The sequence below is a fragment of the Salmo salar genome, chromosome 11 (genome assembly GCF_965601325.2).
Source record: "Salmo salar chromosome 11, fSalSal1, whole genome shotgun sequence".
Classification (NCBI taxonomy): Eukaryota; Metazoa; Chordata; class Actinopteri; order Salmoniformes; family Salmonidae; genus Salmo; species Salmo salar.
In genome coordinates, this window is record NC_138301.1 from 19,935,185 (window position 1) to 20,055,450 (window position 120,266).

The window sequence follows — 120,266 nt, forward strand, 5'->3', positions numbered from 1 at the left end:
GACCTCAAACACTGCTACAAAAAAGCAAAGACCCCTGCTACACAGAATAAATGGTGGCAATGAATACATGGTGACAAGTGACAATCTGAAAAATGCACAGTCCAGATCTCTGAATCTCTATGTGATAGTGTATGGTAGGTATTCACTGATTTTAGAGTATGTGTTGTTACACGTGCTTTAGTTACAGATAATAGTAGGATGAGCATCACTTATGTTGAACCTGACATCAGAATGTCAAATTAGCCATTGTAAAGTGGGCCAATGAAGTCAAGTCAATCTGCCTACCTCTCGGGAACAACAGTTACAACTACATTGTCTATGGTGGTTACTCTAATAAATGGGGATAGAAAAACCAATGCCACAATCACCACTGAGGTTTGTCATCAAGTAAAAATCCTATCATTTACTTAATGATTTAATGCATGGAATCTGTCCTGCCTTTCTGCTCCATAGAGCTCACATTTATAATGTAGCATCTGGAGCTCTCATTTGATTGTTGTCCCCCAAGGTGTGGCCAGCCAGCTCCAGTTCCTCAGTGGAGAATCTGCAGTCTGTGGTTGAGAACACTGTCGCTCAGCTACAGCAGCAGGGGTTGCTCACTGGGGAGACCCTGGGACAGATGTTCAAGTCTGTGTCCGACATTCTGAATAAGGGCTCCAGTGAGGATCAGAAAGGTGCCAAGGAGGAGGTGAGAATGGGGTAATATGCTAAGGTCATAGGGAGCATGGGCTTTGATGCCAGGAATGTCTACACCAGGGATGGCAACTGGCGAACCGCTTTTGTAGTCCCTTGCTGCTGGTGTAATGCATTTAGTTAAGAGCCATAAGTAGTTTAACTGCAGAAATGGACTGAATGCAAAAATCAGTTGACTGCATGTGTGGCTATGGATGAGGGTACGCAGACCCGCGAGCCACTGCAGCTCCTAATGATGAGTTCACATTTTTTGTGTCCCCCACCCCGTCAAAGTTGCCCATCCCTGGTCTAGGGACTCTGTGTATTGGTGAAAATAAGACATTACACTAAACTAAAAGTTACAATAAATTAGTTTGAAGTTCAAGACAAAATGAAGTGTCTCTTTAGATGGATGTTTGTAAGGGATTCTGATTGATGTTCCAGCTGCGAGAACAGATGGTGTTTAGATGGATGTTTGTAAGGGATTCTGATTGATGTTCCAGCTGCGAGAACAGATGTTTCCTCAGGAAGCGCAAGTTACGGCCAGAGCAGTGGCAGGGATCACCAAGCGGGGGGAAGAGGTCAATTCCGCTGCTCAGGTACACTTGGATATGGGAGCAAGGAAACATAATCTTTCCCAAACATGTATTGCTGAAAGAAAGCGGAGATTTAGTTCACAATGTTGTGCTATGGATCTTTTCCAGCTAGAAGCTAGCTCCCTGATGGCAGACCTCCGCTCTTCCCTCCTCTATATGAATGTCAGTGAGCATGGTGGAGAAGAGATGGTGCAGGCAGCTACACCAATTGTTGAGGCAGCCAGCAATATCCTGGGAGTTTCTTCAAATGCAAGCACACAGGTGATATATATAGCTTCACCGAGTTCCCTGATGACAGTAATGAACTATGGTTACTTTTCAGGACTACTGCATTTTGTTTGTCTTTCACGGAGAAAGGTCTCAAAGATTCTCATTAACAGCATGGACAATATGCAGAGTGCACTGTTAAATGGCTAAAAGGTTGGTCAGGAGCCTGCCATTATCAAGAGCCCTGAGATCAGTGTGTATGCTAACAGGTAAGAGACAGAGCATTGGAGTGGAAACGTTACAATAAAAAATGCAAGGCCTGTCACATAAATGTAATTTGTATTTAAAATACAATATCTCAAAAACAAAACGCTCCTGTTAATGTCACGGCTGTCGAAAGGAGCGGACCAAAGTGCAGCGTGGTTGTAGTTCCACATTTGATTTAATTCGTGAAACTTTGCAATTCATAAATAACTGAATTTGACAAAACAACAAACTGTGACGCAGAGAGAAACAAACACTACTCAAAATATAATAACCCACAAAACCCAGAAAGAAAAACCCCTACTTAAATATGATCTCCAATTAGAGACAACGAGGGCCAGCTGCCTCCAATTGGAGATCACCCCCCCAAACAAAACATAGATATAGAAAACATAGAAAAAAAACACAAAACACCCCCTGTCACCCTAACCTACTCTACCATAGAAAAAAACATCTTACTATGGTCAGGAAGTGACAGTACCCCCCCCCCCCCCCAAAGGTGCAGACTCCGAATTCCCCTAAACACAAAACAAAAAAGGGAGGGTAGGGTGGGTAACTCCTATCTATGGCGGCTCTAGTGCAGTCCACATAACCTTATCCTCCAGCAGAGGAGGCGGCTCCGGTACGGGGCGTAACCCCTGCTCCACCCGCTGATCCCTCTGCTTTAGTACCACCGGACCGTGGATCGGAGGAGGAGGAACCGGACTGTAGATCATCGCTGGAGGTTCTGGGCTGCAGGCCGTCGCTGAAGACTCTGGGCTGCAGGCCGTCGCTGAAGACTCTGGGCTGCAGGCCGTCGCTGAAGACTCTGGGCTGCAGGCCGTCGCTGAAGACTCTGGGCTGCAGGCCGTCGCTGAAGACTCTGGGCTGCAGGCCGTCGCTGAAGACTCTGGGCTGCAGGCCGTCGCTGAAGACTCTGGGCTGCAGGCCGTCGCTGAAGACTCTGGGCTGCAGTTTTGAGAAGAACCCTTATACTTGGAGTGAGGGGGGTAACATCAGTGGTGCCATGGGGTCTGTGTCTCTCACCAGACAGGATGGATCAGCACACCCTGTGGAGAACCTGTCTGAGGAGATTGAGGTCAGAAAGCTGCAAATGTGTACCAATTTTAGTGGAGCTTTTCTCTTACGAGCCCTTGATGTCCAAGACTTACAGTATATCTTCTAAGATAATGTCCAAGACTTATACTTTAAAGACTATATGATCAAGTAGACAGAATTATGATTACAGTTGTATATATTACAAGATCTTCTATGATTCTCAGATCCTCTTGCCGAGACTTGAAGGCGGGCAGGTGAACAGCACAATCCTTGACCTGGGAAACTACGGCACACTGATGATTGACGTCCCTTCACATTTACATTACATTTACGTCATTTAGCAGACGCTCTTATCCAGAGCGACTTACAAATTGGTGCATTCACCTTATGATATCCAGTGGAACAACCACTTTACAATAGTACATCTATATCTTTTGGGGGGGGGGGTGGATGAACGCAGTGCCCTTCTTTGGGTGTAGGGACTGATCAGAGCCTGAAGGTACGGAGGTGCCGTTCCCCTCACAGCTCCTTAGGCAAGCACCATGGTCTTGTAGCAGATGCGAGCTTGAACTGGAAGCCAGTGGAGTGTGCGGAGGAGCGGGGTGACGTGCGAGAACTTTGGAAGGTTGAACACCAGACGGGCTGCGGCGTTCTGGATGAGTTGTAAGGGTTTAATGGCACAGCCAGCAGCGAGTTGCAGTAATCCAGACGGGAGATGACAAGTACCTGGATTAGGACCTGCGCCGCTTCCTGTGTAAGGCAGGGTCGTACTCTGCGAATGTTGTAGAGCATGAACCTACAGGATCGGGTCACCGCCTTGATGTTAGCTGAGAACGACAGGGTGTTGTCCAGGGTCACGCCAAGGATCTTAGCACTCTGGGAGGAGGACACAATGGAGTTGTCAACCGTGATGGCGAGATCATGGAATGGGCAGTCCTTCCCCAGGAGGAAGAGCAGCTCCGTCTTGCCGAGGTTCAGCTTGAGGTGGTGATCCGTCATCCACACTGATATGTCTGCCAGACATGCAGAGATGCGATTCGCCACCTGGTTATCAGAAGGGGGAAAGGAGAAGATTAATTGTGTGTCGTCTCTGTAGCAATGATAGGAGAGACCATGTGAGGATATGACAGAGCCAAGTGACTTGGTGTATAGCGAGAATAGGAGAGGGCCTAGAACTGAGCCCTGGGGGACACCAGTGGTGAGAGCACGTGGTGCGGAGACGGATTCTCGCCACGCCACCTGGTAGCAGCGACCTGTCAGGTAGGACGCAATCCAAGAGTGAGCCACGCCAGAGATGCCCAACTCGGAGAGGGTGGAGAGGAGGATCTGATGGTTCACAGTAACAAAGGCAGCAGATAGGTCTAGAAGGATGAGAGCAGAGGCGAGAGAGTTAGCTTTAGCAGTGCGGAGAGCCGCCGTGACACAGAGAAGAGCGGTCTCAGTTGAATGGCCAGTCTTGAAACCTGACTGATTTGGATCAAGAAGGTCATTCTGAGAGAGATGGCAAGAGAGCTGGCCAATGACCTCACGCTCAAGAGTTTTGGAGAGAAAAGAAAGAAGGGATACTGGTCTGTAGTTGTTGACATCGGAGGGATCAAGTGTAGGTTTTTTGAGAAGAGGTGCAACTCTCGCTCTCTTGAAGACGGAAGGGATGTAGCCAGCGGTCAAGGATGAGTTGATGAGCGAGGTGAGGTAGGGGAGAATGTCTCCAGAAATGGTCTGGAGAAGAGAGGAGGGGATAGGGTCAAGCGGGCAGGTTGTTGGGCGGCCGGCCGTCACAAGTCGCAAGATTTCATCTGGAGAGAGAGGGGAGAAAGAGGTCAAAGCATAGGGTAGGGCAACGTGAGCAGGACCAGCGGTGTCGTTTGACTTAACAAATGAGGATTGAATGTCATCAACCTTCTTTTCAAAATGGTTGACGAAGTCATCCGCAGAGAGGGAGGAGGGGGGGAGGGGGAGGAGGATTCAGGAGGGAGGAGAAGGTGGCAAAGAGCTTCCTAGGGTTAGAGGCAGATGCTTGGAATTTAGAGTGGTAGAGCCCGGAGCCCTGTTCTGTGAGCTCGCAATGAGTCGTCAAGCCACGGAGCAGGAGGGGAGGACCGAGCCGGCCGGGAGGATAGGGGACATAGAGAGTCAAAGGATGCAGAAAGGGAGGAGAGGAGGGTTGATGAAGCAGAATCAGGAGATTGGTTGGAGAAGGATTGAGCAGAGGGAAGAGATGATAGGATGGAAGAGGAGAGAGTAGCAGGAAAGAGAGAGCGAAGGTTGCGACGGCGCAATACCATCTGAGTAGGGGCAGAGTGAGTAGTGTTGGAGGAGAGCGAGAGGGAAAAGGATACAAGGTAGTGGTCGGAGACTTGGAGGGGAGTTGCAGTGAGATTAGTAGAAGAACAGCATCTAGTAAAGATGAGGTCAAGCGTATTGCCTGCCTTGTGAGTAGGGGGGGACGGTGAGAGGGTGAGGTCAAAAGAGGAGAGGAGTGGAAAGAAGGAGGCAGAGAGAAATGAGTCAAAGGTAGACGTAGGAAGGTTAAAGTCACCCAGAATTGTGAGGGGTGAACCATCCTCAGGAAAGGAACTTATCAAGGCGTCAAGCTCATTGATGAACTCTCCAAGGGAACCTGGAGGGCGATAAATGATAAGGATGTTAAGCTTGAATGGGCTAGTGACTCTGACAGCATGGAATTCAAAGGAGGAGATAGACAGTTGGGTCAGGGGAGAAAGAGAGAATGTCCACTTGGGAGAGATGAGGATTCCAGTGCCACCACCCCGCTGACCAGATGCTCTCGGGGTATGCGAGAACACGTGGTCAGACGAGGAGAGAGCAGTAGGAGTAGCAGTGTTTTCTGTGGTAATCCATGTTTCCATCAGCGCCAAGAAGTCGAGGGACTGGAGGGTAGCATAGGCTGAGATGAACTCTGCCTTGTTGGCCGCAGACCGGCAGTTCCAGAGGCTGCCGGAGACCTGGAACTCCACGTGGCTCGTGCGCGCTGGGACCACCACGTTAGAGTGGCAGCGGCCACGCGGTGTGAAGCGTTTGTGTGGCCTGTGCAGAGAGGAGAGAACAGGGATAGACAGACACATAGTTGACAGGCTACAGGAGAGGCTACGCTAATGCAAAGGAGATTGGAATGAAAATGAACTAAACAACTGGGGAAGCGAGAGAGCAGGGCCTCCCTCACTAACCATTCACTGAAACACTCAAATATAACTTCTCCAACTTCCACTTTAGAAATTATAATTGATGTAAACTACAGTGGTTCAATGTTTCCAGGAATAGGCTCAAACTTAGTTTATTCAGCTAGATAACTTGGTACAGTATTCTTCCGTGAAACCCACCCAGTGCACCGTATCCTATGACGCCGTAGCTAACTAGCATGCTAGCATCCAATAACACACAGTTAGCACCAGTACTTGGTTACAACAAACTACCAATGGATCATTCGTGTCCGTGTCTAGTTCCTTTCATAACGCAGAAGTAATTAAACGTTGGCTAGCTAACACAAAGTCAGTCCTGTTAGCTACACAAGTGGACTACACATCTCGAAAGTTCAGAAAGTTAAGCTTACGTTGCAAAAATCTTATTGACTAAAAATGATACAGTACTGCTAGCTGGTAGAGTTGGCTAGCTAGCAGTGGCTGCGTTTACCTTTATCTTTGATACAAAGACAACTATGTGCCAGCTCCACGCACAGTACCCCCCCCCCCCCCCCCCCCAAATGCCAAACGTCCTGCACGGTGTTGGGCTGTAAGCACAACCCCCACCTGTGGACGTCGGGCCCTCATACCACCTTCATGGAGTCTGTTTCTGACCGTTTGAGCAGACACATGCACATTTGTGGCCTGCTGGAGGTCATTTAGCAGGGCTCTGGCAGTGCTTCTCCTGCTCCTCCTTGCACAAAGGCGGAGGTAGCGGTCCTACTGCTGGGTTGTTGCCCTCCTACGGCCTCCTCCACGTCTCCGGATGTACTGGCCTGTCTCCTGGTAGCGCCTCCATGCTCTGGACACGCTGACAGGCACAGCAAACCTTCTTGCTACAGCTCGCATTGATGTGCCATCCTGGATGAGCTGCACTACCTGAGCCACTTGTGTGGGTTGTAGACTCCATCTCATGCTACCACTAGAGTGAAAGCACCGCCAGCATTCAAAAGTGACCAAAACATCAGCCAGGAAGCATAGGAACTGAGAAGTGGTCTGTGGTCCCCACCTGCAGAACCACTCCTTTATTGGGGGTGTCTTGCTAATTGCCTATATTTTCCACATGTTGTCTATTCCATTTGCACAACAGCATGTGAAATTTATTGGTAATCAGTGTTGCTTCCTAAGTGGACAGTTTGATTTCACAGAAGTGTGATTGACTTGGAGTTACATTGGGTTGTTTAAGTGTTCCCTTTATTTTTTTGAGCAGTGTATATATATCCCTGGACAAGTGTCCATCATGTAACTAAATCTTCTTACACTGTATATTCTGCAGTAATATGTTCTTCATGAGGACGGCAAAGGATTTCCGTGATGGCCACATCTGTTTTTCTGTGATTAGCCGGCCTCCAACGAGCACCTTCACGTGTCCAGCGAGTCTCCTGCTGTTTCTCTCTGTTGCTCTGCACCATGCTGACCAGCATCATGTTTTGGGGCATCCCTACCGACCCCTCTGAGCAGACCATGGTCCTGGGTATGGACGCCTGCACAGTAATGGGGGCATTTGGAAATGGTAGGTTTTCAGAACAATAACTCGTTCTTCTTTCTCTTTCTACTCCTGTAGGTCATATCGAGTTCACCTGGCAGCAGCTGATGATTGGAGTTCAGAGTTCAATCATAATGCTTCCAATTAATCTCCTCATTGTGAGTATCTTCAGAAACACCCGCCCCCGAGAGACGAAGCCTGGAAAGCCCAAGGCAGAGGTGTCCAAGCAGGGGAAGACTGGCAGAGGGTCTCGCTCACAGCCCCCCTCCCCACAAAGAGAGAGAGAACTCACGCCAGACACAGTCATCAAGGTAAAAGAAGTAAACAATTTTAACAGAATTCATAATCAAGAGTCAGCCTGTTTGCATCGCCACAGTAGCAAAGCTGTTAATACAGTGCATTCGGAAAGTATTCAGACCCTTTCCCTTTTTCCATATTTTGTTACGTTACAGCCTTATTCTAAAATGGATTAAATAAATACAAATCCTCATCAATCTACACACAATACCCCCCAATAACAAAGCAAAATCTATTTTTTTTTACTTTAGCAAATGTATTTAAAAAAAAAAAACAGATACCTTATTTACATAAGTATTCAGACCCTTTGCTATGAGACTCGAAATTGAGCTCAGGTGCATCCTGTTTCCATTGATCATCCTTAAGATGTTTCTACAACTTGGAGTCCACCTGTGGTAAATTCAATTGATTGGACATGCTTTGTAAAGGCACACGCCTGTCTATATAAGGTCCCACAGTTGACAGTGCATGTCAGAGCAAAAACCAAGCCATGAGGTCAAAGGAATTGTCTGTAGAGCTCTGAAGCAGGATTGTGTTGAGGCACAGATCTGGGGACGTGTACCAAAAATATTCTGCAGCACTGAAGGTCCCCAAGAACACAGTGCCCTTCATCATTCTTAAACGGAAGAAGTTTGGAACCACCAAGACTCTTCTTAGAGCTGTCCGCCCGGCCAAACTGCGCAATCGGGGGAGAAGGGCCTTGGTCAGGGAGGCCTGATGGTCACTCTGACAGAGTTCCTCTGTGGAGATGGGAGAATCTTCCAGAAGGACAACCATCTCTGTAGCACTCCACCAATCAGGCCTTTATGGTACAGTGGCCAGACGGAAGCCACTCCTCAGCAAAAAGCACATGACAGCCACTTTGGAGTTTGCCAAAAGGCACCTAAAGGACTCTGACTCTCAAACAAGATTCTGTGGTCTGATGAAACAAAGATAGAACTCTTTGGCCGAATGCCAAGCACCTGGCAACATCCCTACGGTGAAACATGGTGGTGGCAGCATCATGCTGTGGGGATGTTTTTCAGAGGCAGGGACTGGGAGACTAGTCAGGATTGAGGGAAAGATGAATGGAGCAAAGTACAGAGAGTGACGAAACCTGCTCCAGAGCGCACAGGACCTCAGACTGGGGTGAAGGTTCACCTTCCAACAGGACAATGACCCTAAGAACACAGCCAAGACAACACAGGAGTGGCTTTGGGACAAGTCTCGGTTTTTGCTTTGTCATTATGGGGTATTGTGTGTAGATTCATGAGGACAGAAAAAACGATTTAATACATTTTAGAATAAGGCTGTAACGTACCAAAATGTGGAAAAAGTCAAGGAGTCTTTCTGAATGCACTGTTATTCTCTCAGGACATAAAGAAGATTGCTCAGTCACTCTCCAAGGCTATGAAGAGCCCCATTCCACGCTTGGAGTTAAAGATGAAGCCTGGACAACAGACTGATATCAACACTCTGCTCTCCCTGGTGGAGGACATCATCCGGCAGCAGAACCGAGCCGGTGGGGAGTTCTACACTGATGCCTCCAAGAAAGAGGGATCTCTCATTCTCTCACTAGGGGTAACCAATCTGCAAGGGGGGGGGGGGGGGGGGGGGGGGTTGTCTGCATTGCACTGCTGGTTGATCTGATAACATGTTCTGGTAGCATGTCCAGAGATTAAATATTTACAGTATATAGTGGCTAAAGTTTAATCATTGTTGTCAGTCAGCCAAAGGATAATCATATGATATATGGCTTAAACCAAAACTCAGAATTTATAACCAGATTAAAAACAGCTAGAACCTTATAACACCTCACCTTACAAGAAACCAAAGACCCCTGTTTGCCACGTTGAGAACCGGGATACTGCCTCTGGCAATTAAGTTTAGTAGGTTAAATGCAATAATTGAAGAAGAGCAGCTAGGAGCGATTCAGGGGAGGTTGAGAATTAACTGTACTTTACATTTACATTTTACATGTACGTACATGATAATTTAAGAGTAACCTTGTTTGATAAAATGCAACAACTCAAACCAGAAATTAGAGATAAAGAAAAACTGGAATGCTTATTTAGAAAATAAGTGTTCCTGGTTACAAATGCTGTTTCCAAAGCATGGAAGATACATCAAGAAAAGCTACACTGAGTACACAAAACATTATGAACACCTGCTCTTTTCCTTACATAGACTGACCAGGTGAATCCAGGTGAAAGCTATGATCCCTTATTGATGTCACTTGTTAAATCCACTTCAATCAGTGTAGATGAAGGGGAGGAGACAGGTTAATTAAATAAGGATTTTAAAAGCCTTGAGACAATTGAGACATTGTGCCATTCAGAGGGTGAATGGGCAAGACAAAATATTGTATAACCTTTGAAGGGGGTATGGTAGAAGGTCCCAGGTGCACCGGATTGAGTGTGTCAAGAACTGCAATGCTGCTGGGTTTTTCATGCTAAACAGTTTTCCGTGTGTATCAAGAATAGTCCACCACCCAAAGAACATCCAGCCAACATGACACAGCTGCGGGAAGCATTGGAATCAACATTGACCAGCATCCCTGTGGAACGCTTATCAAACCTTGTACAGTCCATGCCCAGACGAATTCAGGCTGTTCTGTGGGAAAAAGGGAGTGCAACTCAATATTAGGAAGGTGTTCCTAATGTTTTATTCCTAATGTTTTGTACATGGTTTTGTCAAAATTGTTCAAGCTCAGTAAATTTATGGACAACAATATTCAAACCTTGTCCCTGATTTTCAAGCTAATTTAAGTCAGGACTTAGACTGGACCACTCAAGAACACTCAACGCCTATTGGAAAGCCATTCCGGTGTGTCTTTGGCAATACCCATAACGTGATCCTGCCACCACAATACTTGAAAATACAGAGGACCAACAACATTGCATTCACTCCCGATTACTGGCCTGTATGACAAAGTGAAAAAATCCACTCCAAATCATAAATTCAGTTTGCAACAAGGCTGTTAAGCAATACTGCAAGACAATACAGCAAAGAAATGTACCTTTAAAAATGACAGGTTTAGGTCAAATACAACACATATAATTGTCACCAGCAGGGACTGGGGAGTTTGTCGGGATCAAAATAAATATGAAAGGAGCAGTTTAAATGGGTTTGTATGCGTGCAAATATATCATTATTTTCTTTGCTACTGCAGATATAGTGCTCCTACAAGCCCATATGGGCTGGGCATTTTTAAATTGCAAGACACTTTAAGATGCAAGACACTTTCAGAGACCAACATGTGTGGGAGCCCTGAGAAGACTGGGGATGGGAGCCAGAAAAGGAGCACCAACAGCCAGTATCTGTACAGGCAGCTATGCCATGTCGAGGAGCTGAGCCTACTGGGACCTTCTCGCTTCCCCAACCCAGACAGCTACTGCCGGGCAGTGCAGCAGGTCCGGGGCATGAAGGGGCTGATAGAGTCCCACCTCTCTTCTTCCAGCCTGGGAGGGGACCAGATGGCTCGAAGCCAAAGCCCAGCAGAGAGCAGTGAGGTAGACACCAGCAGTAAGAAGCATGGCGGGCTGCCCTGGTGGTTTGTGTTTATCGGCTGGATACTGGTGGCAGCCACCAGCGGAGTATCTGGATACTTCACCATGATGTATAGGCTGACCTATGGGAAGGACTCCATGGTCGTATCTTTCTTTGAGAGCCTCTTTATCACTCAGCCACTGAATGTGAGACCTACAGTACAATACATACTATACAATGTAAGATGCCCTGCAGCATGTATCTGTAATCTGGGTATTACTTTGTGGATTTCCTAACACAGGTGCTAGGTTTTTCAGCCTTCTTTGCTCTCGTTCTGAAGAAAATCTGGAGGATTATGGGGATCCAAAGTTTGAGGGGGAGCGCTTTATATACAAGCCGATTTTCCATATCTCAGGCATAACAATATATCCTTTCTACTTTCCTTATTCATTGTTACAGATATTGTGTTTACTTGTATATGAGATAGCTAAGACTAGATACAGCTTGTTTTCAACTTTTACAACCATCTTGTCCACAGATGACCCGGAAGTAGTCTGGGCTGTCAGGAGGGATAGCACATGCAGCTTCTACCAGCCCCCTCCTCCCACAGACATCGAGAGGATGAGGAACAACATGATCAAGGAGCAGGTCTTCTCCCTCATCAAAGAGATTCTCAGTAAGAGGAACCGCTTTTTCGTTCACTGCACTGTCATTCACTGCACCTATTGGTTAACATACATGTTTAAGGCCTATGATTCTGTTGCTGCCTACATGGGGTTCATGTGGATGTTGCTCCTGGTGGCGTATGGTCAACGGGACCATAACGCTTACTTCCTGACTCAGCACATTCGGCAGAGCTTCAGCCAAGGGATCTCAGACAGCATGAGCTACGGAAATGTGTTCACCTGGGCAAATACCTCTCTCCTCAGCAACCTCTTTGGAGAGTACCCAGGTAGCATTCTCTAAAAAAATTATGTTTATTTCATAGAAAGAGAAATTGTATAGGTGAAAGCGTGCTAGCGTTTTATCTTTTGGTTATTTTTTGAATGCTGTGTTATAGGTTTCATCACAGATGGGAACTCCAAACTGGTTGGTAATGCCCGTCTTTGCCAGGTGAGGGTGCAGAAGACGGGCATTAGGAGCGTTGACCAGGTCTCTCTTGGAAAAGAGATGTTATCTCAATGAGAAATATCTGTATAAATAAAGGTAAAATAAAACTTTAAAAAATGTAATAAAAAAGAACTCCTGCCGCATCGCCCGCTCCATGCGCCAGGCTGTACCTGACTGCCATGCTCCATACTCATGGGAGGTGGAGGACACGGGCTCCTATGGGCCAGGCTGGAACCGCTCTGTGAGTGAAAACACCTCAAGGACCCTCCGCAGCCCCTGGCAGTACCAAACTCAGGCCTGACTCAGAGCCCAACCCATCTGGGGTAGTGTGGTTCTCTACAGGGGGGGGGTTGTGGTAGACCTGGGCCCTGACTCACAGAATGCTAGCAGGTAAATGAACATTTACAGTGCTTAATGTTTAAAAATGATCTGAATTATCAAACCATCTTTGTGGTAGAGAAAGATGTTATTTTATTCATCCATGTCTTCTGTCCCTGCAGTACCCTTCAATATCTGTTTGACAACACCTGGCTTGATTTGTTCACCCAAGCAGTCTTTGTCGAGTTCACAGTGTACAATGCCAATGTCAACCTCTTCTGCACTGTCACACTCATGCTGGAGACCACAACTGTAGGTGAGACAGTTGTTATATCTCTCTATGAATACAGCATAAAGTAAGTATTTAAAGGCATCCAAAACTCAGATTGTCAGCACCTGTCTTATTCTCTCAGGAGCGTTCCAGTTTCGCAGTGAGCTGCAGAGTGTCCGACTATACCAGTCCACCGGTGGACTCCACATCTTTGTCATGGCCTCTGAGGTCATCTATTTCCTCTTTATCTTCTACTACATGTATGTTCAGGTAAGCCTTAATTTAAATATCTTTCTTATGTGTAAAGCGTATAAAATCTGTGACACAATTGTCTAGTGCCATTGTTCTGGAATTCCTCCTGAGTCTAACTCTTCTCTTCTCCTCACAGGGAAAACTGATGAAGCAGCAAAAGTGGGCTTACTTCAAGACAAAGTGGAACCTGCTGGAGCTTGCCATCATCCTCCTGAGCTGGAGCGCACTGTCTGTCTTCATTAAGAGGACCCTGTTAGGGAACCGGGACATGGAGTACTACCACAACCATAAAGACCAGTGAGTTCACACTGGGTTGGGGTATCATGGGTTTCTGCTATTCTTTCGCTAGTCTGCTATCCCTATTGTTGGTCAGTTTCTCCTGTGCGATGTTCAACTTCTCCACTCTCTATCCAGGTTTGCCAGTTTCCATGAGACAGCCACAGCAGATGCAGTGCTGGGGTATCTGATCGCATTCCTGGTGCTACTGGCTACAGTCAAACTGTGGCATCTGCTGAGGTTCAACCCCAAACTAAACATGATCACAGCCACACTGCAACGGGCCTGGACTGACATATCAGGCTTCCTCGTGGTCATCACCATTATGTTCGTGGCCTATTCTATCGCTATAAAGGGTCTTTCTCAAACACCTAACCTAGAAGTTGTCCAACTTCATCCTCATTCTCTTCTTATGTGATGTTATGCTTGTGTATGATGGGTGTCCCCTCGACTTGCAGTGTGAATGTAAACTGTGATCATTCTCTGTCTGCAGTCTAATCTGATGTATGGCTGGAAGCTGTACTCATATAGGACTCTCCTGGATTCTGCTCTAACCATGGTCAGCTTGCAACTGGGCATCTTCAACTATGACGAGGTTAGTAAAGTAGTACAGCTCTACTAGACTCCTGATTACTGCTGTAGTCATGATGGTAGCTTTGTGATTAAATTCTGTAACATCTCCTTCCAATCCAGGTTCTTGATTATAACCCGGTGCTTGGTGCGTTCCTCATTGGCTCTTGCATTATATTCATGACCTTTGTGGGTCTGAACCTGTTCATCTCAGTCATCCTGGTGGCGTTCACTCAAGAGCAAATACACCACAAGGTACTGTGCATCAATCTTACACTATGTAAAATTAACTTCCCTCTCTATGTATTCACAGGGAGCTGTCATTTTCAGTTCTGTTGCTTCATAGGAGCAGTGATGCATTTTGTTGACTTGTTGCCTCTAGCTGTTTAGTTATCGAATATATCATGCATGAATGAGGCTATTTGTGCCGTTTTGTGATCTAATGCAAAGCTTTAAAAAGATGGAGGAAATAACAACTCCTTCTGTTACCTCACTTTTCTGTCATAAATACACATGTATGGTTATTATGGTAACATGTGAGGGGACAACAATGAGGAGATCAGGATACAAGATAATTCCAATGTTGTATTAGTAACATGTTTGTTGTGAAATTAATAAAAAATGTTTTGAACCATAGCAAACCAGTATTTTGTCAACATTAACCAAATGAGCTGCATAAGAATGAAAAATGATTAGACTTATGTGGAGTAGACAAACAAATGGCCAATTCCCTTCGCTCTTTTAATCCATTAAGAAAATGAGAGGGTCTTCTTAATAAAAAAAAGATAGTGTCTGACAGGTGGGAAGAACGAAAATAAAGTCAGTCTGTAGTCAGAAATGACCATTGCTTCCTCATTTCTTCTCCTTCTTATCTTTCTTAGTGTCTCCCTTCTCTTTTTCCTTGTCCTCTTTCTTCTCTTTCTTGCTGTCATCTTTTTCCTGGCCTTCCTTCTTCTCTGCATCTCGGTTGGCGACCTTGTTGTTGATGAGGTTGTGAAGAGCAACCACGGAGCGGATGAGTGAAGCCAGGTAAACCACCAGCATCTGGTCATTGGTCTTGAGGTAAAATGCCTTGATGAACTCTTGAAGGTTGACGTCAGGCAGCAGGTTGAAGACGTCCTGCAGCTGGTAGATGATCTGGTGGTTGATGGGCAGCTTACCTGTGGCAACTTTGTCCAAATACCCTTTGATATCCACTAACTTGCAGTTGAGGCCCTTTAGGCCATGCACCTGGTTGGTGATGCGTTGAGACAGGGTGCCAACTGTTGTGTCCTTGATGTCTCTGCATAGAGATACAAAATATTTCATTTTAGTGACTTGCATGTTTTAAGTCAACCTGTTTCCCTTTTTGGTGGAAAAACTGGCCTTACATTTTTATGTTAAGAATCAGACTTGGGATTCAAATACCAGTTTTTCAATTACTTTCATATACATTTAAAGTACAGTTCCAGTCAAAAGTTTGGACACACCTACTAATTCAAAGGGTTTTTCTTTATTTTTAATATTTTCTACATTGTAGAATAATAGTGAAGACATCAAAACTGTGAAATAACACATATGGAATCATGTAGTAGCCAAGAAAGTGTTAATCAAATCAAAATAGATTTTAGATTCTTCAAAGTAGCCACCCTTTGCCCTGATGACAACTTTGCACAGTCTTGGCATTCTCTCAACCAGCTTCACCTGGAATGCTTTTCCAACAGTCTTGAGGGAGTTCCCAAATATGCTGAGCACTTGTTGGCTGCTTTTCCTTCACTCTGCGGTCCAACTCATCCCAAACCATCTCAATTGGGTTGAGGTCTGGTGATTGTGGAGGCCAGATCATCTGATGCAGCACTCCATCACTCTTCTTGGTCAAATAGCCCTTACGCAGCCTGGAGGTTTGTTTTGGGTCATTGTCTTGTTGAAAAACAAATGATAGTCCCACTAAGCGCAAATCAGATGGGATGGCGTATCGTTGCAGAATGCTGTGGTAGCCATGCTGGTTAAGTGTGCCTTGAATTATAAATAAATCACAGACCATGTAACCAGCAAAGCACACCATTACACCTCCTCCTCCATACTTCACGGTGGGAACCACACATGCAGAGATCATCCGTTCACCTACTCTGCATCTCACAAAGACACGCCGGTTGGAACCAAAAATCGTACATTTGGACTCAGACTAAAGGACAGGATTCCACCGGTCTAATGTCCATTGCTTGTGTTTCTTGGCCCAAGCAAGTCTCTTCATCTTTTTGTTGTCCTTTAGTAGTGGTTCCTTTGCAGCAATTCAACCATGAAGGCCTGATTCATGCAGTCTCCTCTGAACAGTTGCTGTTGAGATGTCTGTTACTTGAACTCTGTGAAGCATTTATTTGGGCTGCAATCTGAGGTACAGTTAATTCTAATTAATTTATCCTCTGCAGCAGAGGTAACTCTGGGTCTTCCTTTCCTGTGGCGGTCCTCATGAGAGCCAGTTTCATCATAGCACTTGATGGTTTTTGCGACTGCACTTGAAGAAACTTTCAAAGTTCTTGAAATGTTCCACACTGACTGACCTTCATGTCTTAAAGTAACGGACTGTCATTTCTCTTTGCTTATTTGAGCTGTTTCTTGACATAATATGGACTTGGTCTTTTCCAAATAGGGCTCTTATGTATACCACCCCTACCTTGTCACAACACAACTGACTAGCTCAAACGCATTAAAGATAGAAATTCCACAAATGTACTTTTAACAAGGCACACCTGTTAATTGAAATGCATTCCAGGTGATTACCTCATGAAGCTGGTTTAGAGAATGCAAAGCTGTCATAAAGGCAAAGGGTAGCTACTTTGAAGAATCTCAAATTGAAAATATATTTTGATTTGATTAACACTTGCTTACTACATGATTCCATGTGTTATTTCATAGTTTTGATGTCTTCACTATTATTCTACAATGTAGAAAATAGTAAAAATAAAGAAAAACCCTTGAATGAGTAGGTGTGTCCAAACTTTTGACTGGTACTGTACGTATTCAGAAACATTTTATTTGAAAAGAAGTTGAATATTTTAGTGTACACTGAACAAAAATATAACCGCAACATGTAAAGTGTTACTCCCATATTTCATGAGCTGATGTCAATGTTGTGAACAGAGTGCCCTAGGGTGGTGGTGGGGTTGTGGTATGGACAGGCATAAGCTACGGACAACGAATACAATTGCATTTTATCGATGGCAATTTGAATGCAGAGATACCGTGTCGAGATCCTTAGGCCCATTGTCGTGCCATTCATCCATCACCTCATGTTTCAGCATGATAATGCACGGCCCCATGTCTCAAGGATCTGTACACAATTCCTGGAAGAGGAAAATGTCCCAGTTCTTCCATGGCCAGCATACTCACCAGACATGTCACCCATTGAGCAAGTTTGGGATGCTCTGGATCGACATGTACAACAACATGTTCCAGTTTCCGCCAATATCCAGAAACTTCGCTGGAGGAATGGGAAAACATTCTACAGGCCACAATCAACAGCCTGATAAACTCTATGCGAAGAAGATGTGTCGCGCTACATGAGGCAAATGGTGTTCACACCAGATAATGGTGTTCTGATCCATGCCCCTACTTTAAAGGTATATGTGACCAACAGATGCATATCTGTATTCCCAGTCATGTGAAATCCATAGATTAGGGCCTAATGAATTTATTTCAATTGACTGATTTATTTATATGAACTGTAACTCAGTAAAATCTTTGAAATTGTTGCATGTTGTGTTTATATTTTTGTTCGGTGTATATTTAGAAATACACTTGGAAAGCATTTGAAAATAGACTGACTCAAATACACACCCATGCACTTAACCCAGGTATTTAAAAATAGTATTTGAAATAAGTATTTGAAAATGGTTTCAAATACAATTCTTTTTTTACAAATAACCATTCAAATATACAAATGAAAGTACTTGTTTTGGGCTGTGTATTTGAAAATACTCACAGAAAAGTATTTTCAGTACCAGATACTCAAATATACATGTATTTGAACCCAGGTCTGGTCTGAAAAAATGATGAGCAATAACACAAGAACGACAGTCATTTACATATTGAACTTCAAGACAAATGACAAGTACAAACACATTGACCACATGCATGAGTCATGTCTTACCGGAGTAAATGCTCCACTCCCACTTCCTCTGCTTCTTCAGCACCAATCTCACTGGTGACATGTTCAAATGTCTTGGATGTTGGAGTGCCATCCTAAAAACAAAAGAAATGTTACAACCATTAGACCTTCTTCTCAAGTGAGTTTGTCAGTTTTCCTCAACATTAAAGCTCAAAAGGCATCCGTTTCTCCACAACATAACAAACTTTGATTTGTACAGTGACATTCTTTCTAATCCTACAATTTTTAGATTTCACTAAGTGGTAGATGTAAAACTGACATGCAGCATAAACCTTTGTTGCAGAGGTAAGAGTAGAGAATTGTTGTTCCACTTTTACATTAATTCAATAATTCCACTGATAAAAACATACATCATGCACTTCCTCCACAGATATGTAGGCCTCCGTTGGTAGACCCAGGTCTTTCGGTTTCACGTCAATGATGACCAAAACCTATAAACAACCAAAAAAATTGAATTAAAATCTTTATACCATAGTATGTTTACTCACATCAGTAGTAATATGTAATTGCTAAGTAAAAAATTACATCAACATTTTGTATTAAATTCAACTAAAATGTTATACTTATACTTACAGAATTGGTACAATATTGCTTCACGAGTTCATTGATGGCAATGTCATTCTTGTGTAGTTTGGGGCCCGTGTGATACCAACCAACTATTCTTTCTCTTGCTGAAACAATCGGAATACATGTTCGATCACTAAATCACATTGTAGAGTAAAATCTAGCGTTATTAAAATGCATACTAATTTACAAAGAACTCGAGACTTACCATTGACTTTCTTGAACATGTTGTACATGTTCTCCAAATAGTCATGGTCCAGGAACCACACAGAATCATCCTTGTCATCCTCGTCAAATGGCACTGGAAGAAGGGGGGCGGGGGGGGATCAGCCAGATCAACAAGAAACCAAAGTGTAATGAAATAATGGACTGTGGTTGTAGAAATAGGTCACGTTAGGAAACTCACCTGCAAAGCTGTTGGACACATCAAGAACCTTCTTATGCCATGAGCCGAGAAGTACACCCACAACCCTCTTCTGACTTCCAACTTTACCGATTCTGATCAAATACAGAACAAGAGTAGGCTGTTAGCTACAGAGTTTCTGAACTGTCTTTATTGCACACTTGTGACTGTGACATCCCTGACTAGAGAGCTAACGCGTTACAAGTTGGTTAACGTTAGCTAGCTACAATAGCTAGTACAGTGCATAAACGATGCACTAATCGTTGAGGAAACCTGCCATTTGTGTAATATGAGAACTTGTGTATCTAGCTAGCTACTAGCTATACTGGATAGCATTAGGTGAATCAGAGCCTTCCGAGGTGAATCAGCTAGTTAGCTACACAGTAGCTAGTTAGCTAACGTTAACTTGATTGCTCTAAGTTAATTTACTTTCACTAGCTAGTCGTTAAAGTTAGTTAGCTACTATAAACTAGCTAAACTGTAGTTATTTGGGAAACAACAGTGAGTCCACATTTTTGAACAATCATCAACTGTCTAGATCATTCGAATCCTTTACCTGTTAAAATGATCCACCACACTCAGGAGCACCAAGGGATGGACAATAACTTTCTCAACAGCCAACTCCGGCATGTTTATGTGTGAATTGAATTCAATAGAAAATATTTTCGCGACAGAGAACAACAACCACAACCACTGTCAGTGCGCCACAATCCCACAATCCTTCGCGTAGGGTCATGTGACCAAAGAGCCAAAGGTTATGGATTTGTCAAAACTGCGCAAAAAATGCTCCGTTTGGGTTCTAACGTGCATTTTGCATGGATTTGAATACCCTTTAAAAAAAATGTTAGGCGAAATATCTTAAATGAATTTGACAAGCTATTTTTTTAATCGAACGAGTCCAGAATATACTTTGTGTAGAATCATTGCGAAGTTGCAGTTCAAGCTTTTTAGTATGGATTCCTCCATGGGTTGGGCTGTCCCTGGTTTTAACACTAGAGGGCTGTAAACCCAGAAATAACTCTTACACACTGTCCCATCCTGTCACAGTTTGATTCTAGCATGAAAGTGCTTTTGAATTTAGACATTTGACCTATTTTCAATGTTGCTCGTGATGACCAGACAGACAGTGATCTTGGTGGACAAATCAATCAATAAATTGTATCCTAATTTATTTTCCATCGTTATAGCTGTAGCTCTTAGAGTTGGTGCTTCACTTTATAGTGAACTCTCTTCTCGCGTTTCTTCAGAGTTAATAATAATCCACCCTTGGTAACTTCATTACCCTCATGCTCATCCAAGGTTAGTAGTAGTTGCCACATGCTGTGTGCATAACGTGCCTCACACTGTGTGTGCTATCTAACTGCACATAATATTTAGGTATTTTGGTTGTATGGTGTTTTCTACAAAGATTGATGAGGCTTCTTGTGATGGAGGAGTTAGGGTAGTGCCTTTATAAAGCAATAATGAGCAGTATTTAGAAGGGTGAGAGAAGCCTGATTATCATCAAAATCATAGGGCCAATAAAAGCATTAAATCCCAAGGACACGGTCATAAACACTAAGGCCACAGGTCGTTTGAAGTTTGTTTTCTTTTTATAGAAAGAGTAATGAACTTGTGAATGTGAAACAACTGACGAAACATTTGCTGTTGATTAACTCAATGCACTGAGAAAGTAATGATCAGTCACAGATGTAGACCATGGCATGTGAATGGCTATTTTAGGATGCATGTGGTGAGTGCAGTGGTGAGATTAGGTCTATGATTAGGTCTCTGCATTGTTCGGAATGGGCTCGTAAGTAAGCATTTAACTGTAACCTGTTGTACTCTGCGCATGCGACCAATACAATTTGATTTGATGTCCAATGATGTTGGGATTTGTTCTGGCAGAAGTCAGAGTGTGCCATCCTCCAATCTTTACTTTCATATCTATCTTCAAACCTGCAAACTTTCTAAAGGGTACATATGACATGAATAACGAAAAAGTCTCACATAACTCACAAGATCTACAGTACAGTGCAGTACACCCATTGTTACAGTCATGCCCCAATCAACAAACAGGTTTCTGCAATTACCTTGCTGCTGTGTTAACTTTGCTCTTGGCCATTGTTAGGATTTATAAGCATATCATTATTCATTCCACTCAAGAAGCTCATTGTGTTTTATAAGTGCTTTTTTTAAAAGTCTGTATATCTATTTAAACTGGTAGTTATCATACTTCAACAGGTGGCATAAGTGAAAACATGTAACTGTCAAATCAATAGAAACCTTCAAACCTTTATCAAATAGTATCTCACACTGAATCAAAATCCTCTTATTTCTGCTGATAGTTTGGCTTTATGAGATGCATATCATAGAACCATGATCCTTTCATTATACTCTAATATCCAAGAAGGGGTTCTGTGGAAAAAGGTTGAGGACTTTGATGTGTGATAAACTAGCACAGGTGACAAGCTGCAAATCCTTTTGCAAGTATAATGCATACCTCAACGGCCAACAGCTGTGTTGTTACTTTTGAAAGTTGTTGGAGTTGCAGTGCCACAGTCTTTGTTTACTCATATAATATCACATATATGACATAACACGTCAGAAATGGCCAAAGTGATGAGTGGATGCACCTGCATGACTTATAGCCACTGTGCCAGAAAGAAAGAAAAGCTGTGACCAATCTCATCATGACCATTTGCTTGTGCATTATCATATAACTACACTGACATTAGGGGGAGATCACCAAATGCAAGAATGACAATTATCGATAGACTTTCCTTTATTATTTGAGTAGGCCTAGTGCTGTTACACTTTCAATTATGCAAATATAAGACTAGTTGTAGGCCTACAATCATGTGACAGATTATTGTCCAGTGGCGACTGTCTTATCTTAGCTGACGAGTTTGCGTCATGGGGGGGCGGGGCTGTACAGAAAATAGACGAACTGAACACATTTGACAAACACGAACGTAAAGGAGGCAGAAAGAAGCGTGTTACACAGGCTAATAACGACTGGTTTAAGATATACGTAGCCTATATGTCAAATAGCGTTTTGTTTGTTATCAGTATATTTATTTCCCATTAATTCAGTGTCAGAGAAATATTTATTTCTAGCTTGCTAGCTCAGCGACGTTCATATCTGAGGGCGTCCGATTTCCCCTCCTCTTCAGAGGCATTACGATGCCCTCTGATTTTATATCCCTACTCAGCGCGGATCTCGACCTGAATTCCCCCAAATCCCTATATTCCAAAGGTAATACATCTATTTTATGTTAAACTGAGACTCATTTTTTTCTTGTCTGTGTTGTTTTAGTTCTTTTCGTTGATATACGCTGTTGTTACTCTCGTACATGTGTGTTGTGAAAGCGCTGTCCTGGTTTATTTGGCCGCCCCCGGTCGGGGTGAACGCCAGCGTTCCGCATCCCTCTACGTCCCTTTAGCATTGCATCTAAACAGTAGATCTATAGCCGATGCCGCGTTCAGAATAACTAGGAAATCGGAAATCGCCGACTTCAGTGCATTCAAATCCACTGGGAACTCGGAAAAATTGGTTTGAATGGTCATCCATCCTGGAATTCCAAATAAGAAACTCAGGCATCTTCCGAGAGCGCCGTCTTTCCGACCTGAAGATCACTGACGTCATGATTTGACCTGTTTTTTTCCAAGTTCCCAGTTGTCTTGAAAGCATCATCAGTGCAACGTCACGCGTAAATCTGGTTTTATTTTCATTAGAGTATTTGCTTTAACACTAAAGCTAGTTTAATCCTGTTTGTTTCCTATATGTATTTTCGACGACTATGCAATATAAAAAAGGAAATACTTTGCCTAAAATCCTGTACATTTCATACACAATGCCACATGATACATTTACCCTTTTGACCCAGTTTATTATTTATCCTCCTTACAAAGGTGAGGACCTTTTTTGGCAGGCATAGCAGATCTAGCCTAATTTTTTTGTATTCCTACTGTCTAGAAAGTATTAGTAGGCATTGGCCAAGTGATCTGTTATGTATTAGACCCATGTGTAGATTATAAAAGAAAATAGAAAGTTTCCTCTTAATAATATGCTAGTCTTATGAATGTAAGAAAGTATTAGATTTGTATACCATTCAATGTAGCTTTATATGATACACATCTGATAATGGACCAAAAGCTGCTTACCTTGATGCAATGTCAACATGTTACTGTTGTTTGTCATAAGTCAACTAGGCTATTTGTTCAGCTGGTAAATGACTACACAAATGATTTAATATTGTTTATTTACATGTAATGATATTAAAGTAATTTGTGTTTATGGTCCCATACCCTACACATATTTGTAGTGCTATCATGAGTGTGAGAGGATAAAGGCTACCTCTTTGATATCACAACACAAAAAGGGTTGATACCCTATGTTGAAAGCCATTAATGCATTCTGTGGAAGTGTTTACCAACACTGTGCCAGCAGTAATTTCAATATTTAATATTTAAACAAACACAGTCATCACTCAGATGGTGACTTAAAAAAAGAGGCAGATACTAGAGTACAATATAGGCCTAGGCCCTATTTAATGCTGTAGTTTTGGGTCTAAATAGATTATATTCACCATGGCCTAGTCCCACTGAACAACAACCAAGGGGGAGTGCACTGGTTGGCTGAACAGTTAGGGGTGTCTCTGCAGCAGCATGTCAGTCCTCTTGACTGATGCAACAGCCGAGCTGAACTGGGGTTGCTTGAGATCTGCAGCAAAGAGTAGTCACTGAGAGGAGTGGGTCGCTGCACAGTCAAATGTGAAAGTGTAGAATTTGATATGTCTTTAAGTATCACAGATGTATCTCACACTGTAGTTGCTTAAAGGTCATGTGCTATTTGTGTGGCAAATTGACAACTGTTTCAGAGCAGCTTTTGTTTTTCCAAGGGTATGATGTTATGTTGGCAATACTCAGGGCCAGGTACACTGATTCATCCTCCAAATCTCTCTTCATATGGTTTCGCAATATGTCTCAATACAGCACTTCAACAACATATCTATAAGCCCTTTGACAAACAACGATATTAAACATGTCCAATTTCACAGTGAAAGTTCATCGTACATCTTAATACATCTCAAACAGCCAGTGGTCTTAGGCTAGCCTATGTCTCTTTTTTACTCCCTCAAATCCCCTACAAAGTAGAAAGTGTAGTCTTTATTAAAGTCAGAACTTTTTTGTAACCCATTCCTGAAAACATGTTTTTAATTTCCTGAGTGCTGCAGAGATATACAGTTGAAGTCGGAAGTTTACATATACCTTAGCCAAATACATTTCAACTCAGTTTTTCACAATTCCTGACATTTAATCCTAGTAAAAATTGCCTGCCTTAGGTCAGTTAGGATCACCACATTATTTTAAGAATGTGAAAAGTTAGAATAATAGTAGAGAGAATTATTTATTTAAGCTTTTATTTCTTTCATCACATTCCCAGCGGTTCAGAAGTGTACATACTCAATTAGTATTTGGTAGCATTGCCTTTAAATTGTTTAACTTGGGTCGAACATTTCGTGTAGCCTTCCATAAGCTTCCAACAATAAGTGGTTGAATTTTGGCCCATTCCTCCTGACAGAGCTGATGTAACTGAGTCAGGTTTGTAGGCCTCCTTGCTCGCACACGCTTTTTCAGTTGTGCCCACAAATTTTCTGTAGAATTGAGGTCAGGGCTTTGTGATGGCCACTCCAATACCTTGACTTTGTTGTCCTTTAGCCATTTTGCCACAACTTTGGAAGTATGCTTGGGGTCATTGTCCATTTGGATGACCCAGTTGTGACCAAGCTTTAACTTCCTGATTGATGTCTTCAGATGTTGCGTCAATATATCCACATAATTTTCCTCCCACATGATGCCATCTATTTTGTGAAGTGCACCAGTCCCTCCTGCAGCAAAGCACCCCCACAACGTGATGCTGCCACCCCGTGCTTCACGGTTGGGATGGTGTTCTTCGGCTTGCAGGCCTCCTCCTTTTTCCTCCAAACATAACGCTGGTCATTATGGCCAAACAGTTCTATTTTTGTTTCATCAGACCAGAGGACATTTCTCCAAAAAGCACAATCTTTGTCCCCATGTGCAGTTGCAAACCGTAGTCTGGCTTTTTTATGTCGGTTTTGGAGCAGTGGTTTCTTCCTTGCTGAGCGGCCTTTCAGGTTATGTCGATATGGGACTCGTTTTACTGTGGATAAAGATACTTTTGTACCTGTTTCCTCCAGCATCTTCACAAGGTCCTTTGCTGTTGTTCTGGGATTTGTATTGCACATTTCGCACCAAAGTACGTTCATCTCTAGGAGACAGAACGCGTCTCCTTCCTGAGTGGTATGACGGCTGCGTGGTCCCAATACTTGCGTACTATTGTTTCTACAGATGAATGTGGTACCTTCAGGCGTTTGGAAATTGCTCCCAAGGATGACCCAGACTTGTGGAGGTCTGCAATTTTGTTTCTGAGGTCTTGGCTGATTTATTTAGATTTTCCCATGATGTCAAGCAAAGAGGGACTGAGTTTGAAGGTAGGCCTTGAAATACATCCACAGGTACACCTCCAATTGACTCAAATGATGTCAATTAGCCTATCAGAAGCTTCTAAAGCTATGACATAATTTTCTGGAATTTTCCAAGCTGTTTAAAGGCACAGTCAACTTAGTGTATGTAAACTTCTGACCCAATGGAATTGTGATACAGTGAATTATAAGTGAAATAATCTGTCTGTAAACACTTGTTGGAAAAATGACTTGTGTCATGTACAAAGTAGATGTCCTAACCGACTTGCCAAAACTATAGTTTGTTAACAAGAAATTTGTGGAGTGGTTGAAAAACGAGTTTTAATGACTCCAACCAATGTGTATGTAAACTTCCGACTTCAACTGTATATTCTGTTTGTAAATATACATGCTTCTTTGGTTCCAAGTACAGGACCCCAGTAATCTCTGCAATTTAGTCTGAGAGAAATTCAACTTTTATCCTGCTATTTTCATCAAACCTGAAATTACCATACAGTTATCAGGAATTTTCATCCAGTCAGTCCCGAGGGTGCATGTGAGTGTTAAACTTCAGTCACAATGTTGGGCAAGTAGGGACTCTGCTTGTGTAGTGTTGCACCTGAATCCTGAGTTCCTTAGCATTTTAGAGGACTCTTCAGTCTTCATTGCCTACTTTCCAAGACAAATACTGTATAACTTAAACTGCATGTTCCTTCAACTGAAAAGGGAGAAAAACAGTGGGTATATTTTTCTGGTGTCTTTGGTATGTTTGTGGTTTGCGGAAGGTATCCATAAGACTTTGACTCTGTTTTTCAACTGAATTCACAATAATCTGGCTAACCTAAAGTATAAAGGGCTGTGTTGACTTTCTGTCTGACCGTGCTGTTAATCCTCTACCTGGCTGGCTGCTGGCAGTGACCACACAGAGGCTGCATGCCCAGAGTAATCTCTGCACAAACGATCAGATTGTTTCTGTGGCTCAAATTTGCTGAGGATAGCCTAAATGTCATAGTCCTAGCAGTGTTGAAGAGGTGGCAGAGTGAAGCCCAGAGGGTGTCAATGAGCCACCCTTAATTAGTGTGGCTTTAAAGCCAGCAGAGTGAAGAAATGACTCAATCATCCTCTTGACTGATGTCAGGAACTTGCTCATAAATGGGTTAACTTGAGTTGGCCTGACTTGCGGCTGTAATGGACTGCCCCATGTCAGAATATGAAAATGATTCGGCTAGGCCTAGTTTCTTCACTGAATGTCTGCTTCTTGAGGAGCTACAGATGGATATCTTTACAGTGGGCTCACAGGGCTATCTATTTTTCTGTGTCACTACTTTTAAGGGTGGAATGAGTGACCGGGCATGTATGATTCTCTAGACTGGCAGGCTCCTTACATCATCATAATCCGAAAGATTTTGTGTGGGCTTAGAGGACGTTTATCCACTTCTGTAATAAGAAGGGAAAGTAGAGAATTTGAGGGACAGAGAGCTTCCTCAATTGCTGCCCTGTAAACATTTTGAGAGGTTGAAAACGCTCAAATTTAAATCAGACACTGGGTTTCCAGTGTCTGTTTTTACTCATCGTTTACTAAGTTTTACAAGCATTGACATAACATAATGTCATGTGTCATTTTGATGGACTAGAACAGGTATTCCCAAATTGGGACACGTTCAATGTCGTCGGGGGTACGCCAAATGAAAATGTGAATCGCATTTAAAATATATTTATAAAAAATGTTTTTTATTTTTACATGTTTTTTTTCTTCACATTTTCAAACAGTCCATTTATATTTTCCAACGGGGCTATACATTTGGGTGAGGTTCTTTTCTCGTCTGAGTAGCCTCATTTCACTGCCAAAAATAAAATGAAACCATCTAGTGTTCAGCGAAATAACAACACAATGTCAAATGCAGGTAGCCTAGTCAAATAATTAACATCCAATCACATTAACCGTTAATCTCTCGCGGGAATTCCACTAACGGTCCGTATGTAGCCAAAAGTAGCTGCTGCTCATGTTGGTATCAGTACTGATGGCGCAAAAGCCTTGACAGGGAGACATAGTGGAGTGGTAACAGTTGCTCCCGACGCCACTTGGGTACACTACAGCATCCACCAAGAGGCTCTTGCTGCCAAGGGAATGCCTGACAGCTTGAATGACATTTTGGACACTACAGTGAAAATGGTTAACTTTGTTAAAGCAAGGCCCCTGAAATCTCATCCATTTTCTGTGCTTAGCAATGATATGGGCAGAGACCATGTAACGCTTTTACAACATACAGAAGTGTGCTGGTTATCAAGGGGCAAGGTATTGACATGTTTTTTTTTAATTGAGAGACGAGCTTAAAGTTTTCTTTACTGACCATAATTTTCACATGTCTGACCGCTTGCATGATGACGAGTTTCTCACACGACTGGCCTATCTGGGTGATGTTTTTTCTCACCTGAATGATCTGAATCTAAGATTACAGGGACTCTCTGCAACTATATTCAATGTGCGGGACAAAATTGAGGCTATGATGAAGAAGTTGGAGCTCTTCTCTGTCTGCATTAACAAGGACAAAACACAGGTCGTTCCATCATTGTATGATTTTTTTTTTGTTGTGCAAATGAACTATAGCTTACAGACAATGTCAAATGTGATATAGCTGAGCACCTGAGTGAGTTGGGTGCACAATTATGCAGGTACTTTCCCTAAACGGATGACACAAAAAAGTGGATTCGTTGTCACTTTCATGCCCTGCCTCCAGTCCACTTACAGATATCTGAACAAGAGAGCCTCATCGAAATTGCAACAAGCGGTTCTGTGAAACTTTTATTTAATCAGAAGCCACTGCCAGATTTCTGGTTTTGCAAATTGCACTGTTAAGACACTGATGCCCTTTGCAACCACGTACCTATGTGAGAGTGGATTCTCGGCCCTCCCTAGCCTGAAAACTAAATCGAGGCACAGACTGTGTGTGGAAAAGGATTTAAGACTGAGACTCTCTCCAATACAACCCAACATTGCAGAGTTATGTGCATCCTTTCAATCACACCCTTCTCATTAACCTGTTGTGAGTTATTCACAATTTTCGATTAACAAATAAGGTTTTATATGTAAGATGATTAAATAAAGAGCAAAATTATTGATGATTATTATTTGTGCACTGGTCCTAGAAGAGCTCTTTGTCACTTCCCACGAGTCGGGTTGTGACAAAACTCACACTCATTCTTATGTTTAATAAATTTATTGTATAGTTTGTGTGTGGCAGGCTTACAATGGTGGCAAAAAACAACATTTGAGTGCGCTGACCCTGGTGCTAGAGGGGGTACGCAGCTGGAGGTTGAATGTTTGAAGGGGTACGGGACTATAAAAAGTTTGGGAACCACTGGACTAGAACATGATATGTCCCCATTGACACTGAAACCACTTGTATGACTAATCTCAGCATCTCCAATCCTCAACTATGATTTCTGAACCATCCATCAAGATAAGAGGCAGAGGATGATCATTGTTTTCCCTAGGATTGTTTTCAGCAGTGGTGGCATGGGTGTGTGTGTGTGTTTGTGTGGGGGGGGGGGTACATTGCTACTATTAGCGCAATGACATGCTACCTGTTCCCATAGTCGTTGGCTCAATGACTGAAAGTCTATCTTTTTTAAAGCACGTCTTGACAGAAATATATATATATATATATATATATATATATACATATACACAGGAAGAAAAGAAAAAATTGCAGCTAAATTAATATAGGGGAAACACTGGGATGATAAAGAAGATGATGATAAGATTTACATAGGCAGGACAGAGTACAATGACCGTCAAACGTTCTGTTGACTCTCTTAACCTAATTTTTAGGCTATAAGTGGTCATTTATTACATCAATTGTCAAACACCTACATCCTTGTAGGTAGGTAACATCTATTACAATGTTATGTGACTGGTATAAAACTATGGAACGCCGTTTGGGTCTTTGCGTGTCAAAAAAGATACATGTCAAATAAGCTTGTTGATCAATCAGGACCTGAATATGACTGCACGTCACATAATAATTTAACGCGTTCATACATTTTTCTACGTAGTTATTACACATTGATTACACTATCACTCGTATTTCATGTCACAATGATTCATCGATACGCATGTTCTGATGCTGGTGAAGTTGTCTCGCGCACCTATAGTGCTGGTCATACAAAAAGCTAGCTAGCTGATGGATGCAAACAATGTTCTTCCCCCAAAACATAGCAAAATGACATCTGTTTCAGTATCTATGGTTAGCTAGCTAACTATATAGTTAAGTGTCATCATCTAAAATAACCCTAATTTATAAAACAGTTCTTATTTGATTAATGGTGGTCGACCCATCTATGTGAAGCTAGCCACAATAAGGATTAACCACACTAGTGGACTTTGTGGTTAGCCTTTAAATTAAAAGTATGTCATTGACAGTGATGCATATGAATACAAATAGTGTAATTATGCCATAATTGTATAGATCATAATAAACGAGGTTGGAATGTTATATAAAATTAACAAAAGACAATTTGTTAATCTGTTGAAATCACACTGGATGTATTAGCCTTTAGAATCGCATTGGGGGCATTCTTATTTCACTGTACAGCCTTACCCCCATGTCATTGATCCACAATCCATAGGTATCAGTCTACTCAGTGACACCCAGAGAACATTAGCGTTGTAGCTCTTATTGTGGGACTCTGAAAAAACTGAATTGAGCCACATTTCTTGTCAACCTACTATGTGCATTAAACATTATTCCTGAGGAAAAACAATACTGTGTTGATGTTTTGGAGTCAGATAACTCTGAGGAGGGTGTTGAGTATATTATTGAGTAGACTGATACCTCATTTCATTGATCCCAATCCTTAGGTAAAACTGTACAGTGCAATATGAATGTCAATACACACAATAGGCTGACTGGGGAGGTGATATCACACAGTCACAGTCCTGTGGTAAGAGCTACAACACTAATATTTGCGTAAACACTTAACAGTTATTTTCTGTGGGTGACACCGAGTAGACTGATACCCCGTTTCATCGCTTCACATTCCAACCTTGTTTATCATTATCTAGTTTAAATCTGGCATGATTCCAACAATTGTAACCTTCTGCTTCACTTTGAAAGAGGTACTTTTATTTTGAAGGCAAACTGATATTCCACTATTGTGCCTAATCCTTACTGTGGCTAGCTTCACAACACAGCCCGTTCAGGTCAAGCCTCACTGGCCAGATGAAACTAGCTGGCTGCTTATAACATTAGCTTTGGGCAACAGGGTTAAGTAGTTGGCTAGCTATTTATTTTCATGAACTGAAGTTAAATTTAAATAGGCGAACAACAAGTGGCTACCTAGCTAATACTTACAAGGATTCCTAAAACATTGCTAGGAATAATGAAAATAACTGCAGTTTCTACTGGTCATTGTTTTCAGGCTGGTTGTATTGGTGCTAGCTAGGTACCAAGCTAAAGCTAGCTAGCTACCCCAGAAGTAGCGGTCGAGCAAATAATGCCTTATTACTAAAGCGGTATTGTAAACACATCGTTTGTGGCCGGTGTGCTTGTTTGCATACTTTTTTTGTACAGCTTTGACAGTGCTACTTATAGTCATGGTGGCGCCTGGCTTGCACGTGCAAATTCAGCACTCACAACATTCTATAATAGAATTGTGTTATTTGACGTGTCAAATTAAAAGCTTATTTAGCGTGTTAAATAGTGTTATTTGGCGTGTATCTTTTTTGACACAGAAAGACCCAAACGGCGTTCCATAGTCTGCAGCTGAAGTTTAATCAAAACATGAAACATTTACAGCTTACATGGAAGTTGGAGCAGGCAGCTGTTTACCTCATGGCTGCGTGAGGTTGTGTCGTCATACTGTACTTTTTATTTTCTATCATTTATGGATCATATTGTGGTGTTTCCCTGCCGGGCCTCTGGGAGCACGTTCTTTAATGATGCAGTGAATTGCACTACACTGCAAACACTGCTGTGGAGATGGAGCCAAGCATATGGCCTTGTCTCTGCTGTCCTGAAAACAGAATGCGCTAGAGGTGAAACACTTCTATTTCTAGTACATCTCTCCTATTACATCTGTTTTTAGTCATAATTCGCATAGTCTATATGTATATGTAGGGGCAGTGAGGGGTTAGGTTGCATTTAATACATCTCAGTTGGGTTTTGTAATGTGATCCAGGTGCAGTTCCATAGACGTAAGAATATTTGAAACTATAGGATAAGAGCATACTTCGCTTGTCTTCGGGCTGTCAATTGCCACGGACCTCACAATATGATATCACGATACTTAGTGCCAATACGATTTCTATTGAGATGATCAAGATTCTATGTGTTGTGTTTTGATGTTCCAAACATTGCTCACTATATGTCTGCTGAAGAGAGCATGAGAAAATTAGTTTTGATCAGTCATGATAATACAAGTGTTGAAAACATGTTGGCTCAATATTTTTCTTAAGAAGATTGAGAACAAGTTATAGGATGAAAAATACTGGAGGTTTGGCACAGGTACAGCAGCTAGTGCTAGCAAATTCTACCTAGCAAAATCACTAGCGTGCCTTGTCAAGTTGTAGAATTGTGACCATTTTGCAATGTGACAGGCATTTTTGGAGAAGGTATAACTACCATTAGAAGTAAAATGGAATTGGTAGATTACAAGGCAAGATATTTGAAATGGCCAGCCACACAATGAAACCTTTACTCCTGAACACTTACTTCACTGTTAAGTTAACTGGTTGGCCCAACTTACAAGCCCTGTGGTTTTGGTAAGCTTAAGAGCGCTGACCTAGAGAGACTGGTCCCTGTCTTAATGACTGTATTACACAGTGATGCTTTCCATTAGTATTGGTATCTTTGTCCTACCCTGGACCACAGATCTCCCTTTGGCGGAGGCCCTCTATGTCTCTAAGCTGGCCCACCAGAGCCCATAGGATCAATCATTAACCATCACAAGGGGAGCGGGCTGCTTTGTGTGTAAACCTGAGCTTGCCCTCAATTAATATTGACTCTGCTATGTTAAACAAACTTGGTGGCATGCGCTTAAAAATATTTGATTGCCTTGAATGCTAATATATTTATGATGATAAAAGATCAAAGACCTCAGAGGGACAACAAATGAAGCCAGTTTTTGATTAGATTCTTGATAATAATTTGAAATGTTTGACTTTATGATTGGAACAATGAGACTGCAATACCAATCTCTCTTTTTAAAACCGATGAACAAACATTCAGTCCCACACTCCTGTGCTTGCAATTCTACCTCAAGTCTGCAGGCATGGCATACACAGAGAAAGGATGGATTGGTGATCTCTCTTTTTAACCTTTGGGATTATCATGGGTTTAGAGAGAGGCCGGAATCTAAAATAAATCAGCTATCCCACTCTTTTTCTGCTCCAAACAATTTAATTTAGCCTAATCGCAGCAGTTGATAGTGTCAGTTTCACACTACTACCCAGGCACACTTTTGAAATATGCCCTAAATCCTTCTGATTATGTGCAGAATTATGGCCTAGGTTATGTTTTCTCAGACATGTCCTTATGAAATAATCTCCTTGTTCACTGGATGGTTGCTTGTGTTTTTATTCATGATATTGAGAGGCTCGAAAGTTAATTTGTTTCTCTCGTTTTGTTTCAAGACATACAGAAGGTGTTTTCCTCTCAAACATCATTTTGCCAGAGACCAGGTTATAATAAGTCATGCTGGGTATTATATGTCATGCAGCGTATAATAAGAGTATGCCAGCTGGGGGGCTATACATTAAGTACAAGGGCCACAGAGGACTGTTACAGGGCCATCCGTGTCAGTGAGTTAGGCTATGAGGATCCACAGTGGGTTAGTTAAGTGCAAGTGTAAGGTAACAGTATATTTCTGCCAAAGTGGATGCTTGTCTCAATGTCTAGTTACACGCAGATAAATCCGCTGGATTTGGTTTCCAAGAACCATCATATGATTTAGTCTCTTTAGGTGTAGGCTACTGCTTTAGGAACATTGTCATAAACTAGGCTAAATGGTTTAGTACTGTATATCAACTATGCCGACGTGAATGAGACTATCAATGAATGGATTGTTTTGTATCCAAAGACTTTTGGTATTTTTTCATTTGCTATAGGCAGAGATGGGCCTACTTTAGGACTCTGACTGTAGGAGAGTTAAATTACAGTGTGGTCTGGACATTTTGAAATATGGCTGTTATTTTTCAGTCCATTTTCTTCTCCAGGATAAGCTTAATTCAGAACTATTAAGAGTCATGGTCATGTAAATTGCTGTGTACTTCAGGTAAAAGGAATGTTCAATGACAAACTATAGCTTAGTCCCTAGTCTTGGTTTTCTGTGGGTCTGGGTCACTCTTTGTTGTGAATCCATCCAGTGGTTACAAAAATGCTTGGTTATTTCTGAGTAGCTCATTGCTGGTGTGCTTGTCTGGATATTGAAAGCTGTATGTCAACACCAACATGGAAGGAAATGGGTCAGCATCACGTCCGCTGTGTTGACATGGCTGAGAGTGGTAGTTCTTTCACTTGGTTCAAAGGGCCAATACAGATGACAGTTACAGGTGTAGGATCTTACTTTGACCTGTATTGACGCAGAAAACTAGTCCTGCAGCAACAGGATTTGATCATTTAGTCCATAATGTTGCTTGCTTGGCGGTTAGCTTGGTGGTTAGCTGGTCAAAATGTTACATGAATCGTGGAATACTGTTAATATAACTGTGTGTTAGTGCAGGTTTTCAGTGAATTTCTGTAAATCACAATCTGCATTTCCTGCAAGGCTGAAATTCTAAGCAACAAAAGAGTGATCAAATTAAAATCCTTCATCTGTATGTGAAAACAGCACGATTTCTGGTAGATGATAGGTTGACCAAAAGCCTACTTTTTTTCAAAATATGTCTTGGGCCAACATGTTTAACACGTTCTTAAATGCTTCTTATGCTCTTAGCGTACAATGTTGTCAATGAACAAGAGCTGTCAAAGCTAGCTGAGTTATTAGAGCGGTGTATGCAAAAAAAGTGAGCAGACTTGTTTTGAGAAATTAAATTTGATCACACAGCCCACTCCCCCTCAACACGCTAGCCTACTTCAAACCAGGCTGAACACTAAGGCTGCACTGATGGATCTTAAATCCATTTTATGACGCAAACTGGACAGCAGGGCTGTTTCTAGCTTTTTGGGGGCCCTAAGCGATATTTGTTTGGGGGGCTCCGCCACCTTGAAACATATTTTAGTCCCCCCCTCTTGGAGGTGGAGAGAGAAAATTGTAGCTTTAAAGTTAATGTCAAGCAATTTTACACATTTAGCCATGGGGCGTTAGAAAATGTTGTAGTTTTAAAGCAAATGTTCTGCATTTCTAAAATGAAATCCATGGGGCAGAGAGAACATTTTTCACTTTGAAATCTAATTTCATGCGATTCTAGTCATTTTTCCATGAGGTTGAGAGACAAAATAGTTGTTTAAAGCAGTTTTTGTGCAGTTCCTACACATTTTGCCATGACCGATTCCATGTTCATATGATATCTGAGTGAGAGTGAATATCAAAATCAATGGTGGCCCCCTAGAAGTCAGGGCCCTGAGCACATGCCTTGAGTGCCCAGTCACTAATTCATGATTACTACAAGGTTTAGATTAGCTGGCTAGACTAATTTACCTAGCAATCTAAACTGTTAGTTGACATGGGCTTATTGCCTGGCTGTCAGTATCTGACATGACGAGGAATACATCCTTCCTTTTTGTTTGGGGGCCCCCTAGCGGCCGTGGGGCCCTAAGCGGCCACTTATGCCTAGTAACGACACTGCTTCCCCCATAACTTCCTTTTAGAAACTCTCAGGGGTTAATGGTTAACACTAACCAAACCTCAGTAAAGAGGAGTAATAGGCCTCAGGTCAAAACATTACCTCTTCCAGTGTTTACTGTGACCTTGTTTAGGCTCTAACCATTCTATGCATGAGCGGTTTAACCTCCTAGCACCCATAGCAACAGTCACTGATAGTAACATCAACACTTGTTATTTCACCTTGCAGTGGTTATCATCCCTCTTGTTCTCGTATCAAATTGACGGATTTCTGACGGTATTATGTTACGAGGCTTTCATTAATCAATGTTCTTTTTTCATATGTTCTTCTTTTGTTTAAAATGACTGCAGAACAATGTATCCAGTGTCATAGGCACCCTGATCATAATTTGGCAAGGGAATACTAGTTCAGATGAGCGTGAGAAAATATGTAGAGCAAAAGCCACAATAGTTGCAGGGCTACAATCTCTATAAAGCATGACAAGAGGTTGGCAATACAACAAGGCCAGTTGGTTAATGCCGACCTTTCTCAAAACATCAGTATCACATAATGATCGACACACCAGTCCCTGTTGTTGCATGGTTTGTATTGATACAATAAGTCACTGCTGTGAATGAAGTGCCTCACCACATTGAGTTTAAAAACATGGCTTTTATCAGTACTGTTAAATGCCATTTGTGATTTAGTGAACATCAAGACTGTGGTCTCGTGACTTTAATTGATTACATAGGGCTAGTAATTCAGAAACCCTGTTTTAGGAGCTACTGAAAGGATTCCCAGATCAGTTGTCTGTTGGGGACAATTCAAGAATGACACAATCGTGCAGGAAGAATGACACATCGGGCATCTAACAGTTAGAGAGGCGAGCCAGCTTCAAACTGGGTTTCCAGTTTTGAATCCCGGGTCTGAAGGGGGAAAAATTTGTCTGAAAGTGAGCCAGGCAATTGCAGGGTTGCTGGTATCCTAGATGCCATTGCCTGCCGTTGTCCCCTTGAGCAAGGCAGTTACCCCCCCACAACAACTGCTCCACGGGCGCCCAGTGTGGCAACCCCTGCTCCAACCTCTCCAACTTGTGTGTGTCTTTTGGTGGGGTTGGTATAAAGCAGAAGTCACATTTCAGTTAGACCTTCTGTACAATCGACAAATACAGTGATCATAATCTTGTGCCAAATGATCTGCACGTTCCCCAGTTGTAGCTTATCTTTGGAAATCAGAACTTGGCACTATTTCATTTCTGCTACTGCCAGTAACTATAAAGAAATACATGTAGGCCTATGCACTTAACAGCATAGTCTTTGACCAAATAGGGCCTTAAATTGGGCGATACAAATGCCCAGTCTCAACACTGTCCCTTGGCTTTTGTCTCAGAGACAGATCCTGTGCCCACATTTGAACTCCGGTGGTAGACTAATTCTCACGTTAGTATTTCATAAATCTCTTGTCGACAGTTGCACGTAACATAAGTGTCCACAGAGTGTATGATGCGACGACTGAAGCCTGTTGCATGCTTCCCAATCGAAACATTTTGTGAATATATTATGACAAAATTCTGTCAAGTTTTTGTTAGTTTTGGTGTTTGGCAGGGATTTTTTAATCTGTTCACGCGCACAAACATTTTTCTTGAGGCAAGTCGAAGTTCAGTAGCCGAAGTCTGCTCCCCTTCGTCAGTGATTGGTCAACAGTACTACTCCTAGTAGGAGTGGGAACTAGGGACAGGGTTTTTCAGTAGTGTTTGTTGTCATTGAATGAGAGGCAACTCATTTTCATGCAATTTTTTTTTTAACTTAAATACTCCAGTTAGATGTGAAATTGCACAACTAAGACCTCCTTTGCGAAAACGTCCAAATGAATTACAGATTTCTTGATTTATCTTCAATTAATTCTTTTGAAGAAGTGTTACTGGGTATGTTGTTGCTACAGCATCTCAAGAGGGACAAACAATAATATTGCTGCTTTTTTCTCGTTTTTCAAGCGAAGGTCTTTTTAAGGGATCATGCGAGGCACAGACGTTCACTTTGCCTAGCCAAGTTCTGCTAGGAGCAAACCAAACCTAGTATGCAGGGGCCTTTACGAGGAGCTTACAGGTACACAGATTTTTCATCACTGGTCGTTTGGGCAAATCAGGATTTAGCAGGTCCTCACATCTTTAAAATTTCAGAAGGGAAGAGATATTTGGCCTGTAGACTTGCCACAAAACTGTCTGAGAGTTTATGTTTAGAGTGGTGGAGAATTTTCTTATTATCATTAGTAATTTTTCAAACATGCCCCCCCCCTCCCCTCCCCCCCATAACCTAATCGAGCATCTGACGCAATTACGCAAGGTTTTAGTTCTGGATGTCTGAGGTTAGTGGTTTATTAAATTCTCTCTGGCCACAGGTGCTGTACCAGTGAGAGACGGGATAGGCTGGGAGTTTGGCTGTGGCGCCCTCTGCTCTCGCTGTGCCTCTCCCTCGTAGGAGACTGATTTGTGACACCTTTCTGTGAAAACCCAAAAGCGTCTCCGAGCTCTGATCCCTCTGATGTTTCTACCCAGAGCGAAATGCACACTTTTTTTTATGTCAACAAAGATGTTAAATATTTAGAGGGCTAAATCATAGCTGCCAGGAGATTTTTTTTCCATTGGCAGATGAGAAGACAAGGTCAGGTTTCAGTGTAGGCTTACAGCTCTGCTAGTCCCTCCTCAAAGAGCATGGCTCCTTATGTGGACTTTATGACATGTCTGCCCCACTTGGATCCACCACTAATGAGCATTGTTCATCAATCTTAACCAAAGCCCATAAGCCTTTTCATCTTGTGGTAGTTTTCAGATAACCCCTTGCTATTTAAAGTCCTGTTCCTGATTTGTGATTCTTGTTAACGCTTTCTCTCTCCCTCCCTCTCTCCTCTTCTACCTCTCTCTCTACTCCTGCAATTGCCACACCCACACGTGCTCTGTGTCAGAGAGCTTGCCCAACGATAGATTATTATACACGAGGTATGTCAAGGGCTTTGGCTACACTGTGACTTCAAGGGGGGTATAAATTGACAAACATTCCAGCGCACCATTACGGTTGTGCAATCTCAATTTCCTGTGTTTTCATTCCTTTTTCCTGTCACCTGTTAGTTCCCAGGGAGGTGTGGGCAGAAAGAATGGCACATTTGGAGTGACATTGTCCTATTTCCCCCCCCCCTAACATCCTGTCGTAAAAAAAAAAAAAAAGGTTTATGCAAGTAGCTTAGCTACCCGTCTTAAGTCTCAATAACTTGGAATTGGGAGCATAATAAGGTTCACTTTCACTGAAGGTAGTTAGTTATCACTTTACCTCAGTTGAACTGCCTCTTAGTCACAGCCTGATAAATTATGAAATGTTAGAAGGGTTTTGGTGAGTGGGAAAACCAGACGTCATCATCAGGTATGACTGTGCCCCACTGCCAAGCTCTGAACCAGATGGAACCTGTTCTGGTTAGAGATAGGACTGATTACATTTTATCTTTCAACCGTTCGCTGCCCGCACCTGCCCGCCCGACTAGCATCACTACTCTGGACGGTTCTAGCCTAGAATATGTGGAGAACTACAAATACCTAGGTGTCTGGCTAGACTGTAAACTCTCCTTCCAGACTCATATAAAACATCTCCAATCCAAAATCAAATCTAGAATTGGCTTTCTATTTCACAACAAAGCCTCCTTCACGCTAAACTTACCCTAGTAAAACTGACTATCCTACCAATCCTCGACTTCGGCGATGTCATCTACAAAATAGCTTCCAATACTCTACTCTGCAAATTGGATGCAGTCTATCACAGTGCCATCCGTTTTGTTTCCAAAGCGCCTTATACCACCCACCACTGCGACCTGTATGCTCTAGTCGGCTGGCCCTCGCTACATATTCGTCGCCAGACCCACTGGCTCCAAGTCATCTATAAGTCTATGCTAGGTAAAGCTCTGCCTTAGCTCACTGGTCATGATAACAACACCCACTCGTAGCACGCCCTCCAGCAGGTATATCTCACTGGTCATCCCCATAGCCAACACCTCCTTTGGCCGCCTTTCCTTCCAGTTTTCTGCTGCCAGTGACTGGAACGAATTGCAAAAATCGCTGAAGCTGGAGACTTACATTTCCCTCACTAACTTTAAACATCAGGTGTCTGAGCAGCTAACTGATTGCTGCAGCTGTACATAGTCCATCTGTAAATAGCCCACCCAGTCTACCTACCTCATCCCCATATTGTTTTTATTTTACTTTGCTGCTCGTTTGCACACCAGTATTTCTATTTACACACCATCATCTGCTCATTTATCACTCCAGTGTTAATCTGCTAAATTGTAATTACTTTGCTACTATGGCCAATTTATTGCCATACCACCTCATGCCATTTGCACACACTGTATATAGATTTTCTTTTTTTTCTATTGTGTTACTGACTGTACGCTTGTTTATCCCATGTGTAACTCTGTTTTGTTGTTTCTGGCGCACTGCTTTGCTGTATCTTGGCCAGGTCGCAGTTGTAAATGAGAACTTGTTCTCAACTAGCTTACCTGGTTAAATAAAGGTAAAAATAAAATCTCAGGGCCTCTGTCAGCATCTGCTTGATAGCATTGTATTCTGTTGAATCAATCTGTTGCAAAACATTGGGCTACTACCTTTCTCGAAACTTATCTGGAACAGCATTCATTTTCCCTCATAGTTTTGAATCCCCTCCAATATAGCCTTGGCTACAGAACAACTCTGCTGAACTAAATTATGTATCTTAAAGTGAAGAGATGGCAGCCGTTTTACAGGCGCCTAATCAATTGTGCTATTATGTGGGTTTTTTCGCGTTATTTGTAACTTATTTTGTACATAATGTTTCTGCCACCGTATCTTACGGCAAAAAATTGCTTCTGGATATTTGGACAGCGATCACTCAGCTCGGATTAGACAAAGATTTTTTTTCTTCAACAAGCAGGACGCACAGGATGTACTTCAGACACCCGACAAGGCCAATATCCCCGTCATTGGCAGGAGAAAGAGACGCAGGTATAGGGGACACAGGACTGGGTGCCTTGTAAGGATCTGTTGACGGTGAGTGGGAAATCTGCCTTTACCGTCATTATTACTTGCCAACGTACAATCATTGGACAATAAATTAGACGAGGTACGATCACGAATATCCTACCAACAGGACATCAAAAACTGTAATATCTTATGTTTCACCAAATCGTGGCTGAATGACGACATGGATAACATTCAGCTGGCGGGATATACGCTGCACCGGCTAGATAGAACAGCACACTCCCGGTAAGACGAGGGGCTGCGTTCTGTGTATATTTGTAAACAGCTGGTTCACAAAATCTAAGGAAGTCTCTAGATTTTGCTCACCTGAAGTAGAGTATCTCATGATAAGCTGTAGACCACACTATTTGCCGAAAGAGTTTTCATCTATATTTTTCGTGGCTGTTTATTTACCACCACAGACGGATGCTGGCACTAAGACCACGCTCAGTCAGCTGTATAAGGAAATAAGCAAACAGGAAAACGCCCACCCAGAGGCGGCACTCCTAGTGGCCAGGGACTTTAATACAGGAAAACTGAAATCAGTCATACCTAATTTCTATCAGCATGTTAAATGTGCAACCAGAGGGGAAAAAAACTCTAGACCACCTTTACACCACACACAGAGACGCATACAAAGCTCTCCCTCGCCCCCCATTTGGCAAATCTGACCATAATTCCATCCTCCTGATTCCTGCTTACAAGGAAAAACTAAAGCAGGAAGCACCAGTGACAGCGTCAATAAAGAAGTGGTCAGATGACGCAGATGCTAAGCTACAGGATTGTTTTGCTAGCACAGACTGGAATATGTTCTGGGATTCCTCCGATGGCATTGAGGAGTACACCGCATTAGTCATTAGTGTTCATCAATAAGTGCATTGATGACGTCGTCCCCACAGTGACTGTATGTACATACCCCAGAGCATCTGCTGTTCTGGACGACTGTGTGATCACGCTCTCCGTAGCCGATGTGAGTAAGACCTTTAAACAGGTCAACATTCACAAGGCCGCAGGGCCAGACGAATTACCAGGACGGGTGCTCCGGGCATGTGCTGACCAACTGGCTAGTGTCTTCACTGACTTTTTCAACATGTCCCTGACTGAGTCGGTAATACCAACATATTTCAAGCAGACCACCATAGTCCCTGTGCCCAAGAACACGAAGGTAACTTGCCTAAATGACTACAGACCCGTAGCACTCACATCCGTAGCCATGAAGTGCTTTGAAAGGCTGGTCATGGCTCACATGAAAACCTAGACCCACTTAATTTGCATATTGCTCAAACAGATCCACAGATGATACAAACTCTATTGCACTCAACACTGCCTTTTCCCACCTGGACAAAAGGAACACCTACGTGAGAATGCTGTTGGCTTGTACCATTGCTCTGATAATAGCCTCATTCTCCCATGGTTATTTCTAATTAATCAGCAGACATTCTAAAGCCTTAATTAGATTTTGTGCCAAATCCTCTTAGGTGATTAATATACTGTAGGTGTGGTCTTAGTATGGCTGGGCGAGGTGAGACTGAAGGACAAATTAGCACTGCCATGCAGCACTAGCCAGGGCAAAGACCGCTACAACCACACACAGCCATCCATGCGGCACCATAGTGGTCCAACTGAAGAATTCAATCAGGATTGTGGTCAATGATTACAGCAAGCCTATCTCATCATGGGTTAAATTATACAAATTGGTAAATACACAGTTGGTTTTATTTAGGTTGTTCTGACTGCTGTTGCTGCAGTCCTTCATATTGCTCTGCTCAGTAATAAGTAGTGATGTTTTTTTCAGGTTTGGCAATTTTATTTTTTTATTTTTTCTAAATGCATCAATTACCTCCCTCCCCAAACCCCATGAAGGGGGAGCCTCAAGGCCAGAACAACCCTTCCTAACATAAATTGTTAATGCCAAATATTTTATCAGCTTATTCCAACATTCTTATCAGCAGAGTCAACATGCGCTCGTAGCAAAATCAAGAGCAAATCCACAAAGGTTCCAAATTTGGAGGCTTGTGACGCCGCAGGCTATTTTTAAGCATGTTACTAATAACTCTCCTGGGATTTATAGATGGATGGTAGGAGAGGGGTCACTGTTTCTCAATGCTCTACAGAGCTGATGTTTGACTGTGAATTTCATGGGCTGCTGGGTAAATGGTTTGGAGTCTTTCATAGTTCTCATATGTCAACATGGCTGGTACTGTTAGAGCCTCAACCGCTAACCATTGTTCATCAATCATTCACTTGGGAAGAGATGCAGTTTTCTCCTTCATATGATCCTGGATAAATAGTAGGGTCGGGACTATACCAGTATTGCGATACTTTTTCCATGACAAAAATGAAACCATGAAGCAGTCTCTTTGATCCTTAAAAACCTGCTGTGTGTAAAATATTGTGTGCTATAGATTGTAAAATAAATAATTGTGACTCTGGATGACAACATAATGATGTTTGTTTCCAACATTAGGGCTGTTTTCCTAAATAAGTTAAATCGCGATAATGGTATCGTCCTGGCCCTAGTAAATAGCTTTGACCTTTTTTGTCTTTTAACCAAATCAATTTGTATTTGTCACATACAGAGTTTACAGCAGGTATAAATGGTGAAGCGAAATGCTTATGTGCTAGCTCCACTAAGGTATAAGAAGTAGAGGTCGACCGATTAATCGGAATGGCTGATTTAATTAGGGCCGGTTTGAAGTTTTCATAACAATCAGTATTTTTGGACACCGATTTGCCTATTTTTTTTTATTTTGACACCTTGATTTAACTAGGCAAGTCAGTTAAGAACACATTCTTATTTTCAATGACGGCCTAGGAACGGTGGGTTAACTGCCTTGTTCAGGGGCAGAACGACAGATTTTTACCTTGTCAGCTCAGGGATTCAATCTTGCAACCTTACGGTTAACTAGTCCAATGCTCTAACCACCTGCTTTACATTGCACTCCACGAGGAGCCTGCCTGTTATGCGAATGCAGTAAGAAGCCACGGTAAGTTGCTAGCTAGCATTAAACTTATAAAAAACAATCAATCAATCAATCATAATCACTAGTTAACTACACATGGTTGATGATATTACTAGTTTATCTAGCCTGTCCTGCGTTGCATATAATCAATGCGGTGCGCATTCGCGAAAAAGGACTGTCAGTGCTCCAACGTGTACCTAACCATAAACATCACGGTCTTTCTTTAAATCAATACACAAGTATATATTTTTAAACCTGCATATTTAGCTAAAAATAAATCCAGGTTAGCAGGCAATATTAACCAGGTAAAATTGTGTCACTTCTCTTGCGTTCATTGCACACAGAGTCAGGGTATATGCAACAGTTTGGGCCGCCTGGCTTGTTGCGAACTAATTTGCCAGAATTTTACGTAATTATGACATAACATTGAAGGTTGTGCATTGTAACAGGAATATTTAGACTTGGGGATGCCACCCGTTAGATAAAATACGGAACGCTTCCGTATTTCACTGAAAGAAAAAACGTTTTGTTTTCGAGATGATAGTTTCCGGATTCGACCATATTAATGACCTATGGCTCGTATTTCTGTGTGTTATATTATAATTAAGTCTATAATTTGATAGAGCAGTCTGACTGAGCGGTGGTAGGCACCAACCGGCTCGTAAGCATTCATTCAAACAGCACTTTTGTGCGTTTTGCCAGCGGCTCTTCGCAATGCTTGAAGCATTGCGCTGTTTATGACTTCAAGCCTATCAACTCCCAAGATTAGGCTGGTGTAACCGATGTGAAATGGCTAGCTAGTTAGCAGGGTGCGCGCTAATAGTGTTTCAAACGTCACTCGCTCTGAGACTTGTAGTTGTTCCCCTTGCTCTGCATGGGTAACGCTGCTTCGAGGGTGGCTGTTGTCGATGTGTTCCTGGTTCGAGCCCAGGTAGGAGCGAGGAGAGGGACGGAAGCTATACTGTTACACTGGCAATACTAAAGTGCCTATAAGAACATCCAATAGTCAAAGGTATATGAAATACAAATCGTATAGAGAGAAATAGTCCTATAATTCCTATAATAACTACAACCTAAAACTTCTTACCTGGGAATATTGAAGACTCATGTTAAAAGGAACGTCCAGCTTTCATGTTCTGAGCAAGGCACTTAAACGTTAGCTTTCTTACATGGCACTTATTGCACTTTTACTTTCTTCTCCAACACTGTGTTTTTGCATTATTTAAACCAAATTGAACGTTTCATTATTTATTTGAGGCTAAATTGATTTTATTGATGTATTATATTAAGTTAAAATAAGTGTTCATTCAGTATTGTTGTAATTGTCATTATTACAAATAATGTTAAAAAATCGGCCGATTTAATCGGTAGCGGCGGGTTCTTTTTTGGGGTCCTCCAATAATCGGTATCGGCGTTGAAAAATCATAATCCGTCGACCTCTAATAAGAAGAACTAGACTGCCTTCAAGATGGCCGACTGTTGTTTTCAACTTAATTTTCTCACATTCGCATACACCGTTCCGTGGCCAGTGTGAGATTTGGCTTTTTCTTTGCAATTCTGCCTAGAAGGCCAGCCTCCCGGAGTCGGCTCTTCACTGTTAACGTTGGGACTGGTGTTTTGCGGGTACTATTTAATGAAGCTGCCAGTTGAGGACTTGTGAGGGGTCTGTTTCTCAAACTAGACACTCTAATGTACTTGCCCTCTTGCTCAGTTGTGCACCGGGGCCTCCCACTCCTCTTTCTATTCTGGTTAGAGCCAGTTCGGCATTGTACGAGAACTTCAGTTTCTTGGCAATTTCTCGCATGGAATAGCCTTCATTTCTCAGAACAAGAATAGACTGATGAGTTTCTGAAGAAAGTTCTTTGTTTCTGGCCATTCTGAGCCTGTAATCGAACCCACAAATGCTGATGCTCCAGATACTCAACTAGTCTAAAGAAGGACAGTTTAATTGCTTCTTTAATTAGCACAACAGTTTTCAGCTGTGCTAACATAATTGCAAAATGGTTTTCTAATGATCAATTAGCCTTTTGAAATGATAAACCTGGATTAGCTAACACAATGTGCCATTGGAACACAGGAGTGATGGTTGCTGATAATGGGCCTCTGTAGGCCTATGTAGATATTCCATAAAATATCAGCTGTTTCCAGCTACAATAGTCATTTACAACATTAACAATGTCTACACTGTATTTCTGATCAATTTTATATTTTAATGGACAAAAAAACTTTTTCTTTCAAAAACAAGGACATTTCTAAGTGACCCCAAAGTTGTGTGTGTGTGTGTGTGTGTGTGTGTGTGTGTGTGTGTGTGTGTGTGTGTGTGTGCTTTTTAGTGCTGTTCCATGTTACAAACATATTGCTCACCATGTGTCTTCTGCAGAGGGACGAGAGAGCCATGAGAAAACAACTAGTTTTGATCAGTCATGGAAATAAGTGCTGAAAACAAATTGGCTCCTTATTTAAAAAGAAGATGGAGAACAAGCCATGAAGGAAAAATACTGGAACTTTGGAACTAGCACAAAAATAATATTGTGAATTTGTCAAAACGAAACTACAGTGAGGGGGAAAAAGTGTTTGATCCCCTGCTGATTTTGTACGTTTGCCCACTGACAAAGAAATGGTCAGTCTATAATTTTAATGATGGGTTTATTTGAACAGTGAGAGACAGAATAACAACAAAAATATCTAGAAAAACGCATGTAAAAAATGTTTGAATTTATTTGCATTTTAATGAGGGAAATAAGTATTTGACCCCTCTGAAAAACATGACTTAGTACTTGGTGGCAAAACACTTGTTGGCAATCACAGAGGTCAGACGTTTCTTGTAGTTGGCCACCAGGTTTGCACACATCTCAGGAGGGATTTTGTCCCACTCATCTTTGCAGATCTTCTCCAAGTCATTAAGGTTTCGAGGCTGACGTTTGGCAACTCGAACCTTCAGCTCCCTCCACAGATTTTCTATGGGATTAAGGTCTGGAGACTGGCTAGGCCACTCCAGGACCTTAATGTGCTTCTTCTTGAGCCACTCCTTTGTTGCCTTGGCCGTGTGTTTTGGGTCATTGTCATGCTGGAATACCCATCCACAACCCAGTTTCAATGCCCTGGCTGAGGGAAGGAGGTTCTCACCCAAGATTTGACGGTGCGTGGCCTCGTCCATCGTCCCTTTGATGCGGTGAAGTTGTCCTGTCCCCTTAGCAGAAAAACACCCCCAAAGCATAATGTTTCCACCTCCATGTTTGACGGTGGGAATGGTGTTCTTGGGGTCATAGGCAGCATTCCTCCTCCTCCAAACACGGCGAGTTGAGTTGATGCCAAAGATCTCCATTTTGGTCTCATTTGACCACAACACTTTCACCCAGTTGTCCTCTGAATCATTCAGATGTTCATTGGCAAACTTCAGGTGGGCATGTATATGTGCTTTCTTGAGCAGGGGGACCTTGCGGGCGCTGCAGGATTTCAGTCCTTCACGGCGTAGTGTGTTACCAATTGTTTTCTTGGTGACTATGGTCCCAGCTGCCTTGAGATCATTGACAAGATCCTCCCGTGTAGTTCTGGGCTGATTCCTCACCGTTCTCATGATCATTGCAACTCCACGAGGTGAGATCTTGCATGGAGCCCCAGGCCGAGGCATATTGACAGTTCTTTTGTGTTTCTTCCATTTGCAAATAATCGCACCAACTGTTGTCACCTTCTCACCAAGCTGCTTGGCGATGGTCTTGTAGCCCATTCCAGCCTTGTGTAGGTCTACAATCTTGTCCCTGACATCCTTGGAGAGCTCTTTGGTCTTGGCCATGGTGGAGAGTTTGGAATCTGATTGATTGATTGCTTCTGTGGACAGGTGTCTTTTATACAGGTAACATGCTGAGATTAGGAGCACTCCCTTTAAGAGTGTGCTCCTAATCTCAGCTCGTTACCTGTATAAAAGACACCTGGGAGCCAGAAATCTTTCTGATTGAGGGGGGGTCAAATACTTATTTCCCTCATTAAAATGCAAATCAATTTATAACATTTTTGACATGCGTTTTTCTGGATTTTGTTGTTGTTATTCTGTCTCTCACTGTTCAAATAAACCTACCATTAAAATTATAGACTGATCATTTCTTTGTCAGTGGGCAAACGTACAAAATCAGCAGCACTTTTTTCCCTCATTGCATATATTGTCCGAAATGATATCCTGATATGTAACTGTATGGATTTTTTTGTTTTTCGTCACTAGTCAGTGAAATTAATCTCTAAAGTGCAGATCGTCTCTGAGGCAAATTAACTCTAATTTCAGTGTTATATGGCTGGTTGTTTTTCTGATTGTCCTGTTTCGAAGGCTGAGAAGCTAAAATCTCTGAGTGTAGCCCTGGCTTGGTGATGTCATGCAGTGAGTGTATTTGTGCGTGCTGAGTGACCACAGGCCTCCTTGTTGCCTAAGCATGGTTTTCCCGCTGGCTGGAAAAATGCCTATGTGGGCACACTAAGCTCATTGTGAAACAGCGTCCTTGGGGGAGTGGGGGAATAGCAGTCCTGTGATTTGTGTCCTATGAATGAGACAGGCAGTAACAAGATAGATATTAGCAAATGGACCTTATTGTGACTGACAGACCACACCTGATGGTATGCAAGGCCTGGTTCAGTAAACTATCCCGTGTGTTGTGTGTTTTTGTGGGTCTGTGCAGAGGGCTGGCTTGTGTAAATAGCTTGAATTCCACAGATTTCTGATGTCTTTCTTTCATCTTGTCTGTTCCTCCTCTCTGAAGCCACTGGTAAACACAGCACAGACAGACCAGGATTTCCATTAGCAAAAAGTGGCGCAGGACATTTGAACGGCAGCGCGTTAATTTACCGGACATTTGAGAAATGTACCTGGTCCATATTCATTAGGTGCGTAACCTGATTATGGCGTCCACCCACGGTGCTCAGAATGACAGAAATCACGTTTACATTATGGTAATTAATCTTAACAAAACTAGAGAACGACCGATAATCGGCCGGGCCGATATTGACCTTTTCTATTCTATCGGCTATCGGTCCTTCTCTATCGTCTTTGCCGATAGTGCCTCTACGTAGCAAAGCTTCTGCTATGCCAGCCACCACTCACCGCCTGAGCCACGAGCACTGCACAATGCAGAGGAATGTCTAGCTGGGAAAATCATCAACAGCAAGCTAGCTTATTCTCCAACAGAAAGGTGCAGTATTGAGAAATTGATTAATTGACAAAGTGACCAAAATCAAATTCATGTTGCAAATATTAGTTTAGTTAGCAATTCACTAATAATTACGCTTTTGTCGACGTGCCTGGACATGCATGCAATAAGCAAGCTAGCTAAGCAGATAGCTATGTGATCTGTTAGCAAAGATGACGATAACTGACCCTTTTATCTGTGGTGTTGGCTGGCTAGCTATTATTAGCTACTATGCTAGCTAGCTGGCTAGATAAACATGGTGCTAAGATATCAGATAAAGTTAGCTAGCTACGTTGGCTATTAACTGCTATCTGGTTATCATATTGAACATGCACCAAGTTCGGGAACGAGCCAACTGACTTGCAGTGTAAGGTTAGCTATTTACTGGTGTGCCGATCTGACCATCCACAATCTTTCCCGTAAATTGACAGTTGATAGTCGGGTTAGAGGACTGTCATAATAGGGAAAGAAGGAAGTGTTTTAAAATGGCTAAATAAAGGTTGGCAATAGGTTTAGCTACCTAAGATTCTTACTGCATGTTTATGGACCAAGAAATCTGTAGATCTGTGCGTTCTCACTTCTCAAACTATGGGCAGATTTCAGCCTTTCAGACAATGTGTATCGTCGTTTAATCATTTTTTCTTACCCTCGCTCTCCCTGTTAGATATATTATGCACTTATATGGCTTTGTAGCAAATGTAATCACCATTAGCTAGTGCTCATAGTAGCAGAAAACGTCAACAAGGGATATGAGGATGGAGAGAGATGTGAGGAGAAAGGGAAAGTGAAGATACAGCCTTGCTCTATCCAATCATAGCAGTAGGATCAAGTTACAATCCGCCCATTCCTTGACAGCCCATTGAATTATTTCGAATTTTGTCATAGCAGTTGAGTTGTTTAGAGGTGCGTCCTGACGGCAAAAAAATAAAAAATACAAATAATTTCCAGATCACAGAAAATGACTAAAAATACTAGTTTCATAAGAATCCATGATCACAAATCATGACGTTATGTTGGACCCATTTGCATTGAATAGATATGCTCTTATATTCTCAAACTAACAGCAGTGCCTATATGATGTCCTTCCATACAGGCGTGACATGCTGGAGTGATGCTGCTGTGCAAATGTTGTTGATTAGTAGGCTAATATAAGTCCCAAATAGAAGGGAAACAGATTGTCATCTGTAGCACCATAGACTCCACTGATCAACCAAACAAGCTCAATAACTCAGTGCATGCACACATTATTTTTGAATATGCATTCACATGTATTGTGAGTAGGCCTATGCCATCTTAATTCACCCAGTTTATTAAGAGATTTACCATTCAAATAAAATTGTTATGAAGTTAGATTGGTAAAAAAAAAAAAAATAAGGCAAATGTTTTAGATTTTTTGAATTGATGAATTAATGCATACATGGCTGTCTCTTGGAGATTTTATGATATTGAATATCGGCCTAAAATATCGGCCATTGGCCTCTAAAAATTGGTATGGGCATTAGCCCTAAAATCCATGTTGGTCGTTCTCTAAACAGAACATGCAACTCAAAGATGCAACTGCATGCGTCCTTACCGAATTCCCCATGCGCAGTTTGAAGATGTTAGAATAACTGTCCACATTTACTGTTTCTCAGCCAACAAGACGAGTAATGAACAGCAAAATCAGTAACCTATGTCAATCTACTGTCCTCCATAGTAGAAAGTTGACCTACTCTGTTGGTCAACTTGTTGTTCTGTGCGAAGAAGAAATTCCAAACAGACTCTGGGACAGTTGTGGGACAATAGATCCCATATTCATACAACAGGAACATAAAAATAACTTTAAAAAACATTGAGGCTGATGCAACAGATCAGAACTTTTGCCTTAAAATTATGATAAACAATTATTTCTTAACTTTATAGCTGCACGGCAATGCACACACGTCAGTAGGCTATGCGTGAATGTTCCTACCATAATGCAATTAGAGGGAAAACATTGTTATCAAAAGCACACTGCACATGCGAGCAGTTTCATGTGACAGAGATGAATGAAAATATCAATTGTAAATGTAGAGAGATGGGAGATCTAAAGATGCAACAACTAGCATGGGTTGCTAATATGACTAGGATTGTGCCTTGGGCTACTGGACAATGAAAGAAAGTTGATTTGAAAACCAATAGAACATGAGAGAAATAGGCTACTGGTTTCAATGGCATATGGAGTTGTTGTTTTTTTATAATTGTCTCCGTTTATAGAAATGGATTTTGGCTCGGCTACTTTGAGGCAAGGTAAGACATGCCTCATGATATGAAGTAAAACGTTAAGGTTTCACACAATAAGTATATTTTTTTCAAAAATGCGTACTGCCTCCAGCTCACATTGCAAAGTGGTGTGATTCGCTGAATTCTGCCTACTACCGTTGCCTAAGCACTTGAATGGCGAATGAGAAGCACACTTCAATTACCAGTTGAGAAATAAAAATAGTAGCTCTCTTTAATCGTGGCCATCAAATCTGTAGAATTGTTGCGCAATGATTGTGCTAATAAAAGCATGTTTCACACCAGCAGCAACAGGATCTATAGCAGCAGCTCTCGCACAGATCTTCCACTCAAACTACGCTCTGTGTCTGTAAACTGTGCGTGTGTGATAATTAAGAATCATAACTACTAACAAAAATACACGCACAATTTAATTCCACAGTAGGCTCACTGTGACTGGCTAGTTCGTCCTGATGATGGTGGGTGGTGTTGCGTTGCGAGCCAGTCGGAGGTAGGCCTAATCTGATTCCAAGAGGTGGTCTCTGGTCAAAATGAGATTAGCTGGACAGAAACAGGCTGCAGGTCATGATCTCTGAGCCTTGCGTGACACCAACGGCTGCCCTTAATCCAGGACCTGGCTGCCTTTCACTTTTACAACAAACACAGATGGAGAAAGAATAAAGAGTGAGAAGACCGAAGATGCATAGACTACACAGATCACATTCTGAGAGATATGGGACCTGATAAAGATAATGCACAGTCTATAAAACCAAACCTCTCAACTTACCTTGTGATGCGTTTCACTCAATGGTTAACAAACCTCGGCTAGTTAGTTTCTTCCCCTGTCATACTGAATGGAATAAATGACACACACTAGGAAGCACATGGAAGGGAAATTATAAACATCCACTCTGTTAACCCTCTGTCCATGCACTGCTCAATGCATTGGTCTAAAATGGTCTTCTTTCATCTCAGTGTTAAGATATTGTTTGAGTGAGATGTTATGGCACTGTACTAATGATCAACCACACATACATACATACATACATCACACACACACACACACACACACACACACACACACACACACACACACACACGACCCGAACAATTTGACCAATGGCTCTTGGACTGGTTGTGTGGAAAGAAGCCGGCTGTAAAGGTTAATCTGCTCTAAACTAACCTCAACACTCCTTGTGACTCCTCCCAAACATTGTACTGCAACTGGGCTGTAACTCAAATATTGCCACTCATTAAGTAATTTATTTGAGCTATTTGCCCCAACAACATTGTTCCAAGTAGAACATTGATTTGAATAACAGAACATTGAGAATCCTCATTTTGTTATTTGTGATCAAATTCACCTAAGCTATTCCTACGAAACATCCGGCCAACCTCGGAGGAAGTGGACTGGAGGCTGAGGGTATGGGCCCCTGTGTTGTTAGTCACACATTGTGGTTGTTTTTTCTTTCAGGTGGTTGATTCATCTCTGTCTCTGTGTGAAGAATAGATCTGCTCTGGGATTCAATTCCATGGAGAGCATTGTCATAAAACATTCATCAGTGGATGGCTTAGGTGACAGGACATGGCACTTGCCATGCATTAGGAAGTAGCTGAGAAGACCAGACCTGCTCTATTGGATTCATGAAGCCATTATGTTGTTATCTCAGGTAGTGAGAGATTGTGACTGGTCTGGGGCTGAGGATGGTCTCATTTGCGTTTGGTTTCCAGTGTTCAGGTACCCTAGATGGAGATATGAATGTTCCTTTGGTTATGCACAGATGGAGACCCCAGTTCAGCTGTGTGGTGGGTCAGTGCATTGGGAACCTGTAGGAGTTTCTTCTGGAACTGTGTGTGGGAGAGAACGTAAAGTAATAGTTGTCTATCTGTTGTGCTTTTATCCAAACTGTTTCCACAAGACTGTCACTGACACACATCAGTGTTTTTGTTAGTCTTTTTTGCAATGTCCTTGTTGGTGTGCTGGTGACCACGTCTATAATGATGTCACTAGTCCGTGTGGTCCTTGCTTACACCTGTATTTGGGCAGCGGGCACAGCAGCAAGAGATGAGGGTTGATGACGGTACGGTGACACTGGTAATGCGCAAGCCAACTGTGCTCTGATGATTGAGCTTGCCCCCTAGATGTCAACACATGGAGGACGTGAACATTTACATGAATCCCTGACACCAGAGCTGGTGACCCCTCATTTTGTTCTCCACCACCCCTCCAGTTTTCCTGGAGAGAGTGAGAGGGGACAGATTTCCTGGAGAGAGTGAGAGGGGACAGATTTCCTGGAGAGAGTGAGAGGGGACAGATTTGCTGTTGGGTGATACCATGGAAGCATTTTATTACTTCATTCCTTAGTTGTCAGGCGCATTTGAATCATGCCTCTGTTAGGTTGGCCAAATTTGAGACTGAAGGGCATTGCAACGGTTGTGATTTTCATAGTTGTCTTTAGGAAAACCTTTTTGTTGTGGCTTGAGTGGACTCTTGGTGATATAGGTTACTGTTGGGTGTGAGAATCACAGTGGACAGGTTAGGCTAGGTCTACTTGTCAACTTTTGTTTCTCTACTGATTTTGGTTGACATTTCTATGGTGAATACTTTTAGCACCTCCTTTTTGTGGCAACAATTTCACCATGTTTCAGTCATACGTTGGATGGCAACATCTTCCTTCCGGTTGAACAAATTTGAGACAACGCTTTTGATGTCAACATTTACTCAAGATCGTATTTTTCAGTATCAATGTTTTACAAAGTAGGTGGGCCGTATGTGACTTGTGCTTCAATGGTTTGTGTTGGTTTGCCGTTAGGAGTGTATTTTGCGAAGATGTTGAGTTCTCCCTCTGGGCTCATACCAGAGTAGCACCTGATTTGAATAGAAAATTGATGGCTGCCCAGACAGCTTTAGATGTCAGGGGAGGCCGTGGGTGGTGTTTAAAGATTTAACAGATTTTTTTAAACACATGGGTTACCGTTGCTTACTGAGATGATCCTGCAGTATTTACAGTAACTCTGGCAGTTGTAGAATTATCCACCTGTAATGGTAGGCTAACTTCTTTATTTTGGCGTTTTGTATGTGTCTGTTTTTCTCCTCATTTGCTCATAAGTGGGGTGGCAGGTAGCCTAGTGGTTAGCGCGTTGGACTAGTAACTGAAAGGTTGCAAGATCGAATCCCTGAGCTGACAAGGTAAAAATCTGTCGTTCGGCCTCTGAACAAGGCAGTTAATCCCCTGTTCCTAGGCCGTCATTGAAAATAAGAATTTGTTCTTAACTGACCTGCCTAGTTAAATAAAGGTAAAATAAAAATAAATAAAATGAGAAGAGACAACTCTCTTATGGAAAGTGCCCCCATGTTCCCTGTTGCTATGGTGTCAGTGGCGGCCCTCATGTAGGCTTGGTTGTAAACATATCAGGAGTGTTGTAAATAGCTCACTGCAGGTGCCAGCCCTCTGAATGTGTTTCTCCCTGCCTGGGTTGCCCATCAGATGTGCTGCTGTGAAGGTAAGCCTTTTCTTTATCCTTCCTTGTCTCTTCATTTAGTAGTGTCCCACCATAATGTAACCTAGCCACCCTGCACCTTTATCCTGCTTTGGCTGTTTGTGTTTTTCTCAATGGCCTCCATTTTTTTTCTATTTGACAAGCTTGCAATGACAATGCAGCCAACCTGTTGAACAAGCTGATAGAAAAAGGTCGGTGAACACCGTAACAAGACAAGTGGTGGGAGGGGAGGGGGACAGAAAGGGGTGTCAACATTCATTCAGCCAAAAACGCAGTGCCACGCCCCAGGTGCTAGGGCTAGTAAGAGCAAGCAGCAGGAATGTGAGGGAAATGAATGGGAGTGTAAGTCCTGCCTTTCCCATGGTGAGTGGTCTCTCTTTACACTTTTACTTCAACATAGTTGTGCAGTAAAAACTGAACACAAGCTATGGGCACGATTTTTAACTGTGTGGACGTTTTGAGATCAACTTTGCCTGGATTTGCCTCTAAAGAAGGCGAATCTTTGAACAGTAGGCTGCATGTGGCAGATCATAGGCTTGGCAGAGTTAGGCAAAATAAAGTGTACCCGTATCTTAATTATAATTTAAACCCTATCATCAATGCATGTATAGTAACCGCATTCTTTCTTTGAGAAATGGGATGGTAGTTAATTAGTTTAGAAGCAGATCAAATAAAATAATTGGCATCTTAAATCCAGTTTTGGAACTGTGAACTGATTCACTTTCTGAACTCTGTCAGAATAGGAGAGGAAATGAAGTTATCCTCATTTTCACTCTGACTTGATCAAATTCACAGAACAGCAAAACGGGGTGTAAGAATATAGAGCGTGTTAGAATGGAGGCAACACATGGGGTCAAGTCAATGTGTTTATTTAGCCAGTTAATGATATTGACCCTTGTTTTTCTTTTCCCCATGCGAAAGGAAAATCGTGTTTAGCGATGTGAAAAGAAAGCACTGTGCTCTGTTTGCGAGGGAGGAAACTATGCAGCAGAATAGGAATTTTCACTCTTTATAAAGTCCCGGGACTGTGGAAACACTAAAACAGGCCAGCCACTGATTCCAGAGCAGAGCTCTGAGAGCAGAGTACATATTTTTTGTCTGTGCGGTCTGCATTCTGTTTACTGGAAGGGCCCCGTGCAGAGTGCACATGTTCCCGCATGTGCCATCAGTGTGGCCAGGGAGGAATGGTAAACGGAGCAGCAGACTCAGAGAATTAGAGAGAAAGTGTGTGTGTGTTTGTTTATGCCTTTGTTTTCTGAAGAGGTTACCTAACGTAGAAGCATTAAACCACACCAGATCTGCTTGTGCTGCTCCAACGAGGAGGCGGCAGAGTTTGTCATTTTCAGGCCCCTCTGTGAGGGAAACTGTGTGTTCATCCAGAATGTACAGTGCTGTGGGACCCTCGAGGCCTGTGGACTGGTTTCACTGCTTGCTTCCCAGGTTCGTCTGTAGTAGACAGCCAGCGGTAACAATTGGAGGGTTAAGTATCTGATACTCACACCAAACCCCGGGACTCAGCTGCAAGTAATTAAAGCTGGCAGTTGGCAGAGAGTCAGGCGACTGTAATGGCCGCTGTAAGTTCATACCATAATATTTGGAAGATGAATAGGGTCTGGTAGTAAACGTGTTGTCATGTTGTTGACCTAAGGCTTTCTAGCTCCCCTCCCTCTGTCCCGTTCGCCCTGAGGGGGGAGTCCAAGGGAGAAAGGCCCTCTGTCAATCCTGCTCTCTCTACTGTAATCAGTTCTGAAATGCTACTTATTGACATGCCAGGGCTTTTGCTGTGACCTGCGTAGTCTTGTTTTTTCCATAGAAGTCGTTTTATCCCTGAGGTGTTACCATCTCAGGTTTGAAAGTAAAAGATGGTTTTCTTCTCAGATAACCCTCAGCAGGCAATACATTTGATTCTACTTTGACATGACTGCATGGATTCATTCAGATCTGGTGTTGCAATCTCAATCATAAAGTGAAAAGTAGCTATTGAGCTTTTTTGTCTTGTAAAATATATAAAGTATCAGCAGGGGCTTTACTAGGACACTAAAAGCAATCGATTCAAATGATAATTGGGATAGGGAATTTGATGCTCAGTAGGACTTGTTTGTTTGGGCTGACTATGACCCTATTCCCACTACGAGATATGAAGGAGAGTCTGAGGAGCGGGGTGGTGAAAGAAAATTCAACTTTTCAGTTCACATTACATCCTTGCTTTACCTTTCGTTGTGGCTGGCAACACGACATTCTTTGTCCGCAGCTCAAAGTTAACATAAATATCACAGTAGCCACTAGCCAGTAAGCACAAACTATTAAACATTGACAAACTTTTCTTCTAAAACATATAAAGTTTGTCAATGTTGAATAGTTTGTGCTTACTGGCTAGTGGCTACTGTGATATTTATGTTAACTTTGAGCTGAATGTCGTTGAATAATGCAACCAAACCATATTACACTCTGGAATAATATAACAATTCACAAACATGTATGTGCAGACAATTAAAGGGTTTATTTTCTCGTCTATAGGCTACAGTCGTTACATTTTAGCTTCAAGACAAAAGCACAGAGTTGCTATAACGGCATGTTTTCATCAAGTAAAGTTAGCCTATCAAAGCTGTTTTTATATGGAAGCCCATAACTGCCACAAAAAAAAAAGAATTCCTCATGATTTGTCAAAATGCATAATTAGTCTGATCTTCAGTCTGATCAACTGTAGTCTACTGATAACAACTACAGCTGCAGGTAGCCTAGAGAAGCCTATGCGATCTGATCCCATCTGCGCCTGGCCAGGGGAAATGTAACATGTTTTTATAGCCTACGCTATGTATTAATAGGAGGGGTGTAACGATTCACCCGATTTTCAGATGTTTAACGTCGCTCCGCGGACCTCAAAACGATCCAAATGTAGCATGCATCCGTCAGAAAATCGATTCTAACATTGCAAATCGCCGGTTCAAATTTGTTTTTATGACAACTGATGTGTCCTCTCATTCACTGTCGAACTAGCCATATAACTGTGTTGACAGTCATTGATCTACAAGTCATTTTGCATGCCGAACAAGACCAGGGAATATCAGTAGACTAGTCTGACTGCACACTGTGCCCAGCTTTGCGTGCTGACCAACGCGAGTTAGGCACCCTGTCCCTGCAGGATCATGTACATCTGTGCGGCACCTTAAGCATTCACATGCTAAAAGGGCTTGCGCGACAGTAGGCTTTATTAGTTGAGTGACAACATATGTAATTTGCTCGATTGTTATCAATGTGCTGACAATAGATGTTGTTTCAATTGTTCAGGTTCACCATCAGCAATAGTTTTGGTAGTTTTGTTTTAATTGATCAGTGTACACTGAGTGTACAAAACATTAGGAACACCTGCGCTTTCCATGACATCGACTGACCAGGTGAAAGCTATGATCCCTTATTGATGTCACTTGTTAAATCCACTTTAATCTGTGTAGATGGGGAGGAGACAGGTTAAAGAATGACTTAAGGCTTGAGGCAATTGAGACATGGATTGTGTATGTGCGCCATTCAGAGGGTGAATGGGCAAGACAAAATATTTAAATGACTTTGAACAGGGTATGGTAGTAGATGCCAGGCACACCGGTTTGAGTGTGTCAAGAACTGCAGCGCTGCTGGGTTTTCACACTCAACAGATTCCTGTGTGTATCAATGGTCTACCAACCAAAGGACATTCAGCCAACTTGACACAACTTTGGGAAGCATTGGAGTTAACATGGGCCAGCATCCCTGTGGAACGCTTTCGACACCTTGTTGAGTCCATGCCCCGACAAATTGAAGCTGTTCTGAGAGCAAAAGGGTGCAACTCAATATTAGGAAGGTGTTCCTAATGTTTTGTACACTCAGTGTATATGGTAATTAGATATACAGGGTAAAGTTGATCATTTCTTAACAAGGAATCACTTTTGGGAGGTGCACTGTATCGCTAACACAGGAAGAGAAAAGAAGCTCGCTAAAAATGTCAAACGTTCAAAAGTTTTGAGATGGGGTGGAATCCAAAGTTGTGCTATATATTCATTGGGTATGTCATAGCTAATTTGTTAATGATAAAAGCTACATTACCCCCCTAATCTGGTGGTAGATGCCTAGTCTCACTTATGGCTCAGATCAGGTGCCTACACAGTATACACCATAGACATACATCATTTACAGACAGACTGGCAGATCCAGCTCAGCGAGGCCCACCTCATGAGCTCCATCAACAACGGTTTTAATTTAGAATGGAAAATGAATGTGTTTATGCAACAAATGTTACTGCATCTCAACGCATCGATTTGTTCTCTACTCAAACTGAATCGCACCAAATCATTGCAAACTAAAACGTATCGTTCATGCATTGTATTGGAGCCCGTGCATCTAAATGCGCATTGAATCCTTGTGAAAGGGAAAGATGCACATTCCTAATTTCTAGGCTAAAATGGGCCCATTTATTTGTGTTCTAAGAAAATGTTAATGTGATCAAATTTGGTTTATAGTCACACTTCGGGTAGCTAGGCTACCTAGTCCTTTTTAATCCAGTTGTTGACTGGAATGAATCAATCAACACAATAGTAATGACTTGCTGTCTGAGCAACCCTGCATACAGCGAGCTCAGTCTTGTTTGTTTTTGTCCAATCGCAGTTGTCTCTTAATCTGTGTGAAGGGTTGTAATGTTTTAATTTTTTTTACATATGACTCTATTTTTTTACAGTAATTTATTACTATGTCATACATTTCAAATAGGGTCTGGAGTTGATTAGGTTAGCCTACTACCAGATCAGGAAAAGCTCTAGGCCCCAGGAAAACAATTGCCCCCCCACCACCACTCTGGAACCTGTGGTGCCACCTCTGAAATCACCACACAATGTTACAAATAAAAAATTGTGGTGGGGCTGGGCTTCCATAGTTTTACATGGCTCAGTGCAGCCGGCACCTACTGCGACAATTTCAGAATGTAGCAGGCTGTTACTTCAATTTCAGGTAAAAACTCAATAAAACAAGTCTCAAATATTGGGACAATGTCTCTACATTTCAGCTGTTTCAAAAACATTGCTCTGGTATTGCCATTTATACTGTAGGAGTGTTGGCTCAATGAGACAATTCTGTTCGCGCTGCCCTGCTTCAAGGGGTCAACTGTCGGGCGAGTGTCATGCGCTACCTCCGAAGGTAACAGTTGAGACATAGAAAGTAAGCAAGTTTACATTTGAGTAATATGTGTAGCCAACGGTATGTTAGGAAAAGTCTAGTGTGAAGAGGCTCTATCTGCAGAACCATAGATAGTCCTATTGAATGGAGGGAGTTGGACGTGTGAATGTGCTGGTCGTCATCACAAGTAGTGTAGTGCTTGAAGTCACCTCCCTCCACACCCGCCTTCCTCCAGTCCTCCTTTTGGTTTTCAGTGTGGTGCTCATCAGCATACTAATCATGTCTCGGGGGGCATTGTGCTCTTGTTCCTCTAAATAGCTCCCTGCCATTTTTCAGGGAGGGGGCCGAGCGAGACGTCCAAGGCCCCTGGCACAGACACGTGGGGATGGGTGTTGGTAGGTGGTGGGGGCACCGGGCAGCAGCTGATAGGCCAGGCTGTGGAGACATGGTAGGAATCTGGACTGGGGCTGTATTTATCACTATGCTCTTGTTGTTATAGTACATTTATAAACTGCTAGGTCATTTTCCAGAGTGCTGGCCAGGCAGGACAATGCTCTGGGCCTGGTACATGGTCAGTAACAACCAACAAGAGGCATGCTGTTCCATGTTTATGAAGGTTATGGATTTTCGCTGTTGAAATGTTTTCTTGATAAGGAGAGCCTATGAGTATAGCCTATAAGTGAAAGGGAAAAAAGTCACAGAATTGAATTTTACAATTTTGAAAATTGACCATCTTACTCATATTTTGAAAAGGAGGAACTGTAACTTTGCTGTATTTAAACTTGTCTTTTAGAATTCTGAAAGAGCTTCATGTACAGTAAAATCTGCTGACTTCTTTGCAAGCTGTGAGATTGAGCAGCCTTTCAAGTCCTTACAAAGGGACTCGACTCACCTCCTGAACCCCCCCTCTCTCTTTTCTCTTCTCTCTCTACACAGAATCAGTGTATGACCTTCTCCCCAAAGAGCTGCAGCTGCCGTCCTCCACTCAGCAAAACCCAGCAGCAGCCATGAGCCAGAAGAGCGGTGGAGAGGCGGTTCCCCCTCCCTCAGCTGCCCTTGACTCAGGTAAGCCCCTCCTTCTCTTCTGCCTCCATGGTAACAGTGAGCAGTGCTGGTAATGGTTCCATCCTGTTTCCTGGAGTCAACCCTTCTTTAGGCTACCTGCAAGACCACTTCCAACTACATTAGGGGTAGGCAGCACACAGTCTGTACCTGTAGGCTTACACCTGCATGTAGAGTACAGCCAATGGGCAAGGAGCAGCTGCTGAAGACCGGAGTTATGAGGCCTTATTGCCCTCTCCCTTGGGCGTCCTGTGGCCCTCAGCAAACACACTGCACACAATGCCAGCCAGCCATCCCTGGGCCCTGGGGGCTTGCTCACGTCTCTGAAGACTGTGAACAGTTCTAACTGTGAGTGATGGGAATGACCTGTTCCTGTTTTTTCGGTTTTGGTGTGCATTATCCCCTGGGTTTTACACAGATAATTGTTGCAGACATGCAGAACTATGAGCACCTTATATCATGATCTGTTGCTGGTTGCTATAAACCTCACAGCTCAGATGTAATCAGCTCCAGCTGCAGCCCCCTTTCAGAATCCCAATCAGAGGGCTAGACTGAAAATGAGCTGTGGTAAAGCATTGCCTGGTTTTGTGCTGACACAATGATTCTATACAGGAACTGTAGGATCCAAACATCTCTTTATGACATAGGCCTACAGGTTGCAAGCAGATCGGAAAGGCCTCTTTTAATGTGCTTTAGAGTAGACATTTTTAAAGGTTTTCCCATCAGGGCGTAGGGGCTGTAACACAAACAGAGAGGGCATTCTTGCTCTCCATAGAAATCCAACTTCATGATCCTAGCTCAACAATTGGCTATACGGATTGCACTGTTTTGAGTGGTTGGGTTATGCCAAAACAAAGTCATGCCTACAGTCCTTGCTGGGAACACTGTGCCTTGCAGTTGGAGTCTAAGGAAACCCTCTTCATTCCATGCCGTTAGCGGACACCCCTGATTCTTTCGGGGCACACAAGACCTACAGTCCAGTCCCCATCTTCTTGGGCTGTCTGAATGATCTTCAATACGGCAGTCTGTCTATTTGGGGTCCACCAAATCATGAAAAGCAAAATGTACCCCATTAATTGACTATAGCAATTGGCTCCCAGTCTGTTATTGTACATTTGTGAAGATAAATGTTCTAAAAATGCAAACCATCTCTCTTTTGGGACAAGACACAAGTCAGAAGCCGGGTACAAAACCATTTCGGTACTGCTCACAAAAGCATTGTTTGAGATCCAAAAATGTTAAGTAATTCAGTGATATCTCTTTGCAAAATTCCAGAAACATCACTAACTGTTTACTTATGTGTTTTGCAGCTATTTTGCTTAACCAGTTACTGCCACAACATTATTTTAAGAAGTATCTTCTGACACCATACATCAGTCTGTGTAAGGCTAAATAGTACATCTAGTACACTACAGTACTTGCATAAGGAATCCAGAAAATCACTGAAACTAGTGTGTTTGCAACTGTAGGCCTAAATGTTAATTAACCCAATATCATATTCAAAGGAAGAGAAAAAATATAAAACAAAACACCTTTTGGTTAAATTTGTCACAACCTGAACGTTCAAAATGCAATTCACTTTAGCTCTTTTTACTCTGCCCCTTACCAAAGTGCCCCGGTTTAGAGTGAGTTTCAGTAGAACCAGAAGTCTGTTGCCTTCGGACATCAGTGCTTCAATGCAGCCAATGCAGCCCTCAGACAAGGCGGGACATACTGGCTGTAGCTGGAGGAAGGTGAAGTATTTTTCAGTTTACATGAAATTTAATTTGGGACTGTAGGTTTTACTGCAAATTGGCCTTACTTCTTCTGGCTATCTCTTCTTTTCACTTTTTTTGTGAACTTTATTTTGTACCCCAAATCTTTGGAATCAAGTATTGAAAAAATACTTTGACATTTAAAATGTAGGTTTCTATTGATTCTCTGTCAAATGAGGACAACTCTTTAATTTTAGGCTGTCCAGCAGTTCAGGTTAGTTTTTTTTGGTCACTCCAGACAATTTTGCCCATCACTTTGGCTCTTTGTTCAAGTAGTTTCTCCCTCCCCGTATCCCTGCACAGCCTTCCTCCATTTGCCAGCCATATAGCTCTCTGCTGAAGCATCTCTGCTCTGGCCTTTTTACACCTTTACTGTTTTGTGCTGTTACTGTACTTTGCAGGGCGGGTGCATGCTGGCTGTGATATTACCCTACCCCCATCACCCATCCTTTGCCTGCCCTGCTACTTTTTATAGCTTGGCCTGGCTGTCACCACATCCCTGATGCCAGTGTCCTTACTGTTTAGCCCTATACGGCTGCACACTTCCATGTTCCTGTTCCTATCCCTGTTCTTATCCCTGTCCTACCACCCCTGCCTGTAACCTTAAGGCTTCATTACTTTTGTCCTGTTTGTCCCCTCCCCTGACCACTCTTCTTTGAGATATGGCTGAATGAAGATGTAGCATCACTCTAGGTTGGCTTCAGCTGTTATGTAGTAATGTTGGTGGTTTTTAGTCAACTCTTGCCATACAAAATTCATATTGCTTTTACTTTGCTGATTAGCGCTCCCTTTTTTTCTAATTGATGTAACATGTTATTGATTTCCATTTAGAAGTCTGGAATGGGCATGAATTATTTGTTGTCTGAGGTCAACTTTCTTCCTTGCCTTTCAGTCAGTCTATATAGTACTAATGCCAGGCCATTTAAGGGAGGTCATTTCAAGTAGTGCACTTCACAAGAGAGTGTGTTTTTCCGTTTTAAGTAGGTAATTGCAGTGGGAGTCTTTTTATAGGTGTACACCCATTAGAGAGGGAAATGACCTTATGTTACTTTTGCCCGTAATTTCATTCAGTTCATCTTTAGGAATGTTTGTTCAGTTCAGACCTTACTATCCCAGCCACTCCTTCTCCTGCTTCCCACCCATACTAAAGGGTCCGAGTTTGCTTGTGCCAGCTTAGCTTCTGCATGAGTTTAAAGTGGAAATGCATTTTATTTTACAAGCTCCAAAATGACACTCAGCCAGTACATTGAACAGCAGCTGATCAATATCAGAATCCACACACCTCAGCAATATATTGACAAGTGAACATACTCCACAAATGTTCTTCCTTTATTTGTTTCAATAACATTCAGCAAATGCACAAAGTGAATTGCTTTTTTTGTTGATTGGATACAAGTTGTTTTGCTATTAATGAACTTAACTTGCATTTTAGCTGGGCCCCACAGGCTTCGTGGTGGGTTGTGTGACTGTGTCTGTCTATCAGTAGTGAAGACATTTAGTCCCAAGGGCTCTTAACCCATCAAAATTCACCCAGGGTGTTGAGTAGGTCCGTCTACACTTTTAGACTTCTTACTATTTTAATTTATTGCATTTACAGTTTTTTGTGTTGTATTGCAACTGAGTTTTTGATGTCAAAGTTTGGTTTCTTTAATTCTGCATTTAAATGGTAGTGGAACACAGTGTAGAAGGGGGTGGGGTTAAAGGGACATAAAAAAAAACAAAAACAAATCTACATCATATTCATCTCCAGCACCACCCCAATATCAACATGCAAAAATTTTGCATTTCTGTGTTTTGTAGTAAAAAATATCAAAATATGTTTTTCCAATGACATCAACCAATTAGTAGGTAATGTCTACTCAAAATGTGTCAATTGCACGATGCACAACGATGATGTCATTGGAAACACTTATCTTCCTCCATCTTTTTTTACTACAAAACATGTTGGGGTGGTGCTGGAGATGATGATGATAAATATGACGTTGAAAAAAAAAAAGTTTTCCTTTAAGGGTAAAGAAAAGCAGAACTTGGGCTAGGATGGAACACGCAATGGTCCCATAGGTGGAGGCATGGGGCTTCGGTAATGCGTTCACAATAAGAGCAAATGTTCTATGTTTATTTGAAAATGTATTAAGTCTACGCTGTAATATACCTTGAATCCTATTGCCTCCATCTGCTGGGGCTGTGCAATAATCAAATTGGTTTTATAAGCATGGTGATTTGCAGCCACTTTGAGCATTTTTGTTAAGTGGAAATTGGTAGGGTTTGTGGAAAGAATAGCCTACATATATTGAATGATACTACTGGTACTACCATTTTATGGCCAAACCAAATAGTTCCAGTGCCTTCAGAAAGTATTCATACCCCTTGACTTATTACACATTTTGTGTTAAAGCCTGAATTCAAAATGTATTCAATTGTTTTTTCTCTCAACCATCTACACACAATACCACATATTGACAAATTCAAAACATGTATTTAAACATTTTAGCAAATTTATTGAAAATGAAATACAGAAATATTACATTTACATAACTATTCACACCGCTGAGTCAATACTTTGTAGAAGCACGTTTGGCAGCGACTATAGCTGTGAGTCTTTCTGTGTAAGTCTCTAAGAGCTTTCCACACCTGAATTGTGCAACATTTGACAAATGTTATATTATTATAAATTATTTTATTTTATTTTTTTAGCACTGTCAAATTGGTTGTTGATCATTGCAAGACATCCATTTTCAGGTCTTGCCGTGGATTTAAGTAAAAACTCATATTTAAGTAAAAACATTCACTGTCTTCTTGTTAAGCAACGCCAGTGTAGATTTAGCTTTGTGTTTTAGGTTATTGTCTTGCTGAAAGGTAAATGAATCTCCCAGTGTCTGGTGGAAAGCAGACTGAACCAGGTTTTCCTCTAGGATTTTGCCTGTGCTTAGCTCCATTCCATTATTTTTTATCCTGAGGTGGAAACTTTCCGTGGGAATTTATGGGAATATATTGGAATTAATGGAAGAATATGCAAATTAATATTAATACCATTTAAATGTAGATGTTTTTTGCACTGGATATATTTAACATATAATTATGGAGACAGAAACATAAACCTTTTACCTTATCATAAGTCTACATAATTGCAAATGATTAAATCATTCCAATGGAAATAAAAAAAACAATTTAGTTAGGAATTGAACTTTAATTAAATGAGTTGACTCTTCACATGGGATGATTTCACTGAACAACAAAAGAAAGGGAATATTGAATGATCCCCAATGATCCATTGCATCTCCCAAAAACGTTTTCAACATACATCTGTACAATGATAGTCTAGAAACTAAAGCTTTGGTTGTCTTCCTCTCAGGCTTACATGTCTTCTCCCTGGACCTCAATGTCCACCTCTTGAACATCAGACTCTGAGGCCTCATCTTCACTGTCACTTTCCTACCTTGTTGAGGATGGCTCGTTGTCAGGCTCAAATTTGCTCGGATGGCCACCGATTTTTCAACCCTTGTATTGGTCAGCCAGTTGCTTGCTTTGGTCTGTATGTGTTCCCAAACAAGGACCAGTTGCGCTCTGAGGCGGCTGATGTTGGTGGGATTTGGAGGATGATGGACAGAGGAAAGAGTCTCAGATTTACAAAGTCCCTTCCACCAGGTGGCTGATGCAATATTGCAGTCGTGCCAACATATCTCATCTCCATCCCAAAGCCTTTGCTTGGAAGTGTACTTCGCCAGACTGCCAAGAACCTTGCCCTCATCCAGGCCAAGGTGGTAAGACATGGTAGTGATGACACCATAGGCCTTTTTGATCTCTGCACCAGACAGGATGCTCTTGCCAGCATACTTGGGGTCCAACATGTACGCTGCGGCGTGTATGGGCTTCAGGCAGAAGCCTTCATGCTTGATCTATTTCAGAACTGCAGTTTCCTCTGCTTGGAGAAACGGTGAAGTGGGCAGAGCACTACAGATTTCTTCTCTTACATCTGCAAGGAGAGTCTGAACATCAGACAGGATAGCATTATCTCCCTCAATCCGTGCAATGGCTACTGCTATAGGTTTCAGGCTGCTTACCACTCTCTCCCAAAATATGTAATCCAGGAGGATCCTCTTGATGGGGCTGTCAATATCAGCAGACTGTGATATGTCCATTTCTTGGAGAGACTACTTCCCTTCCAGGAGACTGTCAAACATGATGACAACACCACCCCAACGGGTGTTACTGGGCAGCTTCAATGTGGTGCTCTTATTCTTCTCACTTTGCTTGGTGAGGCAGATTGCTGCTATAACTTGATGACCCTTCACATACCTAACCATTTCCTTGGCTCTCTTGTAGAGTGTATCCATTGTTTTTAGTGCCATAATGTCCTTGAGGAGCAGATTCAATGCATGAGCAGCACAGCCAATGGGTGTAAAGTGAGGGTAGGACTCCTCCACTTTAGACCAAGCAGCCTTCATGTTCGCAGCATTGTCTGTCACCAGTGCAAATACCTTCTGTGGTCCAAGGTCATTGAAGACTGCCTTCAGCTCATCTGCAATGTAGAGACCGGTGTGTCTGTTGTCCCTTGTGTCTGTGCTCTTGTAGAATACTGGTTGAGGGGTGGAGATGATGTAGTTAATTATTCCTTGCCCACAAACATTCAACCACCCGTCAGAGATGATTGCAATACAGTCTGCTTTCTCTATGATTTGCTTGACTTTCACTTGAACTTTTTTGAACTCAGCATCCAGCAAATGAGTAGATAAAGCATGACTGGTTGGAGGGGTGTATGCTGGGTGAAGAACATTCAGAAATCTCTTCCAATACACATTGCCTGTGAGCATCAGAGGTGAACCAGTTGCATACACAGCTCGAGCAAGACATTCATCAGCATTTCTCTGACTACTTTCCTCCATTGAGTCAAAAAAACTTCTGATTCCAGGAGGACCATGAGCTGTTGCTATCGATAAAGTGTCTGATTCATCATTTTCACCTCTAATAGAAGTAGAGGGACTTTTGTCAGAGGTTGCTTGTTGTGAGCACTGAGGGAACTTTATGCACTTGGCCAGATGATTCTGCATCGTTGTTGCATTCTTCACATATGATTTGACTCAGTATTTGCAAATTTACACAGCTTTTCCTTCTACATTAGCTGCAGTGAAATGTCTCTACACATCAGATAGTGTCCGTAGCATTTTCCTGTAAAGATTAGGAAAAAATGAGTAAAAAATAAAATAAATACAATTCCATGTACAGATAAATAGTTAAGCAGTTAGACAAACAACTCCTTTGTAAGCTAAATGTTTTAAAATTAAACGTATGGAAACAGGTTAATTAACACTCAGTTAGCAGGCTCAAGCAAGCTAAAACCCACATGGTAGCAAAAACTAACTAGCAGAAATTGTTAAAAATGATTTAAACACGCTTTGCTGTGGGCTACTATTTACTAGTTAACAAAAAATCACGTATCTCATATAAAATATATTCACCCCACCCAGTATTGTAATCAAAACTTACCAGAAAGCATGTAGTCCTTGGCTCAGACAGTGTAGAAGTGTGGTCTCAACAGCATCTCATTAGTGTGCAAGATCTTGAGAATCAGCTGTACATGTGATGGAAGAGTGCACTGTGCATGCACAGGGTTGCAATTCCTTTGAATTGGGGATAGTTTAACCAAAATATGCCACAAGACCTAGAATTGCCTTATGTGTATCCCACAAAAAACCGTTCACTGTTATAGCTAACTTTTTTGATGAATTTAAGCAACATTTTTGAAAGTTTCTGGAAAGTTTCTGACCCTTGACAAACCCTAATTGTGGCGTAACTACAATGTTGTTGATCATCCTCAGGTTTTGCCTATCACAGCCATTAAACTGTTTAAATGTCACCATTGGCCTCATGGTGAAATCCCTTAGCAGTTTCCTTACTCTCCAACAACTGAGTTAGGAAGGGCACCTGTAACTTTGTGGTGACTAGGTGTATTGAAACACCATCCAAAGTGTAATTAATAACTTCACCATGCTCAAAGGGATATTCAATGTCTGCTTTTTGAAATACTTTTTTCCCCCCATCTACCAATAGCTGCCCTTCTTTGCGAGCATTGGAAAACCTCCCTGGTCTTTATGGTTGAATCTGTGTTTGAAATTCACTGCTAGACTGAGTGACCTTACAGATAATTGTATATGTGGGGTACATATTCAAAAATCATGTTAAACACTATTATTGCATACAGAGTGAGTCCATGCAAGTTATTATGTGACTTGTTAAGCACATTTTTACTTCTGAACTTATTTAGGCTTGCCATAACAAAGAGGTTGAATACTTATCGACTCATGGGATTTTTTTTATTTGTAAAAATGTGAAAAACATAATTCCAATTTGACCTTATGGGTTATCGTGTGTAGGTCAGTGACAAATCTCAGGTTATCGATTTTTAAATACACAACAAAATGTGGAAAAAATCTACCGCGTGAATACTTTCTGAAGGCACTATATAAAATGTGTTCATAATATACATCATTTTATGTATGAAGTTCTCTAGCTTCAATCTATCTGTACTTTGTTCCTCTGGATGTCTCTGTACCAAACCTCCTCAGAGTAATTATATATGAAGCCTTCAACCTTTTGTCCCCCATCTCCCTTTGAATATTGAATTGCAATGCATTTCGTTAGCCAGGGTATTATGCACAAACGGAACAGGTGATAATTCAAACAAGAAATGAATCCTGAGTCAGCCATTTTGGTGGTTATAGCTGTCCTATTGGCCAGCTGTCTTTTTCTTTTAGAATGGATGGGCTCCTATTGAACAGGATGTCTTCATTAGCACCTGGCGCTCAGCATTTCAAGGTTATCAGATGTACTGTGCTGTTTGCAGGTATAATAGTTTGTCAAGATCAAAAGGTTTAAAACCAGGCAATCCTTAACTGGCCCTCGTTTCCTGGACCCAGATTAAGCCTAGTGCTTTTTAGTCCAGAAATAGTCTTAACTTGACGTGATGATGACCAAAGACACATTAGGCTTTAAAGAGGCTAAACAACAAGGGTTAAAAGGTGTCTGTGATAAATGCCTCTTCTTGTGGCCAGGTGCCTTTCTCCTGTGATAAATCAGATTTCCTGATTTTTAAATGATTTATACCCTGGATAAAGAGATGCAGCAGTGCTCTCCTCCGTCCTCCCTGTAGGTGTCTCTGGGTTTTCTCTTCTTTAACACCTGGCTACATTTTAAACAAACAGCCTTGCGTGTTTAAACTAGAAGGCTAATGGGGGCGGGAGAGAGGGAGATTCTATCCAACAGTTCTACTGCTCCACAGCACAGGCCAAAAACAGAGGGATTTCATTCTCTCCCGCAGCGTTTGCTGTCCTGCTGTTTATTACACGGTTGTCTTTAGTTTCATTACACTAAAAGTAGGGCAACTCGTTTTTAGATGAGAAAAATATAGATTACCTCCCTCCTCTGGAGAGACAGCAGGACATAAAAGGGCAGTTGTTTGAAATGTGTACACAACTCACGGATGGGACAATTTACTCAGGCATATTTGCCAATGTACAGTAGTCTACAGAAAGCTTTTAGGCCATATAAATAGGTCAGGAGGAAGCAGAGTAAAAGCTGTGAACCTTTACAAAGCTGGAGGGGTTTACTGGACTGGGTTTCTTTGAGGCCTTTGTTTCTCCAGTTTCTGTGAGTGTTTTTAAGTGTGGTGAGAGGGCGCTCAAAGTGGCTGCAAATCATTCACTGTGGTTCCAATCTTAGCAGGGCCTGTATGTTTCTCATGTTTGTTACGCTTCCAAAAATCTGCATGAATAGCACATCATGAAATGTGTTTCATATTTAGATTTTCTACTTGTCATAATTTTGTAATGAACTAATCCTTCAGCATTTCAAAACCACTGTTCTGTTATGTTTATTCTTGTTTTTAAACTGATTTTCATTTGAAATTACATGGTTGTGAAAATGGAACTAGTTCTTTTGCATCCTAGGATCTGCATGTGGGGTCTGTGGGAGGAAGCTCACAGCTGCCATGGGGAACAAATGGCTGTCTTGCTGCCATGGGGAACAAATTGCTGTCTTGCTGGATCCCAATCTAACTAAAATGATTCCTGTCTTTTGAATAAAAAAATATAATCTATTGGGTAAAATAGGTGCTCCCTACCATCTACAATCAGGTGGAAGGTGTTTGTCTGTTCGCTAGATTGTATGGAATTCTGCAAACAGAAGCAATGTGCTGTATGTTTTGAAAGCATTCTTGTTCATCAGAGCATAAATGGATATATGGCTTTATACATTTCTTCTGTTTATCATGGCAACTCTACAATAAGTTCAATCAGAGCCACCAAAATTAATTCGAGAAAAATAAAAACCTATTAAAGCAAAATTGTGCTCCATGTTGTTGCACTCAGGTATGGTTTCTACATATGAGTGCATTTGGAATGGGTAAAGTGAGAGAGTTTGTGGGTGGAATGTAAAGTGACTGGAATTTCTTCATAGACAATGCACCACATTGGCTTGTAATGAGTCATAGATATCTGGAATTCTTCCGATTACCAACAAAAAGCTATCTTATTTTTCAGTTACAAGCACTGTAGCTACAGTTTTGAACGAAGTGTAACCTAGTTGCATCGCTTTTTATTTTTTATTGTTTTTATAGACATGTTGAATTTACGGTATCGATAAAGGTTTTACAAATTAGGGTAGCTTGTCTGCCTGTCCTCTCACTCCTCTCCCTTCTCCTGCAACAGTCTTCAGGATTTCACCACCATGCTCAGACCTTAGCTAGGCCCTTAGGCCACCAAGGCTTCCCTTTCTGCCATTATATAATCTCTAGTATACTGTCAATGTAATGCTTTATTTCTTACCATGGGGGTGTCATAAGCTTTCTCCAGCTCCATGTTTTTGTTGCCCTTTTATGCCAGGGACAAGCCCTACACTAGCCAAACAATCCAGTTTGTTTTCACAGAAGTGGAAGATGACAATCTACCATGCAGCATCTGCCATTTCACCTGCTTGAAGCTGCACTCTACTGTACCCTGCATTGAGGACCTGATAACTAGGAATGCTTTTGAAATGTACTCAACATTTGCTGTCATTTTCAACCCTGGCTAAGGTTTCCTAAGGTGTTTTAGGAGGACTTTCAGAAAAACATATTGATCAGGAATAGAACGAGACCCTTGAATGACGGTTCCATTTTCACAAATACGATTTGTTCAACGTAGTTTTCTTTCTTTATTTTTATTACATTTGAATGTTCAGCTCTTATTGCTCATTCGCTGTCTCGTTTTTATTCCAGGAAGTTCCCTCTGAAGCAGGGAGTGTCTGCATATAAAATGGTCTGCAGTTCTCTGCTTCATAGGTCAGAAGCTTGTTTATCTTGTCTCTGTGGCTACGCTCAGTCCCAACTAAATTGTTTGAACCTGTATGAGAAAAAGCTCCATTTGGCACGCATCATCTTACACACCAGATAATCTTAATTTCATTTGAACATCCCTCTACATGTAGATTTCCCAGTTAACTTCTGTTTATGGCAAATGCTATTGAAAATCAAGTCCCAGTGTCACTGAAAGATGGTTAGAGAATTGGATTACTGCACGTTCTGGGGAACTATTTTTTTTGCCGATTTGAATTAGAAACTCTCAAAGTATCAATTTCAGATACTTAGATATACATGTCAGTAGATTCATGACTTTTCATTTACATCATGTCCTGTTATAGGACTCTTTCCCACATTTACATTTTTTTTTTTGTCAGAACACGTGTACACACATACTCACCTACACACACTCACACATAGACACACTCACTCATCATGATGCAATAAAAGAAAAGTGAAAATTATAATTGGATGATCAAAGAAAGCAAAAAAAACGAGAAAACAACCATGCACAAATTTCGCTGCTTGAATGGGACTGCTAGCCAATGCTGGTTGAGATGCCTTTATTTACTCTCCAATTGTATACACTGTAGATGCCACCACCGTCTCCTCTTCTATGACCATGGGAGGCCCTCGCAGTGCTTTTCCCACCTCTTCCACCTCCACCATGCACTCCACTACTTCAGCCACCGACCAGACCTCTGCTCACACCGGCATCGCCGCTCCAGACGAAGGTGTAAGTAGCAGAGCGGTGGCCGACATGCTTGGAGCCGAGGGCGGGAATGGCAACAGTGGGAGTGCTGGTGGCGGCAGGGCTGGCGGCGAGAAAGGAGGGGCAGGATCCCTAGGTGGAGGAGGAAGAGGGGGGGCATCCCAGGAGGCCCAGCAGCACCACCAAATGACCCCCTCCAAACGGCGGACGGTGCTGAACATCTCGCCTCCGCCCGAGGACCTGTTTGACGACAGCCGCATGTCCTGCCAGGAGGATCAGCTCCAGGACTCAGAGCAGAGCAACAGCATCTGGATGGATGACTCCGCTTCCAACTTCAGCATCGTCAGCTCCAGCTCCTACAACGACAACACAGAGGTGCCCCGGAAGTCCCGCAAGCGCACCCCCCGCCAGCGACCCGGCCCCAAGCCTGCCTCGGCCGAGGAGGCCAGCATGGACGTGTTTGATGCAGACAGTGCCAAAGGGCCTCACTTTGTGCTCTCACAGCTGGGCTCAGACAGCAAGGCCTGTACCAAAGGAAGGTGGGTACCCCTAGATCTCTTTTACAGTGAAATTAGCCCATGTGGAAACCTAGCATTTACTTCCTTTTGGTCTGCAGAGGTAACTTTCCTTTCTTTTACATCTCTGAGATGGCTCTATGGACTTTGGTTAAGTTTCAGTTCTCAGTTTGAATCTTGTCGGGAGCACAGAATGGAAATCCATTTAGAAGTACATTAAGACAAGTTAAATGTCAGAGAAAGTGATTAATAAATTGAAAAACACTGATAGACTTGAAATTAGCAGTGGCCATTTACAACTACTATTGAATGGACATCTCAACAGAACTGTTCATTCTATATCTTGCCTGATTTTGAAGAGGTTTATCTAAATTTGCTCCATACTTATTCCCATTGTTAAGAGGTGTAAAATCACTTTACCACAAGCGGAAATCGTACCAAACCACTGGCTGAACGTTTTCCTCTTTGCTTGAAGAAGAGCTGGCAGATCGGAGGCTAGGGAGTGGCAGGATACCACAGCACAAACAATGGTCAGCCATGGTGAATCACACTGAGCCTCTTTGAAAAGCGTTGAGAAAGCAGAACATTAAATAAACCGATAAGTATGGATCCCCTAAGAGGTTCTGATGGACTCTGATTAGTAGTGGGCATCCAAACTCTGCATTGCTCACTAGTGTCACTGGGAAACCATGGCAGCTATTTGGGGATCCCTCACTAGTCCCCTGCTGCTCTCCAGTTCCAAATACCCCCTATGCTCCACCATACACACATACTGACTCTCTCTCTCTCTCCCCCCCCCACACACACACACACACACACACACACACACACACACACACACACACACACACACAGATATTTCCTGGTGGGGTCACAGCTTGGCTGGAACTTTGATAGTAAGTGGACGGTCTCCAAGTCCTGTCAAGTTCTCTTCCACTGAGAGGAAGCTTGGTGCCAACAGTGGAGCTGATCTTCCTCCCCTTACATAAATGAACACAAGGTGGAGAGGAGAGGAGGAGTGGGGGTGAGGGTTGCTGCCACTGTCACCCAACGCCAGGTTGTGCGGCCCTCAGTCCCCATTGATTACAAGGACACAGGCAGGGTTAGGGTTAGCAGGGGACAGTGCTGTGAATGAGTGAAAGGAAACAGTCCCCTGCATTAAATATAAGCAAGCGTATTGTAGTCAATGTTAGTGTTGCATGTTTCAATGTAGGTTATTTAGGAGCTGTTGGGCTTACACAGTAGCTAACCAGTCTGTCTTGCAGTTCGGCAGATGGCCCCCAAACAACCCATCAGAAAGGTGGGACCCTAGCGAGCCAGTTCCCTCAGAAGAGTGAGGGAAAGGAGCTGAAGATCCTGGTCCAGCCTGAGACCCAGCACAGAGCCCGCTACCTGACTGAGGGCAGCAGGGGGTCAGTGAAGGACCGCACTCAGCAGGGCTTCCCCACCCTAAAGGTACGCCTTAAACCAGAAACAGGACCAGGGGGGCTGGGGCCTCTAGGGCTTTTTGTGGACGGTCAGTGCCCCATACACGGGTCACTGTTTTGACTTTACCCCTTTGGAAATATGCCTTTATCGGTCCTTCACCAAATGCCACCATCAACCTGCTCCATACTCATTGTTACATAACACCTCTACATTGGGTTAACATGCTTAAGTCAGTGATTCAGTGATTGTCACAGGTTATGTAGAAACTTGTATACTAAAGTGATGAAATGTATCAACCCCAGGGTATTTTCTTTTTATGAAATAAGGTATTATAGCTAGCTGTTACAACACACCTTGGAAGGCAGCACTCGTGGTAGAGCATGGCTCTTGCAGCGCCAGGATAGTTGGTTACATTCCCATGAATGAATGACTAAGTCGTTTTGAATAAATGTGCCTGCTAAATGCAATATATTATATAACCTACATAAAAACAACATTTTCTTGTCCACCGAGAAAAGAGGCAACTATCGTTATTCTCTTGAAGTGATTACAACAGCAAATCGTGACTTTATTTGCATTTCTTTGTCATATCTCAGTATCAACAAAGCTAATCACAATGTATTGCATATTTCAAATGTTTTACTCTCAAAGTAGACAGCAAAACAGGCAGTTGTACAGTGGCAGTTCTGTTATCATAGAATACTATAAGATATGGAATTATCATCTTACTAAGCAGAAAGGTGGCACTGTATCACGTATTCACTTTTGTACGTTATTTTACCTGCACCCTTTTGGCTCTTGTGAAAACTATCCCTTGCACAATACATTGAACACTCAATTCTCTAGTGACTTACAAAAATAGGTAGAGTTGACTTTGGAGCAGCTGTGTTATTTTATGATCTGAGTGTTCTTTGTTTCCTTCTTGTCCTCAGCTGGAGGGTGTGAATGAGGCAGTGGTGCTGCAGGTGTTTGTGGGTAATGACGCTGGGCGTGTGAAGCCACATGGGTTCTACCAGGCCTGCAGGGTGACAGGGCGCAACACCACAGCCTGCAAGGAGGTGGACATCGAGGGCACTACTGTCATTGAAGTGTCCCTAGACCCCAGCAATAATATGACCCTGGCGTATGTATCTGCTTATTTTCATAGCTGTTGCAATTCTTTAAAATCACACATACTGGAGACTGCTTCTCTTAGTCATCCTCCAATGGGAGTGTGTTGGGGGCTGTTGCAGCAATAGCAGCTGGGGCCTTGTTCAGCAGGCCTGCCTGCCAGTCTAACAGCTGTGTGTCTCTGCAGGGTGGATTGCGTGGGGATCCTGAAGCTGCGTAACGCTGATGTGGAAGCTCGTATCGGGGTGGCCGGCTCCAAAAAGAAGAGCACGCGTGCCAGGCTGGTGTTTCGGGTCAACATCCCCAGGCCGGACGGTTCTGTGCTCACGTTACAGACACCGTCGTCCCCCATCCTGTGCAGTGAGTGGCTTTAGGTTATTCGTAGCATCTGCCCGCCGGAGTTCTCTCAGGAACTCTGTCGAGCTGAGAGGTGACGCACGTCACCAGGGGATTAGGGGGAGGGTAAAGAAGTTCATTCAGGGGGTTGGGTGGACAGGAGGAAAATGAAGAGGAGCTTGGTTCAGGACAAGGATGTCAATAATGAAGTCTCCATTGGGAGCCGTTACTGTCAAAATTCGACTGGATAGCCTTATGAGCATTTGTAATATAGGTTTGTTTTATTGTTTTCATCTCGTTTTTAAGTTTCAAGCTGAAGACTTGAACACTTTGAGGAGTTGATTCAGTCTAGAAGTTCCATTTCTAATGTGTTATGTATGCTTAGCAGACCATTTTCTAATTCAAGTACATTTTCAGAGACCATGTATATAGACTCTCTTCAGCTTCATGTGTTCCTCCCGTTGTGGGCATAGGGTGTGGCTGTGAGTGGCAAAAACAGGAAAGACTGCTCTGGGGTATAAGAAATTCTATTTGTCGGTGGTTTTAGAAGCAGAACTTCTCCAAAAAAAAAACGAGGGAGAGAAAGAAAGGGGGAAGAAAGAGGTGTGGACTTCTATTGTTTACAATGCCAGAGTGCAATCTGTCCAAGCGAACATTTGGCCAGAAAATGTAAAATCTAAATCTCCAGTGGCGTCTGTCTGTCTGTGTGTTGTGCTGTGGAGCGAGGTGGTGAGAGTGAGGAAGGCCTGTGAAAGCTGGGGAGGAGGAGTGGGAGGAGTCTGAGCTTGTTGTTTATAGAAACTTGAGGATTTATATTTGCCTGTGAGAAAGGGGGACTGCAAAGACAGTGTCAAGTTTACCTATATTACAGTCATTTTACTGTCTGGTTAATGATCATATACTGTAAAATAACAATCACATGCACCCCATTTTTTTAAACGCCAGCTCAGCTCACATTTTTCCTGGCAAAGCAATTAAAGCACAATTACTATTTCACAAGATTACATGTGTGCCTTCCAAGAAATCACAAGGTACTCTTGAGCAATTGGTTTAAGCTTTTCTGTTGGCATCCCCTGGTTCCTCTGAAAAGGCCAGCAGTTCTGTACTCGTGACAGAATACTAGTTAAAGAAGCTAGGTCAAGCAGAACTCAGAGCCTGACTCTCTGTTGGTGTCCTGTCTACAGCCCAGCCTGCAGGGGTGCCTGAGATTCTGAAGAAGTCCCTCCACAGTTGCTCGGCGAGGGGAGATGAGGAGGTCTTCATCATTGGGAAGAACTTCCTCAAGGACACCAAGGTCATATTCCAGGAAAATGTATCAGGTAGGTCTACACAACCAATTATTGTCTGAAATCCATGTCCTTACAGTATATGAATAATGAATAACTTTCATAATGACCTACCATACTAATGAAACCGTTTATTGTTTTCCCCTCTAAGATGAGAAGTCTTGGAAGGCAGAGGCTGAAATTGACATGGAGCTGTTTCACCAGGTAAATAAGCTTATTCTCTGCTTATTGTGGTCCTAGAATGATTCATGCTAATGATTTAACTGGGTGATTAGATAACCACAGCCATTTGGGATTTGTAGGTTCACATGTAATCATCTGAAATTGCTACTCACTCAGGGAGGTGAATGGCCTCATTGTTTTGTCACCTAATTACTTTGAGCCACAGTGGTAAGTGTGTCTCAACAGTACTGCATAAACCTTTGCCCTTGGGAGCCAGAGGGTCAGCGCTACGTTAGCTAAGCCTCAATCAGTTGTCTGAGCCCTGAGGTGTTAGACGTCTTTCACGTTATTCACAATTTGTAACCATGTGTAAACTATGTAAATCACCGCCACACCTTTTACTAGTCAGCAAAGTTAGAAAGGTGTTGCGTGTTTGAACTAGTTGATGACGTACGGAGTCTCCAGTTCATCTTCGGTGCCAGGATTATGTCTGTTGTAGCTGTCTCTCTCTTTCAACTCTACATTGTGCTGACATCGCTTGATTATTTAATCAGTCATTTTGCGCTTGCACATGTTTTAGAAGGGATGTTGACACGTTTGTCACATGACTTGATGTATGTAATTATAAGACTGGGGCTACTGTACATTTTTGTTAGCTAAGTGGATTTCTCTGTTATGCGTTTCCCCTCAGAATCACTTGATTGTGAAGGTTCCTCCATACCAGAACCTAGCCATCGCGTCTGCGGTGTGTGTGGGGATCTACGTGGTGACCAATGCTGGCCGATCCCACGACGTACAGCCTTTTACATACACTCCAGAACCAGGTCTGTGATAAGTCAATGAACAAATGTTCTTTTTTTACACCTTCTGTGCCACATTAGGACCAAAACAACGTTTCCTCAGAGCATGTCTTCAGCCAGTGTAAATTATAACCATTACTCTACCACCACTACTGTATTAGGTGGATATATCCTCTAGCCTGCTCTAAATTTACCATTACAGTCCTTGGTACACTTTACAGTCCACTCGGGAACAGGGGGTATTTGTCTCCTCCTTTTTCTCTCACATCACTTCCAGTCGTTAAAACGTCCTTTGGGCACTGTGGCACGAACTATCAATGAGCGAGCAGGAAATGACAGAGAAAGGAACTAAAACAATGAAACAAAACATGGAAGTGTAGATGATCCATCTAAAAAAAAACTTAAAAAATACCCTTCTATATACAGTATGCACTAAACATGATACCGGATTAGGCAGCACCCTATACAAAACTATCAAGTCATACAGATTTATTCCTGATTGTTTTTCACTCTATACAGTAACATTTCATATTATATTTTTGTATATGAAAACCTGACATGCAAACGATGGAAAATGAGACTGGGTATGAAGAATAAGGTCATCTGATTTGCATGTCCATAACTCAACCTGCTTTTCTGTGTACGTCTCAGTGGACATATCTGTGAAGAAAGAAGTTCCATCTCCAGGCAAGCCCTGCTCTTTTGATCAACGGATGAAAGGTATAGTATATCTCTACCATGCTGTGTACATGCTGTATCGTGTGTTCTTGTTTGTAATGCATAGGTGTGTGTGGGGGGGGTCAATGTACTCCTGTATCTTGGCTTTCAGTATGACAATATTGTAACATTGTCATTCACGCCCCCACAGTAATTGATGGTGCCTTGATGCCCCCAATGTTGCCTCTTGTGAAGAGAGAAGAGGTCACTCCAATGGAGGTCTCCAGCAATCTCCCTTCTGCTGGCGTGTTCAAGGTAAAAGCTCTACAAATGCATTCATCAGCCTTGGCTGTGATAATGCCTCATTAGATAGTAGAATCATATCCATATGAACCATATTGATCTTTCCCCCAATATATAAAAAACTAGCCGGTATCATCTGTTTTTTGTATTCTCAGCGGACCCCCGATGTCATGTGTTCGGCCCAGCAGACGCTGGACATGAGTTCCAACCTTCCCCCCAACAACAGCCCGTTCTCCAACTCCTTGCCGCGGCCTGCCAGTGACCCTGATGAATCCCAAACAGCAGTCTTCAACAGTGCAGAGGCTCTGAGCACCATACAGAAGCAGGACATCGCTCCCACCAACTCCTTCCCCGTGCCTGCAGACTCTCTACTCCAACCTGGGCCTCAGCAGTTCCTCCTGGAGCCCAGAGAGGGGCTGGGGCAGGACAGGGCTGGCAACAACGCTGGGGCAGTAGGGAGGCTCAGTCAACAAGTGGAGGCCCCTCAACCTGCCCCCCAGCAGCACCAGCTGCCCATATTCCCCCCAGACGATGTGGCCCAACTGGAACAAGCAGTGAGACAACTGCAGGCCAAAGGATACTGCAGCCAGCAGCAACAGCGACAACAGCAACAGATTCAGCAGCAACAAATTCAGCAACAACAGCAGCAACAAATTCAGCAACAACAAATTCAGCAACAGCAACTACAGCAACAACAACAGATTCAACAACAACAAATTCAGCAACAACAGCAACAGCAAATTCAGCAACAGCAAATTCAGCAACAACAAATTCAACAGCAACAAATTCAACACCAGCAGCAGCAACAGCAAGTGTTGGAGAACCTGCAGCAGCAGCTGTTTCAGTCACAGATGCCCATGCAGTGTGGCATATTCCAGGGCGGTTCTCGAGGTGAGAACACTGAACAGCAGGGTTCCCAGCAGGGCATGGTGCAGAACCATGGTTCTCTCTTTCAGCAGGCCCAACAACAACAGCAGCAGCAGCAACAACAACAACAGAAACAGCAGCAGCAAGCAGCACTCTTTCAGCAAGCCAATGAGCTCCTCTCCATTCAGACCAACTTCCTCCATCAGACCCCTTCTCATCCCTCTCCACCCCTCTTCCATAACCCCAGCCCCCTGGCTGAGGCACAGGACCCACAGGGGGCACTGTTCCACACTCAGAAGGCCTCTCCCACCCAGGAGCAGGTCCAGGCAACCCTCTTCCAGAACACCCTGACAGTGTTGAGTAGGACCAGCCTCTCCCCAGAGCAGCCCCCCTCTGCCGCCAACCTATTCCTCCCCCAGAGTACCCTGCCCAGGCAGCTCTCCGCTAGTGGCAGCCAGCAGCAGCAGCTGGCCTTCCTCAGTGCCCTGCAGACCTCTGCCACTGAGCCCCAGTCAGTGTTCCAGGCTCAGACCCAGCTTTCCCCCATCCAGCAGGGGACCCCCATGGAGCAACAGCAGCCCTCCCAGCCTCAGCCCCAGCCTCAGCCACCTCAGCAGAACTCCATGTTTCAGAACATCTCCCCTCATCCACCTGCAAACACTCTCTCTCAGACCCAGCAGCAGCAGGCCGGCCTACTGTTCTGCAGCAACCCCCTCTCCACTCCAGAGCAGGCCCCCAGTCTGCTTTTCAGCAGCCAGGGCCAGATGCCCCCCATGAGCAGCAGCAGCCTGAACTCTCAGGAGCCCCAAAACCCCTCCATGCTGTTCTCTCAGGCCAGCATGGTGACGGTTAGCCAGCAGGAATCCTCAGAGCCCATGGCCTTCCAGGACCAGAGCCAGGTGGTGGGGAACCCCTCAGAGCCTCGCCAGCAGGGCCTGTTCCAAGAGCAGCAGCCCATGCAGCTGATCACCAGCTCCAACAATGGCCCAGAGCAGCCCGTCTCCCTCTTCATGCCCCAATCCAACATGGCTGCCCTGCAGGGTTGCATGGCTTCCCAGGAGCTCCCGCAGACAGGCATCTTCAGCACCCAGAATGGGGTGGCAGGCCTGCAGACCACCACCTCCTCCCCCGTGCAGCAGCCAGGGTCTCTGTTCCAGACAGCAGTCAGTGGGACCCTCAACCAGCCCAGCGAGGCCCAGCAGCCAGGCCTCTTCCTCTTTGGGATTCAGAATGGTAAGGATTCATGATTAAGATTTCTGTCCTTTTATCAAATGTCAGCTTTTTTAATGTGCTCCAGAAAACAGTACGCCATCGTTTGGTTTTCGCTAACATTTAACATTTCATGTGGCATGTAGTCAGTGACTACCCCTTTCTTCCCCATACAGAGTGTGGCCAGCTGATAAACTCTCCTGGAACCACTCTGTCTGATCAGATCATTGCCATCAGTCAGTCTGGTCAGAACCAGAGAGCGAGTGAGGCCCAGATCCAGTCGCTGCTCAACCAGTCCATGTCTGAGTCAGGGAGCATGCAGAACAGCATGACCGCCTCCCAGAACATGGAGAAGATAGATGACCTGCTTGTCAGCCTGCAGGAGCAGGGCAACAACCTCACTCGCTCCTACTAGGCCTGCTATAGGTTTCAGGTGAATGCTCATCTCTCTATAAACATTTTAAAAGTTTGGTTGGCCAATGTGTTTAAAACAGTTGCACTTTTGTTGTTCAGTTTAAACGTTTTGAGGGTTTCAGAAAGCAGGATTAACCATTTTGAATTCTAATTCAAATTTTAATCACTGACTACTGTTTACATGCTCCTATGTCTTTAAAACGTGTAATTGCCCCTCCCTTTAGGAGCCCCGAAGACCCCCAGTGTGGACCCCCATTACAGACGGCAGAAGACCCCCCCAGTGTGGACCCCCATTACAGACGGCAGAAGACCCCCCCAGTGTGGACCCCCATTACAGACGGCAAAAGACCCCCCCCCCCAGTGTGGACCCCCATTACAGACGGCAGAAGACCCCCAGTGTGGACCCCCATTACAGACGGCAGAAGAATGGAAACAAATTCAACAGTGGGCTCCTGTCCAAGCTCCAAGTTACATGTAAGCCTCAGCGGCCTTCTTCTCCAAGGACAGTCTTCATGTGTAGATGCGCCACAGTGGCGCCGAGCGGGGTATCAGTCCTCCACTGCATCTAAACCTGGACCTCAAAATAGGACATAGGTTGTAGTCACCCCACAACTGCAGTGTGGCCAATGTATCTCACAGCTAGTCGCCTCCAGCTGTTAATGAAACATGACACTTTGAAATGTTTGGCTAACTCATCAGTTCTCAGAACAGCACTTTGCGGTGTGGTTTTATAAAGATGGTGGTGGAAGCTAGCACAGCATTCTGTATTCTCCAGGACCAGAGTGTGGGCTCACAATTGTTTATAACGCATTATTGTCCTTTTTATACGATATTAAAAGTATTTTAAGAAATAGCAAAAGAAAATATACAATTCGTGAAAAATAAACCTTTGTAAGATATTTTGACATTAGTTCTTTCAGCACTTCACAATGCTTTCATTTTGTGACCATTTACTCATTATGTTGGCCCATGCATATTCACTAGTCAGCTATTTATCTCTTCTCGTGTTTACTGGATGTACAGCTCGACTACTTTATTACTCCTGCATGTGTGTTGAGTTATGGTTTTAGTTTTTTATTGCTCCTTTCATGAAATACCAGTTTATCTTATTGGCAGCCATCTTCCCATTACCCATTCCTGAGAATAACTCCAAGTATTTGAGTATTACACCATGGATTTCTTTCCCTGATTAGACTCTGGAGTACGAGAGATGCTCTAGATTAGGGTCAATGTGGATCAAGATTTTTATTTTTATCCAGCCTTTAAATCATTCATTTCCAGACTACATAATTAAATAATAGGCCTACAGTTTGAATAAATCAGAACCATATATGCGTACCATATACCAGTGCGCACGGTTGTCTGATTGATGTAATTAAAGTATATTGTTATTTGTATCATTCTATGGCATGTGTAGATAATGTGTTATTTTGTAGTGATGTCTCCATGGCAGATGTTTGTATTAGCTCACACACGAATTAGACTTTTATCCATAGATCAGAGTGGAGTTTTCCGTATGTTTGACTTACTGTAAAACACCAACTCTCTTGCCTACAGTGGGACACCCCAGGACCTGAGTCAAGGCCTCAAGTCACACCCTCCTTTTTCATCTTCATGAATGGCCAGTTTTATGGCTCATATTGATTGGTGTGTTCATATTTGTCGTTTGAGACTCGCCATGTTTTGACAGGGAGAAAGTGGTGAAAGTGACTGGAGCAGTTATTTGTTTTGCCTTGACCATGAATGGTTGTTTGTAGTTGGATTATTAGTGTCAGGCGTGATATACAGATGTAGGATCTTAATTTGATCACTCTTTTGTTGCTGAGAATTTTCCTGCACTGCAAGAAATACAAACTTGTAGTTTTTCTTATTATTATTTGTATTTTATAATTTTTATATATATATATATATATATATATATATATATATATTTATAATTTTTATATATATATATATATATATATATATATATATATATATATATATATATATATATAATATATATATATATATATATATATATAATATATAATATATAATAATATATATATATATTGTACTTTTTACCCCCAATTTCGTGATATCCAATTGGTAGTTGGTCTTGTACCATCGCTGCAACTCCCGTACGGACTCGGGAGAGGTGAAGGTCGAGAGCCATGCGTCCTCCGAAACTTGACCCTGCCAAGCCGCACTGCTTCTTGACACACTGCTCGCTTGACCCGGAAGCCAGCCGCACCAATGTGTCGGAGGAAACACTGTACAGCTGGCGACCAAAGTCAGCGTGCATGCGCCCGGCCCGCCACAAGGAGTCGCTAGAGCGCGATGGGACAAGGACATTGTGCGCCGCATCATGGGTCTCCCAGTCGTGGCCAGCTGTGACACAGCCTGGGATCGAACCCGGGTCTGTAGTGACACCTCAAGCGCTGCGATGCAGTGTCTTAGATGCTGCGCCTCTCGGGAGGCATGTGTATTTGAGTTTTAAAAAGGTTTCTAAAGTTTGTATTTTTGACTTTGAAATTTCAGACTTGATTTTACCCTAATGAAAAATGCATCAACCCCTACAAAAATGTCCATTAATTATAATCCACAGAATAATTCACATTTCCTTTTGCTGCAGGATTATTTTTCTGCTGTAGCAAACTGGCTCAAATTAAGATCCCACACTTGTACTGCTGCCAAACTGGTTTGTGCTTTTATTCTTTACATGTGAATATTGGGCAGGAGTGGAGCCAACCGTAAGATTGTGTCTTGTTTTTAGTCTGAATCTGAGTATACGCATGACCAAGGGGCTGGTCTCTGATGACAACAAGAACAGCTTAGTTGAGTGCCTCCATCTTTCTCTCTTATTGTTATTGTCTGTTAGTGTGTGTTCTTAACATCATGACCTTTTATTCACTTTAAAAACAAGAAGAGTTTTTAAAATGGAGAGTATTTAAACTATTTTTAGTAATGTGATTGGTGGGGCCCCATATTCCCCATCCCAGAGCTTGAGCTGTGTTCTTTTAGATATTTTAAGGGACCCTACTCATGAAGAATGAACCGTTAAGTTGCTTTAGAGAAAAAAGCTGTCTGTGATTGGCTTTCTTCAACTCTTGTGAAAAACTAGTACTTTTGTTTCCAATAGTCATGAGTATTTATGTGAATTTTTTTATAAGATTTACAAATATTTTATCATATCTTTTTTACTGGTGTAGTTCTAATACATCTTTTCAGAAATCATATCTAATTTATTTGGTATTTTTTGTCTTAGATATTGTGTCCCACAATCATCTTTGTGCTACAAATGACTTTATGTACAAGTTTGGTTCTGATTTAACTCTGTAATTGTATTAATATTAGATATGTGGATTTGGCCCTTCCCCATCTGTTGAAACTGTAATTGGCAGTGTTCTTGTGTGTCATATCTGTCAGTGAAGCTTATCTTCTCCTTGTGAGGACAGGGATACAACTTTATGGTTGAGGGAGTTAAAATGTACCATGTACACTATGAGTCACATGTACTTTCCTGTGCATTGTTTTCCTCCTTAGATTTCCGTTCATATGCCAGGTTGAGATCAATTGTACAGTTTGTTTGTCCAAAGCTGATAGTTTAAGTCAAACCCTTGTGATATAATTTGTGAAACATTGAACCTATACTGTCACATCTACAACTTATTTCACCTCTTGAATAAGGAAAGTGTAGGAAGTTATTGGACAACTATGCCAGTTATAAAGCCATACAGACAGATAAAACAGCATCTATTAAATATTTGTTAATAGGGTTTACAAAAAACTCCAAACGAATGTGTTTGTTACCTCAACCCGAGCAGGTTGCTAATCAGGCCACCTTACTCAACATTGGACCAATTACAATGATAAAGTACATTCTTTATATATAGTATACATACAATATTTTGGCAGCAGCATGTTAATGTTTTGTGTTATGAATACACAATAAGATCATTGTTATTTTCAAGCATATTGAGGGGGAAAAAAATACCTATTTTCAAATGTAACCAATGAATATCCCAAATAGTATGAGCGTTGACAAAAGAGGAGGGCTATTTGTCAAGTAGGCTACATGTTTTACATTGATGACGACATGAGTCTTTGTAATTGAGTGGCGCTATACGTTATTATGCCGGTTATGGTTCCATTTACTGAAGACCTAAAAATGAACTACTTTTCCTACTCAACCAATGACTACAGAAATGCAGAGGTCACCATGAAAGTTATATTTTTACCATATTTGCACCCAGACTAACCAATGATTTATGACATCACAGTGTACAGCAAATATATTTTAGAAGTATTGCTCAGTACATTGGATGATATACTTGTGCCTTGACAAACTTTTATAGTAGATACCAGATTTATCGTGTACCATTGTTGCCTGTTTTATTCACCACTGTGACACTATTGTCAGTGGTTATTAGCCCTTGATAACTAGTATCTTGCAAGCCATAAAACTTGTGTGCTTCAAATGCTGTACAGAAATGAGTGACCAGATAAATGTATAGTGTTGTGCAATTTGTTGTGCATCTGATTTATTTTCACGAAAATGTTAATCGCATTTGTTGTTTAATGTAGGTGCAATTGAAGTTTTGTCTCAAACTGCTATGCAGCTTGATTCAATATAAATGTATATCTGTTACTTTTTTAATATAGATTTTATCTATCTAGCCTCTCTTGATTGTTCATTGCAAATGGGAAACTATAACAAAATATTGTAATTCTGTTAATTATTTATGTAGCTTTTTGAAATGGTATTGATACTGTGTGCCACTGGAATTTATTTTTATGATTGGGCTTATGTCAGTCAAGACAAACACAAATTTCACCTAATTCAAACAAACTTGTCATTCAGAATTTTTATCATGGGTGTTTTGTTTTTATTGTAAATGTCATCAGTTAGTCTGTTCTACACTTCTGTTTGTGTCCCCTTAACCTGTCAGGCTTTGGTTTGATGTGAAAGTCTGCTTTATTTCATTAGGGTTTTTTTCTGCTGGGGATAGTAGTGAACCTGTTGATAGCACTGACAGGTTATAGGTATGGGGAGTGCATATCACCTATGTGTTTTTAGCTACCATGTGAACAACCGTGAAATATTACCTTTGAAAAAATGAATCGATATAAATGTATTTTTGCTTTTGTTGGGGCATTTGTATACTCTTGCAATTATATTTATGTAAACCTGCTGGTATCTATATTAATAAAGATAGATGATACGTTTTCCTTTGTCGAGTTGATTTCCCCACCCTCTGTTTGGTTTTGGTTGGATTTTTGTATTGATCAACTTTTGTTTTTGCTCAGGAGAGACACAAAGACGCCATGAATTAACCATACCGTGAACGATTGGAAATGACAAAATCACAAGCACGTGAATTGAATTACGTTTGAAGAGTAATATAACTAATCATCAATCAAATGCATCATGGCCTTACCCTAGTTGTCCATCTGAAACATGTTTTAACATTATGAAGGGAGGAGAGCGAGGGAAGTAGAAAGGGAAAAACATGCTTGCATGCTCAGAAACCAGATGAATATGGTCACATATTCACATGTATTTTAATATTGTGATTAGAGATTAATAATTAGTAAATGATCTGTGTTCTTCAATGAAGATCCGGGTTAGGGGAGGGTTTGGCCGGGGTAGGCAGTCATTTTAAATAAGAATTTGTTCTTAACTGACTTGCCTAGTTAAATTAAAGGTTAAATAAATAAATATATCAAATGAAGACAACCCACAACAAAATAAACTCCTATGATCCCCCTGGTGGTCTGAGTGCAGTACTACTTTTGCGCAGTGTCTTCTGTGACTGATCCCCTTGAACACACTGAGATGTCATTGCGTACAGTTCAACGTCAAAATTTGTGTACGTGCGTTGATCTCGCTTGGAGCTGGAGAGGGTGGAGGGCCAGGATAGAAGTAAGGTAATGTGGTGTGGGGAATTGGATGGATGGAAATGGCCAAGTGGTGGAAAATCTGATAGAGGTATGCCTGAATGATGGCCGAGGGACCAGGATTGATGTAGCCACAGGTATCTAGTGCCATGGCAGGAATCTTGTGAGTGGGAGGTATGGGGGGAGTTGACAGTAGGGAGTGATCATTACCCCCATACTATGTACAGTAGGTCGGAGGGAGGTGGAGGTGTCAGTGGATGGAGTAGACAGGTGAGTGTTTGGAAGGGCAAAGTGGGATCAGGTGTCAGTGGATGGAGAAGACAGGTGTGTGTTTGGAAGGGCAAAGTGGGATCAGTTTCAGCAAGTGATTGCTCGGGTGGATATGAGCAGGTACGTGGATAGTATGAATAATTGAGTGGGGGCAACTACTGAGGCTGTACTTAAGAGTTCAGGGAGGAGAAAGAAAAAGGAGGAGGAAAGCAGTCCCATGGTGGACGGAGGAGTGTGGGGCAATGGTGAGGAGTAGAAACAGGGCATTTAGAGTACTGAAAAGGACGCATGACTTCCAACATCTGATTCAGTATAAGCAGGTCCTGGTGAGGAGAACTATCCGTCAGGCAAAGAGGTCATGTTGGCGTCGGTTCTGTGACACCATTGGAAGGGCGACACCTGTGGGAGAAGTGAGGTTAGAAGGGAGTGAAATTATCCAGTGGGGAGGATGGCCAGAGCGTTTGTCCAAGTGCATAGCTCGGCAAATTTGTCAGAGGAGGGGGAGAGAGAGAACGAGAGAGGAGCACCCAGGAGTGCTGGATAAGAGGGAGGATGTAAATGATGTGTTGAATGCACCATGGCAGAGGTGAAAAGGGCAATAGGCAAGGCTGGGTTATCTTCACCTGGGAAAGATGAGGTGTGCTATGTTATGTTTGCCCATCTTAGTGATGAGGCACTGGATAAGGTATTGGTGTTGTACAACAGAGTGTGGGAGGAGGAGAAACTACCAGGCAGCTGGAAGGAGGCAGTAGTGGTACCAATCCGGAAGCCAGGGAAAGACCCAGTGAGGCCAACAAGCTATCGGCCAATAGCTTTAACATCACGTGTGAAAGATTATGGAACGTATGATTACAGCGAGGCTAACTTACTTCCTGGAGAGCAAGGGGCTAGTATCACCACAGAGTGGGTTCAGGAAGGGGGCGGGGAACTATGGATACAGTGCTCTGCTTAGAATCAGAGGTCAGGAAGACTCAGGTGAACAAGGAGAATGTTGTTGTCTTTTTTGATGTGGAGAAGGCGTATAATATGACATGGAAGGAGGGGTTGTTAATCAAGCTTGATATTATGGGGGTAGGAGGAAGAACGTACAACTGGATAAAGGATTTCCTGTTTGGAAGGTCTATACAGGTGAGGGTGGGGAAGTCTAGCAAATCAAATCCAATTGTATTGGTCACATACACATATTTAGCAGATGTTATTGCGGGTGTAGCGAAATGCTTGTGTTCCTAGCTCCAACAGTTCAGTAGTATCTAACAATTGACAACAATACACACATCTAAAAACAAAAGAATGGAATTAAGAAATATATCATTATTAGGATGAGCAATGTCATTGACTAAAATACAGTATATACATATGAAATGAGTAAAGCAGTATGTAAATATAATTAAAGTGACTAGTCTTCCATTATTAAAGTGACCAGTGATATGTACATAGGGAAGCAGCCTCTAAAGTGCAGGGTTGAGTAACCGGGTGGTAACCGGCTAGTAATGGCTATTTAACAGTCCGATGGCCTTGAGATAGAAGCTGTTTTTCAGTCTCTCCTTCCCAGCTTTGATCCACCTGTACTGACCTCGTCTTCTGGATGATAGTGGGGTGAACAGGCTGTGGCTCGGGTGTTTGATGTCCTTGATGATCTTTTTGGCCTTCCTGTGACATCAGGTACTGTAGGTGTCCTGGAAGGCAGGCAGTGTAGCCCCGGTGATGGATTGGGCAGACTGCACCACCCTCTGGAGAGCCCTGTGGTTGCGGGCAGTGCAGTTGCCGTACCAGGCGGTGATACAGCCCGACAGGATGCTTTCAATTGTGAATCTGTAAAAGTTTGTGAGGGTCTTAGGGGCCAAGCCGAATTTCTTCAGCCTCCTGAGGTTGAAGAGGCGCTGTTGCTATTTCTTCACCACACTGTCTGTGTGGGTGGACCATTTCAGGTTGCCAGTGATGTGTACTTCAAGGGACTTGAAGCTTTTCACCTTCTCCACTGCGGTCCCATCGATGTGGATAGGGGCGTGCACCCTCTGCTGTCTCCTGAAGTCCATGATCAGCTTATTAATTTTGTTGACATTGAGTGAGAGGTTATTTTCCTGGCACCACTCCACCAGGCTCCTCACCTCCTCCCTGTAGCCTGTCTCGTCACTGTTGGTAATCAGGCCTACTACTGTTGTCGTCTGAAAACTTGATGATTGAGTTGGAGGTGTGAGTGGCCACGCAGTCATGGGTGAACAGGGAGTACAGGAGGGGACTGAGCATGCACCCTTGTTGGGGCCCTGTGTTGAAGATCAGCGTAGTGGAGATGATGTTTCCTACATTCACCACCTGGGGGTGGCCCGTCAGGAAGTCCAGGACCCAGTTGCATAGGGTGGGGGTCAGACCCAGGGCCCGAGCTTGATGGGTACTATGGTGTTGAGGGCTGAGCTATAGTCAATGAACAGCATTCTTACATAGGTATTCCTCTTGTCCAGATGGGAAGGACAAGGCAGCTACCTGGTGGACAATGGTACACCGCAGGGGAGCGTAATTAGGCATTTGTTGTTTTCATTCATGATCACTGATGTACTCTCAGGTACGGCCGGATATTGGGAGGTCGTTATTTGCAGATGATGGCGCCTTATGGAAGAGGGGAAGAAATGTGCCATACATAGTCAGGAAGGTACAGGAGGCAATAGATGAGGTAGAGCGGTGGGCATTAATGTGGGGATTCAGGTTCTCTGTAGAGAAAACTCAGTGTTCTTTACCAGGAGGAAGGTGGGTGATGAGGTATGCTTTAGGTTACAGTATATGGGAGAAACTTGGGGTGGGTGGGGGCCTTCAGGTTCTTTGGGGTGTACTTTGACACTAGGCTGACCTGGGCAGAACACATTGAGAGAGTGGTGGGAAAGTGTAAGAAGGTGCTAAATGTGATGCGCTGTCTGACGGGGAAGGAGTGGGGGGTGGGCGCTCCTCATTGAGGACCATGCATGTTGCATTCATCTGATCTGTAATAGACTATGGCAGTATAGCGTATGGTTCGGCAGTCCGGACCTCATTGGAAAGTCTAGATGTCATACAGGGGCAAGGACTCAGAATATGTAGTGGGGCGTTTCGACCTCCCCAGTGTCTGCGCTACAGGTGGAGATGGAGGACGTGCCATTGCAGATTAGGAGACAGCATCTGAATTATTGGGTCAACCTACAGGGACATGGGGTGTCTTATCCTGCGAAAGGGATTTTACAGGTATGCTGGGAACATGAGCGAGGACAGAACACAAGCTTTGGGTGGGTGGGTAATACTCAGGCGAGGGAGATGTATGGAAGGGAGTTTAGTACAACGGTAGCTACTCCTGTAAACCCAGCATGGCTACTCCCGCCTCCAGTAGTTGATCTAGAAGTATTGGAGAGACTACAGAAAGATAGGGAGGGTGTTGATCCGTCTGATTTGTTTAAGAGACATCCGGATACTGTGTATCAAGATTTTGTGGCCATTTACACAGATGGTTCAAAAGATCCAAGGACAGACACACTGGGTCAGCATTTGTAGTGCAGGAATGTGGGGTGAGAGTCAAGAAACGTATTACAGATCATCTCGCTCTATATACGGCAGAGCTGATGGCCATACTGTTGGCCTTGCAGTGGATGGAGGAAGTCAAGCCAGACAGAGTAGCTATTTGCTCTGATTCATGTGCATTGTTGATGAGTCTTCAGTCCTTTAGATCACGTAGCAGACAATGCCTGCTTTATGATGTACTACAAGCCCATTGCAGGATTAGATAAACGGGTATACAGATAACATTTACTTGGGTTCCAGTCCATGTTGGGGTGTAGGGGAAAGAGACAGTTGATGTACTGGCTTTGTTCGGGGATGTTGATGTTGTAGTTTCAATGAGCAAGGCAGAGGCAAAACCCCTGATACGGACAATGACGATGCAGAGATGGCAGGAGCAGTGGAATAGAGTTACTAAGAGCAGGCATTTATTGCAAGTACAGAAGAAAGTCGGGGAGGGGAGGACGGCAGGAATGGACAGAAGAGAGGAGGCTATTTTTAGATTAAGGCTGGGACACAGCCAGTTGAATAAGCAGGGGCGGAAATCCCGGGGGGGACGGGGGGGACACGACCCCCCCATCCTGGGAAAAATATGATTTGTCCCCCCCAATATATCACTGAAATAATAACTATGTAATTTAAATAATATTAATAATACGCAATGAAAGCAATTATGCTGATTATAGACACTTAATAGCTTGTTTTTAAGTTTCAAAAGATTGCGAACCCCCACCCTTTGCCTCACAATGGTTTGATCCACTGCCAGTTCTTTAGCTTGCTAGGTAACGTAGAGGTCGTATCTACTGTCTGAAAGGCACTCAATGCACGTAACTGACGTGAGGTTAATCCAGTCAATCGCGCGCACACACTAGCTGAATATGCAGAGCTAGCGCGCAAATATTAACTATTAAGCTAGCTAGTACCTATTCCAATTATGTGGCGTCGTCAAAGATGGAATCTTTGCTATCGTCAATTTATTCCAAGATCAGCATGCAGGTAAGTTAGTGCTTCAAAGTCCCTGTGATAAGGTTAGCGATAAACTGAACAGAACTACACTCTCTTCTAACATTGTTTTAAATATATTTAATGGTCTCGTTGCAAAAGCTAAATTGTCGCAAGGGAACTTTTATTTATATATTTTATTTCACCTTTATTTAACCCGGGTAGCAAAGATTATAGCAAACACCACTGAATTGGTGCTCGCTAGCTTTGCAAATTCAGCTATTGTTAGAAGCCAGCCAATATGAAACAAACGATTAAAATTACAAAAGGTTGCAGCTTATGTTGTGTAAATGGTGAACTCATACAGCTGTCAACTCTTGTCACTGCAATCCGTTTCACATTTGCTAGCTACCTTTTAGATCGAAGCCCATATAGAATGATAGAAGATAAGATGATAGAAGCCCATCTCCTACTGTAAATAACCTACATACTGTGTGTGTGTAGCCAACCAGGTAGAAAAATGGCAGAAAAATGGCAGAAAAAAGACGGACCTCAGAGTATTTTTCAGTACACCAAAACGCAAAGAACCCTAGTAGCCTAATATCTCAAAGACTAGTTGATAAAATGTTCATAAGAAATAAATGAAATTCTAATGGAAATGTTTCACAATGATGTCATTAGGCAGAGCAGGCAACAGATGGCACACAGACAGCAGAGTTGGGGACAGATATGCAGGGACAGACTGGCAGAGACAGGGAGTCTCAGGTAAGTTTGTTGAGTCTTTGTTTGGCAACATTATGAAAGGTTCTCAATTTTTTTGACTTGTAAAATAGGAACATAATTGGAAAATGCCATGGATACCCCCACTCTCAACTTAAACTGGTGACTGAACTAAGATTTGTTAAAGGCAATGGTATTGCTGTTGTGATTAGTTGTGTAGTTTTGGGTACCGGTAGTTAGGAGTACGGCAAACACCTTATTTCTTTGGTTCCTCAATATACATTTACCATATTAAACGTAGGCTATGTGTTACAGCACTACTTTTGGTGTCCCCCTCAGGAATTGCTCTTGAGAAAATGTAATGTAATTGTCCCCTCCAAAGTTGATATCAGATTTTCGCCCCTGTGAATAAGACTTTACATTTGGTAGGAAACCCTCCATCAGGAGAGTGAAAAGATTTGGCATGGGTCCTCAGATCCTCAAAATGTTCTACAGCTGCACTATCGAGAGCATCCTGACTGGTTGCATCACTGCCTGGTATGGCAACTGCTCGGCCTCCGACCGCAAGGTGCTACAGAGGGTAGTGCGTACGGCCCAGTACATCACTGGGGCCAAGCTTCCTGCCATCCAGGACCTCTATACCAGGCAGAGGAAGGCCCTAAAAATTGCCAAAGACTCCAGCCAGCCTAGTCATGGACTATTCTCACTGCTACCGCACGGAAAGCGGAAACGGAGCGCTAAGTCTAGGTCCAAAAGGCTTCTTTACAGCTTCTACCCCAAAGCCATAAGACTGCTGAACGGCTAATCAAATGGCTACCCGGACTGTTTGAATTGATCCCCCCCTTTTTTACTCTGCTGCTACTTGCTGTTTATTATCTATGCATAGATAATGTACCATGTACCTACATGGACATATTACCTCAATTACCTCGACTAACCTGTACCCCCGCACATTGACTCGGTACCGGTACCCCCTGTATATAGCGTCGTTATTGTTATTTTATTGTTACTTTTATTTATTTTTTCTTGAGTTAATTTAGTAAATATTTTTCTTAAAACTGCATTCGTTTAATTAAAACTGCATTGTTGGTTAAGGGCTTGTAAGTAAGCATTTTACAGTACAGCTGTTGTATTCAGCTCATGTGACAAATACATTTGTATTTTATTTGATTTCGAAACAGAGATAGTGGAGCATGTATTGATACAGTGTGGGAAGTATGAGAGGGAAAGAGAGAGGCTGATATCTAGTATGAGGGAGAAGGGAATACAGGAAATTAGTTTAAAGAGTATATTGAGTTGAACGTCATTAGATACAGTCTCAAATATTTTGTAATATTTTTTAAGAGAAACGTGGCTGGCAGGTAGAATTTAGTTTCTTCCTGGCCCACTGTCCAATACAGTAGGTGGCGGTAATGCACCATAACGTTGGATGCCAACGCCCGACAAAGCCTAGCGAAGGAGAAAAAGAAGATGGCAGACGTTACCGAGGTGGATGCAGAGAAACTCAGCAAAAAGTAAGCCATTGTCGATTCACTCGTTTTTTGGACAGCATTTATGAAGACGTTTGCAACACTTTGATGGTGTGTGTGGATCACATCCTTGTTATTAAACAATAAAAGTTGTAGGATATTGTTGCACCAGGTCGGATAAAGCACGATGGAAAAACAAGTTGACCATAGCGAATGTGCATACAAATTCCAATGGTCCATTCGGTTCAAATTGCATATCATGCGTGTTACTTGTAGTCCTTTAATGTGCACGTATGCATGCTTATCGTCCTATTCTGTGAGTAGATGACTACAGAACCCATATTCCATCGTACAAATTACCAAAGGTTATTTGCTGAATTGAAGTTTCTTGGTTTCATGTAGGTTGAACAAGACCACGTTTTAGCTAAAGTAGTGTTTGCCTTTTTAGCTTTACAGTAATGAGTTGCTTGCCAAATTCACCAACCTTTCAAGTGATACTGATATGCTATTTATGTGGGGAAACATTGAACTCATCAGCTTTATGCATCCAAGCTAATTATCCTATAATCCCACTTCTGTAATGGGACGTCTTGCTAGCTAGTGGATTTAGCTAGCTACTTCAAGGCTACGTGGTCTGACTGATCAGCTCAGAATGAAAGTGAAAAAGTTATTCCTACTCAGTGGAAAAATTACCCAATTGTCGTACTTGAGTAAAAGTAAAGATATCTTAATAGAAAATGAGTCAAGTGAAAGTTAGAGTAAAGTATTCCTTGTGTAAAAGTCTGAGTATTTGTTTTTTATTATACTTAATTCTCAAAAGAATTTATTTTTTATTTGTATTACTTATATTAGGCAAAACAGACAGCACGATTTTTTAAAATTTTTTTAACACTGACTAGACAGGGTATATCTGAAATAGTGAACTGGTTTATCAAACAAAATCACAGCATGTTTTTGGACTCATTCAGTAGTTTTAACCTGATTTAATTGGAAATGAATTAAGTTCCATTGTTATTCCTAAAACAAATTGAAAATGATGCTGTTGCTGCTTGCCGACTAAACCAACCGTTCAGGTCATACTGATATGCTATTTATGTGTTGACAAGAACTTTTGATAAATAGCTCAATGTCAAAACAGAGTTTAGGTGTCCAAATCAATATGCAGACACATTTTGTGATATATGAAACACTCATAGCGATTTAAGGGGGAAATCAGGTTGTATGCGCTGTTGAAACCAACACAAAAAAAACGGAAACTGGAAATACTATCACTGGTTTAAAGGACAACCTGTTGAAGACAGCCAGCTACATTCTGAAGTGATGCATTTTTGACCCACCACCTCAATTCGGTCTTATGTAGCAACATTTGAAATTGTGTTTTTTACATTAGATGAAAATACAGACTAGTGGATTCATACACTGGTTACCTTGTAACCCCACTTTTGACAAAATGGCCCTTGAATGTTTTGGTACACCTACTGGAGAGCACTTATTTCTCTATACCCATTCAGCATAGTTCCCACCCTCTTAAGCCTTAGCCACACCCATCTCTTTAAGGATACACATGTAAGGCCATGTACAGTTTAAGTCGGAAGTTTACATACACTTATGTTGGAGTCATTAAAACTTGTTTTTCAACCACTCCACAAATGTATTGTTAACAAACTATATTTTTGGCAAGTCGGTTAGGACATCTACTTTGTACATGACACAAGTAATTTTTCCAACAATTGTTTACAGACAGATTATTTCACTTATAATTCACTGTATCACAATTCCATTGGGTCAGAAGTTTACATACACTAAGTTGACTGTGCCTTTAAACCGCTTGGAAAATTCCAGAAAATTATGTTATGGCTTTAAAAGTTTCTGATAGACTAATTGACATCATTTGAGTCAATTGGAGGTGTACCTGTGGATGTATTTCAAGGCCTACCTTCAAATTCAGTGTCTCTTTGCTTGACATCATGGAACAACCTAAAGAAATCAGCCAAGACCTCAGAAAATAAATTCTAGAGCTCCACAAGTCTGGTTCATCCTTGGGAGCAATTTCCAAACGCCTGAAGGTACCACGTTCATCTGTACAAACAATAGTACGCACGTATAAACACCATGGGACCAAGCAGCCGTCATACCGCTCAGGAAGGAGATGCGTTGTCTCCTAGAGATGAACGTACTTTGGTGCGAAAAGTGCAAATCAAACCCAGAACAACAGCAAAGGACCTTGTGAAGATGCTGGAGGAAACGGGTACAAAAGTATCTATATCCACAGTAAAACGAGTCCCATATCGACATAACCTGAAAAGCCGCTCAGCAAGGAAGAAGCCACTGCTCCAAAACCGCCATAAAAAAGCCAGACAACGGTTTGCAACTGCACATGGGGACGAAGATTGTACTTTTTGGAGAAATGTCCTCTGGTCTGATGAAACAAAAATAGAACTGTTTGGCCATAATGACCATCATTATGTTTGGAGGGAAAAGGGGGAGGCTTGCAAGCCGAAGAACACCATCCCAACCGTGAAGCATGGGGGTGGCCGCATCATGTTGTGGAGGTGCTTTGCTGCAGGAGGGACTGGTGCACTTCACAAAATAGATGGCATCATGAGGGAGGGAAATGTGGATATATTGAAGCAACATCTCAAAACATCTGTCAGGAATTTAAAGCTTGGTTGCAAATGGGTCTTCCAAATGGACAATAACCCCAAGCATACTTCCAAAGTTGTGGCAAAATGGCTTAAGGACAACAAAGTCAAGGTATTGGAGTGGCCATCACAAAGCCTCAATCCTATAGAAAATGTGTGGGCAGAACTGAAAAAGTGTGTGCGAGCAAGAAGGTCTACAAACCTGACTCAGTTACACCAGCTCTGTCAGGAGGAATGGTCCAAAATTCAACCAACTTATTGTGGGAAGCTTGTGTAAGGCTACCCAAAACGTTTGACCCAAGATAAACAATTTAAAAGCAATGCTACCAAATACTAATTGAGTGTATGTAAACTTCTGACCCACTGGGAATGTGAAATAAATAAATAATAAAATAATTCTCTATTCTGACATTTCACATTCTTAAAATGAAGTGGCGATCCTAACTGACCTAAGACAGGGAATTTTTACTAGGATTAAATGTCAGGAATTGTGAAACTGAGTTTAAATGTATTTGGCTATGGTGTATGTAAACTTCTGACTTCAACTGTACTTCATTATCAAAAGTCAAAGAAAATGCTTGATTTAAAAAAAAAAAACTAAAAAAACTACTAAAACGTGATTAGACAGGACAAAGCTGTTTTCACGATGTCAGGTATATCATCAAAATAAATCAATCACAGCAAATTTTGGACTGTCAGCAGTTTTTACCTGATTTAATTAGAATACTATTGAAACTTTTGAGAACATTTTTACATTTTACATTTTAGTCATTTAGCAGACGCTCTTATCCAGAGCATACATTTAAATTCATGCATGGCAATTGAATGTTTAGGTACACCTACTGGAGAGCTCTTTGTCTACACCCATTCAGCATAGTTCACACCCTCCTTGAGCCTATCCCCACCAATCTCTTTAAGGATTCACATGTGAGGCCATGTGCTAAACAGAGTGAGTAGTGTAGTAAACAACCAAAGATTTCAAGACTAAAAGTGATGAAAGTAGTAGCAAAAATGCATTTCTATTTTTATCCCCAAAAATATTTTACATTTAAATGCCTCACCTGGTGAATTAGCGACTTGCGCATTCGCCTAGCTTCCTGAAACGGGTCACGTTTTGATTTGGGGTTCGCCAAAGCAAAGGGAAATGCAACACTTATTTGTCAATCACTCATATCGATTTCAAGTTGTAATCAATAGAACACGGTGGGGGGTCAGGTTGCAAATCCTGTTCAAAGGAACCCTACTGAAAAAACACATGGAATCTGGGAATAATGTGCATATCACTGGTTAGAGGACAACTTGTAGAAAACAGCCAGCTACATGTTGGATTGTTGCATTTTTTAAAAAGTGGGTTGCCAATGCGGAAAGTTTAACACAACACTATTTTGTTAATCACTCATATCACATTAACATCAATAGAACGGGGGCAAATGATTGGGTTGTATGCACTGTTTAGAGTTGAACTGACAGCACTTTAACTACTCAACAAATATGAAGAAATGTAACTAATCCTGGAAATTGCAATACGATATAACTAGCAAGGGCAATGATCACAAGTCAGTCATAACGTGGCTAATAGGCTAGCATATCTATATATGTAGCTATTTATTTAGCAAGCTAAAAGCATGGTGCCTAATGTTAGGTAGCTAGGTAGGTAGCTAGGTAGGTAGGTAAGCTAGGTAGGTAGGTAAGCTAGGTAGGTAGCTAGGTAAGCTAGGTAGGTAGGTAGGTAGGTAGCTAAGCTAGGTAGGTAGGTAGGTAGGTAGGTAGGTAGGTAGGTAGGTAGGTAGGTAGGTAGGTAGGTAGGTAGGTAGGTAGGTAGGTAGGTAGGTAGGTAGGTAGGTAGCTAAGCTAGGTAGGTAAGGAGGATGTCATTGGATGAGTGACTGACCTTTTTCCACATATTATTTTTCGGTGGCTACAACTAGAGATACAGGTGTCATTTGTTTAGCTAGCAATAAATGTGAATCGCATTGCTGGCTATCTAGTTAACTATGCTGAACTTGAACGACAATTATGCAGTTAGCGTATCTCTTGCATTCGTAAATTCACTGTGGCCATCTACTCCGATTTCAGAGCACTCTCGTCTGAATATGCCAGAGCGCAGAATAACTGATGAATTGTTGCCACTAGCACAGTTAGTCACTAACGCTCTAAATAACATGTAAACCGCCTAACCAGCTCTGCTAGGGTGAGTAAAATGGTCAAGAGTGAGGTAGCCAGTTGACTTGGTGCTTGACTGCCATTGTGAGGAACGCTCAGATCAACTCAAGTCCTCAGCCACAGCGTCCAGCGTAAGGTGTGTGTGTGTGGCTCTGAATACTTGGAGAGCAAAACACTCTGAATTTACGAACAGACAATCTGACAATGCGCTGAATTTGCGAACGACCCAGAGCGCACTGACACACTGAAGGTAATTTACCAACGCACCCTTAGTTGTCAATCAAATGTATTTGGCATCGATCAACTGTGCGTGCCGGAAAGTTCCCATTGTTGTCAAAACGTGGGTTGGGGACAAGCATGCATTGCCAGGCAAGCTGCAGAAGTACGAGCAGGCTACTATTCCCCATCGTTTCAGTGCAATTTTGACGGCTAACTATCTTAAAAAGTTTAAGAGGGTTTATCTAATCTCGCTCTGGATAGCATTAGTTGTTGATCTTGCTGTTGTTATGTGCATAACTAAGGGAGAGGGAGCCTACCTTTTCATGGTTGTTTGATCAATAGGACTCCCATAGTATTCAAATATTTGTAGAAATCCATTCAGGTGTATTTTGTGGCTTTTGGCGAATGCTTTCTAATGATCTAAAATCGCGCCGTTGATACTGCTTGTAAACACAGTCCAGTTCAAAGTGAACGATAGGAGACCTGTGTGGCATAAAGGCCTACTGTTGGCTTTGATTGCTTATTCTGCACCGGTCTGGGTAGACTCCGGTCCTGGGAGAGACAGATGTTTTTTTTTTTGTAAATTATTTACTGCAGTATCTATTAATTTTCCAAATGGATGGTCACTTTCCCACTCTATATTGCGATAGTTTTCAAATGTTGTTCCCAAACATTCTATGAATTTAATAAGACGTGGAAATGACCATATCCAAGTGGTCACATTGTCAGAAAATGTAAAAATAAATACAAATAAAAGTAATGTTGCTAAAATGCTGTCAGTTCCCTATTCAAATGACACACGGAATATGAGCATTTTTACATCACTGGTTAGAAGAGAATTCAGTCATTCTGGAATTTCTGCAATTTCGGATGGAGATTCTGGGAGGCTGGCGAAACAGGAAAGAAGCAAGTCAGTTGCTTTGTTATTTAACCGAATCACAACCCGAAATAGGATATCAACATTGACATGGGTTGGTTGTTCATTTTGAATGATAGTTTAAATCTGTGTTTTGGTGTGAGGCCAGACTTTTATAGAGAGGACACCCCCGATATATCTCAGGGCCATATGAAAATGACGGCAGAGTTTTCGAACTGCAAAGTCCTGCGACTTTAAACTACTTAAGTAGTACTTCAAAGTATTTCTACTTACTTTACACCAGTTTACGACCCGTTTACACTGAACAAAAATATAAACACAAGTAAAGTGTTGGTCCCATGTTTCAAATTCACAGAAATAAGTCAGCTGTGTGTGTGTGTGTCTCTCTCCAGGTCTGGTCATTGACTGGTGTAGCACAGTAGGTCAGCCTGCATCACCATGCTGACTCTGGTGGTCAGGACTGCCAGGCACCAGGTGTGTCAAGCCTTTGGGGTCAGGGCTCAGGGGGTAAAGTTCGCTCTCCCCAGCACAGTGTCAGTCCCAGCTCTAATTCAGGGGAATCGCTGGCGAGGTGACAAAAGGTTGGTGGCTTTTCCGTTCAGTGAGAAAAACAACTAACCTTTTGTCATGAATGATTCCCTTTTTAGGCGTTACTTGTATGGCTTTATAAAGTAGTCTCCCGAGTAGTCCCCTTAACCTCAATGCTGAGTCCACGAGATATCCTGATGTTACCCTCTGTGTCGTTGTTGTTGTTGTCAGTGAGCTGAAGAGGCGAATGAAAGCTGAGAAGAAGGCATCTGAGAAGGAAGCCAAAGTCAAAGAGCAGGTTGAGCAGAAGGAGACCAATGACCAGGCAGTTCAGAATGCATACGGGGCAGATGAGGAGACCCTGGACCCTAACGTGAGCTATATGGATGTTTATGATCGTCCTTCCCTCCCTCTTGTGATTTGCTTCAGAACATTTGACTGCTGATCTTAGTAGAAGATTAAAAATATATATTTCTCAAAAATAGGGCTGCAGTAATTGAGCTCTTGTACATTTGCCCTAACCTCATGTTTATCCCAATAGCAATACTTTAAGATCCGCACTCAAGCCATCCAGGCTCTGAAGGGCACAGCAGAGGACCCATACCCTCACAAGTACAATGTAGATCTGTCGCTCACAGATTTCATTGAGAAATACAACCACCTACAGCCTGGAGACCAGCTAACAGACATTGTCCTCAATGTGTCAGGTACTGACAACAACTGTTTTCAAATATTGTGATTTTAAATAATATGATGTTGTCATTTGATGGTCAATCTGTATTTTTGACATATGTGAAACTCTGTTGTTGGCAGGTCGTGTCCATGCCAAGAGAGAGTCCGGGGCCAAGTTAATCTTCTATGACTTGCGAGGGGAAGGCGTCAAGCTGCAAGTTATGGCAACCAACAGGTACAGAACACGGTCCTTCCTAGAACTCTACTACTCATGGGAGCTCAAATACCTCCCACATGTTTCTTTTCTAACCCCGTCTGTCCATCTTCCTTCCCTGTCAGGAGCTACAAGTCTGAAGGGGAGTTTGTGCGCATCAACAACAAGCTGCGGCGTGGTGACATCATTGGTGTTCGTGGTAACCCAGGGAAGACCAAAAAGGGCGAGCTGAGCATCATTCCCATAGAGATGACCCTGCTTTCACCTTGCTTGCACATGCTGCCCCACCTGCACTTTGGTCTCAAGGACAAGGTGAGCACCTTCACAATCCTGTAGTGGACATACATAAAACATGTCAGGCCTTCATATGAATGAGAGACGATACAGGACACCTTTAATTCATGTAACCTGCAGAAGAAATGACCATTTTTAGGGATCCTCACACTTTCTCTAACCCATTGCCTCCAGGAAACACGATTCCGCCAGCGATACCTGGATCTGATTCTCAATGACTATGTGAGGCAGAAGTTTGTAACACGTGCCAAGATCATCACTTACCTCCGCAGCTTCCTGGATGAGCTGGGATTCCTGGAGGTGAGGGAAATGGCCACTAGGGGGCACTTGTGTTTTTTAAAAAGGTCTGTCAGGAAAATTACATTGGAGTGTGGAGGAGTTCAGGTTAAGAGTTCAAGAGGGGTAAAGCGGTCTTCTCTTTGATGTGGAAAGTTATTTTAAAGGTTTCTTTTTCACAAACAGGGTATGGGTGATAGATGGAGATAGGTAACTGAGACTTTAAAACCACAACACACGTTTCTTACAGATTGAGACGCCCATGATGAACCTGATTCCTGGTGGGGCCGTGGCCAAACCCTTTGTGACCTACCATAACGACCTAGACATGAACCTTTACATGAGGATCGCTCCTGAGCTCTACCACAAGGTAACATGTCCCCCGAGGAAGGACCAATAACACATGAAAAAACACTTTCAACTCCATGCTCATATTTCCGTGTCTTCTTTCCCCAGATGCTTGTGGTTGGGGGGATTGACAGAGTGTATGAGATTGGACGGCAGTTCAGAAACGAAGGCATTGACCTCACCCACAATCCAGAGTTCACCACCTGCGAATTCTATATGGCCTATGCAGATTACCATGACTTGATGGATATCACAGAGAAGCTTCTCTCGGGTGAATGAAGGGGGTGTTTCTGCTTCATCATTCTGGAATGTGAATATATAGTGTTACTCACAGTGACATGTAGGTATGTAGCTGCTAAGTTCCATTACTAACTGGTCTGCTCTCTCTCTTCCCATCAGGGATGGTCAAGCACATCACTGGAGGGTACAAAGTGAAGTATCATCCAGAGGGTCCAGAGGGCCCGACCTATGAGATCGACTTCACTCCTCCCTTCAGGAGGGTCAGCATGACACACGACCTGGAGAAGGAGATGGGCGTCAAGTTCCCAGCTGCTGACACCTACGACAGTGACGGTAAGATAATGAATGCCGGTCAGTACAGTGCCACAGCTATACCTCTATATAATTATAGAATTGTCTTACTGACCTGTCCCTTTCCACCCACCCCAGGGACCCGTAAATTCTTTGATGAACTGTGTGCCCAGAAAGGAGTGGAGTGCCCTCCTCCTAGAACCACTGCCCGCCTCCTTGACAAGGTGCCTTTTCTAATCTACATCAGGAAACCCTCCTATACCCCTTCTGTGTTGTTGACATCACGACTAAACTGAAGTTGATGTTTATCCCTGCAGTTGGTGGGAGACTTCCTGGAAGTCACGTGTATCAACCCCACGTTCATCTGTGACCACCCACAGATCATGAGCCCCCTGGCCAAGTGGTGAGCTCTTCCTATCCATATTACACTCATTTAAAAACAAGCAACGATGCTCTTATTCACATTCCAATGGACTGCAGGTTACCATTTGAAACAGAGTCCTAGGTATTGCAGTGCCCCCTGCTCGTCAATGCTGATGTCTCTAGCTATGCTCTCCTTGATCTCTCCCCATACAGGCACCGGTCAGAGAAAGGCCTGACGGAGCGTTTTGAGCTGTTTGTATTGAAGAAGGAGATCTGTAATGCCTACACTGAGTTGAACGACCCTATCAGACAGAGGGAGCTCTTTGAGCAACAGGCTAAGGTCAGTGTGCCTGGGCGAGTCGGCGGAGTAATGCTAGAAACGATGTAGTAGTAGGGGCCACTGAACTGACACATTTCCCAAAGATTCTTTCCTTACGTCAACTTAGTTACCGTTGGTGCTTCATTTTCTTTGTGATATTTTCCTGTTTGAGTCACCACCCTGTAAATCTTGATGAGCTATTTAGTTTTGGTTTCTCATCTAGCTCCTGTGTGTATTTTTGTGTTTTATTAGGCCAAGGCAGAGGGTGATGACGAGAGCATGTCCGTTGATGAGACTTTCTGCACGGCACTAGAGTATGGCCTGCCACCAACTGCTGGCTGGGGCATGGGCATTGACCGCCTTACCATGTTCCTCACAGACTCCAACAACATCAAGGTACAGTCATAATGCATACAGACAGATGCCAATATAGATCATGTGCAATCTCTAAAGCACTGTAGGCCTTAATGCTAAAATCAATGTCGTTTTTCAAGTCTATTTTGGAATACTGACTGTTCAAACAGGAATTCACAAGTGACCAAATCATGTGTGTGTGTGTACAGATGGCAGTCATTTGCGGACATGGCTATGCTAGTTGTCATAGTAATGACTGGTGTGTGCGCAGTGGGCTAGGCTGATTGGTGGTGGTGCTTGTGCTTCCTATCACTCAGAAGTTATGTAGCAGCTGAGGTGACAACAATGTCTTTAAATGTTCAAAGTCATAGTGTAAGAACACTTATAAAAGGCTCAAAGGATAAGATGATCCACCTTTCAAAAGGAGTCCCTTTTGGCTAGCCACAGCAGTCCGCTAGCTAGGTAGCTGTTTAGCTTTCTAGCACATTCAGTCATTTGTTTGTAAACCATTAACAAGCTCGTTAGCTACCACGTGTTCTTATCAAACTGTCAACCGAGTAGCTAGCAAGCAACAAGATATGCCAAATAAGTCTAAAAACCAATAAATCAGATTTGAGTGTTCAGACAAGTTGATTGGCCAGGAATCAGATTTGTATCTGATTTCCATTGTACTGTAGCACATGGAACCGGATATTTTCAAGCCACATTTCAAACCACCTTCGGAGGTGGTTTGAAATGTGGCTTGAAATATCCGATTCCATGTGCTTTTTGGATGTTCAGACTGCAGGAAAAGTAATAGATTTGAATCGAAGATGCAAAAGAATTTGCATTTGAGTCGCTTCAAACTGCCAATGTGAACAAGGCTTTAGGCATGCATGTTTATTATTATGCAATAGGGGACACTGTTTTGATGCTTGTTTACACATGCAATACACTACAAACTTGAATGCACTTCAGCAGGACTCTGTGTCTGTGAAACCACCTGATGTTAATTTTGTTTCACAGGAGGTGCTGTTCTTCCCTGCCATGAAGCCTGATGACAACAAGACAGCCCCTCTCACAGAGGGCACCTCTGTGTAGTATTGTGACCTCGCCTGCTGGCAGATCTCTGCAGGGGTTGGCATGGTGATGAAGCCTGGGGAAATAATCAGATTGGTCTGTTGGTCTCACTATGTGTCCCAGTGGCATTGACTGTTTTCCATTTTATCATATGGTTTGAATCTTGCCATCTGCATTATTAAGGGAAATAAGTTACTTAAATAATTTTTCCTCCATTACAATAGTGTGCTCTTATTACCTTGCTCTTTGTCTCTTTTCTGTCTTCCCACATTAGTGTGGTGGACATCCAAGCCCAATGTAATGTCAGTGAATGAGGGTTTCTGGACATGTTTGTTGTGTTATTGTATTCTATACAGTCCAACTACAAAAAAAAAAACATTGTTCACCCACACAACTCCCATTGGAACAAAAATAAAATTTGACAAAAATGTGATTCTGTATTCCCATGATTGAGTTACATGTCAAAGTATGTCTCTGCAGCTGATATACTGTTGTAGTAGGCCTACGTTACTGGTCTGTTTTTTAGCCATGGTCTTCATTATGTGCATTTTCATACGTTTTTGGATAAACCAGGGGTGAAGTCATTCAGCAGAATCTGTTGCAAAACATTTCTTAAACGGAAGCAAACGAAACGGAGGAACGTACCAGAATTTGTTCAATAGAAACACTATGGCAGAATGACCACCTATTCTAGGTATTCTAGGAATACCTGGGATAGGATAAAGTAATCCTTCTACCCCCCACCCCACCCCCAAAAATATATAGATGTACTATTGTAAAGTGGTTGTTCCACTGGATATCATAAGGTGAATGCACCAATTTGTAAGTCGCTCTGGATAAGAGCGTCTGCTAAATGACGTAAATGTAAAATGTTTTGTCTTTTCTGTTTTCCAAACAAACTAGTTTCTATTGGACAATTCAGGTAGCTCAATCCGTTTCGTTCTGTTTGTTAAACGGTAAACTGTTTCTGTAAGACGTAATAAATACACCCCTGGTGACTGAATACTTGACGACCAATGTGCACCCCACCCCTAAAAGGATTTTGTGGGAGGACCTGTGTACAATATCTTTGGTTAGAGGAGGAAGAGCACAAGGTGAGTAGATGTGTTCTGCAAGTTCATTTCCAGTGAATGCAGTCCAGTCACTTTCTAGTCATGCTGCAAAGTACTGTAGGACCCTAGTGTGAAATCTATCAAGAAAACCAGCATTTGTTTAACCCTCCTGCTGTGTGCCGGTCAAATTGGACTGATTTACAAGTTCTCTGAAAAATTGAGTTAATTTCATCTGATTTTCATAAGGTTTCATGACTGTCCACACAGGGCATCTGAACACCCAAACTACATTTTGATGATTTTCATAAAACTTTGGGTGTTAAATTTAACTTTGTACACCTGTAGTGTTCCCGGTCAAAAATGACTGGTCATAAGAAATGAATGGGGAGACTACAATTAGTGTATAAAATTGAGTTCAGGCACATGCCCATTCATCAGATGGACACACTTCCTCTCCCATACCCCCACATGCTTGTGTGTTTGAGCACACACACCTCACTCCCCTTCTTGGGTTCCATGACAAGGAACCTTTCCCCAATAGAATCTTTCCCCCATGGGAACCACACCTGTTGGCATTCTCACAAGCAATCGCAACATTGTTTCAATAATATATAGAACTTTTCTCTCAGCTCTGGTATATAAAACTTTTTTGAGGCCTTGCTCACAATTCATTCTGTGGCAGCACAATGACCAAACGATATACTGTATGTGAGGCTATTGACCTTATCTTTAATCATGACACTGGTGAGGAGGAGAGCGTCCTTGTTAAACTTTGACACAAAGTAGTCTGATAAATAGCACAATATGTTTAATCTGAGTATTTGTTATAGTCAAAATAATTCATACATGATGCTTTTTTTTACTCAAAATGAGTTGTATGAGCTCAGGTCAATGAGGCCTACAGGCCATAAATAGCAAGTAGAAGTTAAAAACTTGTAATGTTCACAAGAACTTAAGTTGATAAAAAAGATCTAACACAACTTTAGGTGATAATATATGGATTATTATGGATTATGATCAGCTATAACGGGGCGGTCATTTTGGACCGGGAACACAGAATAAGTTAACATGAAACGAACACTATGTTCTAGGAACTGTTGCCCAATCTCAGCAGTTGTGTACTACAGTACAATGGAAAACGGACACAAAAGAAACAGTGACGGGGTTAGGGCTGTAATATTCATGAAGGAAAAACTATTTAGAGTCATAACCTACCAAGCATAATGAGAATGATCGCCTTCCCCTGTTCAGATGTTGCATGAATCAACCAATGGTTGAGTGCCACGGCATCGATTGACAGATTGTTATAACGTATGTGATTAGCTGATAGTTAAAATACATATCCAGGCAGTGTAAAATATGAAATGCTTCAGCAACGCCTGGGCAGAGGAACGCGCCCAAAACCTTATGGTTAGTTCCACAATGCCTTAAAGATGCAGAGTAGACAAACCAATAGACATAATACAATCTAACATTACCAACTATGCGGGAAAAAACTATTATTTTCCGAAATATTCTGTTGCGCATTTATTACGCCTTGACAGTATCCATATAAGGAAAAAATTTATCGGCAAATACGGTCCAACTTCCACAAAGTCCTGCTGAAAATCCGCTTCTATTTCATGTCGAGAGCGCGCAAATGGTGATTGTGCGCGTTCCACTCAGTCAATTGCATGTGTAATCATTTCGGCCAACACTGTGAAGATGGCGATGAGAGTAGCGTTCCGGTGCCTTTCTGCAAACTTTTCCACAGTACTGCTTCAGCTTTCTCGACCTGTACAGATATCCGCAAATCGGCTCTTATGGAAGGCAAACACCGTACGGACACTGAGCACGGCCTCGCGACTGTCCACAGGTAACAATTTGTTACAATGTTGCCCAAATTGGCACGCTCAGTGTTGCATGTTAGATTTTTGTCAACATCACAATTGATTAACGGGTCTGTGGCTACGCATTCCAGTCGCAGAGGGGGAATAATCTCACGCTGTTTTGGTGACTTTCCCACGGTACAATTCTACACGTCAGAGAGCTTGAACTGCGACTTTTTTTAAATTTTATTTGGTGATCAGTATATCCAGTTTTGTAAGCAGTTTAGAACGCATGCCTTGCTACGATAAAGTTTGGTCGATAGCACAAATAAAAAGTAGCCTAATGCTGGCCGTTACGTGGTCTAAAAGTAAACTATCCTTAGTTATTCCCAGACAGAAATCAAGTGATTTGTTTTTATGGAATTTTGGGATTCCCTGACCAGCCTGTCGAACAACGCTCCCCGCGATAGCTTGGTTTAACCGTAACATTTTGAATTATATGGTCGCTTTCCATAAACTGCTATCTGGGATGTCCCCAAAGGTAGCCAGGTCGATTAAAGCTTTAATTTTCTTAAACAATGTTTTACAGTGTAGCCTATCAGAGGTTTAACTTGACCTTGCAACGATTTGCTGGGTCTGCTTTTCACCGTCTTTAAAAAACATTAGGGCTTGTTAGGCACTCAGACACCCACTGTCTCCTGCCCCAATGTAATGGATAATTAGATACAGCAAGTCACGCACGAGTTTGGACATGGGCTGGTCAGGAGTAACACATTTGAGCATACATCTCTATTTAGCATATTTACTACATATGTAGCCTGCAAATGGCAAATACATGTGTGGTGTTTTAGTCTAAATTATATTGAAGATCTCCATTAAGGTAAGGCTCTCCCCTGAGTCTTTCAGACAAACCAGCCATGCCCCAGCATCATGCACAGTTCACAATCTGGTTCAAACCTGTATTTTTTTCTGCATGATCTGATGCTAGCATTGGAAACTGAGGCATTTAATTCCTCCCCAGCATATCGGGAAAGATTGACAGCATTTGACATAAACCATATTTGATTGTTTCTTGCTTATAATGTGGATTACATATTTGTCCAAAATAATATAAAATATGACTAGTTAATTTAATAGAAGGAACAGTCTACATAGCAGAAGAGAGGAAGGATGTTTCACTTCAACCAATAGAGAACTGTTAAATGTGTGTGCTCCCTCCCACCACTCATACTGTGTACAACCATACTACAATGTACAGTAATAGCTAGAGAATGCTGGTACATTGTATGAGCACTTGACATCACAATGGTGATAGTAATACAATTCACATCTTGTTTGACATTACAGGGCTGAATGTGGGGCAGTACATGAATGTTATCTTTTGCCATCATGCAGTATTTTAAATTAGGTTTGCAGTTTTGCACAGTACTTTTTGGCTCTGGTCCATAGTACATTAGTGTCCTTTGGACAGTCAATAACAAGGGCAATGTGTGATTTGGGATGGGTACTTAGTTAGGGTAACCCCCCTAGAGTTTGGAAACACTAAATTGATTGTGTACTCATATAACACAGAACTTGTTTTTCAAGATTATGGCCGTGTCAACTAGTCAGTGTACTAATACGTTATTATTCTGGTTTTTCTATGCACATGCATCCCATTATCTGACGTGAATGTCTATTTTTACAGCCCTGAAATTCACAGACAAGCATGAGTGGGTACGAGTAGAGGGTGGAATTGGCACAGTTGGCATCAGCAATTTTGCTCAGGTAGGCAGTTTGGTTGATACTTTTATCAATGATTTAGTGTGCGGCTGTTTCTAAATTACTGATAATCTGACATTTATTGGTCTACATAATGCCTGTATTGTCTTGAGAGATTTATTTTGGAACTTTGTCCTGCAATACAAAGACATATACAATTTTACATGTGTATGACTATTGTTTAGGGTAATTGATTACTTGTATTATGCCTGGCTTAAAATTTGAGGGCCAATCTGATATTTGTGCAATAACTTTAAGTTTACCACAACTTTCATTGGCCTTATTTTATGCTTCATGAAATCAGTTACACGTTAGGATTCTTCCCAGATTTTCCTCAATGTATACTTCAAATATGAATATCTGCTAAAATGTTACAATTTGTGTCCCTCCATTGTAGGAAGCATTAGGTGATGTGGTGTATTGTGGACTCCCTGAGGTGGGGCAAAAACTTGAACAAATGGGTGAGATTTTTTTTCAGGTTTAAGTTTCCTCCCACAAGTAAATGTGCTTTGTTGCCAATAAGGAGGGTGATGCATGTCCTCTGTGTTTCAGAGGAGTTTGGTGCTTTGGAAAGCGTGAAGGCTGCTAGTGAGTTGTACTCTCCTCTGACTGGTGAGGTAACTGAAATCAACACAGAGCTGGCAGACAACCCTGGACTAGTGAATAAATCCTGCTACGAAGGGGGTGAGTATCAAGACGGTTACATGAGAAATCAGTTGATGCGTATGTTTGACATTTTAGTCATTCAGCAGACGCTCTTATCCAGAGCGACTTAGATGAGCAAATTAGGGTTGTCTTGCTCAAGGACACATCGACAGATTTTTCACCTATTCAGATTGGGGTTTCGAACCAGTGACCTTTCGGTTACTGGCACAACGCTCTTAACTGCTAGGGTACCTGCCACCTCCTTATGTGATTTTTGTTGGTGAATAATCATTCAACACACTAAACCCCATCTCCTGACAATGTTACTGATGGTTGCTCTGCTCTTTGACTTCCAGGCTGGCTAATTAAGATGACTATTGACAACCCTGCAGAACTTGATGGCCTCATGGACGATGGCTCCTATGAGAAATTGATCAAATCACTTGATGAGTAGACTGCTCGGCTCTCCATGTTCTTTTTTTTTTTTAAATGTTCTTTTTAATGATGATTACAGGTCTTTCACACTAATCCTATCTGGACTGGCTGTAAAATCTCAGCTAAAATGATATGTAAAGTAGCCCTATTTATTTTGCCTGTAATTGTTTCATCACCAAGATAACCAAAATGTTAATTAACAATGCTCATCTAGGTGCTTATTGCTGATGAAACCACAAGACAACCTGAAGGGTTTGTTCCCATGTCCTGTTGGCACAACGATAAATCCTGTTGGCACAATAATCAAAGATTTATTATTTCAGGTGCTTAGTTTGGACTGAAAAAAAAAAAATAGAGAAGTGGCAACAGGTTGGAAAGTGATCGTAAATGAGAAGTCAGAGACAATAAATACAGCGTACAATCCATTTTTTTTTTTCATTATGACTTTTCTATTCCATCTGGTGGGAAGGATGGAATACAGTACTATTCACTTACTTCCATAAACCACCTTAAGTCATTATTTAATAGTCAAAACTTAATTTGGTGTCTGGCAATGCAAGACTAGTCAAAACTGAACTTTGGCTGGCAGCCTGGCACTTCCAAAGACTCCCACACTTGTAGATTCACATTCTTCAGCAAGATAACCTTCTTTAGAACAAAAGGCTAAAGCACAAATGAAGCAAGAATCAATTATATTTGGGATATTTTCATATTTTGAGGTAACATCTGGAATATGTGGGATATATTGCATTTTTTGTTACACTGTTTATACACACTGCCTGTATTTATATACTGGATGGTGGCATAGCTCACTAATGTCTACTGCTATACATATTCTTAGTATATATTTTTGGTGTAGCCCTATATATGCGTAGATTGCATTTGGATTACTGATTTGTCCTGACATTCATGATATCTTGTTTTTGATTATTTGTGTACTTGTTTGACACTTTTACTGCATTGTTAGGAGCTAGGAAGCCAAGCATTTTGCTGCACCTGCTATAACCTCTGCTAAACTGTATGTGACCAATAAAATTTGATTTGATATACTGCTGCTGTATTTTCCAACTCAAGTGATTCAAGCTACTGGTAACCGAAAGTTACACTCCAGTGATATTAACACATTTAATATATCCACACAGTACCACTGATTTATTAACATATAATCAGCACAGTCAGTTAATGGAACAGTAGTTTACATTGTAAATGGCTAGTTTCCCATTCTGTGAAGGGTGTGTGTGGACCTATTCCTAGAAATTACCCTGCTTTAAACGCAAACTTTTTGTTCTGAAGCCTAACGTGAAAAACCAGGAGGATAGAGAAGCACTGCTGATGACACTGGCCGCTTCTCGTTGCTAACATTGACTCTCGGCACACCTTGACTTTTGCCCTTAGATTAAGATAGAGATGAGGTGCAGGGGAGGGTTGGTCAATGATTAATGGCAAAAGTGGGCACAGAATCAGTGTAGCAGAGAAACTGAGCAAATCTTTGACTTTATTTTTTTTATCCGTTAACTATGAAGGGGCATGGGGCTTTACTTCTTTACAGGAGAATACCATTTGGCTGTCGGACAGAAAAGATCCTCTCGGGATGGTCCTGTCTTGACCCAATGAGCAGAGTGATGGTGTTGCTGTTTATGTGCACTTTAAAAAGTGTGTGCTGCATATCTTTACTATGATTTCAAGAAAGTATTAGGGTTTAATATTTCGATGCACAACACTCCTACATTGAAAACATGTCATTCATAATTATTACAACAATGACAATGGAAAATTGGGGGATACTCTGAGAAATAGGCTGTCTGAAACGGGTCCATAAGTGAAACGTGTGTAACTTTATTGTGGGGCTGCAGTGACCCCTTGTGTACCTACAAAAATACATAAGCAATACATCAGATTTGAGTGGACGACCATTAGTTATTGAACAAATCATCTTTCATGCATGCATACTAATTGTTTCAATATGTGTTGTATTGGGGCTTGATTACGGTATGAAAAGCACGTTATTACTCAGCATTATGCCAAATCCCAAAACCAAGAAGATTTGATTTACTAACAAAAAGCGTACAAAAAGCTGATTCGATCGAAATGCATTCTAAACAAGATATATATATATATATATATTAAATCAAAGATTATGATTGAATCTGTTTTAATACAACTCTTCACACGTGAATTTTAGGACATCCGTTTGACGATCCATTGCATCTACCATTGGGTGCCATATCCCACAATGCACAGTTTTAGGACTTCCTTTTTCCTTTCAGCCATTTTCCGCCTCAGACGGTATGTGAAAATAAGCTCACCGTCTTTCAAACGAAATCGCTCTTAATCCTCCAATATATCAAAATGTATGTTATTTTTATGCATTTATTGCCAGAGTGTATGATGTTGTCGTTCAGAATATATGACTATTGATGAGTTAGTTGAGATAAAGGTAAGCCAGATAGGTTGACTGCTAAACCTTTCTGGGTTGCAGACGCATGCATGTCTGTTGTCAGTGACGTTACAAGTGTTTCATTGTCACCAACCTGTCGGTACTGATGTAGATTATCGACAATTAACTCCAATGATTACGGAGCCATTAACACAGTCAAATATACGTCTGTTTGTGTTGAAATCCATTGATGCATCCCCAGTTAGCCTGGACGTGATGGCTAGCTAACTGGCTAGCATTTAGCCTAGTAAGCACTTCGTCAGCCATTTCTTTCCACCGCTGGAATGCTAAATGTGATTAGCTTCTACATGTGTTAATTCCCTGTTTCAGGGAAGTAGGCAACCATGGCACCCAGCCGGAATGGCATGCTTTTGAACCCACACTTCCACAAAGACTGGCAGACGAGGGTGCGCACCTGGTTCAACCAGCCCGCAAGGAAGACTCGCAGGTAGGCCTTGACTAGTTACATTGGTTAAGTAAAGTATAATGGGGATAAATGTTAACTTTTGGCAGAACTGTCTTACGTTTCAAACGTCTGCTGTATGCCAACCTACCAGCTATTAACTAGCATGGTTATGTGATGTACCTAGTTGGTTAACTAGCCGAAAGGATTGAATTATGGCTATGGTGTAGTTTGTTGTGTGCCTGTGACATGCCTGCAGCTGTATGTTGTGTGCATGTGACATGCCTGCGGCTGTATGTTGTGTGCCTGTGACATGCCTGCGGCTGTATGTATGTGTGCCTGTGACATGCCTGCGGCTGTATGTATGTGATGGAGGTCATTCAAATATAACTTAATATATATGAACAGACTCCTCATTTTTCAGGCGAAAGGCCCGTCAGATCAAGGCTCGTCGTATTGCGCCACGTCCTGTGGCCGGACCCCTCAGGCCTCAAGTCAGGTGTCCCACCATCAGGTATCACACCAAGGTGCGTGCCGGACGTGGCTTCACCCTGGAGGAGCTCAAGGTAAGAGGAATATTAACAGTACATTTACTTTGTGAATAATAACCTCCAGGTTTAGGCAGTGTTAGTATGTTATGTAAGACTGAACAGTCTGAAAGACAGGTGTGAGTTTATTGAATATATTTTGGCTTGCAGACTACTAGAAACTTTTACAGCAGTCAAGTGATGACAAATCTCCGGAATCTCTGTACCCACTTGATGATTCAACTTGAACCTATTTGCTGATGTCTGCTTGTTTTAATGTGTGCTGTGCATATTAAAAAAAAAGTAAAAACTGGTCAATTGATTCATAACATGGGACTCAAGCCAGTTATTAACCCATTTCTGTTTGACAGGCTTTTTTGTCTGAATGTAGCAATCTACTTGTATTGAGTTATGTGCAAGCCTTCACACTCCTAAAAGTCCAGGCATGGCTAGCAACTAAATGCCCAACAGTCCTCAAATATTTGGTTCACTGCCTTGCATGTGCTTTGTACTCTAGGCCGCCGGTATCCACAAGAAGACAGCCCGCACCATTGGCATCTCAGTTGACACCCGCCGTCGCAACAGGTCATCGGAGTCCCTGCAGGCCAATGTACAGCGCCTGAAAGAGTATCGCTCCAAGCTCATCCTCTTCCCCAGGAAGGCCTCCGCACCCAAGAAGGGAGACAGCACTGTAAGTGTCAGTCGTAGAACGTTGGGTTGAGTGTTTAAAAGAATATGGGCACGCCATAATCATATTGTCAAAGTGATTGCTTCATTTGAGGGTCAGATTATAAACATTGGCAGTGGAAGATTTCATCAGTCATGCGTAACATTGCTGTTAAACGTGATTTCAGAAAATGAGCTTATAACTGGGGCAATGATTGAAATAATGAAACCTGGGTTGTGAGCAGCTCTGGGCCAGCAGTCAAGTGATGACAAATTCTCCGGAATCTCTGTACTACCTTGATGATTACATTTGAACCTATTATCTGATGACTGCCGGGTTCGTGTGTCCAGTGCCCATTCTGTAGTTTCTGAAACGGCCTGTTAGCAAGGAAGTTTTGAAGTTAAGGTGTGGAAATTGGGCTTCAAACTGGTCAGTGGTGGTTTTGAAATGTTTTACTGCATTTTGTGCAGAGTAACATTGATCTGCAGGGGCAGGATCTGCATGGTTATCTGGACTACTTTGTTTACGTGCTCCGTTGTAGATTAAGTTTCAGTTGGTGTGCAATTAAATGTTTGAAATGTCTTCTCTTCACCCCAGTAGCATTTTAGATTGACTGCACCGTCTTGAATGTGAAAATGGTAGAAGTTACTTTTCCTGCGAGCATTAAAACCTTTCCCTTTCTCCAGGAGGAGGAACTCAAGATGGCCACGCAGCTCTCTGGCGCTGTCATGCCCATCAAGAATGTACGTATCACACATTCATATCACTTCATTCACCCAAAAAAAAGGAAGTTCATGTTCTTTAAAATGAACTTAACGCTGATTAGGGTTATAGAATGTAAAGGGGATGACCAGGTCATAATTGAAATATTTGGAGGCTGTATCTTGAGTCTATGTATTGAACACATGTTCACACTCTTTCAGCAGTCAAGTGATGACAAATTCTCCGGAATCTCTGTATTACCTTGATGATTCTCTTTGAACCTATTATCTGATGACTGACAGATTGTGTGCTGAACCTTAACTTACAGAAGTGGACACACAAATAATTAAATCATTGAGTAATAACATGGGACTCGAGCCTAATCCATTCATTGTATTTGACTTTCTCTTTGACTGAAATGCCCTTCTACTCTTGATGAGTATATCTTTACATTAACATTGTTGTAATTGGGTGTCTTCTCCCTCTGCTGCAGGTGCACAAGAAGGAGAAGGCCAGGGTGATTTCTGAGGATGAAAAGAACTTCAAGGCTTTCGCCAGCCTGCGTATGGCCCGTGCCAATGCTCGTCTCTTCGGCATCCGTGCCAAGAGGGCGAAGGAGGCGGAAGCTGAGAGTATTGACAAGAAGAAATAACCGTTCCTTTCTATGGAACTTTCAAAAATAAAAACGTGTACAACTTCACTGGTCATTTTTCAATATGAAGGGTCATGTTTGTTACTGTCTTGTAATGTTAATTTTTTATTGCAGTTGTGGAGACATTTCTGTTCAATGGTGTTAAACACTCAACTTTGGTACGTTTGAAAAATATATTTTCATGCTTTAGTATTTCAATTCACATTTGATGGATTATAGAAATACAGGCATCAATGCTAATGTTAAATAGTGTTTACTGTGTTGCCCAAGAGACCAATGGATGGAATTTATCTTGCCCAGTCACTACCAGCAAGTGGCAGCTGTATTACATTGACAATTCCTCACTCTGGCATTTTCAAATTGTATGTGGAAACCAGTCTCCTGAATGTGAAGTACACACTATGGAAGTGACATTTTCAAGGAAGTGGTCTTAACATTTGTAGGCTTTTTGAATCGTCTTCAGCGTGTCAAATGTAGCACAATGGTCCTCGAGCCAAAAAAATTCGTAAGGCACCTGGCAGAAGTAAATTCATCCGTAAACTATAATTTATCTTACAATGTACTGCTCTTCATTAATGTCATAACCCCATTCAAAGGGTTAGGGGATGCAAAGCAGAAGTGTTTGCTTTCAAGGGGTTTTTGTTTAGCATACTTTGAATTCCTAAATATTAAATGGCTTCTTTCACAAAGCAGTCAATCTACAAAATCGCAATAGAATGTGGCACCCTTGGCGTGTCAATTCCAGCTCCGAAAAGTTTACTGCTCATGTTAGTTTCACTGCTAGTTCAACCAGAACCTTGTGTGATTGTATGTTTTAGGGACTTGTGACCAATGCTCCAGCCTTCTAGTAGTTTATGAAAATGTGGCTGAGTTGTGTAGTCAAAGAATCGATGGAAAGGTTGATTGTGGAATTCCTAGATTCCCATCCTAGCCCTAAGATTTCCAGTTCGGTATTTATAGGGGTGTAAAATGCAACATGCAACAATTTAAGATTTTACGGAGTTACAGTTCATATGAGGAAATCAGTCAATTTAAATCAACTCATTAGGCCCTTATCTTTTGATTTCACATTACTGGGAGTAGAGACTCATCTGTTCACAGATGCCAAAAAAAAAAAGTCTGATCTCGTGACCATTTGCCTCATGCAGCATGACATCTCCTTTGCATAGATTTGATTGTGTCCTGTGGAATGTTGTGCCACTCTTCAATGGCTGTGCGAAGTTGCTGGATATTGGTGGGAACTGGAACACGCTGTCATAATTGTTGATCCAGAGCACCCCAAACATGATCAATGGGTGACGTGTCTGGTGAGTATGCAGGCCATGTAAGAACTGGGACATTTTCAGCTTCCAGTAATTGTGTACAGATACTTGTGTATTGAGGCTGTGCATTATGCTGAAACATGAGGTGGTGGCGGATGAATGGCTCGACAATGGGCCTCAGGATCTCGTCATCGTATCTATGCATTCAAATTGCCATCGATAAAATGCAATTGTGTTTGTTGTCCATAGCTTATGCTTGCCCATACCATAACCCCACCGCCATCGTGGGACACTTCATAACGTTGACATCAGCAAACCGCTCGCCCACATGACACCATACATGCAGTCTGCCATCGCCCGGTACAGTTGAAACCTGGATTCATCCATGAAGAGCAGATTTCTCCAGCATGCCAGTGGCCATTGAAAGTGAGCATTTTCCTACTGAAGTTGGCTATGATGCCAAACTGCAGTCAGTGCAAGACCCTGGTGAGGACACCGAGTACACAAATGAACTTCCCTGAGACGGATTCTGACAAGGTGTGCAGAAATTCTTCGGTTGTGCAAACCCACAGTTTCATCAGCTGTCCTGGTGGCTGGTGAAGAAGCCGGATGTGGAGGTCCTGGGCTGGCATGGTTACAAGTGGTCTGCGGTTGTGAGGCCAGTTAGACGTACCGCTAAATTCTCTAAAATGACTTTGTAGACGACTTATGGTAGAGAAAATAACATATTCTCCGGTAACAGCTCTGGTGGACATTCCTGCAGTTAGCATGCCAATTGCATGCTCCCTCAAAACCTGAGACATCTGTGACATTGTGTTGTGTGACAAAACTGCACATTTTAGAGTGGCCTTTTATTGTCCCCAGTACAAGGTGCACCTGTGTAATGATGATGCTGTTTAATCTGCTTGTTGATATGCCACACCTGTCAAGTGGATGGTTTATCTTGGAAAATGAGAAATGCTCACTAATAGGTATGTAAACAAATTTGTGCACAAAATTTGAGAGAAATAAACTTTTTGTGTGTGTGGAACATTTCTGGGATCATGAAACATGGGACCAACACTTACATTTACATTTTAGTCATTTAGCAGACGCTCTTATCCAGAGCAACTTACAGTAGGGGAAAGGGGGAAACCTAGTCAGTTTTACCTCTGAATCAGAGAGGTGTGGGGGGCTGCCTAAATCGACATCCACATGTTGCTTTTATATTTTTGTTCACTATACAAGTGCCTTCGGAAAGTTTTCAGACCCATTAACTTTTTCCACATTTTGTTACGTTACAGCATTATTCTAAAATGTATTAAATAAAAAGAATGAATCAGCAATCTACACACAATACCCCGTAATGACAAAGCAAAAACAGTTTTTTAGAAATGTTTGCAAATTTATTAAAAATAAGAAACAGAATAACCTTATTTACATAAATATTCAGACCCTTTGCGATGAGACTCAAAATTGAGCTCAGGTGCATCCTGTTGCCATTGATCATCCTTGAGATATTTCTACAACTTGATTGGAGTCCACCTGTTGTAAATTCTATTGATTGGACATGATTTGGAACGGCACACACCTGTCTATATAAGGTCCCACAGTTGACATTGCATGTCAGAGCAAAAACCAAGCCATGAGGTCGAAGGAATATTCTGTAGAGGGTGCCATGAGGCACAGATCTGGGGAAGGGTACCAAAAAATGTCTGCAGCATTGAAGGTCCCCAAGTGGCCTCCATCATTCTTTAATGGAAGAAGTTTGGAACCAGCAAGACTCTTCCTTGAGCTGGCTGCCTGGCCAAAATGAGCAATCGGGGGAGAAGGTCCTTGGTTAGGTGAGGTGACCAAGAACCCGATGGTCACTCTGACAGAGCTCTAGAGTTACTCTGTGGTGATGGGAGAACCTTTCAGAAAGACAACCATCTCTGCAGCACTCCACCAACCAGGCCTTTATGGTAGAATGGCCAGATGGAAGCCACTCCTCAGTAAAAGGCACCTGACAGCCCATTTGGAGTTTGCCAAAAGGCACCTAAAGAATTCTCAGACCATGAGAAACAAGATTCTCTGGTCTGATAAAACGAAGATTGAACTCTTTGGCCTGAATGCCAAACATCACGTCTGGAGGAAACCTGACACCATCCCTACAGTGAAGCATGGTGGTTTCAGAATCATGCTGTGGGGTTGTTTTTCAGCGGCAGGGACTGGGAGACTAGTCAGGAACAAGGGGAAAGATCAACGGAGAAAAGTACAGAGATCCTTTATGAAAACCTGCTCGGGACCTGAGACTGGGGCGACGGTTCACCTTCCAACAGCACACAGCCAAGACAATGCGGGAGTGGCTTCAGGACAAGTCTCTGAATGTCCTTGAGTGGCCCAGCCGGAGCTTGGACTTGAACCCCATCGAACATCTCTGAAGAGACCTGAAAATAGCTGTGCAGCAACGCTCCCCATCCAACCTGACAGAGCTTGAGAGGATCTGCAGAGAAGAATGGGAGAAACTCCCCAAATACAGGTGTGCCAAGCTTGTAGCTTCATACCCAAGAAGACTCAATGCTGTAATCACTGCCAAAGGTGCTTCAACAAAGTACTGAGTAAAGGGTCCGAATGCTTATGTAACTGATTTATTTTTAATAAATTAACAATGTCTAAACCTGTTTTTGTTTTGTCATTAGGGGGTACTGTGTGTAGCTTGAGGGGGAAAAAAACAATTGAGTCAATTTTAGAATAAGGCTGTAACTTAACAAAAATGTGGAAAAAGTCAAGGTGTCTGAATACTTTCCGAAGGCGCTGTACCTTGACATTCTACCACCACCATTGTATTCTCATGCACCTGATACTTCTGCACTGTGAGTAATATCCTGGGGATGAGATTATCGCCACAGTAACGACAGAATCTGTGGTAACATAGG

The 120,266-nt window shown here is 42.3% G+C and overlaps 5 protein-coding genes and 3 non-coding genes across 12 annotated transcripts; 7 read left to right on the forward strand and 1 right to left on the reverse strand.

Annotated features, from left to right (window-relative positions):
- Positions 1 to 14,594: 14,594 nt before the first annotated feature.
- psd7 (26S proteasome non-ATPase regulatory subunit 7) lies at positions 14,595 to 19,987 on the reverse strand. Of its 2 annotated transcripts, NM_001141146.2 has the most exon segments (8): positions 14,596 to 15,304; positions 17,984 to 18,042; positions 18,152 to 18,243; positions 18,520 to 18,600; positions 18,743 to 18,840; positions 18,942 to 19,034; positions 19,140 to 19,231; positions 19,693 to 19,852. In NM_001141146.2, coding segments are annotated over 8 exon segments (591 nt in total). In that variant the 5' UTR covers positions 19,767 to 19,852; the 3' UTR covers positions 14,596 to 15,302.
- Positions 19,988 to 22,040: 2,053 nt separating this feature from the next.
- On the forward strand, positions 22,041 to 86,570 carry nfat5b (nuclear factor of activated T cells 5b). 3 transcript variants are annotated; one of them, XM_014126660.3, is made up of 14 exons: positions 22,041 to 22,374; positions 60,350 to 60,478; positions 72,154 to 72,811; positions 74,053 to 74,242; positions 75,148 to 75,338; positions 75,513 to 75,685; positions 76,846 to 76,980; positions 77,099 to 77,151; positions 77,801 to 77,933; positions 78,561 to 78,629; positions 78,778 to 78,881; positions 79,025 to 80,969; positions 81,122 to 81,378; positions 81,584 to 86,570. In XM_014126660.3, the coding sequence occupies exons 1-13, from the start codon at positions 22,302 to 22,304 to the stop codon at positions 81,358 to 81,360; spliced, it is 4,092 nt and encodes a 1,363-aa protein (XP_013982135.2). In that variant the 5' UTR covers positions 22,041 to 22,301; the 3' UTR covers positions 81,361 to 81,378; positions 81,584 to 86,570. The 3 variants fall into 3 exon arrangements, with proteins under 3 accessions (XP_013982135.2, XP_013982137.2, XP_013982143.2); XM_014126662.3 differs by lacking the exon at positions 22,041 to 22,374 and adding an exon at positions 40,297 to 40,431; XM_014126668.3 differs by lacking the exons at positions 22,041 to 22,374; positions 60,350 to 60,478 and adding an exon at positions 62,223 to 71,542.
- Positions 86,571 to 94,090: 7,520 nt separating this feature from the next.
- Positions 94,091 to 105,451, forward strand: kars1 (lysyl-tRNA synthetase 1). Of its 2 annotated transcripts, XM_014126658.3 has the most exons (15): positions 94,123 to 94,204; positions 100,453 to 100,641; positions 100,820 to 100,961; positions 101,130 to 101,295; positions 101,402 to 101,495; positions 101,600 to 101,786; positions 101,943 to 102,068; positions 102,295 to 102,414; positions 102,501 to 102,663; positions 102,792 to 102,965; positions 103,062 to 103,147; positions 103,241 to 103,326; positions 103,500 to 103,626; positions 103,858 to 104,001; positions 104,965 to 105,451. In XM_014126658.3, exons 2-15 carry the CDS (start codon positions 100,499 to 100,501, stop codon positions 105,037 to 105,039), a joined length of 1,833 nt encoding a protein of 610 aa, XP_013982133.2. In that variant the 5' UTR covers positions 94,123 to 94,204; positions 100,453 to 100,498; the 3' UTR covers positions 105,040 to 105,451. The 2 variants fall into 2 exon arrangements, with proteins under 2 accessions (XP_013982134.2, XP_013982133.2); XM_014126659.3 differs by lacking the exon at positions 100,453 to 100,641 and having other exon boundaries at positions 94,091 to 94,204.
- Positions 105,452 to 107,561: 2,110 nt separating this feature from the next.
- Positions 107,562 to 111,773, forward strand: gcshb (glycine cleavage system protein H (aminomethyl carrier), b). The gene is made up of 5 exons (XM_014126657.3): positions 107,562 to 107,925; positions 109,566 to 109,645; positions 110,037 to 110,100; positions 110,192 to 110,323; positions 110,641 to 111,773. Exons 1-5 carry the CDS (start codon positions 107,775 to 107,777, stop codon positions 110,736 to 110,738), a joined length of 525 nt encoding a protein of 174 aa, XP_013982132.1. The 5' UTR covers positions 107,562 to 107,774; the 3' UTR covers positions 110,739 to 111,773.
- Positions 111,774 to 112,986: 1,213 nt separating this feature from the next.
- Positions 112,987 to 116,791, forward strand: rpl13 (ribosomal protein L13). Its single transcript, NM_001141291.1, is given in 6 exon segments — positions 112,987 to 113,005; positions 113,487 to 113,604; positions 113,984 to 114,125; positions 114,604 to 114,777; positions 115,440 to 115,496; positions 115,949 to 116,791. Coding segments are annotated over 5 exon segments (636 nt in total). The 5' UTR covers positions 112,987 to 113,005; positions 113,487 to 113,500; the 3' UTR covers positions 116,108 to 116,791.
- On the forward strand, positions 114,286 to 114,364 carry LOC123725323 (small nucleolar RNA MBII-202). The gene has a single exon (XR_006757821.1). It is a non-coding gene; the product is annotated as a small nucleolar RNA MBII-202 (small nucleolar RNA).
- LOC123725321 (small nucleolar RNA MBII-202) lies at positions 115,017 to 115,100 on the forward strand. The gene has a single exon (XR_006757819.2). It is a non-coding gene; the product is annotated as a small nucleolar RNA MBII-202 (small nucleolar RNA).
- On the forward strand, positions 115,685 to 115,766 carry LOC123725322 (small nucleolar RNA MBII-202). The gene has a single exon (XR_006757820.1). It is a non-coding gene; the product is annotated as a small nucleolar RNA MBII-202 (small nucleolar RNA).
- Positions 116,792 to 120,266: the final 3,475 nt, after the last annotated feature.

Bases quoted from the DNA above. Each gene is read 5' to 3' on its own strand.
- psd7 (XM_014126630.2), bottom strand. From the start codon at position 19,766: ATGCCGGAGTTGGCTGTTGAGAAAGTTATTGTCCATCCCTTGGTGCTC. The intron at 18,841-18,941 runs GTAAGTCTCGAG...CGATTGTTTCAG, and splicing joins CATGTTCAAGAAAGTCAATG to CAAGAGAAAGAATAGTTGGT. The intron at 18,244-18,519 runs GTATGTTTTTAT...TTTTGTTTTTAG, and splicing joins CTGTGGAGGAAGTGCATGAT to GATGGCACTCCAACATCCAA.
- nfat5b (XM_014126660.3), top strand. From the start codon at position 22,302: ATGCCCTCTGATTTTATATCCCTACTCAGCGCGGATCTCGACCTGAAT. The intron at 60,479-72,153 runs GTAAGCCCCTCC...TATACACTGTAG, and splicing joins CTCAGCTGCCCTTGACTCAG to ATGCCACCACCGTCTCCTCT. The intron at 77,152-77,800 runs GTAAATAAGCTT...GTTTCCCCTCAG, and splicing joins ACATGGAGCTGTTTCACCAG to AATCACTTGATTGTGAAGGT.
- kars1 (XM_014126658.3), top strand. From the start codon at position 100,499: ATGCTGACTCTGGTGGTCAGGACTGCCAGGCACCAGGTGTGTCAAGCC. The intron at 101,787-101,942 runs GTGAGCACCTTC...CATTGCCTCCAG, and splicing joins ACTTTGGTCTCAAGGACAAG to GAAACACGATTCCGCCAGCG. The intron at 103,148-103,240 runs GTGCCTTTTCTA...TTATCCCTGCAG, and splicing joins CTGCCCGCCTCCTTGACAAG to TTGGTGGGAGACTTCCTGGA.
- gcshb (XM_014126657.3), top strand. From the start codon at position 107,775: ATGGCGATGAGAGTAGCGTTCCGGTGCCTTTCTGCAAACTTTTCCACA. The intron at 109,646-110,036 runs GTAGGCAGTTTG...CCTCCATTGTAG, and splicing joins GCATCAGCAATTTTGCTCAG to GAAGCATTAGGTGATGTGGT. The intron at 110,324-110,640 runs GTGAGTATCAAG...TTTGACTTCCAG, and splicing joins TAAATCCTGCTACGAAGGGG to GCTGGCTAATTAAGATGACT.